The sequence below is a fragment of the Lissotriton helveticus genome, chromosome 3_1 (genome assembly GCF_964261635.1).
Source record: "Lissotriton helveticus chromosome 3_1, aLisHel1.1, whole genome shotgun sequence".
In the NCBI taxonomy this organism is placed as follows: Eukaryota; Metazoa; Chordata; class Amphibia; order Caudata; family Salamandridae; genus Lissotriton; species Lissotriton helveticus.
Window position 1 is genome coordinate 778,320,045 of NC_136061.1, and position 144,179 is coordinate 778,464,223.

Consider the following 144,179-nt stretch of genomic DNA (forward strand, 5'->3'; position numbering starts at 1 on the left):
GAGTGAAGGAAACAGAAAGAGAAAGTTAGGAAGGGTGAGGGAGAGAAAGAGAGAGAGAGAGTGAGAGAGAAAGAGAGGGAGAGCAAGTGACTGAGAGAGAGTAAGGCGGTTAGACTGAGTGAGATAGAGGGAGAGAGGGAGAGAGAAATGGAGTGAAGGGGAGTGTGGGGCTAAAGGAATGGGAGTTAGCAAAAGTGAATGAGGAAAGAGGAGTAAGGGAAAGGGACTAACGGATGATATGAAGGAAAAAGAGTAAGGGGAGAGTGAGAAGAGACTGAGCGATACAGCAAGACAAGGGTAATGATGGAGGAAGATAGGAAAGAGAAGTGAGGGACAGAGAGGGAAAAGACAAAGTTGGACAAGGTGAGTGAGGATGAAGGAAGAGTACTGATAGTGAGAGAAGGAGTGTAAAGGTGAATGAAGAGGAGTAAGGAGAATGTGGAAAGGGGAGTAAGATGAGGAAAAGGAAGGTGAGTAAAAGAGAGAGTGAAGAAAAGGAATGAGAGATAGAGAAATAATAGAGTGATGAAAAGGTATTTTTTGTTTGTCATACTTACTTTATAAATAATGACAAGTTATTAGTACTTTTTATTATAAATATAGTATCTGTGGAAGACAAGAAAAGTTAAGTTATAATATATAATTTACAATACAAAAGAAAGTAGAAGTGAAAGAAACAGTAAGGGAAAGAAAGGAAGGGTGAGGGAGAGAGAGAGAGGGAAAGAGTGAGACAGAAAGAGAGGGAGAGCAAGTGGTTAGACTGAGTGAGACAGAGGGAGAGAGAAAAGGAGTGAAGGGGAGTGAGAGACTAAAGGAATGAGAGTTAGCAAAAGGGAATGAGGAAAGGGGAATAAGGGAAGGGTATTGTCGGATGGAGTAAGTGAAAGAGAGTGAGGGTGAGTGAGGGAATGGAAGCAAGAGAAAGGGAATGGGACTGATGCCAAGTGAGGAGAACATGAAGTGGGGGAAGAGGACTCAGATTGAATGAAGGGCAGTGACAGTGAGGGAAGGGATATAGGATTGAGGGAAAGAGAGTGATTCAAAAAGAAGCATATTTATAGAAAGAGAGAGAAAATAAAAGGAAGAGTAGTGAAGAGAGAGGGAGACAGTGAAAGAGACAAACAGAAGGAGAGTGTGAAGGAGTAAATCAGTTATAGTGACTGAGACAGAGGAAGAGAGTTAGAGACAGATGGAGGAAGGGGTAGTGAGAGACAGAATAAAGGAAGGGAACTGAGCGAAAGGGAGTGAGGGAGTGAGAGAAGTGGAGTTAGTGAAGGTGAGTGAGGGTTGATGTTATGGAAAGAGAGTAAGGGGGGAGTGTGAAGAGGCTAAGCGATACAGCAACACAAGGGTAGTGATGGAGGAAGATAGGAAAGAGAAGTGAGAGACTGTCGTACAGGCCTCAGCCAGACCCGCTAGTGCAAGGGGTTCGCCCTTCTGTGCACAAAGTCCTCAGACTCCAAAGGTAAAAGTTGGCACGGAAACTGGAAATGCAAACATAATGTTTATTACACCTCATGAGGTGGTGCTATAGTTCAACCAGTACCCTTCGGTACTGCGAGAAGTAGCACACAGGGCTACTGGACACATGGTTTATTTATACCCACACAGGGGGTCAAAAGAAGGCGGTACAAAGCACAAGAGCACATTTTATGTCCGTATAAGGCAATATCGAGAGGCACAATCGATCAGTGGGAGGAGCTAACAGTCTTGGGGTCTCGGCTAACACATTCCAATCTAAGGCTAACAATTAACAGATGTGGACCCTAACGGTCAGTGGCAAAACACAGAGATGCTATTAATAGCCTGAAAATAGTGAAAATCACTGCAATTGCAATACATAGAACAGTCAGTAATTTCCAGCCCCAGGCAGAAACTAGAGCCCAAAACCATCCAGCAAAAGTCCGGGTACCATTTTTGACATGAATATCAGAAGCGATTTTATGCAGTTTAAGAATTGCTTCATATACAGAAGGTGTACATAACACTGGTGCTGAGCAAAGAGCTTGTCGTAACTGTCGAAAAGCACTTTCACATTCCTCTGTCCATGGAAGAGGTACTGGAGTATCTTTCGTCAAAAGTGCTAACAAAGGCTTAACAATGTATGAAAATCCCAAAATCCACTGTCTACAAAAGGAAGTAAGACCCAGGAATGCACATACTCCTTTCTGTGTGGTGGAAACTGGCGTATCTAAAATTGCTTGTATGCGGTCTGATGTCAATGCACGTCCCTCCTTAGACAAAAGGTGACCTAAGTAGGTTACCTTAGGTCTACAATATTGCAACTTTTTCCAAGATACTTTATGATGATGTGAAGCAAGGAAAGAAAGCAAAGATAGAGTACATTTTTCACACTGTTCTGGGGTGTCAGCTGCCAACAAGATGTCATCGGCATATTGTATGAGAGCCACACCTTCGGACAATACAAAAGAATCAAGTTCCCACTTCAATGCTTGACTGTAAATACTCGGACTCTCAGTATAGCCTTGAGGAACTCTGCAAAATTGATACGATCGATTATTCAAAGTGAAACCGAACAAATATCGGCTGTCAGGATGAATAGGGATCGAGAAGAAAGCGTTCTTCAAGTCTAAACAGAAAACGTAGTGGCAGTCGGAGGAACCAAAGTAAGGAGTATCGTGATGTCGGAAACCACGGGATACTGTGGTACGACAATCTTGTTCACCTCCCTCAAAGCAATAATGAACCTGTAAACTCGTGTGTCAGTATCTCTTTTCAGAATCGGGATTGTATTGTATTGTATTGTAAGGGGTGCTTATAGAGCGCACTGACACCATGGGTTTCCTGGCGCTGGGCGGACATGGAGAGTGCAGAGGGACTAGACAGATTGAGGGAAGAGCCAGGTTTTTAGAAACTTACGAAAAAGAATCAAAGAGTTAGAAACTTTAAGAGAAGGGGGAAAAGAATTCCAAAGCTTGGGGGCCAGGTATGCAAATCTCCGGCCTCCAGATCTACAGAGTTTATAAGAGGGAACAGTGAGAAGGTGAAGATAGGAGGATCTCAGATTCCGGGGCGGACAATAGGGTGTAATCAGAGATTTCACAAACGCGGGACAAGGCCCGGTTTGCGATTTGAAAACAAGACAGCCGATCTTGAAGCAGACCTGGCAGTGACGGGGAGCCAATGGAGTTTGACAAGAAGGGGCCTGGCAGATTGCCACTTCGGGATCCCTAGGGCCAGTCTCGCCGCTTGATTTTGCACCACTTGCAGTCTGGCCACCGATGTTTTAGGCAGACCGTGGTAGATCGCGTTAGAGAAATCTAAGCGGGAGAGGACGAGGGCCATGATGACCTGTAGGAGGGCATCGGGTGTGAAAAGAGATGCCACTTTCCTGATCCTGCGTAGCTGGTAGATGCAGGACGAGACCACCGTCCCCACCTGTGGCCCAAGGGATAGACCGGAGTCAATTGTGACCCCTAAGCTCTTCACCATGGCCACGGGGGTGGGAGAGGGACCAAGTTCCGCCGGCCAAAATTGTGGCCCCCAGGAGGTGGCGCTCCTACCGGGAAGGAGGAGCTCCGTCTTCCCGGGGTTCAATTTCAGCTGGTTGTGGCCCATCCACTGGAGAATGTGGGACATGACTGCCTGGAAATTAGGAATAGCAGAAGGGGATTTGAGAGAAAAGATGAGTTGCAGGTCGTCCGCGTAATTAAACACGGTAACGTCCCACTGCCTCAAAGAAAAAAGAAGGGGGCGAAGATAGAGATTGAAAAGAAGAGGGGTTAGAGAGGAACCCTGGGGGACCCCACAGGGCAAGCACTCCCTGGGGGCCCTGAAAGTGCCTAGACTAAGGGTCTGAGACCTGCCGGTCAAAAAAGATTTGACCCAGGCCAGCGCCAGGCCCTGGATGCCAGCCTGCTCGACACGGCGGAGAAGGATGTTATGGTCCACCGTGTCGAAGGCGGCAGACAGATCTAGTAGTACCAGGGCCTGGGGGGTACCCTTGTCCACCCCGTCTCTCAAGGCATCCAGCACCGCCAAGATCACAGTCTCCGTAGAGTGGCCGGGTCTGAAGCCAGCCTGATTGGCCTCGAGAAAGTTGGAACTCTCGATAAACTGTGAGAGACAGGTGGTAACGTGGGCCTCCAGGATTTTAGAAAAGAAGGGTAAGAGGGAAATGGGACGGTAGTTTGCTGGAACGGCGGGATCCGCCCCTGGCTTCTTCAAGAGAGGCACCAGAACGGCTTCCTTGAAGGGGCCAGGTACCGTACCAGAGGAGAGAGAGGAATTCAACAGAGGAAGGATGCAGTTGGGTAGAGAATGGCAGATGGCCCGGAGTATGGACGGGGGGCAACAGTCGTCAGGGGATCCGGACTTAACGCGAGTGGCAAGAGTAGCCAAAGAAGTGGGGTCTAAAAGAGGGAATTGTGTGAATGAGACAAGGTTGTGAGGGGGGGAAGCAGAACCAGCGCCAGGAAGGGTGGCTGGGATGGTGTCCTTGATCAATACAATTTTTTCTACAAAATAGGTGCTGAGAGCATTACATGCTTCCTGTGTGGCAACCTGGGTGGGAAGCGTCCTGGAGTCTGAGGTAAATTCATTGAGAATTTTAAAAATTTCTTTAGATTGACACGGGGCCGATAGAATTTTTCCTGATGCATAGGTTTTTTTTGCTGTAAAAATGGCGAATTTATACCTATTCCGGGCAGCCACATAGGCATCTCTGCTTAAGGGGTGATAATCTCTCCTCCACTTACGCTCGAGTTGACGAAGTTCCAGGTGGAGAGATTTGAGGTGAGGGGTAAACCATTTGTGGGAGTTGCTGTGCCTGGATTGGGGGAACTTGGTTAGGGGGGCAAAGATGTCGCTGGCTGTCGTGAGCCAGTCAGCTACCGACCCGCAAAGCTTATCGACACTATTGTCGTCAGGCAGCAAAGGGTAGGTTTGAGATAAATGGGCTACAAGTTTAGGAGGGTCCACAGCCTTCCACTTACGAGCCATGCCACCCTCCCGCGGGGGGACCCTAATCTGGCCAGCCACCGATATGGTGGTGTCGATCATAGAGTGATCCGACCACACGCAGGGTGTTATTAACGGGGGAGAGGACTTGACCCCATGGATCCAGATATGATCAAGGATGTGGCCGCCCTTATGGGTGGCAGACCTGACCAGTTGGATAAAGTCCAGGCTCGAGAGACCCTCGAACAGTTCGAAAGCATGCGGGCCGGCGTCCTCATGCTGGAACCAATAATTAAAGTCTCCGATGATGACAGTACGGGGCGAGGAGGTAGTAATGTTGGTAAGTTGATCAATGAAGGCTGAGGGAAAAGACGGCATAGGGTGGGGAGGGCGGTAGAGTACCACGAGGGTGACTGCCCCTGCCTCCGTCCCAAGACTGAGGACCAGAGTGTCCACTTCCGGCAGGGTCATAATCGCAGAAGTGATGATCTTCAGATCCTTGCGTATGACCGCCGCCACCCCTCCCCCTGCGCGACCTCCTGAGCGGTTGGTGTGTAACAGGAAGTAGTCTGGGGGGAGTGCAGCTAAGATGTCAGGAAGTGAGTCATCAGTGAGCCAGGTCTCTGATAACAATAGGGCATCAGGGCTCTCGGTAAGAAGTAAGTGCAAGATATCGGCTTGGTGCTTAACCATGGATCGGGTATTCAGGTAGAGGACCCGTACCAGTGACTCAATGGGAGCTGGAGCCACAGGTACTGGCGTAGACCCGAGGCGGGGGGATAAGGTACCAGCAAGACCAAGGGATGTAATGTGGGTCCAGGTATCGGGGGGGAGAGAGCTGGCGGAAGCATGCAGGCGCCTCAGTGCAGCGGGGGAGTAGGAAATAAAGGTAGCAGCATCCCTGGCCCCTGGGCACGGCCGGCCGCGGACGGGTGCAGACGGGCAGGACTCTGGCACGACTCCGGCGCGCCTCCGTCACGCCCGCTGCGCTCGTCCGCTGCGCTGCCTCATAGTGTCCGTATAAATAGGGGCGGAGCTGCGGGGGAGTGGCAGGGCGATGCTGGAAAATACTGCCCAAGCCAAAATGGCGCCCGTTACCGCTGGGAGCCCCCGAGAATGCGAGCAGCCCCAGTCGGCAACTCACCCCTGCAAACAAAATAAGGTGAGAACCTGCATAAGTTTAAAAGCGATTAGTTACAGTGCAGATTAAAATACAGATTCCAATTTTCGCTAGAAAAACGCCTGTGCTCGTAATCAGCGGGGCGGGAAGCAGTGAACTCTCCAAAGTGTGACCAGACGACCCACTGCCACCGGGCCACTGGACAAACACGGGAGAGAGCAGAAAGCGCGCTCCTAAATAGGGGCGGAGCTGCGGGAGAATCGGACTATTGCATACATTGTATGGGACTTCCTCAACAACCCCAACTCTGATCAAGTCATGCACGATGTGTATGAGTGCTTCTTCTCCCTCCTGTGAAATCCTGTATTGTGGCAAACGAGGTAGCACAGCTCCCTCCTTGACGCTAATCTGAACCGGAGGAATGACCGTCTGACCCACATCAGTGTCTGAGGTAGCCCACAGAGATTCAGGAAGTGAAGCTAAGGCAACATCTTCCTTAACTAGACAAATTCTATCAAATTCGGAATAATTATAATTTAAAATGACTCGTACCCCTTCAGGAGAACATCGTATTGTGGCTCTAAAGTACTTCAACATATCAAGGCCCACAATATTGTCTGGTGTGTTAGGGGAAAGCAAAAATGGACATGGAGCACTGAATTTATCAACATAAAATGGAAGTGGTTGTGATAATGGGCTAAGGGAAGGTGTTCCATCGAAACCTATCGAAGTAATAGTTGTGCCAGACAGGGGAGCCCTTGGAACCAATTGCTTAGACAGAGCCCTACGTGTAGCTCCTGTATCAACCAGAAACCGATCAGTAGAACCCCAAACATGTGCTGTAACATAGGGACCCGTCTGATCTACTGGAACTTCAACTGATTCCTTACCCCATCCTAGGCAATCCTATGCATGAGCAGAATCGTACAGATCAGGCTGAACATAATCGGACATTTGATATTGATTTCGTCTATCAAAAGTGTTCTGTCTATACTGTGAGCGTAGATTTGTGTCAGCTCGGGCACGATCAGTTACATTTCCTCGAGGCTCCGAGGATCCTGAACCATTTCTCCCTTGGCCCCGCCCACGGGCATCCTGTTGCGGATGCAATAATGGGCAATTACGTATCCAATGGCCAAGCTGCTTACAATATGCACATTGATTGATAGATGAGTTCGTACGAGTGTAAGGAGTATTGAGAGATGCTCGTCCACCTCTATCATAGTTTCTAACAGGGCCCCTATCGTAACCTCTAGAAGGTGGACCATAAACCTGAGCCAGCATAACTTTCGTTTTTAACTCTTTAGATTTCTTGTCCTCATTCCCCTTCGCCTCCGCTTCTTGGCGCTCATAATATTGAGCCATTGTTAAAACAGAAGCCGGAGAGGAAGTAGTCCAAGAACTTTCGCTAGCTTTTAAACAGCTGGCTATACCTGGTAACATATTTGTAACATATTTATCGACAAACAAATGCCTGCCGGTATCATCTGTTAAAGACTGCCCGCTAAAATCATGAAAAGCTTCCTCAAAACGTGTAAAGAAATCAGAAACCGATTCGTCTGTCTTTTGTTTGCACGATGCTAGAACAGTCCAATCAATCTTTTTAGGGGGGATAATCGTTTTAAGTTTAGTCAAAATGGCAGCAGGAAGATCTAATATTAACCAATGCGTTTTTTTAGCGGGCTCTCTATCCGCATCTAATTGTTCTAAATCCTTCCATTCAGCACCAAAAATAGCGCGATCATCAATTTTACGAACAGTCCTCCACATGTCTGGAGGTAAAATGAGACCGAAAAACAAATCTATATCACATAAGGTCATAGTACAGGAATTTAAAGCACCTTCAACTTCCTCATAAAAGGCTGCTGGATTTTTACACGGATCGGGCAATGCTGTTTTAAGTGCCATTACATCTGCTCTATTCCAAGGAGTGTACACCCAATTATAAATAAAATACCCTTTAGAATCAACAGATGTTTTATCATCACTATCACCTGTTCTTTTAGGAGGAACATACAAGGGCGCGGCTTCCCGCATAGGTCTCATATCGGTAGATTTTATCTTATCTGTCTCGAAGACAGGAGACTGCGGTTCTCCATGCGGATTGGACTGTGGAACGCTGTCTGCAATATTTTTCTGCTCCTGCAGGTGGCACGCCTCGTTTCGGAATTTAATCAGTCGTCTAACCGCGTCATCTACCTGGGAAAAAACAAAAGAACCATCACCTAACTGTTTACGATCATTTGCTATATCATTAGGTTCTAAAACTGGAGAGTATTTTCGAAACTTTTCTACAACTTCATCAGCAAATATTGTGAGAAAATATAACTGTTCCTTCTCTGACCAATTCTTTATACCTGCTAAAAGGGCAGGAGCAAAGTCAATATTACGTAATGCTTTACGAGCGGCTTGTCTGAGTTCGGACGAGCGCTCAACAGATACCATAGATCGAGGGTCCTGCGCTTTTCGTTGGTCCGGATCAGAGTCCTCGCCGCCTCCAGACGGAGCAGACGGAACGGCATACGGAGGCGGAGGTCGATCTAATAACAAAAAATCATCTTGTGGTTTATTAAGGACAGGATAGAGAGGCTGTCGGACAGGATATTGGCCAGATATCTGCAACCTGCGTTCTTTTTCCTCTCGCTCCTGTAAGTCTTTCGCTTCTTTCTTTCTTAACTCAAGCGCTTTCTCATACACTTTGCTGCTCTTTCTCAAACAACGCTTGCTCACGCTTATGTTGCTGTCGTACTTCTTTCTCCCACATTCGCAAACTGTCAAACATATCACATCTAGACTGTCGCTCAAACAAACATCGTTCCACATACTCAACCTTTCCCGCATCAAATGACCCATGCAGTGGCCAACGTAACTCAGGATCCTTTTTAGTGTATTTGTGCCACAATGTGCTGTACATTATGGCAAAAAGACCAAACTTCACATACATGTCTCTATTAGGCGTCCCCTCGGGGTGAGCCGGCTGCGATTCCTCAAGTCGTAAACTGTTACCCTTACAAAAGCAGCACAACCTTCAAAGTGCGCTAAAAACAGGCATGTCAAAAAGAAATAGTGCAAGATATACACTATTTATAGGGAAAGAGCGCTTAAGGTACCCTTAGTACATTGCGCTATACAAATCAAAGTTGAAGAAAAGTCCTCGCATTTCCTGCCTATATGAGTTGCAACACATATATTTCCCACATACACATACACGTCCAAGTAGACTAGTCTATTCCCAAATACAAATATGCCACGGTAAGTGTTCCTAAAACTACCTTACCACACAAGGGCATCCAAATTCCAAAACCTACAACAGGCGCCGCAAAACGGCTCTTACCAATCGTAGGCTGTCCAGGTTCCAACTGCCAAGTTCTAAATTCGACCAAATGGTCACTGCACGGCAACCCAACAGAAGAGATCTCAGTCGAGGACCGGCGCCGCCTGGATGGTCGGATCGGAAAGTAGGGATGAACCGCCTCGGGAGCCAAGACTCGGGTCTCTTCTGGCAGCGATCACGTCCTCAGCGAAGTTCCGAACCTTCATCACGACCAATCCTTCGGGCTTCCGAGTCGTCGATGAGCCCCACGTGCCGGGCACCAATTTGTCGTACAGGCCTCAGCCAGACCCGCTAGTGCAAGGGGTTCGCCCTTCTGTGCACAAAGTCCTCAGACTCCAAAGGAAAAAGTTGGCACGGAAACTGGAAATGCAAACATAATGTTTATTACACCTCATGAGGTGGTGCTATAGTTCAACCAGTACCCTTCGGTACTGCGAGAAGTAGCACACAGGGCTACTGGACACATGGTTTATTTATACCCACACAGGGGCTCAAAAGAAGGCGGTACAAAGCACAAGAGCACATTTTATGTCGGTATAAGGCAATATCGAGAGGCACAATCGATCAGTGGGAGGAGCTAACAGTCTTGGGGTCTCGGCTAACACATTCCAATCTAAGGCTAACAATTAACAGAAGCGGACCCTAACGGTCAGTGGCAAAACACAGAGATGCTATTAATAGCCTGTTGCCAGGCAGATTCAAAGGCCATGAGCAGAAAGATAGGACAAAGCACATGGTCAACACGAGGTAACGTGTGGCAGACAAAATGGCTGCCATGAATCCAAAATGGATGGTGCTAAATGTCAAGATAACGGCCAAAACCAAGATGTCTTTTGCTAACGCTCAATCTAATCGCTGTTAAATTACAACAAGACAGACAGGGGAAAGAGGGAGTTGGACAAGGTGAGTGAGGGTGAAGAGAGAGTACTGATAGTGACAGAAAGACTGTAAAAGTGAATGAAGGGCAGTAATGAGAATGAGAAAAGGAGAGTAAGATGAGTAGAGGAAGGGGAGTAAGAGAGGGATTAAAGAATAGGAAAGAGAGAAAGAGAAGTAAGAGAGTGAAGAAAAAGTATTTTCTGTTTGTCATCCTTACCTTATAAATAATGACAACTTAATAGAATATTTTTGTATGAATATAGTATCTGTGGAAGACAAGAAAAAATTGAGTTATAATATATATTTCATTATACAAAAGAAAGTAGAACTGAACAAAACAGAAAGGGAAAGAAAGGAAGGGTGAGGGAGAAACACAGAGGGAGAGAGTGAGAGAGAAAGAGAGGGAGAGAGAGTGACTGACGGGAAATGAAGTGGTTAGACTGAGTGAGACAGAGGAAGAGAGGAAGAGAGAAATGTAGTTAAAGGAGTGGGAGACTTAAGGAATGAGAGTTACCAAAACGGATTGAGGTACGGGGAATAAGGGAAGGGGATTGACGGATGGAGTGAGCAAAAGAGCGTGAGGAAGAGTGAGGGATTGGGTGCAGGAGAAATGGAATGAGAGTGATGCAGAGAGAAGAGTACTTGAAGTGGAGGAAGAGGACTCAGATTCAATGAAGGGCAGTGACAGTGAGGGAAGGGATATAAGGGTGAGGGACGGGGAGTGATAGAAAAAGAAGCATATTAAGAGAAAGGAAAAAGAAGTAAGTGAGAGAGAAGGATTTATGGAAAGAGAGAGAAAAGAAAAGGAAGACTGGTGGAGAGAGAGGGAGACAGTAAAAGAGAGAAACAGAGGGAGAGTGACGGACTGTGAAGGAGTAAATCAGTTATAGTGACTGACACAGAAGAAGAGACTTAGAGACGGATGGAGGAAAGGGGAGTGAGCGAAAGGGAGTGAGGAAGTGAAAGAAGTGGAGTGAGTGAAGGTCACTGAGGGATGATGTGAAGGAAAGAGAGTACGGGGGCAGTGAGAAGAGACTGATCGATACAGCAAGACAAGGGTAGTGATGGAGGAGGATAGGAAAGACAAGTGAGGAACAGACAGGGGAAAGAGGGAGTTGGACAAGATGAGTGAGGGTGAAGGAAGAGAACTGATGGTGAGAGAAGGAGTGTAAAGGTGAATGAAGGGGAGTAAGTAGAATGAAGGAGAGGAGTAAGATGAGGAAAGGTAAAGGAGTAAGAGAGAGAGTGAAGAAAGGATAGAGAGAAAGAGAAGTAAGAAAGTGATGAAAAAGTATTTTTTGTTTGTCGTACTTACCTTATAAATATAATATCTGTGGAAGAGAATAAACAATTGAGTTATTATATATTTTTTACAATACAAAATACAAAATAATTTGTACAATATGTTATATATTTTATTTTGCTGTTCTCAGAATATATTGAATTTCACTAAAAACAGTGAGTTCAATACTACTCATCATATGACAGCGGGCAAAAAAAACCACAATCAAAAAGATTGTGTTTAAAAAATCCATACAACGTTTCAATAAATGATGTAAAAATTAGAAAAAACATATCTTAAATGTTTTCTTCCAAACACCAATTTCTTATGTAAATATCAACAATCACAAAGTAATAAAACAGTATTACTTCTTTTTTAATACTCTCTAAGTAAAGTTATGCACAAACATATATTAACAACATTTACCCAAAATACTCATTTTTAATTGACATACTTTTCCACTTGGCCAACTAGTATAAGTTTGGAAGTTACTTAATAAAACTGTTAAACGTCCTTTTCCTGACCTTCTGAATCAAAAGCTCCAACATCTTTTCTATCATCTAACAATAGTTGTATCTCCACACGATGCTATTTGTCATGTACATAGAACCTTAAACAACCAGTAAGCTATCAGAATCTCAACATCATGTGGTATGCTGATGAGACTCTGCTCATCCTTTATCTTAGCAAGGAGCTGTATACTATTAAAATAAACCTGTACAAAGGAATAAAAAATTTCACCAACATCTCCAACAACTACAACAAATCTAAACGCCTCACTCATGATCAACATTTCCTGTAATACTCATATCACTCACTATGTGATACACTTACACTACCTCTATGACAATTACAAGTTTTTTTTTTATCTTGATCACCCTCACTCACAAAGTAATTCTCAACAGCAGACTAACCTTTTTTAACAGCACTAATCTTCCTAGGCCAATTATGTTCCCTAAAATTTGGGCTGTAAAAACACTAGGTAAGAATTTGGTAAGTCAAAAGGCAAACGTAGTTTAAAAGTCAATTGAGTATCATTACAAAGAGTCCAGCCTTTTGGACATTTTAAATAGGCTGTGTAATGTCCTGATGTTGTAGAAGGACCATCATGGAAAATAATTGCTACAGTTACAAAAGTTCTTCCTGAAATTGATAATTGAGAAGCAACAACATTTTTAATTAAAATTGTTGATTTTGTTCCATCAGGTCTACATCGTTGGAGCATTAAAATTACATACTGTCCATATCTTTGTATAAATAATGTTGATAACATTTGTGAGTTACATTGGGTACAGACCATGTTTTGATTTGCTTCTCTAACTAGATTATTAAAAGACACTGATTTGCAGTCTGGTAACGTCAAATATATAAATCTTTCAGTGTCAATTTCAGTAGTACTTGAAAACGAACAATTGTCACAGTCATGTTGCCATTTATAAGAAAGGCCAAAAAGATTTTCAATATCTATACCTTCATCTTGCAATACCACAAGCATATACATTAGAAATTCCTGACAACCTTGCTGAATATTCTGTGAAAATTGATTTGGACCAGCAGATATGTCTAAAACATTTCGAATATCAGAAACACTTTCTATTTTTGTTTTATCAGTGCTACATTTCTCAAAGACAGAATTCAACAAACAAACAGAAAACTTTTTTCGGCGGACATATAAATCTTTTACAAGCAAAAATCGAGTCGAACAATGACTCAATTGTTGTACTTTTTCAATTTCATCAAATTTGATTTTCAAAAATTCAATGTCATCTCTATTTGGGTAATTCACAAAATCAACAACAAGACCCATTGCTCCATTTACTAAACCTCTTTCCACATGTAAATTACGTCGTAAAATTATCCGACAATTTAAACATGCATATAGATTCTTTTCTAAACCAGCCGTTTTAGATATTGATTTGTCTAAAGAATCCAATTTATACTTCAACTTTTCTGACAAAATAATAGTAGCACCTTCATGCTCTATTCTATCAATAGCTTCCAGTTTTATAATTTCTTGATTTTCTAACTTTAAAGTTTTTTCATTGAAGATTGAACATTCTTGCAGAGTTGGCATCAAGCATATCACTGATTTATTTTCTGCAATTTTTCTATATATATTCTCTGCACCAACATTTTCATTTTGAAACAAATTTGAAAGTAATCGTGGCTGTAAAGTTTCTTTGCCATGTTCACTCACTTTTCCAATTCTTATATCTTGAAGAATACTTTTATAATCAGCATCCTTTGCCTGCCACATATTTTGAATGAGTTCTGAATATTTGAAATATAACCACATATTAACATTTCCAATGCTTCCCAGGCACCTTCGGGTATCTTCATGTGTAACGGTTTTAAACACTGGTTGTCCTTTCACAGGAGTTAGCTGTAGTAGATCTCCAAAAACGATGACGTGTTTCCCTTCAAATAACACATCATACTCTGTTTTAAAAATTTGTTGCATTCTTAAATGCACAAAGGCAAGCATTACATTTGATACCATGCTTACCTCATCAATAATGAGAAGTTTCATTTTTTTCAAGACTCTGGAAACTTCATAACATGCTTCTCCAGATAGCTTGTGGTATTCTAATTTATTTTCGTGCTCTACTGGCAGCATCAATAAAAGATAAAAAGTAATCCCTTTATTGTTATGTGCTGCCAACCCAGTTGGAGCGGTAACAACACAAGAGAGTGACGACTCAGTTCTTTTCTGTAGATAAGTTGCAATTGCTTTAATTAGAAAACTTTTTCCAGTTCCTGCTTCTACACTCACGTACAGTCGGACAGGTTTAAATGATGTACATGAGCACTCTTTTTTCTCATGACATAAACCATGCTCAATCTGCTCTGTCTTTTCATCATATATTTGTTTTTACTCAACATTTAGTTGTTTTTCCAATTCTTCTAAGTTTATTATATCCTCCTGAGCTTGTTCCTTAGCTCTTTCCACCACATCCATGTCAGTGGCTGCTTTATTTTGGATAATTGGTCCTCCTAGTGGATCCTGACTCAACAAAGCAGAACTTTGACTTTCTTGAGAACTGTCTCTGCTGCAATTGTAGCTTCTTGCTGTATTTCCTCGTTCAACATTTGTAGATAATTAGTAAAAACAGGACATTCTACAGTATTTTTGGTTGCGTTAAATGAATCTTCATAACTGAGAAAATCTCCAAGTAGTTCCTCTTCCGTTCGCCATGGCTTAAAGAGTTGCAAAAGAGCTAAATAGTAAAATTCCCTTCAGATCCAATCACAGCATATACACCTTTATTGATATCTCTGTAATATTCCTCTTAAAAGTATAGCTTTGCAGTACTTCATAGAGACAAACGTTCTCAAGATGATTACTTCTATTTGGATAGTATGTATCCAACATATTTGTCTTCAAAATATCTGTACTGTTTGGTCCTTTCTCTGCTAAATACTCAATTTCTTGTACAGATTGCAAAACTCGATTTCGTGTTCTTGCAAGACCTAAACTCACCCAAATGATTGTTCTAGATTTGGCATATAGACTTGCAGATGATAAGCGATCTGAACATTCATATGCTCCGATTTCTCGATGAGACAACATCTTCAAACTGTAGCTGTACAATTTCTTACTTAGGTTCTTTTCATGAGAAATTTCCTCCCACATTTCCTTTTGTTCTGTCTTTTCAGATTTCGTAATGTAAGATGTTACATATCGAGCCACAGCAATGGAGTTGTCTGCAACATATTGAATATCCATGTTAGCATTCAACATGGACAAAATGACTGGGTTATAGTCATTTATGTATTTTGACTCTTCATTTCTTCTTAAGTTGTAGGTATTTTTTGGTGATTTTCTTGTGACAGTATGTCGCAAAGATGACATAAAATTGTTCACTCTTCCTTTTGATATTACTGGTCGTGGAAATCCAAAACGACGATATTTTAAATTCTTTTGTTCTGTATTTTTAGGAACAGCACATGTAGAATATTGTTAAATAAAACTCATCACTGTGTCATCCGAATCTGTTCCAAATTTGGGGGCATCTTTGATCCATAGCAGCATATGTATGGGAGGAGCACCTCTTGCTTGATACTCCTTTCTCCAAAAGAAATCCAGAACCTCTCCAAGAGGAGGATTTTTTTTGTTTGTGATAAAAGACATCATAGCTTCAAATCTATGATTGAAATACCTGCATACATTAACTGGAACCCAAGATCACAGTTCTCCAGGTGTCTTGTATTCTATATTTTCTATGCTTGCATTTGCCTCTCGAAGAAATTGAAGTAAATCTTCCCAAGCATAGTCAGCACACCTTAGAGTAAGGAACCATGTAGGAGTTCCTAAGTTTCTTAGCATACATTTCAAATCCCCATAACGACGGTACCAATACTCGTTAGTACCACGCTGACATGCCATGAGATTAATTCGCTGAGATTCCAAAACAGTGTCTTTCTGTTGGACTTTATCCATAAAGTCCCTTGCCGAAACATTTTGCAGATGTACTCCACTTTTTAGTATATGGTTCACTGCATAAGAAAGTCCAGACAAGTCACTCTCAAACAGAAGATGAAACAAATATGGAATACATTGGCGCAACCTTGGATCTTCTGCATATACTCTTGATGTCCAGTATTCAGATGCAGGAATCTGCACAGGTCGGTCATCATATCGTCCACCTTGACCTGTTGGAAATAACTGAGGAAAACAACAAGCTTCCAAGCTTTCTTCCCATACACAAATGGGACTTCCTTTGGCTTCTTTCATTTGGAATAACTCAATAGCATTCCCAATTACTTCTTTGTAATTCAGTGGATGAACACTATAATGTTCATGAATTTGTTCACTTCTGGACACATCCACTTTTTCAATTTGTCCAGCTGACAAATCACTGTCCTCTTCTACAGTTGTTTCCTCTTCTCCTACATAAACATTTTTGTAGTATTGATTGTTTTTTACCAAATACAACGTTGCCTTTTTCACTTTCCTAACATCCACTAATTCTTGCCAGATTTTCTTACTCTTCGTAGGTACGCCATTAACTAAAATAACTAGAGGTTCCTCTTCCACATTTTCAACACCAATTGTTTCAATATTTTTCTTTAAATCAAGAGGCAAATATACAACTCTTCCCTTTAATCCTCTCTGTAAATCTGAAGGATTCAATTTCCCTCTCTTAGGCTCCATACGAACAATAGCCTGAAATGGATGCACACATTGAATCAAAATAGACGCACAGGTATTTAAATCCATCAGTTCAGAAGGAATATTTACCAACTCAAGATTATTATGTACAGCTCTAGCAGGCATTTTGTTTTCATTTAATTTATTATAACAATATTTACAAATATGTTGATCAGAACCCAAATCAAAACAATTCTCTACCAACAAATAAGTTGCAAAATCCTTCCACTCATTATTATTTTCCTTTTCACTTTTTACATATAAATCAACTAACCTAGTCTGATTCTTATAATGAGTTCGTCGACAACACACACAAGAAAAGTTTGGCCTTTCACCTGAAATGACCTTAAACCTTGGAATTTCTTGGTCAAAATGTTCTGTACTAAAATTCTGTACATTTTCTTCCACATTTCCTTCTATTACTGTATCAGTTTCTGCACTGTCCTCTTTTTCACAAAAGTAACTAACCTCAATTTCTTCACAAATGTTCTTTACATCTAATACAGATCCATGTAAAAGAGCACTGTTTATTAACTGTTTTAGCTTAAGTGCTGGACTTTTTGCATAATACAAGCTTCTCACTAATTTCCTCACTTCAGTATGATGCACTGCTAACATCCTAAAATGGTGAAAAACACTCTGGCATACTTTTCTAGAAAGACAAGCCAGAGAATGCCCCTGTAAACCTGTTTTTTCTCTCAGTCTGCAAGGGTCTAATTCTTGCAACATTTGAATCTTTTGTTTAAGACTTTTCTTAGTATAGTTACGTAAGAAATTGCGAAAAAAATCAATTGAATCCTGCCGTACACTACAAATACTACTACAATTCCAAGTGTACACTGGAGCCTTAGGACGTCTCCCAAAAACTTCATCAGCTAACACCTCTTCAGCACTTCCAGGGACAATTTTCTCCTTCCCAATCGGACAACCGTCCTTCACCTCATATGCTCGACGACTGGTGTCAACTGCATGCAACAAATCATTAGTCTGAAACTAAGTCTCTTCATTACAAAATGGCTCACAACTTGAACTATGCTTCCATTCTCCAGAAAAAACATTACAAAAATGAGTTCTATTAATTAGTCTTTTCCACTTACTTTTCGGTTTCAAAAGATTGATTGCATTGTCTAGTGTACGAATTCTATTGATTACTAAAATAAACAAATTCTTTTTTAATTCAAAAGCCTGATCAACAATACTTTCTTTTCTTTTCTTTTTCTTATAAAAAGCTGTTTTCCTTTTAGAATTCTTAGCATTTTTTAATAAATTTAATACAACTCTGTTATAAAACATTCTCTTGTGAATTTGAACAAACTGATTTTTATGTCTATTTCTACAAACAATTTGATCGCCACATACTTTTCCAACATTTTTCTTTTTTATCTGCTTTTTCTTTGTAGTTACAGATAATTTTTTTATCTTTTCCACATTATCCACACTTTTTTTACTTTGGGTTAATTTCCTTATGAAATCCTTAGCAGAGAGAGGGTGAGATGGTTCAAGCAGAGACACAGATAGTGCAAGCAGACACAGACATGGTACACACAGAGGATAAAATGATACAACAGAGAAGAAATGCTGGAAACAGTGAGAGAAATGCTACATGCAGAGGCTCCTGAAAAAGCCTGGTCTTGATGCCGATGTTTTGGCCAATTACAGGCCAATTTCGCTTCTTCCGGCTTTGGCGAAGATCACTGAAAAACATGTCCATGGCGTCTTGTCGAGCTTTCTTGAAACTAACAACCTGCTCCATCCTTCCCAATCCGGATTCCGTCCTAATTTTAGCACGGAAACGGCGTTGCTGGAGGTCTCAGAGATCATCAGGGAGACCTTGGATGTTGGTGGCAAGGCCATGTTAGTCATGTTGGACCTGTCGGCGGCCTTTGACACCGTCCCCCATGAGGCGCTTCTCGCCAGGCTCCATGACATCGGCATCAGGGGGACGGTGTTCAAATGGTTTACATCCTTTTTGGAAGGCCGCCGCCAGACGGTCTGGGTCTCCCAGAGCTCCGCCGAGATGCCGCCTTTGGGAGTCGGGGTACCACAGGGTTCTGTGTTGAGCCCACCGTTGTTTAACATCTACATGTCCCCTCTGGCGGCGGCGGTGGAGGCTTATGGGGCCCAGATCGTGTCCTACGCCGACGACACGCAACTCCTCTTCACATGCGGTAAAAATCTAGCATTTGATGGAGAGAATATCCGGGGTTGTCTGGGCATGGTATTCGATTGGCTCCAGCGGAACAGCCTGAAGGCCAACTCCAGTAAGTCGGAGGTTTTATTCTTCGGCTGTGTCACCGACCCTGAGTGGCGGCTATGGTGGCCGTCTGAAATGTGCCCTCCCGCACAGTCATCATTGGTCGCCAAAAATCTAGGGGTTAAACTGGACAATAAGCTTTCGCTGAGAGCGCATGTCCTGGGTCTGGCCAGCGCCTGTTTCGGCGTGCTGAAAATGCTCCGCAAGTTTCTTCCACTACTTTCTGCGGAGCATAGGCGGATTACTGTCCAGGTGCTTGTCGGATCCAGGCTAGATTATGCCAACGCCCTTTTTCTTGGCCTCCCTGACTATCTAGTCCAGCGCCTGCAGGTGGCTCAAAATTCTGCTGCCCGTGCCATCTTTGGTTTGCATAGGCGAGCACGAGCTTCTGGGCTGCTGCAAATGCTCCACTGGCTGCCCATCCGGAAGCGGATTATGTTCAAATCCCTGACGCTGATGCACAAAGCACTTTTTGGCTCAGGGGCCGGGTACCTAAGGCGTAGGCTGGCCTTCTATCGCCCAACCCGCTCGCTGCGGTCTGAATCTCTTTTTACAGCTGTGGTTCCGCGTGTGAGGAAGGCCCGCACTGGGGGCCGGTCTTTCAGCTGTAAGGCTCCCCAGCTGTGGAATACTCTTCCACTGGCGCTACGCAGTACCCCCAATCTGCTTCAGTTTAGGAAGAGCCTGAAAACTTGGCTTTTTAATCTCTAGTTTCTTTTGGGTGGGTTTTGTTCTGTCTGTTTTCTGTATTTGCTTTTCTTGTTATGTTATTCTGTATTGAGCTGCCTGTGGAAAGCGCCGGGACACTCTTTCAGAGTAGCCGTGCGCTATATAAACTTTGTTTAACATAACATAACATAACATAACATAACATAACATAATTGGAGCACACAGAGGGGGTGATAGTGAAGACAGAGATAAAATGGAACACGCAGAGGGTGCGAGACTACAGGCAGAGAAGGAAAAGATTTAACATGGTAGCGCTGTCTAATACACGCCAACAGCCATATCATAATAGGCCTCTGCAGATGCACATGAGAGGGTGCAGGCAGAAGGTGCAGGCAGAGGGAGAGGGATGGTGCAGACAGAAAATGAGATAATGCAGGCAGAGACTAAACTGGTACAGGCAGAGGATAGATGGTGCCGGACTGCAGGCAGAGGGACAGATGGTGCAGTCAGAGAAAAGGTGGTGCAGAAAAAGGGTGAGATAGTTCAAGCAGAAACACAGATAGTGCAAGCAGACACAGACATGGTTCACACAGAAGATAAAATGGTACAAAAGAGAAGAAATGCTGGAAACAGTGAGAGAAATGTTACATGCAGAGGCTAATTGGAGCACACAGAGGGCGAGATAGTGAAGACAGAGATAAAATGGTAGACACAGAGGGTGCGAGACTACAGGCAGAGAAGGAAAAGATTTAACATGGTAGCGCTGTCTAATACACACCAGCAGCCATATCATAATAGGCCTCTGCAGATGCACATGAGAGGGTGCAGGCAGAAGGTGCAGGCATAAGGAGAGGGATGCAGCAGACAGAAAATGAGATAATGCAGGCAGAGACTAAACTGGTACAGGCAGAGGATAGATGGTGCAGGACTGCAGGCAGAGGGACAGATGGTGCAGTCAGAGAAAAGGGGGTGCAGAGAAAGGGTGAGATAGTACAAGCAGAAACACAGATAGTGCAAGCATACACAGACATGGTACACACAGAGGATAAAATGGTACAACAGAGAAGACATGCTGGAAACAGTGAGAGAAATGTTACATGCAGAGGCTAATTGGAGCACACAGAGGGGGAGATAGTGAAGACAGAGATAAAATGGCACACGCAGAGGGTGCAAGACTACCGGCTGAGAAGGAAAAGATTTAACATGGTAGCACTGTCTAATACACACCAGCGGCCATATCATAATAGGCCTCTGCAGATGCACATGAGAGGGTGCAGGCAGAGGGAGAGGGTTGGTGCAGACAGAAAATGAGATAATGCAGGCAGAGACTAAACTGGTACAATCAGAGGATAGATGGTGCAGGGCTGCAGGCAGAGGGACAAATGGTGCAGTCGGAGAAAACATGGTGCAGAGAGAGGGTGAGATGGTTCAAGCACAGACACAGATAGTGCAAGCAGACACAGCCATGGTACACACAGAGGATAAAATGGTACAACAGAGAAGAAATGCTGGAAACAGTGAGAGAAATGTTACATGCAGAGGCTAATTGGAGCACACAGAGGGGGAGTTAGTGAAGACAGAGATAAAAAGGTACACGCAGAGGGTGCGAGACTACAGGCAGAGAAGGAACAGATTTAACATGGTAGCGCTGTCTAATACACACCTGCAGCCATATCATAATATGCCTCTGCAGATGCACATGAGAGGGTGCAGGCAGAGTGTGCAGGCAGAGGGAGTTGGTTGGTGCACACAGAAAATGAGATAATGCCGGCAGAGACTAAACTGGTACAGGCAGAGGATAGATGGTGCAGGGCTGCATGCAGAGAGACACATGGTGCAGTCAGAGAAAAGATGGTGCAGAGAGAGGGTGAGATGGTTCAAGCAGAGACACAGATAGTGCAGGCAGACACAGACATAGTACACACATAGGATAAAATGGTACAACAGAGAAGAAATGCTGGAAACAGTGAAAGAAATGTTACACGCAGAGGCTAATTGGAGCACACAGAGGGGGAGATAGTGAAGACAGAGATAAAATGGTACACGCAGAGGGTGCGAGACTACAGGCAGAGAAGGAAAAGATTTAACATGGTAGCGCTGTCTAATACACACCAGCACCCATATCATAATAGGCCTCTGCAGATGCACATGAGAGGGTGCAGGCAGAGGGAGAGTGTTGATGAAGACAGAAAATGAGATAATGCAGGCAGAGACTAAACTGGTACAGACAGAGGATAGATGGTGCAGGGCTGCAGGCAAAGGGCCAAATGGTGCAGTCAGAGAAAAGATGGCGCAGAGAGAGGGTGAGATGGTTCAAGCAGAGACACAGATAGTGCAAGCAGACACAGACATGGTACACACAGATTATAAAAAGACAGAGATAAAATGGTACACGAGAGGGTGCGAGACTACAGGCAGAGAAGGAAAAGATTTAACATAGTAGCGCTGTCTAATACACACCAGCACCCATATCATAATAGGCCTCTGCAGATGCACATGAGAGGGTGCAGGCAGAGGGAGAGGGTTGGTGCACACAGAAAATGAGATAATGCAGGCAGAGACTATACTAGTACAGGCAGAGGATAGATGGTGCAAGGCTGCATGCAGAGAGACATATGGTGCAGTCAGAGAAAAGATGGTGCAGAGAGAGGGTGAGATGGTTCAAGCAGAGACACAGAGAGTGCAAGCAGACACAGACATAGTACACACAGCGGATAAAATGGTAAAACAGAGAAGAAATGCTGGAAACAGTGAGATAAATGTTACATGCAGAGGCTAATTGGCGCACACAGAGGGTAGATACTGAAGACAGAGATAAAATGGTAAAAGCAGAAAGTGCGAGACTACAGGCAGAGAAGGAAAAGATTTAACATGGTAGCGCTGTCTAATACACACCAGCACCCATATCATAATAGGCCTTTGCAGATACATATGAGAGGGTGCAGGCAGAGGGAGAGGGTTGGTGCATACAGAAAATGAGATAATGCAGCCAGGGACTAAACTGGTACAGGCAGAGAATAGATGGTGCAACTTTGCAGGCAGAGGGACAGATGGTGCAGTCAGAGAAAAGGTGGTGCAGAGAAAGGGTGAGATGGTTCAAGCAGAGACACAGATAGTGCAAACAGACACAGACATGGTACACACAGAGGATAAAATGGTACAACAGAGAAGAAATGCTGGAAACAGTGAGAGAAATGTTACAGGCAGAGGCTAATTGGAGCACACAGAGGGGGAGATAGTGAAGACAAAGATAAAATGGTAAAAGCAGAAGGTGCGAGACTACAGGCAGAGAAGGAAAAGATTTAACATGGTAGCACTGTCTAATACACACCAGCAGCCATATCATAATAGGCCTCTGCAGATGCACATGAGAGGGTGCAGGCAGAGGGTGCAGGCAGAGGGAGAGGGTTGGTGTAGACAGAACATTGACAATTCAGAAAACAAAGGACAGTATAAGCAGAGAGAGGTAGACTGTGAGGACAGACAGGGGAGATTGTACAACAAGATCAAAATGTAATTATTTCATGTAGACAGACACTCAGTGTGATCCTGGACCAAATATGTAAAACCATACATTACAACCAAAAACAATACATGATGCACGGCTGCAGGCAGAGGAGAGTTGCTGCAGACAGAGGGCAGATAAAACAGAGACAGGGTAATATGGTTCACACAGAGAGACAAATGGTTCACACAGACACAGAGATAATGCACACAAAGGGATAACATGGTACAGCAAGAAAGAAATGCTGCAAACAGAGAAAGAAATGTTACATGCAGAGGGGAGATGAAACACACAGAGAGGGAGATAATACATCCAGAGAGAAAATGGTACAGAAAGAGGGTGAAAAGTTACAGGCAGAAAGAGAAAAGTAAATTATTCTGTCAAAATCTTCTGAAATGAATACTGACTCACACTTTGATCTTAGACACATAACAGAAATCCTTGCAATTCAGTCAAATGATTACTACAGTGAAGGGGGGTCTTGCTAGTAGTGTTATATAAAGAGAGCAAGGGTGAGGGAGAGAGAAAGAGGGAGACAATGAGAGGGAAGGAATAAACAAAAGGAAGTAAATCAGATGGAGAGAGGGAGTTAGAAAAGAGGAGTAAAGGAAAGAGATGATGACAGTCAGGAAAGAGATATGAGGGTGAGGAAAGGAGAGTTAGAGAAAAAAAGCATATTATTAAAAAGGATAAAGGAGTAAGTGAAACAGAAGGATTTATAGAAAAAGAGAGGAAGGAAAAAGAACAGTGGTGGAGAGAAAGGAAGACAGTGAGACAGAGTGAAAGAGAGGGATAGTGAGTAGCTTCCACATTAGAACACATTTTTATTATTAACTTAAAGTGCACACCATATATCCCCTTACAAATTAATAACTCACCTTTAAAAATACTTTTGAAGATTTAAAACAGTGTCAATCACACACCAGAATTTCTTAAGCAGAATCTCTGAAATGTACCTCAGACACTGCAACCACAAAATGCCCTGATTCCCTCTCATTTTTCACACATATCCAGGTACATAACCAATGAAATTTCTTCCCACACGAATTCCAAACCAAACTAACATTTTAATTGGTTGTACATTTCAACACTTTCAAGCTCACCTAATGTTCAGCCATCCCCCACTGCTCTCTCTGCTTGTTAGAATGGTAACTCTCCATAGAACACCTAACTGAACTCAAAAGGTGAAAAGTTCATCACTCAATGTTGCAAACCAAACAAGCAAGTGTGTTTGACTTCTCAATATTCCAGCTTATCCTGTGCAATGTTCTTTTCAATGACTTTTTCTAAACCAATAGTTTTATTCCTTTTAAAAACCAGTAGTATGCACCCTAGTTTTCAATGTTAAATTATCAGAAACCACCAATCATTTCTTTTTTTTCAAGTGCATTGAATCTCATCCACATTTTTTTCTAAACTCCTACTTTTCAAACTGCCATTTAATTTCCAGAGCCCATCTCAGTACAACCAGATCTGCCTTTAAGATGCTTAGAGTGTGGATTGTAGGACATAGTTTTATTTTCTGGAGTTAAAGGTATGCAGCAAATAGATACTTTCTCAACCTTGATTTACCAAATGTGGATATTATGTGGATTGGCCAGAGAGGATTGAGATGTCACCAATTGATGCCATTGGTAAAATCCTTTTTGCATCTCCCACACCCTGACCTCATAATTGTGCACTGTGGTGGAAATTACCTGTGCACTTTGACTGGGGTAGGTCTGGAAATGCTTTTAAAGGACACCTTTGGGCAATTGATGTCACTTTTTCCACAAACTGCCTTTGTATATTCTAATATATGCCAAAGGCAAAAATGGAACTGGTCCAACCAATATTGTCAACAGATTGAGAAAGCAAGGAAACATTTGAATAAGTCTGTTTCTGCTTTCCTCAGAGACTATGGTATGGGTACTATATACCACAACAACTTGCATTACAACATGAAAGGCATCTAAAGGAGAGATGGTGTACATTTCACAGATGAGGGGAACAGAGTCTTCCTTTTAAACTTTAGACTCTGCACCGGTACTTACTTGTAGGTACAAAAAACACTCAATGAACAAACTTGTTATTTAACTGTCTTTTTTGTTGTTTTTTTCCTTCAGGGACCCCCTGAGAAGGCCTAGGGGGTCAGGGAGACTCTACCCTGCCCCCTTTTCACGTCTCCACTTTCGTTTTTAAGTCTCTTCTGAAACGACACAAAATGGCGGCTGAAGGGTGCGCGCAACGTGCGCGCACCTCCCAATAATTTTTTTTTCATTTTTTTTTGCCATTTGGGGTCCTTCAGGGACCCCTTGAGAAGGCCTAGGGGGTCAGGGAGACTCTACCCTGCCCCCTTTTCACGTTCACCACTTTTGTTTTTCACTCTTTTCTGAAACTACACAAAATGGCAGCTGAAGGGTGCGCGCACCTCGCACATTTCTTTTTAAAGAGGGGGGTCAGATAGTCTCTACCATAACCCCTTTTCAGGTTCTCCACTTTTTTTTTTCACTCTCTTGAGCCTCGAGGGTGCGTGCACCGTGTGCGCACCCCGTGGTTTAAAAAAAAAAATAATAATAATTCTTTTGGCCTTCGGGGCCTTTAGGGACCCCCTGAGAAAGCCTAGGGGGTCAGGGACTCTCTACCCTGCCCCTTTTTCATGTTCTTCACTTTTATTTTGCCCTCTTTTCAGCCTCACACTGACAAAATTGCGGCCAACACTTCCTGGTTACCACCGAATCGAATGTTCACAGACGTCTAACAGACTCATAATTCCAAAGTTATTCCCAATAGAATGTTGCGGATTTCCTATGGAAACTAGGGGGCCTATTATGATTGCGGTTTTCCCGCATCCTCTGGGCCGGCGGAAGCCACCGCCGGCCCGGAGGATGCGGGAAAACCGCCGCGTAGCCTCGAAAGACCCACCGCCAAATTAGGATGGCTGGTTGGTCGGGCATTCCGACCGCGGCGGAAAAGCTTTAACATGGCTAGCGGTGTCTATCAGACACCGCCAGCCATATTAGGATGGTGTAAAAGGCATGCTTTTCCGAGGCGGCTTGTCCGCCGTGGAAAAGCATACGGACTTTCAGTCCGTTGCGGGCCCCCTGGGTGAAGGTGGGGTGGGGGGTGCACATGGGGGGTACCTATAGTACCCCCCTACATTTGCGTGCACAAAGCAGGAGGCATTTTTAACCTTGCGGCGGGTGCAGCTTGAAGCTGCACCTGCCGCAGTGTTAAAGATAGAGGATGTGACCGCCACCCTGGCGGTCACATCCTAATCTGCTCGGAGGGAACGCCGCAGCCCTTGCGGACGTTCCCTCCTGCTCAGGGGTCGTGGACGGACTCAAGTCCGTCCGCGATCATAATTGGCCCCTTAGTCCTAACTATAACTACCTACTGGTGACCGCCAGAAGGTAATATATATATATATATATATATATCTATATATATATAGATATATATATGTATATAGATCTATATATATCTATATATCTATATATATATATATATATATATATATAGATATATAGATATATATAGATATATATACATATATATATCTATATATATATATATCACTGTTAACAGCGCTCCTTCCAGAAATCCCTCGCCTTCAGTAGGGGTGGTTCGCAGCCGGCGGAGCAGCCGGAAATCAATATCAGGTTACGAACGGCGTTCCAGCGAACACTCAGGCACAAAAATCACACCGTAGGCAGCAATCCAAATAAGCAGGGTTTATTCACGCCATAAGCCCTACGTGACGCGTTTCACGACGCATGTGATCAAGTGCTTTGTGAAGCGCGAAACGCGTCACGTAAGGCTTATGGCGTGAATAAACCCTGCTTATTTGGATTGCTGCCTACGGTGTGATTTTTGTGCCTGAGTGTTCGCTGGAACGCCGTTCTTAACCTGATATATATATATATATATATATATATATATATATATATATATATATATATATATATATATATATATATATTCACTGCAAAAAAACGTAGGTTTCAGGCCATATATAGTTAGGAAATAGCATTTAAAAAACCTTTGAAATTCACTCAAAAAACTATAAGTTTTAGGGGTGTTTTAGTTAGCTGGACATTTCAGTCATACAAATCCATTGAAATTGCTCCTATATAGTTAGTTGTACTAACTATATTTCTCGCACCCGCAATCCACTGCTGATGATGTCACATATTACATCATTCATGACATGGTCAGTGACATCACTGATGACATCTCAAATGACATTTTCAAAGGTTTTTTAAATGCTAATTCCTAACTATATAAGGCCTGAAACCTATAGTTTTTAAGTGAATTTGCAAGGTTTTTTAAATGCTAATTCCTAACTATATAAGGCCTGAAACCTATGGTTTTTTCAGTGAATTTCAAAGATTTTTTAAATGCTAATTCCTAACTATATAAGGCCTGAAACCTATGGTTTTTTCAGTGAATTTCAATGGTTTTTTAAATGCTAATTCCTAACTATATCAGGCCTGAAACCTATGGTTTTTTCATTGAATTTCGAAGGTTTTTTAAATGACAATTTTTAAATGTATTAATTGTTATTTTTTTTATACTGATTTACTACATTATTTTAAATTATGTATTTTTAGATATTTTATTTTTTAAATTATATTACATATTTTTAATATAAATTGAAAAAAAAATGTTTTCACACCTTTCTGCAACGCAGCCCCCTGGCGCTTTTGCAGAGGGGGAACTAATTCCCCTTGCATACTGGGGGTCCCTGAGGCCCAACTAGCCCACCTGGAACCTGCAGTATGCGCCAGGGGGCTGCATTGCAGAGAGATGTGATGAGGCTATGCCCCTTTTTACACCTCTCTGCAACGCAGCCCCCTTGCGCGTTTGCAGAGGGGGAACTAATTCCCCTTGCATACTGGGGGTATCTGGGGACCAACTAGCCCACCAGGAGCCTCCAGTATGCGCCATTACATTGTGCTAACAACTAGAAAGGCCGAGGTCCGCATTCAAGAACAACTCAGCACGCTGAGAGCAGGACGACTCACAACAAAGCTGGTACAGCATTACAAGCTAGCGAAACATCAACCAAAAGAGATACGCTAGGTAATCCTAGAAAAAATCCAGGGGGATCCAAGAACGATAGAAACCAGGCTGATGTCCAAAGAAGCTCGCTGGATCTACCAGGAGAGGGCAGACAAAAGTGGTCGTAATGACCTTATTGAATGGAATAAAATTTCTGTAAGATGATTGAGCACTGTGAGGAGGGTCCTCTGAGTTACCTCGTCCCTAAGAGGTTTGATAGACCAAGGGAATTCAACACATCTTATGTAAGCGGACTGAGCAGAAAATGTACTACATAACACAACCCCAGAAACATCTACCGATTTAGATTGCCAAAGAGAATAAGGCATATGTATCAATTGTGCATATAGATAAAGGGAGTGCAATGGAGCAGTACCATGTTGAATGCTACATACAGTCTCCTCTGTTTAAGAAGATAATAAACGGGGCAGCACTTTACCATCCACCTCGATATGTAATTGTAGTGAAGGGATCATAATCTAGGCAACACAACACACTATATGGGAGGAGGGAGTGCCGCATCTTAGAGAAACAGAGAGAATTTTCCCATTCTAGGATGGCCGCCGCGTTGCATCGGGCCATGTGACACGTGACGTCACACGCCAACTTTTAGTAAACCGGTGAGAATACCGATTGCAGCAGCGGGAACGGGAGCCCTGAGTGAAAATAACGTCTCTAGCTATAGACGGTAAGGAGTGGGACCCGGGCTATGACTACACTTTAAGTGCCCATATCCCGTAGGTCAGCAGACGGGTGTTGTAGATACTCGCGCCAGTAAGATGATTCCACGTTAAGAATTAAGATCCCGATAGTTAACAGACGGGAGAGATAGAGATGCGCGCCAATATCATCACTCACGCAGTATGAAAGGGCATGTTTTCGTGCGTTCGATACTGAAGGGGCAAGAACGGCAGCAACTACTGGGGTCTAAAAAAGAGCAGGGCACAAACCATGCCATAGATCCAAAAATAAGCGGGGAGAATGGGCACAGTTAGGAAGTGGCAGCCAAGTACTAACTATGCACATAATTGTAGGTCGACGAGAGGCGACCACCAAATGTTACTAAAAGGTGGACCAGAACTGCGTAAGAGGGTACGAAGAACCCCAGGTATGCCAGTAGGCACCAATATGAAGGTAATACTACTAAATATGTCCCTGAAACAGCTGGATTCTTAGTACATTCAGAGGAGGTGGGCATGATACTAATGTGTGTCACTCTATGTTTTTATGTCTTTGTTTGTATGTCTGTACCTCTGTGTCTAAAGATTTAAACGCTGGCAATGCCCAGCTGTGTGTGGCGAAGGAAATACCCCCAGCCCTGAAGAAGTTGCCGACCAACTCAGATAGGCAACAAAACATGTTGGCTTCATACAATACAAAACGAAGCACAACGGCAAGGTTTTGGTTTTAATGGGAGTAGACACCCAGCATAGAATAAAGTTGTCCGAATAGCTAGGGATATCTAACTCCATTTTTAATATACAGGATCACACTGAGTAGCGGTGGCGATACTGTGGGGGTAGATGCACATGAGTGCTATAGGGATACACACCTTTGAGTTGATTAGGATTTACTTTGATAAAGAATTTTCCTACTTTTCATTTTGTTTATTTTCGGTGGGAAGGAGCCAATGATGAGAAGTGGAACACACTGACGAGAACCTGTCAGTAGTTCCCTGGTGGTTGCTCCCGTGACGTTCCTGCCCACCATCCACACATTTTTTCTGATTTTTTCTGATTTATTCTGACTTACCTCTCTCTGTTTCCTTACACAGGGTTGTATGAGCTTTGACTGAGAGCAGGGACTGTAGACACAGATGGAGTGACACACATAGAATGTGCGAGGATATTTTAAAAGATAGGCACACCTTGTTGTAACTCCTGCAGTGGGTGGAAGGTTAAGTGTAACCACACTAACGAGCCAACAAAGGATGTTGTAGAATACATTGCCTATGATGATTAGGACCAGGTTTTTGTGTATATGTTGAAGTGTTGACAGCCAATGAGCATGCAGCTTTCTCGGGAAGGCATGCTGATTGGCTGCCACTGTCTGTGAACACTCCAAAACAGAAATTGTTGGCAGCCATCTTGTGCCTCGGTAGACTGAGACACAGGAAAGCAGAAAAATAAAAGTGTAGAACTCAAAAAGGGGGCAGGGTAGAAGCACCCTGAGCCTCTAGGCCTGCTCAGGGGGTCCCACAAGGACCCCCAAGGCTCCCCCCAAAAAATTTTTTTCGAAAAATCGTGGGGTGCTCGCACGGTGCACACACGGTGCTCGCACGGTGCGCGCTTATAGATATATAATGTTTTCAAATTCGATTTTCTAAACAACTACTGGAAGGATTTACACCATTTCATCAAAAGCGTGATCTGCAAATCAGACTCTACCATTTTGCCAAATTTGGTGTAATTCCGTTCTGCCGTTCGGGCTGTAGCCGTGTCTAATCGTCCAATGGAAATTAACATGGGGAAAACACGTTTTGGGACCCCCCCTTTGGGGCCATCTTCTTTGAGAAATTCGCGAAGATTCAACAACCGGCCCTAAAGTTATTCCCAATAGAATATCGCGGATTTCCTATGGAAACTAGGTCCTAACTATATATACCTACTGGCGACCGCCAGTAGGTAATATATATATACATGTAATACGTGTCCTCTCTGTGAAGCACTCTGTCTCAAATTACAATTGGTTCCTACATGCCCGACCCCTCTCCTACTAAAGGATGTTTAAATATGCTGAAACAAAGACGAAGGGACTGAACCTACTTAAGGAACAATCAACCTCACCTTCATGTGGACTACAGATACCATCGTGCCCTGAGCACCAACTGAGAGCCATGCCCACTGAGGGAGGATTCATTCACGAAACGGCGAATAAATTTGAATTTGAAGGTGTTGTATCTCTCTCTCCCTTTGTGCAGCAGCCCATGATTAAGAGGCGCTCCTCACCCTCGAAACGCGTCGGGCGGAACTGATTTTTAAATGGAGTTGGAAATGCAGGAAGAACGAGGTGACTAAACCGGATGGCAGGGACAGAGTCGAGTGACCACTCAAAGCTCAAGGGCGTTTGGTTGCAATAGAAATACACGGCTGCCCTGGCCGTGGAGAGGTGCACCATTTACTGACATTGTGTGTGAAAGGAAAGGCCTCGGAGGGGAACGTGTCCTCTCTGTGAAGCACTCTGTCTCAAATTACAATTGGTTCCTGCATGCCCGACCCCTCTCCTACTAAAGGATGTTTAAATATTCTGAAACTAAGCCAAAGGGACTGAACCTACTTAAGGAACAATCGACCTCACCTTCATGTGGACTACAGATACCATCGTGGTCTGAGCACCAACTGAGAGCCACGCCCACTGAGGGAGGATTCATTCACGAAACGGCGAATAAATTTGAATTTGAAGGTGTTGTTTCTCTCTATCCCTTCGTGCAGCAGCCCATGATTAAGAGGCGCTCCTCAGCTTCGAAACGCGTCGGGCGGAACTGATTATTAAATGGAGTTGGAAATGCAGGAAGAATGAGGTGACTAAGCCGGATGGCAGGGACAGAGTCGAGTGACCTCTCAAAGCTCAAGTGCGTTTGGTTGCGATAAAAATACACGGCTGCCCTGGCCGTGGAGAGGTGCACCATTTCCTGACATTGTGTGTGAAAGGAAAGGCATCGGAGGGGAACGTGTCCTCTCTGTGAAGCACTCTGTCTCAAATTACAATTGGTTCCTGCATGCCCGACCCCTCTCCTACTAAAGGATGTTTAAATATGCTGAAACTAAGACGAAGGGACTGAACCTACTTAAAGAACAATCGACCTCACCTTCATGTGGACTACAGATACCATCGTGCCCTGAGCACCAACTGAGAGCCACGCCCACTGAGGGAGGATTCATTCACGAAACGGTGAATAAATTTGAATTTGAAGGTGTTGTGTCTCTCTCTCCCTTCGTGCAGCAGCCCATGATTAAGAGGCGCTCCTCAGCCTCGAAACGCGTCGGGCGGAACTGATTTTTAAATGGAGTTGGAAATGCAGGAAGAATGAGGTGACTAAGCCGGATGGCAGGGACAGAGTCGAGTGACCTCTCAAAGCTCAAGGGCGTTTGGTTGCGATAGAAATACACGGCTGCCCTGGCCGTGGAGAGGTGCACCATTTACTGACATTGTGTGTGAAAGGAAAGGCCTCGGAGGGGAACGTGTCCTCTCTGTGAAGCACTCTGTCTCAAATTACAATTGGTTCCTGCATGCCCAACCCCTCTCCTACTAAAGGATGTTTAAATATGCTGAAACTAAGACGAAGGGACTGAACCTACTTAAAGAACAATCAACCTCACCTTCATGTGGACTACAGATACCATCGTGCCCTGAGCACCAACTGAGAGCCACGCCCACTGAGGGAGGATTCATTCACGAAACGGCGAATAAATTTGAATTTGAAGGTGTTGTGTCTCTCTCTCCCTTCGTGCAGCAGCCCATGATTAAGAGGCGCTCCTCAGCCTCGAAACGCGTCGGGCGGAACTGATTTTTAATTGGAGTTGGAAATGCAGGAAGAATGAGGTGACTAAGCCGGATGGCAGGGACAGAGTCGAGTGACCTCTCATAGCTCAAGGGCGTTTGGTTGCGATAGAAATACACGGCTGCCCTGGCCATGGAGAGGTGCACCATTTCCTGACATTGTGTGTGAAAGGAAAGGCCTCGGAGGGGAACGTGTCCTCTCTGTGAAGCACTCTGTCTCAAATTACAATTGGTTCCTGCATGCCCGACCCCTCGCCTACTAAAGGATGTTTAAATATGCTGAAACTAAGATGAAGGGACTGAACCTACTTAAGGAACAATCGACCTCACCTTCATGTGGACTACAGATACCATCGTGCCCTGAGCACCAACTGAGAGCCACGCCCACTGAGGGAGGATTCATTCACGAAACGGCGAATAAATTTGAATTTGAAGGTGTTGTGTCTCTCTCTCCCTTTGTGCAGCAGCCCATGATTAAGAGGCGCTCCTCACCCTCGAAACGCGTCGGGCGGAACTGATTTTTAAATGGAGTTGGAAATGCAGGAAGAACGAGGTGACTAAGCCGGATGGCAGGGACAGAGACGAGTGACCTCTCAAAGCTCAAGGGCGTTTGGTTGCGATATATGTATATATATATATATATATGATGTCTTCACAAACCCACCCCGCCTCATTTAACAGAGGTTCTTGTTTGGGTGTGAAGCCCCAATGTAAATTCCAAAACAAGAGCGTCGATCTTTGGTTTCCGAAAGGGATTTCCTCTCAGCAACAAAGTACCCAACAGATTTCGGAGAACATTCTCCTTAATCACAGGTCCTCAGTTGGACTACAATGAGTGCCACCTACTCTTAAATCTTAGGAACTGTGAGTTCCATGTTTCTACAAACAGCATACTACATGATGTAGCTGTAACCTTATCTACGACGACCTAAACAATATGGCTGATCTGCAGCCTTGATGGTACAGTCACTGCCTAGGAAATGTGTGACGTTGCTTTAATATTGAAATTAGCTGCAGTGGCACTGTCAAATATTACAGAGTGAACACAAACCAAACTGATGACATTTTCCGAAAACTATCCCCACTCACCAAGGATGCTAGAGAAGTCATTTATCCCAAAACATGGAAATGTAGATCCATTTGTAGTGACATGGTCACAAATGATGTTGATGATGCTTGGTGAACACTTGAGGGACACCCTTCATGCTGAAGGATAATATCATGACATGATTTTGCATCGTGACTGTAATAGACCCTTTAGTAATCAGGCATGATAATTCTCCTTGAGGATACAAAACCTTTTAAGATGTTTACTGAATATGTCAATACTTAGAAACTGAAGGTTTAATCAGTGCACTTTTCTGCTCTACATCTGTGCACCAGCCCATCAAATGCTGACCACGTCTTGGTGATATAGGTGATAACTGGAATTCAGAGGACCTGGACAACGTGAGACATTCAGGAAAGTACAAACTTTCCCAAGACACAACTGACCTATACATGTAGCATATTGTTAGCCCATAAGGAGATATGGGAACTCAAGTAAGCCTCATTTAGGGGCACATTACGATGGAGGATTTTCTGCATCCTCCGTGCCGGCGGAAGCCACCGCCGGCCCGGAGGATGCAGAAAATCCTCTGCAGACTCACCAAAGACCCACCGCCACATTAGGATGGCTGGTGGGTCCTGGTTTCTGTCCGCTGCTTTTCTGCCGCGGTTGGCTTACAACCGCGGCGGAAAAGGCCTAATATGGTGGCGGTGTCTCTCAGACACCGCCAGACATATTAGGATGGCTGTGCAAACATGCTTTTCCGCGGCGGATTCTCCGCCGAGAAAAAGCATGTGGATCTTCACCTCGGGGGCCCGTAGTGGGCCCCCTGGGTGAATGGGGGGTGGGAGGAGCACATGGGGGGTACCTATGGTACCCCCCTGCCTTTGCGTGCACGAAGCAGCAGGCACCGCGCGGTGCCTGCCGCTTTGTGCATGCACATGCAATGCTTTCATTTTTTACATTGCGGCGGGTGCTGCTTCAAGCAGCACCCGCCGCAATGTTAAAAAATACAGGATGTGACCGCCAGGGTGGCGGTCACATCCTAATTGCCGTGGAGGGACCGCCGCTGCCCATGCGGACGGTCCCTCTTACGCAGGTCCGTCCGCCATCATAATAGGGCGCTAGATGTGCCCTCAACACTCTTTTTGACTCGATCTCTTAGGGGAGCTTCCTCTCCATACATGAAAATTGCCCACCTCATTCTCACTGATACTCATAATAGGAATTATTTCAGGTGTGGAACCCTAGAGGTCCCCAGAGAATCTATGTGATGGAAACAGATGTTGAACCAGATGTGCTCCAGTAACTGGGTAAGGCATGGCTCCTTTATGTATTTCCTCTTCAGCTCAGATTCTTCAAGATCCTTCACCTGCAATGAGCATCTGAATGATCAGAAAAGGATGAGGAAGAAGAATGAGATCTGTGATATTGCCATGCTTGCTTGAAGGTTTAATGGTCTTAACAGCTTAGTCAGATATATTACCTAACATAAATAGTGTCTGCTAAATATTGTTAAAAAAGTATCAATCAATAGCCGTATACCTACTATTATCAACTACGATTGGACAATATTTTTGTAACCGATATTTAAGACACAATGGTTATGCCAGACAATATTATGGGAAATTCTGGGGCCAAACCTTTGTGCCTATACTTTTTCGATGTGCACTACGTATATTAATCCTCACTCGGGTGATCACTCAACCATCTTTTGAAACTTCTTGAAATTCTCCCTTGCACTTTAGCCTTTTATGCGACTACTGCGAGACCTCTTCACCGCCATTGTGGGAACATTACACGTTTCTAAAGGTGGAGCGCATGAGGATACTTTCTGCAAATATGCACTCAAGAGGTCTGGAAACATACCAGAATATGAGGGCGGGGGGGGGGGGGACCTAACATTACACCTCCAGGGCAGGGAAGGTGCTCCTCTATTCATCCTGAGCAGAAAGAAATAGCATGTGCTTCTTTCCATCACAAGAAAGGAATAAGATGATTAAGAAGGAAGAGGGGTCGCTGGATTCAGGCACTTTTTTGAAGGAATAATTTAGGAGGAAATATCATATGAAAGATTGATATTTTTTTAGGGGGTGCAGATTTTGGCACTATGCCATCAACGTCCGCAATATTATAAACATTTGTGATGAAAATATTTTTCACTTCTCAATGACAGTAAATGGAAATAGCGTGGTTATTCCTTGGCTTTTTTATAATGTTGTTCCTTAAACATGTTAGTATCGGACTTACACACATTTAACTAGTTTGGTCGGGCCTGTGCCACTGAATATTTTGTTCTTTTTCTCCTCCTGCTACCCATCCGTATAGCGGGTGTATCTCTCCCATCTGACACCACGAAAATGACTGTGATATTTCAGACAGAGAGTAATGACTCTGTTGCCCAGAGGCGGAAATACAGCTGCTCGGTTTGAGACAGGGGAAAGGGCTCCTCTGTAAATACAGATAACTGTTTAAAAAAAATAAGTAAATAACAGATTAACATTGTGAAAAATCCATTAACCATGGGAGCCCTTCTAGATTTATGCCTTTTTATTTTAATTCGCTTGCATAATTTTGACCAATCTGATACCTCAAGAATTGACCACGAAGATAAAGGAGATGTCATTTACGTTTTTTAATGTCTTACCATGTTGTACTTTTATCCTCATTAGAAAAACAAGTAGAATGCTATTTGCAGAAAAAAGCATGATTGACACTGTTCGCTTATACTCCTCATACATTTTTTTGGTGTGCTCATACCAAATAATATACGATTTGCCACATGCGACTCTTCATCTAATATTCGAAAAAGAGGGCTACAGCCAAAAAGGAAGACTGGTGTACAAATGTAAAAAACTTCAGATATGTTGAGCAATCCATGTTTTGCGTTCATGTAATTTAAATCAATGTTAAGAATTGACATATTTATTTTAATGAGAAGTTCATAAATAGTGAGCACCTTAGATTGGTGTTTCAAAATTGTATATCATGAGCCACAATTACAAGAGCTATTCCATTTCTTATACACATATTTCTTAAATAAGATTGGCTACAATTTGCAAACTTCCACGTCTGTTTGTTTGGGGAACAAGATAGCAAGGAGACTTTGTAATGGCTCTTGGAAACAAAATGCCTTATTTTGCTGTGATGATAACATTTTTAATCAGGATTAATCGCAAAACCCAAACATGCTAAGTACCAACGTCAAGTATGTAGTCTTTCTGCGGCAAAAGATAAACATAATCCTTCTGTTTGAGCTTTGACAAAATGAAATATCCTTTTTAGGTAGAAACATCTGTTTACAATGTTAGTAATGTCGTTTGTGTGTCCAGTGAAGAATAGTTTCTTGCAAGAGGCTAGCCTGGTAAATTTAAAATGTTTGAGACAAGTTCTCTCTTTTGTTTGCTGCCCCTATCTCCATATCTGTTTCAAAGGTTTGACAGATACCTGAAAAGAGGAAGAGGAGTGGTATGACGATTCAACTTTGAAAGCTGTGCTGCTTCCCTACGGAGTGAGACCACAATATTGTAACAAACTTCTATGAGGAGGGGAAGGGAATGAAGAAGCAGCACACTTCCTCCCCCCTAAATTAACCAGACATATACCAAATGGCTATGCTTTTCTGCAGGGGAAATCATTGTCCTGTGCTAAGTGTGATCTCACTATCTAAGTGTTAGGGACTCACTTTAAAGGATTCCTATTCTCTCACTAGTCTATAACTTTTTTGTATAGATGTTGCATTGTTCTTTATTGCATATTTTCAATGATCCAGTGTATTTATATGTCTCCCCCAGACAGTACAGAGATGTTGGTAGAGTAGGCCTTATAGCTAGAGACCTGGAAAAGGTGTTTAACACTGTTAGCTAGGCCTACCTGGAGGCTGTTATGGACCGGATGCAAAAGGGAGCCTCTTGTGTGGCGTGGGTTCGACTGCTGTACACAAGACCGATGGCACAGGTCCACATGGGCAGAATTGTGTTGAGCTCCTATAATGTGTGTCGGGGAACCAGGCAGGTGTGCCTCCTGTCCTCGCTCTTGTTCGCACTGTCTATTGAGCCACAGTTGGAGCTATGCCGGATGTGGGGACAGGGACAGAGTATCCAGGTGGCTGGCACTTAACATCTGATATCCCTGTATGCCAATGATCTGCTGATGTATGTGGCCGACATGAACGGTGGTGTCCCTTTCATGTTATAGCTCCTAAAGGGGTGTCTGGAGTACAGGTGAATCTGGTGAAAATGTGTTTTCCCAGTGTTTTCAGGAGCGGTTAGGCCGAGGACCCCGTGGCCGGAAATCAGTTGGGCCCCTTGACATTTAAACATTTAGGGATATCATTCTATTATGCCATCGAAGATCTCTGGGAGGGCAACCTGGGGGTGGTGATATGCTCCCTGAAGAGTAGTGTGGCATTCTGGCATACACTATGACTCAAAAAACGAAGATGGTTAGGTGCACAGCTGAATGTTAATGGTGAAAGTTTGTAAAAGGTGAATAACAATTCCTAGATTTGGGTGCTCGAACAGGTGGTGTAACCGTCCTAGTACACTAAAGTAGATGTGTGAAATAACTGAAGCTAAAACAAGAGTAAACAACATCACACGCAAAGAAGCCCTCTGCAGGGCCAAGAAGAAGGATGAAAACCGAATGGTAGTGGTGTCCCAATACTCTACTCACAGCACGCATTTCAAAAAAATAATAACCAAACATTGGCGAATCTTAGCCACCGAACCTGAATTTAAGGGCTTGTTTATCAATCCACCAATATTTGCGTACATTCGAGCACCCAACTTCAAAGAGCTGTTATCCAAAGAGCCTAAAGCGCCAACCAAATACAATGGAACTTGTCCTTGTTACAACTGTAACAACTGTAACAACGTCATTAAAGGCAACCAAATAAGTCACCCCTTGAAGGGTAATATAGTCAAATTGAAAGTCAATGCCACCTGCGATTCATCCAATCTGATCTACCTAATTAAATGCCCTTGTGGGAAAATCTACATCGGGAAAACTGAGAGGAAAATAAAGACAAGAATGAACGAACATAAATCCAATATCCGAACCAAGAATGAGCACTCAAGTGTTGCCATGCACTTCAATGAATCTAGACACAACATAGCCCAACTCAAGTATATGGTGCTTGAAATGGTGGAAAAAAGTGAAGGAAAAGATAACAACAAAACTTTGTTACAAAGGGAAACATCTTGGATTTACCATCTCCAGTCTTTGAAGCCTTTTGGCTTAAATGATCGCATTGAACTTAGCAGCTATTTGTAAATATTATTCAAAGGTTTTTTGACACATTGCAAAATAATGCGGCCGCATTACATGTATTTTTTCGTATTTTTTCATTTTTCATTATCTTTTATGCTAAACTTGTTATCCGATTAATTTATATTGACACACATAGGTCAACCCACACAACCAAGTCTTTTTACCCGTGAGCACACTTAGCCCGTTTTTACCCACTCCAACATGGCCACCAGGTTTCTTCACCTGGGCTAGTCCGTCTTTCACACTCACGCCCCCGGTTTGCATTCCACTTCCGGGGGCTTGTTTAAATATCACCCGCGCGTTTGCAATCCCCACACCTTGAGAACCCACCGAAGCTCGCTTCATAGGACGCCGCACTTTTTCAGACGAACACTGTTTTTCGTCATGAAGTAAGTCACGACTGAGTAATTTTTTTTGCACTGTTGATTAATGTGCATTCACTGTTCGTTCACCCCCTCAACAACCCGCCCGTTTATCTCCCTACAGCTCACCACATCACTCGTAATACCCCTTCTAAACAAGACCTGGTACGTTTTTTTGATTGATTTTTCTATTCAGAACAGGTGTTCACCAGCATCACACTGTGACTGTTATATAAATTAGCTGGATTGTCGTACATTTTATTGTGACCATTACCATGCATCCACTATGACGTGATGACCTATTATGTTTATTACCGTGTTTATTACTGTGTGGCTAAATGTATCATTTTCACCAACAGAGCTCCCTGAGAAAGGGCTATGCCCGAAATGGATTGGAGCATTGGCATTTTTGTTTGAATAATTACACTGTGGAGAAACGAAATGAACTTTGATTTATTGAACTGAAAAAAATAAAGCAAACATATGTTGAATTGAAATACTTGAACTACGTTTAATCGCATTTGGAGTCAGTCTATACAGACGAACCACCAAGGTGTGCTTATACTACAGGGGTGCACTCACGTGTGTTTGCGCGCTGTTTTCACATACACTATGACTCCCCATCATGGCATGAATTGCCTTAGCTAAAGTGATCATACTGCCACGGTTGCTTTACTATTTAAACAATCTCCCTACCTGGGTGTCTCTACAATGGTTCTGTCACTTGGACACTTTGTTGAGGGAGCTCATCTGAGATGGGGGAGTGACACAGGGTCAGGGTGTCTCTGGACACATTTCCTTGACCTATCTTAGAGGGAGGTTAGGGGGTTGCAGACTTTCAGCTATATTATATGGTGCCACAGCAGCCATCTGTCACCCTCTAGCTGGTTAGCGCAAATTTGACTGAACTGGGGTGCTTCATGTTGGTGCCTAACCAGAGAGCACTCCTGGCCTGACTTTTGCGATGAATGCCGCAAAGAGTGGTAGGCGGTTTGCTCTTGGAAATGGTGCCTCAGAGCTGATGGCTTACTGTCCGGTGGATGCAGGAGTATCCATAGTATACCCCTGTTCTTCCATTGGTGGGGCTGCCACTCCTCCCATGCTCTTTTCAATGGCTCAGTTGGTGACGGAAGAGGGGCTTGTGACCATCGGCGATTGTAATGAGGCCAAATACATTAATATCGTTAGTGGTGATGGTGGAGATGCATAGTTTGCCCCAGGAAAATTCCTTATCTATGAGGCATTGTCCCAAACATTCACCGCCCTCTGGGATACAGGAGTGGACGAGCCCCAGCCACATGCAGTTCGGCATTTATTGCTCTCCCTGGGAATGAGTAGACATCTTCTTTAGTGGCTATATCGTGCTGTTAAAGCGATGGTGCAGAAGCCCCTGTCCGCTCTTTGTCAAAAGTCGAATGGTATATTGGACAGAGAAGTGTAAGACCAGGATTGGGTGAGGATACAGCATAGGCACAAAAAGTCGACCAGAATGCCTGGTTTAAGGTGATCTAGTTTAACTACCTTCCCCAGACTTATCTCACCTGAAGAAGCTGACTGCGATATATGGGGAGGAGGCCAAACACTGTCCCCTCTGTGTGGTGGTGGAGGCAGATTTCTGACATATGGCTTGGTCCTGTGCTTCTTTGAGGATGTTTTGGACATGGTAGTACATCGACTGTATGTGACACTAGATTGGGATATTTCATGGTCCTTGGAAGCAGGCCTACTGGGATCCTTTCCTTCGCCTGCTTTCCAAGAAAGTGGGGAACTGCTTCGTAGACCTACCCTTTATATTAGGCAAGCAGCAGATTTCCGTGACATGGAAGTCGACAGATGGCTCAGTGCTGGCCTGATGGGGTGCTGCTGTCAGGGAATGGGTTTGGTGGAGGATCAGGACTTACAACAGGAAGATGCATGGGAGTTGGGGAGGAGACCAATTGTGCCCCTATGGACGGAAGTGTTGGACACCTTTGAGAACCTACTGGACCGCAGTCAACCCCCACAGGAGGCTTGGACTCTGGGAGTGACACTGGGATAACTGCTTAAGTATGAACCTTGGGGTATGGCTAGGATCACCAACGATGGACACAACTGGGGTCCGACTTGAGTGACTGTGGTGACCTGCACTCTGTGTAGACTTCTGGAGAAAGCAATGATTGTGTGGGACCCTTATTCTGTATGGAGGTATTTTGCCTATGCTGGCCTTTCCCCCAATCAGGTGCTGTTCCCCAACTGCTTTCCTAGTTTGATGCACTGGTTCATGGTCCACCAAAAAACCCACTGTTCAATTGTTAGTCGCCTTACTGTTATTCCAGTGTTTTCACCTTATTATGTCTGTACTGGATCCGGCTACTGTACATTATCGCTGGGTGTCTCACTAGTTTGTGGGAATGCTGCAAGTAGTCCTATGTTTAAGATTAATAATAAACATGCGGACATCTTGCTCGCTTTCAGTTGATAAGTCACAACCCCATCCCTGGTGAGCATGATGGAAATGTCATATTGATGAGCTGTTATATTATGTAGCTGTGCAGTACTAGGAAAAATAACAATAAGAAACTTTAACAAAAATCCACTGTATGTATATGTTAATGCCTGATTATTGTATTCCTATAACGTTGCCTTGCATTGTAAAGCATTTTAACACTCTTTGCCACCTCCACATGAGAGGAACCTGCAAATAAAAAAAAATAGAAACAAATCAAAACATTCCCAAAGAATTAGAAATCCCTCTTGATATATATGGAGGGGCACCTTATTGGGGACGACCTCTCCAGTGCCATGCATGCATGGTTTTGGAACGTCCCCCTCTTTGTGGGTCTTTCTTTAGAAAAAAATATATGTGTCAATTGGCATGACATGTCAAAGCTTCTGTTACAACTTATTTTCGGCAGTGGATTTCCCTAAGAAGGTAGGAACCATTTTTTTGTAAAATACTCCTTCTTTTGTAGACAACTCTATGCATGGGTGGCCTACTAAAGCTGGGGTGGTGGAGGCATGCGCCCACTCCAGATAGAGGTCTGTGGGAAGGGAAGCAACAGAAATGCTTGGCATATTACGAAATGTGTGTTACCTCAATTACAACCAAATCAACACATCTCGACATATCTATATGAACAAGCAGGCAAGTCAGCAGTGCTTCCACTCCCACTTGGTTGACAAATGTACTATATTGCAGCTCACTGCTCCCTGTCTGTACCCGTATTTCAAAGGTATGTGAGTCCACCGGAGGGTAGTATGTAGTACTTCACAAATTGACCATATAAAGTAAATTTTAAATAAGAAGTAGCACAAAAGGAGAAAAACATAGAATGAGCTCAACAGCAGAGCTATCACATATAATCTAACAGTACTGGGTTCCCTTGAGGCATCTTTTATCATGCTAGTTCACACTAGACCCGAATAACTCAATGCATAATGTGAGAGCCTGTCAACCTTTGATTCCGCAAAAATAAATGGGGCATAAGTGAAATAAAAAGTATTACAGTCATGCACCAAAGAAAACCAATATGGATACGTCATCTGCTTCAAGGCTAGAATTAGTTTCCAACTTACAGAGTAACTGAGCTGGAGTTTCTTTTTGTTTTTTGTATGCTGATATTCAGCCTGATTCCACGACGATTTTGGATTACCGGCGAAATTGCAAGAAAGGAAATTTTTAGTAGTCCAACAACAGAAATCATTGTCAAAAGATACCAGAACAAAACATAACAGAAGACGCAATTGATACTTTAGCAAGTAGTCTACATTTCCCCGCTTGCTACTATGCCACTAAAGGTAATGAGAAAGAACAATCCCAGAACAAGCCACAACACAATGTCTTGTTTGAGGTAACATACAGAAGGCGCTGGCAGCAGTTCTACAGCATTGCAATTAAGTGTTCAACAGCACAGATTCAACAATGAGTAGATTTGGTTCAGATTTACTTATGGCAAAAAAGAAGTCACAAAACTGTGACTGTCACAGGGCTCACTGATAAACACAGAATGCCAGCATGCAAAACATGAAAAGCAGACAGGTTTCAGCAAAGAGGCCCTACACATATCTAGTTCTAATTCCTACAACCCTCAAAGGAAGCGTCCATAAATACAGTCAGCAATGCGCAAAGCTGTTTTTATATGTAAATCTACCTTATGCATGCAAATACCCATTTACTAAAGTAAAAACAACTTTTGACATTCACTGAAGATGATTTTACAATTCTAAAAAGAAGTACACATAAATTAGCGCATAAGTGAATCTACTTCCAGAGCCGATGGCATGCAGTGGTGGGAATGCTCTGCACCTCTAAGTGTACACTCAAATCTGTGTGTTTGTGTCTACTTAGAGGAAACCATTTGGCTCCAGAGGGACTCCGTAGAACTGTAACGCAAGTGTTAGAGCGGAATGCAGTGAAGTCTGGTTTAGAATATTGAGTATGCAGTTACACGCAGATGAATAAAGAAGTGTAAAACTAAGATCTGTGTATGGCATAGTCATTGGCGGGTACCCTGGTTGGGGAGGACACTAAAACTGGTGAAGAGTTAGTGGATAAGTAACCAGAAGATCAACTGTACTCTCCCAGAGACTTTGCCATGATCCAAGCAAACTGCAGTCGAAGTATGGCACCAATGCTTAATGCATGTGGAGACAAACCGCAACTACAGCCGCTGTAAAGAAGTTTGAAACTACAAAGGCATTGCATAGAACTCAACGTATCAGTGACTAAGAAGCTGTTGGTCAGACCATACCTAATGGTACCATGCTGCCACGCAATATACAGTCATACATAATCCAGAGTGTTAATGCTAAAAGGAGATACAACAACGTTTTCAAAGAGCAGCTATTAATAATCACAAGTTGCAAGAAAATGTTACAAGTTGAAAGCTGTGAAGACAAAGTGCACGCAAAGAGACATCAAAGAATACAACAATTATTTACTCACCAGAACCTGAGTAAAGTGAGCTGGTGCGATCTCAGCACCAGGTTCCACAACCCAGGCAAGCACAAGGGTTGTGCTTACAATGCTGATGGGTCCTGTCAACCCGACTGAAGGGTCATGAATGCAGTCAAAACAGGAACATAGCAGTGTGCAACAATCAGAACTGTCACGATATCTTTGTAATACTGAAACATTGCTTATCCAATGGAGGCAAAGACAGAGGCCGTCATTTCACAATTCATCAAGGATGATCCAGAGACCAGCATATCTCAAGATCTTAGAGATGGCTCACATGAACCGTCTCAAGATGAATCACTGTGGGAGCCAGAGAGAGCTCAACCCTCAATATCAATCACTCCCAGAAATGGGCACAATGCTGCCATTTTCCTGAAACCACCACCACCGTTTGATACCGCCAAAAGGCAAAATATTGGTGATAGAGAGACTGCTTGGGTAGAGATATTTGATGATTTCAATGATGCACTTGAAGAGACTGATAACAAAAAGATTTTCAAGTATCTAAAAAATGGGGCTGGTGTAAAAGAAGTCATAAAGAATATACCACAAACTGATGAAGACACCCCACATCATCAGGGTGTTGAATCTCAAGGTTAATTCAATGCTAAATGTTGATTACAAACAATACATCTTCAACCAAGAATGCCAGAAAGTTGGTGAAACCATTGATGAATTTGTGGAGTGACTCAACACACTTATCAGACATTGTAGTTCAATGAATTTAATGATGAAGAAGCTAGGCGTCTGAGAATTATTGATGAGTGCTTGTCAGATTAAGTCAGGTGACAATTGCTGAGAGAAAATCTTTATCTGGAATGAGTATTAATGACTACCAAAGCTGAAGAGTGTGCTGATAGACAAGCTGCTGCAAAAACAACAGTTAATGGACAGAATGCAGAACAATGTCATACATTCAACCCAGTACGGAGATCTGGGCCTAAATCTATCGTTTTTTTGCACTCCACACCACCCCAGTTCAGACATGGATATATGCAAATCAACCTTGACCCTGTGCCTCATGGGAACAGTCCAGCCCGAACTGCCAAGCCATGTCTTTCCTGGACCGGAATCAAGCATCCTAGGACCGGTTCCTGGCTATCAGCCGTCTTCAGCCAGGATAGCTTGATTCCAGTGGTGTGGAGAGCATGGGACTCACGTCTGAGCATACCCATCCCACTCGGGGTGACAAATGCAAAAACAACAGTTGATGGACAGAATGCAGAACAATGTCATACATTCAACCCAGTACAGAGATCTGGGCCTAAATCCATCGTTTTTTTGCACTCCACACCACCCCAGGTCAGACATGGCCATATGCAAATCAGCCTTGACCCTGTGCCTCATGGGAACAGTCCAGCCCGAACTGCCAAGCCATGTCTTTCCTGGACTGGAATCAAGCATCCTAGGACCGGTTTCTGGCTATCAGCCGTCTTCAGCCAGGATAGCTTGACTCCAGTGGTGTGGAGAGCATGGGACTCACGTTTGCTGACATGGAGGCCAAAGTTGTCCAGCATGAATCCAACATGAGTGAGAAAAGTAAGCCAAACAAAAGGCTGAAGGACATAAAGGGATACCCACACATCAAAGGAAGTTGTGTTTTTGATGTGGATTCTTGTTTCTACACAAGGGCAAAAGGCCTGCTCTTGGACAGACATGCAAAGGCTGTGGGAAGGAGAACCATTGTGTGATGGTTTGAAAAGTGAAGGAAAAAGTAAGTGCATCACAGCATGAAGACAAATTGTCTGCCAGAATGTTCTAAAAGCAACGTTTGCCGCACACCCACAAGGCAAAGCAACAACATCAGTTGAGACAAATCGACACTGAACAAAGTTGATCATCACCTAAATCTTTGTCAAACAGTTCTTCTGTATCAATATCAAGTGAAAGTAATGAAAATGTTTGTGCCATGTCGATGCTTTCCTCAGAACAGCGTGTGCATGTTGATTTGGCTGCTTGTGAAGAACAATGTCAGTCAAAGAAAGATCGACATGCCAAAGCACCAAAGGAATTCAAACACTGTCCAAAGAATACCCTGAAAGTTAATGGTTGTTCGACAGTGGTGCATTGATAAACATTATGCCTGAGGAGAATTACAAAGAACTATCTCCTTTACTGCAACTTATGGCATTGAAAACCAAAGTATACACTTTGGCTGTATCAACACCCTTAAAAAGGAAAACGAATGTACAAGCACCCATCAATATGCTTCCAGGCAGGGCTTCAAGTGCCTGACTACTCAGTTTCAGCACAGACTCTGATATGGGACTGGTTTCTGTGAATTACAATATGAATGCTCACCACAAAATCGTTATTTCATGGTTTAGGAAAACGTAAGACTATGAAAGTACAGTTGCATATTAATGAGGATGGGCTTCCTGTTTCTCAGAGACATAGACACATTGCTTTTCATTTGTAAGAAACTGTTGTATATGAACTTGAAGCATTACTTAGGCATGCCATTATTGAGCGTTCCACTGGTCCAACGCCATATGTTTCTCCTATGCCTAAAAAGGACTGTGAAGGAGCTGTACGCATATGCTGTGACATTCGTCAGGCAAACAAGGCAATTCAATTAAAACAACATTCAGGTCCTGTTAGATCTGGGGGGTCTCTAGTTGGCAATGGTTATCACCTTTGTCCAAATAGGGACCCTTACTTCTAAGTCAGCATAAGGGAATTACACTCCTTAATATCCCCTGCTCACCCCCTTGGTAGCTTGGCACGAGCAGACAGGCTTATCTCAGAGGCAGTGTGTTAAGCATTTGTGAATATACATAGTAATACAGTGATAACACTACAGATGGACACAACACTGGTTTTATAACAAATAAGTATTCTTTATATAGACTTAAACACAAGACCAATAACGACAATAATCCACAGCACTACACTGAAGATTACTTAAAAGATGATTGAAGTCTCTTAATTCAAGTTGTTGGTAAATATGACAAAGTTCTCAACAAAGTACCTGGATGCATAACGCAAAGTGAACAAAAGGCTCGCAAAATGGGAGATGCGTCTGTTCCGTGACCCGGGGGAACGGTTGCGTCCTTCCTCAGTGCTTGCGAAGAGTAGGGGACACATCGTGAGCCTTACCGGTGCAGAGGTGATGCGTAGGTTCTCGGCCTGCGGGCCTGTTGCGGTGCGCAAGATAGCGCTTTGATGCGATGCGATGATCCGGTTGCGATGCTAAAAGATGGCGCCCTTAATGCGGCGATGCGATGACGCATTAAGGGCGCCAATGATGCCAGGTCTAACAGGTCCACATACTGCTAACGGTGCTGAGACAGAATAATGAGTTGGAAATGTCGATTTATACAAAAATCAAGTTGGAAATATCATGATTCAGAAATATCAAAAGCAAGAATATTGAGGTCAAGAAGATCGAATTTAAGGTAAGTTTAAAAAATATAGAAGCCATTAATATTGTTTGCAACAATATAGATGTTTAAAATATCGATTTTTAATTAGTGTTATGTATTTTAGTTTATATTTTAAATCTATGTGATGTATGTTTTTTGTATAACTATTGTTTATGTTTTTTAATATATATGTTACATTTTTAGTAGCTATGAAATTTATTTTATTTAAATGTAGCATTTTTTAGTTCCATTGCTGGTTGTGGGTTTAAAGGGGAATAGGGGAGGACGTGGCCAAAATGGCAGCAGAGTAGGACGTGCATTACAGTCCCTCCGGCGCCGCCTGTTTAATAGCATTGTTTTTAGCCCTACCTGGTGCCCGGCCAAGCTGCTAAAAGGGTGCTCGGGAGTCTCCTGGGTGTGCTGCTACTGACAGAGCCTCTCTCCTGATTCGGGCTGCAGGCGATCGCCGATCCGCTGCAGTGCGGCCTCGGAGATCCCAGAGCTGCCCGGGCGCATGTAAGGAGGCTCGCAAGGGGACAGTGCTGAGGCCTGAGCACCGTTTGCCCGGTGTCGGAGGTACGTGCGGTGGCGGCAAGGCGTTGGGCTGCCGCCGGCCTGGGGCCTGACGCTCCTGAGACGACATCGTGATTGCAGGGGACGTTACTTGACCAGACTCCATTAGCCGAGGTCCGGTGGAGGGGGAGGCCTAGCGGCGGGCCGCCGCACTGCTTTTTCGGCCCGTGGCTCAACAGGCAAGGCGGGACCTCTCCCGGCCCTACAGCGGAGGTTAGTGACTGTGGGGACCCCCGCAACTGCGCCGACAGCCCACGGAATTCAGCATCGACCCGCGGCTCGGCGGAAAGTGCGGGTAGCTCTCGGAGAGGCTCTGCCCCTCCCCCCGTGGAGCGTGATCGCGGCGTAACTTGGGCCTAGGACCAGACGGCAGTGTGGGCCTGAGCAGCTGCCGTCGGGGACAGGGCCCGGTGGCGGTGTGAAGCGTGCTCCCCCCCCAGCTTTGGCGGCAGTGCGAGGAGTCCCACACACAGACCCCAGGGAGCGCCTGATTCGACCCAAAACTCAATGGTCAGGGAAAGCCCGGGGGAACGAAGGTGCATGTAAGGCCCACCCTTGTGGAACAGTGGTGATCGGGGAGGTTTTCGACCCGCGCCTCGGTGGACAGCGGAACGGGGGAATACTGAGGTGAGGAGAGCGGAGGCGGTCGACAGCAGAGCATGGTGGGTCGGTCCGTAGCTCGGCGGATGGCGTAGGAGTGGCTGTGTAGTCAGAGCGGCGGACGGCAGGCCTAAGATGGTCCAGAGTAGCTGAAGCTTGGCCCCGTCATTCACAATAGAGGGGTGCTGCCAGGGCCCCCCCTGAGCTTCTTGGCCCGTGCCTTGTGCTCGTGGCTGCGAATAGGCCCTGGAGTAGCAATTGGGGGAGCGCTGGCGACGGAGAGCCGCCATCCCCCCTAATCTCCTCTTCTGCGCGCCTGTCCCCGACCCTGCCCACGAGGAGCATTGCGGCCCTTACGCTCACCAGCCCTATTCATCAGCACCTGTAGAGACTTATCATCGTGAGGCTGTAGGGAGCATCAGTGCAGGCTAGCGTGCTCTGCCTGGCCTTGGTGTTCGCATAGGCCAACAGCAGCACCATTGCCTTCGGCCGAGGCAGGATGGCGACGAACAGGAACAGGAAAGATAAACCTCCGAAAGACGCACCAGCGTCGCTGGCAGGGCAGGCCACCCTGAACACGGCGGAGAAGTTGCCAAAGTCTGAGGACGGCGATGCACCAGCTACCAAGGCCTTCATGGTGGAGTTATTTACGGCCATTAAGGAAGACATTTCAGAGTTGCGCTCCCAGTTGGCCTTTGACTTGCGGGAGGTACGGAGAGATGTGGATGCAATCGGAGAGAGGGTAGCTACGCTGGAAGAGCATGTCTTGGAAACGGCGGGAGACATACATTGCCTTCAGCAGGATGTGCTCACGTTGACTGAACAGAATCTAGACCTTCAGGCACATGCTGAGGATCTGGAGAATAGATCACGCAGGAATAACATCCGGATTCGTGCGGTGCCTTGGAAAGGTGAGGGGCCTGACTTGCAGGAGTATGTGGGAGCTCTCTTCAGACAAGTGCTGGATGAGGAAGACCTACCGGACATTCAACTGGACAGGGTGCATCGAGTGGGCCTGCCGAGGGGACCTAAAGCCCCCCACCCGGATATTCTAGTGTGTGTCCACAATTTCCAGCTAACAGAGCGGATTCTACGGAAGGCTCGGGACATTAACCCCCTCCAGTTTCAAGAACACTGTCCGCTGCTTTTCCAGGACCTGGCAGCATCTACCCTGACCAAGCGCAGAGAGTTCAAACCTGTCACCGCTTATTTGATAGAGCAGGGCATCCCTTACTCTTGGGTGCACCTGTTCAGGCTAATCTTCAAGCTCAACGGTAAGCAAATCCAGACTCGCTCCCTAACATCGGCCCTTGAACTCCTGGGGCTAGAGAAGGCTACTCTCTTGCCAAATGGCTCGGGGTCTCCCACCAGACGGCATAGGCGTTCATCCGAATGGCAAAAGGTCGGCAAGCTAACCCCTACAGCAAAACCAGATCTTTCCACAAGCCGCCTTGAGAGGGGAGAGGCAGTTGCTTTGGTGGCGCTGGTGACAGAGGCGCTTGGGGGCTCCTGAGCGGGGTAGTTTCTAGATGGCACTTCTAGGAATAGTTGATGGCACTGGAGGGAACTGTCCATGAGACTTTGCTGTAGCTCTTCTTATGTCCTCGACGAGACCTGAATTCTACAGTAAGAACCGGTTCCTTGGATGGTTGGTGCCATGTTCCCCAGATCTTGGGGCCTGTTTGACGAACTGTTGTTTATTTTTCTCTTTTCTCTTGTTTGTTACAGTTAGACTGGATGAGTGCTGTGTGAATGGGGGGGAGGAGGGACGGTGACTGGGGGGTTAGGGGGTTCTCTGAGTCAGCCGGGGGGAGGGGTGCTGGGGCAGGGAGGCCTATAGAGCATTCAGCGGAAGAAGGTGCTCAGCGTTTTTTCTCTGTCTACCTGCATGCAAAGTAGGGAATTGAAAATAGTGAGCCTAAATGTCTGTGGCCTAAATAGCCCGATAAAGCGTGCCGCAATTTCGTCCCTACTAGAGAGCTCAGAAGGAGCTATCTGTCTGTTGCAAGAGACCCACCTCCTTTCCAAAGATACAAGACGTATGGCAGATATGCGCTTCCCGCTACAGCTTTGGTCCTCAGGGTCCACCAAGAAAAATGGGGTGGCTATCCTCTTTAGTGCGCGGGTGCAGTGGAAAATCATAGCCATGTGGCAGATATCAAAGGGCGACTCCTAGCTGTGCGGGTAAAATGGGGGGACACGCAGTTTATTTAATTGCTTGTATCGCGCAGGAATCGACCAGAAGGTATCTCCGCGCTTTGCTCGCAAAAGTTCTAAAGTATGTTGTCTCTGTGGAAGCCACATGAAGAATTATGCCATCTGAAACAGGAGAGTTTTTAGGGTCTTCCTAAAACACAGGTGGTTGTCATTGTGTCTTAGGTCAGAAGGAAGTTTATTCCACATGGTAGGGCCAATAAATGATAGGGCACGTCCACCTTGTCTGACTTTTTTTACATTGGGAGTTTCCAGTAGGCGTTGGTTGCTCGAACGTAATAAACGTTCAGGTTTATATATCTGAAATTTTTGTGCCAGATATTTGGGGCCTTGCCCATAGAGACATTTGTGCACTAAGCAACAGATTTTAAATGTGACACGTTGTCGTATGGGCAACCAATGAAGATGACTTAACAAAGGTTTGGACGGGGTCCTTGCGGGAGCATTCAGAATTAATCTGGCTGCCGTATTTTGGACCACCTGCAAACGATTTAACGCCTCCTCGTTTGCTGATATGAGGAGGCCGTTGCAGTAGTCTAGGCGACTTATCACCAGTGCCTGTACAAGGGTCTTCTTATGATTGTCAGGCAGCATGGGGAAGATTCGCCTTAACTGGCCAATTGTTCTAAAACAGGCTCCTGTAACAAAGTTAGCATGTTCCTTCAAACTCAAAGTCTGATCTAGTTTTACCCCCAAGTTCTTAACAATTGGCTTTGGGCATGGGACGGGGCCAAGATCTAAAGGCCACCAGTCGGGAGACCAGAGCATGCTAGCTTTCCCAAATAGCATTACCTCCGTCTTCCCGACATTACACTGGAGGCAGTTGGTAGCCATCCAGTGGGACACCGCTCTCATGCCCTCGGCAAATTTGTTCTTCACATCGGGCGTCAGAGAGTTAAAAGGAAAAAGCAGCTGTGTGTCATCAGCATATGACACTGGTGTGAACCCAAACCTTCTCACAATCGCTGCAAGGGGGGCCACATACACATTAAATAATGTGGGGCTTAGACATGAGCCCTGTGGCACCCCCTTAGTGAGTACCCTCGAGGTGGAACGATAGGGTCCCATGCTAACAGATTGTGAGCGGCCGGAGAGAAAGCTCTCCAACCAGGACAGTGCCAATCCTCCAATACCCACTCTCTCAGTGGGAACCATTTATGCGGCGAACGCTAATCAGGAACCTTTTCTGCAGTCGGCGCTTGCGCCGGTTTTGGCCACACCGGATCCCCAGATACTGGTGGGGGGTGACCTGAAAGTAGTGATGGAGGCGGAGATGGATTGGACAGGCCAGAGGGTGTACCACTCAGGGGCTTTGTCCCAGGGAGGGAAACAATGGTTGACAGATGGGGGTCAGCTCGGCAGCTCACAAGACCTATGCGCGATTAGACCACTTTTTGGCTTCCACCTCCATCATGCCTCACTTAGCAGAGTTGGATATTTTCCCGTGCTCCTTATCGGACCACGCGCTCATCCCGGTGACCTTCACTTCTACCGACACTCAACTGCCGGCAGCGGGATGGCGCCTTAGGGATTCCCGGCTGCATTCCGAGCCGGTAATCGCGAAGGTCGGAGAGACGATAGTCCATTACTTGGCTGAGAATGAGGTGGAGGGTACTCCTCTGGTAGCGGTATGGGAGGCTCTGAAGTTGGTGGCGCGAGGCGAATGTATTGCTCTGGCGGCGACGTATTCTTGATTGCGCAGGGAAAAACGGACAAAGCTGGAAGGCGACATTAGTGGCCTTGAGGCGATCCACAAGCGGACTGGGGCGCCAAGAATCTGGCGGGAACTGGAGACAAAAAGGCGCATGTTGAAGCATCTGGACACTGACAGAGCTATGCATGCCCTTTTGCGCCTGCGACACAAGTTTTATCTTTGCGGAGATAAGGCCGGTCATATGCTAGCCCACAGGTTAAGGGCGTGCTCTCATATGCAAGCCGTTCAGGCGATTCGAGACCCAGGCACGGCGGAGCACACTACGAACTCCGCTATTGTGGATACCTTTCGGCGGTTCTACCAGAACCTATATAGCAAAGAGGGCGCGCCTTCCGCCGGGATAGCAGAATATCTCGAGTCTTGCAATGTCACACCCCTCTTCAAAAGCTCAGCGGAGGCCCTCAACATGCCTATTTGTATCAAAGAGGTCATCTCAGCCATTTCAAGGTTGAAGGTAGCAAAATTGCCGGGGCCGGGTGGCTTCTCGGCAATTTTTTATAAAACGTACTGCAAGGAGTTGGCCCCGCTCCTGACTCGCCTTTTCAACTCCTTTTTGGACACCGGGGTTGTAGCCCCATCTATGGCGGAAGCGGCCATTACGGTCATTCTTAAACCCGGGAAGGAGCCCAAGGAGTGCGGCTCCTATAGACCGATCTCTCTCCTAAACATTGATGCCAAGTTGTTCGCGGGGGTGCTGGCAGCTCGGCTCAGCCCCTTGATGGACGGCCTTATTGAGCCCGATCAGGAGGGCTTTATCCCTACGCGGCAGGGAGGAGACAATACCAAACGATTGCTCCACCTCATGGACCTCGTCCACCGATCGTGGTCGCGGGCCTTCCTGCTCTCGATTGACCCGGAGAAGGCCTTCGACCGTGTGGACTGGGATTACATGTTTGCCTTGTTGCGGCGGTTCGGACTGGGGAATAATTACATTCAGTGGATTAAGTGCCTATATATGGCCCCCAAGGCGGCGGTGCGTGTCAATGGATGTAAATCAGCTCTCTTTCCAATAGCAAGAGGAACACGGCAGGGCTACCTCCTTTCCCTGTTACTTTTCACGCTCTATATGGAACCATTTGCCCAACGGGTCCGGTCCAATGTCAACATCTCGGGGATCAAGTTCGGGGCGGACACGCATGAGATGAGTCTCTGTGCAGACGATGTCATCCTCTCACTCACCCACCCGCACTCTTCCCTGCGGGGCCATATCAGAGAACTCAGGAGTTCCAAGCTGGGGCGGGCTTCAAGGTTAATTACACTAAGTCGCATATCCTCAACCTGTCTGTTTCGGAGGAAGACGTCCTGGACTTGCAACAGTACTTTGACTTTCGCTGGGAGCACGCCGACATCCAGTATCTGGGTATTCGGCTGGCACTGTCCATCACTAAAACTGTATCCCTTAACTACAAGATACTGGTGGAACAAGTCGGTAAGGCCCTCAATGATTGGTCTCGCCTCAAGCTATCGTGGTTCGGGAGATTGGCAGCCCTGAAGATGACTGTACTACCCCGCATACTATATTTGTTTCAGATGCTGCCCTTGGCCCCACCACTCGGCGCCCTCAGGAAACTATAGGGGTCCCTTAACAAATTCCTGTGGGACAATAAAAAACCGCGGCTGGCGTTGCCCATGGCGACTGCCCCGAGGGCGGCAAGAGGACTGGGTTTTCCCCTTCTCTCTGCCTGTTATCAGGCCTCTGTCCTGAGATATATAGTGGAATGGAACAGGCCCATGCCCAGAAAACATTTGAATTTCATGGATCAAACGGTGGCGGGCTGTAACATCTGGCGAGAGCTCTGGCTGCCTCACAAGCACAGGGTGTGGGGGCTCTATTCGTCTCCTGTGACGGCACCGACCCTCAAGGCATGGGATCAACTGGTGTCCCGTTAGGGGTGGACTACGTTTCCCATACCGATGACACCCATTGTCGATAATCCAGACTACGCCCGGGCCGCGCGTCCCCGGGCTTCCACCGTTGGCGTGCGGAAGGCTGTAAGAGGGTGGGTTGCCTCTTCGACCTGGATGGACTCAAACCATTCTCCCTGCTGCGACAGGAGTTCTTCCAGCTGCCTGAGGCGGATGCCTTTGCCTACGCGCAGGTAGCTCACTGGGTTAACCAGACCGCCAACATGGCTGATATGTCGCGACACTTGACCAAGTTCGAAAGATGGCTGGTCTGCAAGAAGGACGACCGGCGGCTCATATCGGAGTTATACGCTATGATTCTCAGCCACTCTAGGAAGCAGCGTACCCCAGCACAGGTCCGATGGGAGACAGAGCTGGGGCGTCCGCTCTCAAAGAAAGAGTGGGAACATGTGTATTACCGCGCGCAACACACGGCTCCAATACCGCAGGAGCTGAATCAGTGCGCAAAGTAGCGGCCTGTTGGTATTACACCCCAGTGCCCCTACGAGCCTGGGACACCAATAAATCGGGTCTTTGCTGGAGGGGTTGTGGTCTAACAGGGACCTTGGCACACTTGTTATGGCACTGCCCAAAACTGGGGAGGTATTGGACCATGGTTTTAGATGAGATAGACAACGCGTTGCAGATCACACTTCCTAGTTTACCGGAGCATACCTTGCTGGGGCTTCCGCATCCCAAGTATTTCCCACTGCGCTCGCTGAGGGGTAAGCAGATTGTGCTGACGCTCTTGGCAGCAAGGCAGGTATTGCTGGCCAACTGGGGCTCGCAGACGGTGCCTGATCCTAGAGACTGGTTCCAATGGCTATGGCTTATTTTAGCGATGGACAGACTCTCGATGGGGATAGACGGGAAAGGCACGGAGTATGCTAAGTTGTGGGACCCGTTCTTATGATTGCCGTCTAAAGACCTGAGAGAAGTAACTTGCCCGAAATACCTACAGATTCTACAAATTATCCCCTTAGCGCCGGCCAGAGCCGTCCCAGATGTATGACTATTCCGGCCGAGCTGGGATACCATCAGTGATAACCCTGCGATAGGCTGACTCGGAGGCGGGTGGGCTGGGGTGAGGGGCGGGTCTGGGCCTGGGGTGTGTATGTGTATGTGCGTGTGTGTGAGTGGAGAACTGGGGAGGGTGGGAGGGGAGACAGGTGTTCCTTGCTGTTCTATTTGTTCCGTTTTGAAAAGCGCTAACCACTGCATAGGCGGGGCGGTGGTCTTGACTCATATCATTTCGCGGGGCCGACCTCCGGGATGTAGGCCCAGAAGCCGGGTGGAAGCTTTATGATTATGCCCTGCGGGCTAGTGGATGTAGGCAGCTGGGCTGTGTACAGTGCTTGACCCGCATAATAAAAATGATTGATTCTAAAGGGGAATAGGGTGGAAAATAATGTAATTATAATAAATTAATGATTATTTGTAATTTATTTAATTTAGATTGTATAGCGTTAATTGTGGGAAGTAATGTATTTGTAATTAATAATAAATTGGTTGTTAATTAATATTAATTATTTAATAGATAATTCGTCATGGCAATTGTGTAATTTCTTTTAGGTGTGGGTTGTGGGGTTTTGTAGGGGTAAAGTGTGGGAAGTCATTTATTTTTGATTAATTAATAATTAGGTGTTAGTTTATATTAATTAATTGATTGAACATTAATTCTGGAAATAGTTTTATTAATTTCAGGTGCGGGTTGTGGGTTTTATAGGGGTAAAGGGTGGGAAGTAATTTATATTTAATTAATTAATGTTTAGTTGTTAATTAATATTAATTAACTAATTGAAAGTTAAATATGGAATTTGTGTAATTTTTGTAGGTGTGGGTTGTGGGGTTTAAAGGGGTAAAGGGTGGGAAGTAATTTTTGTTTAATTAATTAAAAATTAGTTGATCATTAATATTAATTATTCAATTTATATTTAACTAGTGTATTTGTTTATATTTTTTTGTGTGTTGATTTTATTGTTATGTGAGTACAGTGTGGGGAGTACATTAATTTTACCTACTTTATAATTAGTTGTTAAATACAATTCGTTTTTTTAATTGAAAAGACGTTTTAGTTGTGTCATTAATTTGTTTACAGTTTAATTTTAGTTGTGGGTTTGTTGGGATTATAGGGATAAAGTGTAGGAATTTAACTAATGTTTATGAGTTTTAATTTGTTTTTTATTTATTAATATTTCTTTAATTGGTAAATAACTATGGGGCTCATTACAATGGCGGAAGAATAGCCACCGCCGGGCCGGAGGTGGCGATCGTTCTGCCATCGTCATGAGATTTACCCCCGCCACATTATGATGGTGGTAGATATTGCTGTTGATGGAAGGTCCGTTCGTCGCTTTTCTGCCGGTAATATTCGTTACGATTGCCTGGCAGAGTGGTCAGCATGCTCACAATGGCAGTGGAGCCTAGTAGGCTCCACCGGCACAATTATGATGCTGGCGGAACCAGCCTTTCTGTGGCGGTTGAACCGCCATTGAAAGGCTGGCGGAGAATGTCTTCAGGGTCCTGTTGTGGACCCCCCTGTTGTTGGGGGATGTGTGGGTGCGCTGGGGGGGTATTTCACTGCACCAAGTGGCAAGCACTGTGTTGTGCCTGCCACATAGTGCAGTGAAATGCACATCGTGCTCTTTTTCACATCGCGGCTGTGCTGCTGTCAGCAGCCACCACCACAATGTTAAAGGTGCGGAATCCGACCGCAGCAGTGGCGGTCCCATCATAATTGTATATGCGGGACCGCCGGATGCATGGCGGTCGGACCCAATCACCGCTACGGTGGCGGGCGGACCAAGTTCGCCCGCCATCGTAATGAGCTCCTATGTTAGTTGAGGAAGTACGTTTTTATTTTTATTTAAATGTGGGTTGTGAATTGTGTGGTTTTATAGGGTAGGAAATAAAAAAAGTTAATTTATGTAATAATTAATGTTTTTTTCTAAAAGATTTGTATTAAAAATATGTATTTTTTGGGGAATAATGTTTTCTTTTATTTAACAGAATATGTGTAGGTATTTGTTATATGTATTTAACATTCTAATATGTTTCCTTAAAAAATGTGATATTAAATATATTTGTATTTGAATTTTAACATATTTATGTATTTTTTTATTTTATTTAGTTTTTCTAAATATTTTTATTCTTGTTAAAATTCTGTTTGTTTTTCATTTTGAACTGACTGGAGTGAGAATATTAATTGTTACTCCGCTGCAATCCAACACTTTTCCTACTGTTGCACTCACTGGAGTGGGAATAGTAATTTTTACCCCTCCAATATCTAACACTGTCCCTGCTTTTACAATTATTGGAGTGGGAATAGAAAAGTTTATGCCGCCACTATCCATCACTTTCTCTACTGTTGGACTCACTGGAGTGGGAATAGTAATTTTTACCCCTCCGCTATCCAACACTTTCCATACTGTTGAACTCACTGGAGTGGGAATAGTAATTTCGTCCACTCCGCTATCTGACACTTTCCCTACTATTGGACTCACTGGAGTGGGAATAGTATTTTTTACCCCTCCGCTATCCTACACTTTCCCTACTGTTGCACTAACTGGAGAGGGACATTTAAGTTTGAAGATTTTTAATTTATAATAGAATGTATTTTAAATTAGATTTTATGTTATTGGTTTACACACACACACACACACACATATATATATATATATATATATATATATATATATATATATATATATATATATATATGCCACGAACACCGCCAAGTCCCGAAGAATCACCCTCAGAACAACAACGAAACCGGACTCACACGAATAGTTTTGCAAAATTAAATTTTATTCCATCCTTTGTGCAGAGAACACGCCGCCATGACGCGTTTCGGCACCTCCGCCCCTTGATCACATGACATGGTCCGAATGTACACCCATCATTTTTAAAGTGCTAATACACAGTCAGCTGACACCAAGGCCTGTGGAGATAAAAAACAGACTTCATCCTGGTTCAGTAGCACTTATTCAACCAGGTTTTTCCATTTCTAAACATCATTGTGAGATCCAAATGTATTACACATTCAACTATGGATAAAAATAGAAAACTTAACACTTTAAAAAAAGGATAGTAGTTCCTTCTTTGCGTTTGTTAAATTCATTGTTCCCACTCGTACATTGAGGTCATTTCCCTATAAATAAATTGATTAAAATACATCAACAGTTAAGGGACTAAACAATTCATATATAGCGAGTTAAAATCGTATAAAAGAATATACATATATACAATTTCTACATATTGTGCAAAATTGCTATAATATGTGCAAACCTCGCAAATGGAAAGACCTCATTAGTCTAGTAGGGAACACATAGTATGGACCATTTTATCAGATTATATATACATATATATATATATATATATATATATATTCACTGAAAAAACCATAGGTTATAGACCATATATAGTTAGGAATTAGCATTTACAAAACCTTGAAAATTCACTGAAAAAACCATAGGTTATAGTCCATATATAGTTAGGAATTAGCATCTACAAAACCTTGAAAATTCACTGCAAAAACCATAGGTTAGAGACCATATATAGTTAGCTGGACATTTTATTGACATAAAACCAATGAAATTCCATATATAGTTAGTTGCACTAACTATATATCGCGCACCCGCAATCCACTGCTGATGATGTCACATATTACATCATTCATGACATGGTCAGTGACATCACTGATGACATCACTGATGACATCTCAAATGACATCACTGATAACAACATCCAGTGATTTTTTGTTTCTATAAAGTTTAAATATGTCTTACATATTGAAGAATGAGTGGATGTGTAAGTGTCTGGACGAAGGATTTAGTAGGTGCATGACTGACTGTATGAGTGAGTGATTAAATGTGTCTCACTGAGTGCATGGGTTAGTGACTAAACTGTCTTAATTTGTGCATCATTATGTCTGTTGTTCTGTAAACTGCTGCATGTGTTGATCAGTAGCTATATGAGTAACTATATGGGTTATTGATTGATTGCCCAAGTATTTGTATGGGAGACTGAGTGTGTGTGTGGCTAGCTGGGAGGTGTGTGACTCTGTGCAGATCAATCTGTACTTGTATCAATGATTGTATAAGAAGGTAAGTATGTGTTAGTATATGTTTGAAAATGTAAGGTGCTCTATGTTTAACTGTATAGACAAGAAAATGGAAGTCTCATTGATTCTTTACAGGACTGACTAGGTGTGTGAGTAACTCCATGGATGAGTGGCAGACTGTGAGTGTCTGTATAGGTGTATGAGTGCATATGATAGTGTTGTAAAGATGAGTGATTGTATGTATGAATGATTGTATGGGTGAATGAGTGAAGGTGTGTGTAGACGTAGCAATCAGTGAGTGCGTATGTAGTAACTAGTATTGGTGTGTCAATGGTTTCAAAAATTATACTCTTTTTAACACTGGGTGAAACAGAGGTTATATTAAAATGTGAGGAGATGCATTGTATTGTCACATGAATGATATCATCAGTGATGTGGTCATTGATGTCAAATGAGATGTCATCAGTGATGTCATCAGTGATGTCATTTGAGATGTCATCAGTGATGTCATCAGTGATGTCACTGACCATGTCATGAATGATGTAATATGTGACATCATCAGCAGTGGATTGCGGGTGCGCGATATATAGTTAGTGCAACTAACTATATATGGAATTTCATTGGTTTTATGTCAATAAAATGTCCAGCTAACTATATATCGTCTCTAACCTATGGTTTTTGCAGTGAATTTTCAAGGTTTTGTAAATGCTAATTCCTAACTATATATGGTCTATAACCTATGGTTTTTTCAGTGAATTTTCAAGGTTTTGTAAATGCTAATTCCTAACTATATATGGTCTATAACCTATGGTTTTTTCAGTGAATTTCAATGGTTTTTTAATAGCAAATATCATAAGCTGTCGAATGTCAAGTACGTGGTAAGTAAAAACATTTTCGTGTTTGTGCACACTGATCTGCTTTGAATGCTGCCCCCCACCCCTCATTTCTATTAGGAGTACTCTCTCTTTGCAGATAGTGAAGGGTAGTTAACGCAGCCCTTTGCCCCCTTTGTAATCCGTCGTGCCTGCTTCTCTCTCCATTTGATTGATTGTTCTCTTTGGTTCATTCTCTATTTACAAACAAGCACAGAGTCGCAATACTCTGTTTAGTCTTTGCAGATAGCGAAAAATCGTGTAAAAAAACAAAAGGAATCGAACAAAATCAGTAGGCCACTAATGGGATCTCTTTTTGACCTCGCTAAAATAGAAACATTAGGAACAACCTGTTGAAAATAGCAATGCGTATGTACATAAGCGGCGTTCATTTGTGTTCACAGTACCCCTTGTTGATTGTTTCAATCGAGCATTGAATTGTTCGAAGTTGGTTCTCTTAAGGATCTTCTCTGCCTGCAAACGAGGAAGAATAGGAATATTCTCTCTCCCTTTGCAGATAGTGAAGGGTAGGTAACGCAAGCCTTTAACACGTCGTACCTATTTCATTCCTCATTGATTGATTGATTGTCCGAACATTGACTGTTTGGGAATTAGTTCTTTTTGGAGGTATTCCCTGTTTGCAAATAAACGTAGGAAAATCTTTGCAAGTAGTGAAAGGGTACGTAATGCGGACCTTTCTCCCCCGTTGTAATCTGTCATGCCTATCTACTCCCCACTGATTGATGCACCTGTTTCACCCGGACCATTTACTAGAGATACGTTATCTGGCCCGACCAGAGAGCACCCCTAGTGAAAAGGACATATGCAATAATAACGAAGTGATCACTGTATCCTGTTAACAGAAACTTTAGCATGAAACAACCTGGAAAGAAAAGAATAGGAAAACGAAAATCAGTAGGCCACTGATGAACATGAACTTTTATTAAACAACGAACAAAGAAACGATAACATAACGTAATGATAAAACCTATTAATGTCCTAGAAACAAGAAAACGTTAAAATATGCCAGTGGTGAGAGACCAGAAAAACAGTAAGAGAAACCAAATCACCCCTCGCTGTCCCACCGCCTGCCACGCCAAAAAAATCGATAGACTAGGGAAAATGCAAGTCAGTAGAACATCCGCCCCCACTCTGGAAACTTCCAAGGTGGGGCAGGGTTGCGGCTACGCCCAGCCGGGAGCAGCCCATATAAGGCAGGTCCTGCTGCCACGCCTCGGCCAGGAGATCCTAACGTAGGGTGTAGCCGGAGGAGAGGCCGAGGCCAGCGGGACCCGGCCAGGCGATTGCCTTTACAACGCTGAACAGTTGCAGGGGGGGGAATGTCTCCTCGACCCTCCCCTCTCTCTCCCAGTCCGGCCGCGGTGGCCCTTGACAGTTGCAGGTACTCCCGCCACATGCTCTTCCGGTCCGGCCACCAACGGTCGGGGGGCCGAGGACGACGGGATCCGGCTGCAGCCGATAAACCAAGAAACCCGTTCATGGGGCCAGAGCCAGGGGCGTCCGGCCGACATCTACCGGAAGCCCGGCCCGAAGACGGACGGGACACTTCTTCTTTCTTGAATAATGGCTGCGACAACACTGGGGGGGGATTTCTTGCACATGCCTCCGACCCCCCCCCCCCTCGTCCTCATCGCCTGGTCCGGCCATAACAAATCTCAAGCGAGACGCCGTGGGGTGCACTGGGAGGGAGAGACGGTGCGAACAGGCCTCTCCCGCCTCCCCAGGTGGAGGCTTCCCAGCTACACCCTCAGCGCTCCAGGCGCCCGGAAAAGGGTTCTTCCACTGTGGGCATGCTGCAACGTCTCGCCCGGCAGGGTGGAGCCCGTCCGCTCATTTGACCCCGCGATCGCCAGTAGCTACCGAACTCTCAAAATGGCGGTCGACCTGGCAAGAGCGGGCCCAGCATAAAGAAATGGCCCGGTCACTGCTTGACTCCACCACCGTAGTCCTCCACGACCTTGAAGATTCTAGAGGAGCCGCGGGAGTCTCCGACCCCCGATGGGGAATGACTGCCATGATCGCCCGTGGAGTGACGAAACTGTATCCGCGGGACGTCGGCGCTCCCATGCTAGCGCCAGCCTCACTTTGAATTACTAGAATCCTGCAGACCTCAGTTCCGGTGAAAGCACAGTGTGACCCGGTAGGAAAAATTGTTGCACCCCCTCCCCTTTTTCACTGATAGTTCAAACCACCGATCCTTTCCTTTGCCCTTTTAACGGAACTTTGGACTGCCTCCCCCTCTTTTACATTTTCTAGAGAAAACAAAACATTAACCACTACATTAGCATAGCAGTTGACACCAGAACTGTTTTCAAATTTAAAACCAACAACATCTTCAACAAAATCCTTTTTGTTTCTGCTGTGACCCTGCTACAGCACAGGCATTGTCCCCAGCAGTAATTCTGCGATGCCGGTAAGAATAGCTGTGGTGCCTACTGGACTCACTCACCCCCGCGGCGCCCCACGCCGTTATTTGCTGGGCGGCAACTTACTAGACATCACTTTCGTGCCATCTAGATTTCAGCGCGTTCTGCTGCCTTGGAACTATTCGCACAACAGACCGCTACTGACAAGAATATTTCATTATTGGTGCTGTCAATTTCAATAAATCTATTGGATAATTCAAAAGAAATTGCCACGGTCTCTTCGTTGTTTAAATGTTTTTACTGTTTTTGTTTTGTTGTATATATTTATATGTTATTAAAGTTTTATATTCCTACTACTTTGTTGGAGTGCTACATATTTTTAATGTGACACATAATTGTAAAAACTTTGATGTACCAAGAGTCATTCCTGGAATCTTCCGCTTCAGGCTCGGTCCCCTCCCCAATCACAATACAGGATGGTTTTCAGATAGTAGGAACGCGTGTGGTGTGACGGATCTCATCGGGTGTGGGCCTTCATCTACTATAACTCCTTTGAAGAGGGGTGATTCTTTACAGCTGGGGCCATAAACTACATCTGCAGGGCTAGCTGATAGCCTGGACAATCGGACACAGAGGAAGAGGAGTGTCAGAGGGTGCGGTAGTGAATAGGGCAAAAGGGAGGTGTCGGGCGGGCACAGAGTGTGATTCTCAGGGAAGAGCAGCGCAGATGGGGGGAGGTTTATTGCCCATGCATAAGACAGAGAGCGGGGGTGACCAGTGCCTGGGGAAGATGCTTGCGAGGGTGAGGAGCCATGCTACGAATCGACAGCGTGCAGAGAGTGGGTCTGGTCAAGACATCTAAAATGGCTGCCGTGCACCACAAAAGTGTGGCATTTCAAAAAAGGCAAGATGGCGCAAACAATGTTTTTCAACACTTCCTCATTTCCTTCGAATCGAACGTTAACAGACGTTGGGGCATATTACCAAAGTTAAGCGATATTTATCGCTAACGATGCTTACCAACGAATTTTTTACCGCTAAGCATCGTCAGAAATTATCGAAGATAAACCTTGCTATTATCAAGGTTTATCGCAAATGCGATAATAAACGGCCGCAATGCATCAATATCGCTAAAAACTCAGCGATATTCATGCATTACCGAGCTAATGCTCTTAGCCATGTTATCCACCTCCCATTGGATAACATGGCTAAGAACTGCTCAGGGCAGGTGTTACTTTTTGGAGATATTCGCGCTTAGCGCGAATATCTCCAAAAGGAGATAGATATCTTGCATGTTGTAATGCAAGTTATTGTGGTATATGGAACTCATACCATAATCTCTCAGGAAAGCAGAAACTGATCCTTTAGGGACCGCCTAAAAAGGCCTAGGGGGTGAGGAGTACTCTACTTTGCCCCCTTTTCACGTTCCGAACTATTTTATTTTACTCTCTTCTGTAATTACACAAAATAGCAGCGATAAGATGCATCGGAGACACAGTGAGAGAAAGGAGGCCGGAGATGAAGAAGAGATGTCAAATACACATTGGAGATAATATAGTGGCAGAAGGGAAGTAAATATGAGTAAACTTACCATGTAACATAAAAATGTTGCACTCTATACTATAAGTCTCATTTTATACTACAATCACTTCGCTACAACCTCATAAATTAAAAATAAAAATGAATAATGTCTCAAACAATTTTTGATTTCTAAATATAAATTTATTCTTCAGAATTTTCTAAATTTGAAAGAACTAGTAACATGTCCTCATCAGCAATGTCCTCATGAAAAGTCTGCAATGATGATTCTTGTAACTCTATGGTCTCCAAACATTCGATAAATTCGCCATCAAGAGATTGATCAAAAAAATCATTCAAGTCATCTCCTCCTTGTGACAATATTTCATTATTGGTGCTGTCAATTTCAATCAATGTAGTGGAATCATTCAAGTCATCTCCTCGTGACAATATTTCATTATTGGTGCTCTCAATTTCAATCAATGTAGTGGAATCATTCAAGTCATCTCCTCCTTGTGACAATATTTCATTATTGGTGCTGTCCATTTCAATCAATCTAATGGAATCATACAAGACATCTCCTCCTTGTGACAATATTTCATTATTGGTGCTCTCAATTTGAATCAATGTAGTGGAATCATTCAAGTCATCTCCTTGTGCCAATATTTCATTATTGGTGCTGTCCATTTCAATCAATCTAATGGAATCATACAAGTCATCTCCTCCTTGTGACAATATTTCATTATTGGTGCTCTCAATTTCAATCAATGTAGTGGACAATTCAAAAGAAATTGCCACGGTCTCTTCATTGTGAGCCATTTTATTTTGAAATTGCTTGCTGTAAATTGCAGAAAAAAATAATCACTTTCATTTATCGTTTTTAGTAATACATAATATAAAACTAACTTTATCAAGTATTTAGTATAACAGAAGGACTGCAAATAAATAACAGAAAACATTTTTAAAATTTTCTTCAAGTGTACAACATAGTTCCCCTTACAAATTAACAACTCACCTTTTTAAAAGTAGGAGAAGTGTTAGTACTGTGTAAATCAAACACCAGAAATTCACCACCAAAAATTCCTCACAAATGTACCTCAGACAGTAGTATCACAAAATGGCTGTGGTTTCCTCTCATTTGAAATATATACATAACCAATTAACTTTCATCACACACAAATACAAAACCAAACTAACATTTTAATTGGTTCTAAATTTCAACACTTTCAAATGTGTTTTCCCCATGCAATTTTCCATAGGACATTTACATACGTCTACAGCCTGAATGGCTGAACGGAATTACACCAAACTTGGCAAAATGGTACATCAAACCTAAGAGGTCAGGAAGGATCTACTATGCCCCCTTATGGTCATTTCCCCCTTCGCTTTGGCCTCCTCTTGTCTCTCAATCCTACCGAGAGACAAGATGGCGGCCGCTACGGACTGTTTGGAATGTTGACAGACGCCGGAGAACCAATCAGCTTCGCAAAGCTCCGTAACGCGAAAAGTACGCGAAGCGGAGCGCTGTTACAGATATATATCTTTTTTTGAATGTTAATTTCTCAAAATCCACTGGAGCACATATATTGAGACCTAGCAAAGGCACATCGGGCTACCAGTCCCTAATATTTTGCCAAGTTTCGTGCAAATCCATTCAGCCGTTCGATTATTATTATTATTTTTTTTTTTGCCCCGCGGGGCCCTTTTAAAACCTCCACATCAAACGTAGGGGGTCAGCGAGGATCTACTATTCCCCCTTATGGTCATTTGCCCCTTCGCTTTGGCCTCCTCTTGTCTCTCGATCCTACCGAGAGACAAGATGGCGGCCGCTACGGACTGTTTGGAATGTTGACAGACGCCGGAGAACCAATCAGCTTCGCTTCACAAAGCTCCGTTGCGCGAAAAGTACGCGTCCTGGAGCGCTGCCCGGTCCACTGTTACAGATATATATCTTTTTTTAAACGTTAATTTCTCAAAATCCACTGTAGCACATATATTGAGACCTACAAAAGGCACATCGGGCTACCAGTCCCTACAATTTTGCCAAGTTTCGTGCAAATCCATTCAGCCGTTCGGGCTAAAAGTGAGGCCAACCGCCCTATGGAAAACTCAATGTTAAAAACACGTTTTGGGACCCCCCTTTTTTCTCAGCCCCCCCTTGACGACCCCCCCCCCAAATTTTCAAGGGCTGCTCAGAAACAAAATGTGCCATTTTCCTGAAAATTTCAGCCAATTCCGTCCACAAACGCCAAAGTTATTAGACATAGAATTTTCAAAAAACCCATAGAGAAAAAATCCTAACTATATATACCTACTGGCGACCGCCAGTAGGTAATATTCACTGAAAAAACCATAGGTTATACACCATATATAGTTAGGAATTAGCATTTAAAAAACCTTATTTTACTCACACAAAACCAATGAAATTCCATATATAGTTAGTTGTACTAACTATATATCGCGCACCCGCAATCCACTGCTGATCATGTCACATATTACATCATTCATGACATGGTCAGTGACATCACTGATGACATCACTGACGACATCTCAAATGACATCACTGATGACATCACTGATGACATCTCAAATGACATCACTGATGACATCACTGATGACATCACTGATGACATATCAAATGACATCACTGATGACATCTCAAATGACATCACTGATGACATCACTGATGACATCTCATTTGACATTACTGATCACATCACTGATGACATCATTCATGTGATAATACGATGAACCTCTTCAGACTCTAATATAACCTTAGATACACTCAGTGAAAACAGACACTCACAGACTGTCACTCATCCATGGAGTTACTCACACACCTAGTCAGTCATGCAAAGAATCAATCACACCTCCATTTCCTCAACTATACAGTTATACACACCTTACTTATTCAAACATATACTAACACATATTTACTCACTTATACAATCCTGGATACAAGTTCACAATGATTCATACAGCCACTCACACATTCACTGGCTCTTATGCACAGTTATTTATATATGTCAACTCTCACATGTACTGTGTTTTACATATGTACTTACTTTGACATGTAGCACTGAGATATCCATTCACTCACCAATGCACTCATGCACACAGTCAACCGCCCATACAGATGTTTCCACATGCACTTTTGAACCCATACACCTAGTGAATCAACTGCTCACACATCTATGCAGAGAGTCATACACCTCCCAGCCACCCATACACACTCTCAGTCTCCCATACAAATACTTGGGCAACCAATCAATAACCCATATAGTTAATCATATAGCTACTGATCAACACATGCAGCAGTTTACAGAACAACAGACATAATGATGCACAAATTAAGACAGTTTAGTCACTAACCCATGCACTCAGTGAGACACATTTAATCACTCACTCATACAGTCAGTCATGCACCTACTAAATCCTTTGTTCAGACACTTATACATCCACTCATTCTTCAATATGTAAGACATATTTTAACTTTACAGAAACATACAGTCACTGGATGTTGTCATCAGTGATGTCATCAGTGATGTCATTTGAGATGTCATCAGTGATGTCATCAGTGATGTCATTTGAGATGTCATCAGTGATGTCATCAGTGATGTCACTGACCATGTCATGAATGATGTAATATGTGACATGATCAGCAGTGGATTGCGGGTGCGCGATATATAGTTAGTACAACTAACTATATATGGAATTTCATTGGTTTTGTGTGAGTAAAATAAGGTTTTTTAAATGCTAATTCCTAACTATATATGGTGTATAACCTATGGTTTTTTCAGTGAATTTTCAAGGTTTTGTAAATGCTAATTCCTAACTATATATGGTCTATAACCTATGGTTTTTTCAGTGAATTTCATTGTTTTTTTAAAAGCTAATATCTATAGCTGTAAAATGTATTCTTCTTTAAATCCAAAAATATATTTTATATGTTTATTAATAATTTTTTTTAAATATTTTTTTTTGTTTCGCTCCCGGTCCGCGAACCGGAAAGCTTTCCGTTAGCTCAAATTGATGCCGCGACCCGGTCCGCGAACCGGTAAGAAATCAACATAGTGATGGTATCGCGTTGCCGCGTAATGCGTCTTGTGACGTACCGCGTTAGCACACCCGGAAGTGCCCCGGGGCGCGGACCGAGGCGCGAAACGCAGCTCCCCGGAAGCGATCCGCGTCACGTCGCGAAAGCGCGACGTATCGCGTTGCCGCGTAATGCGTCTTGTGACGTACCGCGTTAGCGCACCCGGAAGTGCCCCGGGGCACGGACCGAGGCGCGAAGCGCAGCGACCCGGAAGCTAACCGGGGCGCGTTCCGCAGCGCGTAACATGAGCGTGAGAGGTCATGTGACTTGTTAATAAAACTTTTCATTGGTTCATTTCACTTTTGGTTTCATAATGATGTAAGGCTAGGTCAGGTGACCTAAAAATAACACTTTTCATTGGTTTAGAACTATTTTTTTTCCCAAATGATGAAAGCCCCCACCTTTTTTCTCACTCTGACTTTCAACTTTGAGAAAGGAAGACCTGATCATTTGCTCTGATTAAAAAATGGCTTCAATAGTAGCTTCAGCTTCTGCACCCCCACCACCACCACCACCATCTCCTCATAGGAAGAGAGGACCACCTGCACAGTTTATTGGAGACACAGAGGAGGAAGAGGAAGAACAATACGGAGAGGAAGAAGAGGGACCACGATTTGTCAAAGAGTTACCCCGGGTATCTCATCGCAAAGTTAGCTTTATCTGGCAATTTTTTTCCATTCCACCAGGAGAGAAAAAAGTCAATGCACGCTATGCTACGTGCCTTATCTGCCAAGAAAAGTTATCCCGGGGCACTAATAAAAAATACAGTTATGGAAATCACACGATGCACCGACATATGCAGAGGTGGCATCCAAACAACTATAGTCGTGCAGAGATGCGTGAACTACAACAGAACCCCCCAACTTCGGTGACAAGAACATCTACTGATATCTCTCTCACATTTGGAGAGGCCAACGAAACAGTGCCAAATATTCAAAAAAATGTTGTCCATATGAAGCTGACATGCTTATATTGTGGCACTTTAATTTCATGCGCAAACATGAGTCTGAAATTAATTAATTTGGCTTTCGAGAAACACCGATGCTCCAAACGCAGCAAGTTTTAATTTTTTTTTTTGCTCCTGTTGAGCCTTTTTCAATGCCTCTTTCTGTTCTTTTTCTTTGAAAAAAAACAAAAAAAACAAATAAGTGTTCAAAAAATACAAAAAAAACAAATAATGTTCAAAAAAGAAAAAAAAAATATTAAACAACAAAAATATTTAAAAAAAAGTTCTTTTCAGAACTACCTCCCCGTTATTAAAAAATTGCTAGAATGTTTAGCACTCTGGCAAGCTCTATTTCTTTTGGTTCGCTTCCCGGTTAGCTTCCCGGTACGCGGACCGGGAGCTAACCAAAAATTAAAAAAAAAAATAAATAGAGTAAGTATAAGGAAAGTAAACAGAGAGTGATGTTAAAAGAAAGACAGCTATAGGGACTAAAGAAGAGATACTGTTTAATAGATCTATTTACCGAAGAAAAGACGGAAGAGGGTATAATTGTGAAAAACAAAATAGATAACGAAGTGAAAGAAAAAAAAAGAGAGTATAACATTAACAAAGAAGAGTTTCTTGGAGAATGTGAGTGAATGTTCAAAATAAGATTAAAACATGAAGAATAACAGAGAGAAAAAATAGAAAACAGAAAACAAAAAATAACAGAAAAAGATTAATTGAAACAGCAAAGAAATGTAAGTAACATAGAGCCATATCATCAACATATGCAATAAAAGTTTTGCAGCTTTTATTGGCAGAAATGTGTCGCTAAAGCTGCTTTTGCGGCAGAAAACTGCCACTAAAACCACTTTTGCACCAGTTTTCTGCCAATAAAAAGAGCAATAATTTTATTGGCTGTGTTCATAATATGCCCCTTAGTGTGCTTCAACTACACAGAGAAAGCATTATGAACAAGTAGTGAAAAAGTGATCAGTCAAAGACACTAAGAGTAATAGAGACGGAGTGAGTGAACAAGAGTGAGGAACTATGAGAAGAGAGGGACTGAGAAAAAGAGTGGAAGGAGTTGAGTAAGTAGGTAATAGAGAAAGGAATGAGGAAAGTAGCAAAGGCAGGAAACTGAGGGTTAAAGAAATGAAGCAGTGGAACTAATAGTAGGTGAATGTGATAGAAATGTAACAAAAAGAGTACAAAACATTTACCTTATAATTGTCGTTAACTTACTCACTTTTTGTTTTTATACTTTCAATCTGTGAAAGAGAGAACAAACATTTGAAAAATATTAAGGACATTTTACACCCTCATAGATTACAAGCTATGTTCAATGAAAATGACGACATTTCAGACAGTGAAATGTTAGAAATGTTATTAAATTTTGAAACACAATCACAATAATAAATAATTGCTTAAAAAATAAAAAAAAATAAAAAATAATCAACAAAACCAACAATCAATTAACATACAGTATTTGAAAAGTCTATCATTCATTTTTCATTGCAGTACGCTGCCCAGAACGCTTCCCGGTTCGCGGACCGGGCGCTACCCACGCAAAAAAACAAAAATTTGTTTTTATTTTTTTTGCCCCGCAGGGCCCTTTTAAAACCTCCACATTAAACCTAGGGGGTCAGGGAGGATCTAGTATGCCCCCTTATGGTTATTCCCCCCTTTGTTTTGGCCTCCTCTTGTCTCTCAATCCTACCGAGAGACAAGATGGCGGCCGCTCCGGACTGTTTAGAATGTTGACAGACACCGGAGAGCCAATCAGCTTCGCTACGCGAAGTTCCGGTACGCGTAAGGTCCGCGAACCGGGGCGCTGCCCGGTCCGCTGTTACAGATATATATCTGTTTTTTAAACGTTAATTTCTCAAAATCCACTGGAGCACATATATTGAGACCTACAAAAGGCACATCGGGCTACCAGTCCCTACAATTTTGCCAAGTTTCGTGCAAATCCATTCAACCGTTCGGGCTAAAAGTGAGGCCAACCGCCCTATGGAAAACTCAATGTTAAAAACACGTTTTGGGACCCCCCTTTTTTCTCGGCCCCCCCTGGACGAAACCCCCACAAATTTTCAGGGGCTGCTCAGAAACAAAATGTTCCATTTTCCAGAAAATTTCAGCCAATTCCGTCCACAAACGCCAAAGTTATTAGACATAGAATTTTCAAAAATCCCATAGGGAAAAAATCCTAACTATATATACCTACTGGCGACCGCCAGTAGGTAATATATATATATATATATATATATATATATATATATATATATATATATATATATATCATACCAGAGTTTGCCTCCAAACAAAGACGCCACACACGAACGGTTCCGGCACTCAACACCGCAGGTAGCAATGCTCGCAGAGAGATGCAGCTTTCCCAATAGCCATACGCGTTTCGAACATAGCGCTCTTGATCACTGGCTGGCTTGAAAACGGGAGGCGAATAGTAAGAACATGTGATTTTATTGAGTAGCAAGCTCCGCCCCAGTGGGCGTCAACTGTGGCATTCTGGTAAATGTAGTCAACAATATGCCACACCAACTTGCAAAAGTTCATTCACCAAGTGGATTCGCCGCCTCCCTTCAAAGAAATGTCATCCCCAGTCGAGTGAGAATTTCTGCCACCTCTGATGCAGGCTTCCAAGTACATCCCTGTAGTGTAGGCCCACTTCGTTTGTACGAGTGCTCACGTCTCCAAGCACTCAGGACCCGCTTCAAGAAGCAGTGGGGCATCTTTAGCGGCCGGGCAAGCCGCAATACAACATACCAGAGTTTGCCTCCAAACAAAGACGCCACACACGAAGGTTTCCGGCACTCAACACCGCAGGTAGCAATGCTTGCAGAGAGATGCAGCTTTCCCAATAGCCATACGTATTTCGAGCATAGCGCTCTTGATCACTGGCTGGCTTTAAAACAGGAGGCGAATAGTAAGAACATGTGATTTTATTGAGTAGCAAGCACCGCCCCAGTGGGCGTCAACTGTGGCATTCTGGTAAATGTAGTCAACAATATGCCACACCCACTTGCAAAAGTTCATTCACCAAGTGGATTCGCCGCCTCCCTTCAAAGAAATGTCATCCCCAGGCGAGTGATAATTTCTGCCACCTCTGATGCAGGCTTCCAAGTACATCCCTGTAGTGTAGGCCCCCTTCGTTTGTACGAGTGCTCACGTCTCCAAGCCCTCAGGACCCGCTTCAAGACGCAGTGGGGCATCTTTAGCGGCCGGGCAAGCCACAATACAACATACCAGAGTTTGCCTCCAAACAAAGACGCCACACACAAAGGGTTCTGGCACTCAACACCACAGGTAGCAATGCTCGCAGAGAGATGCAGCTTTCCCAATAGCCATACGCGTTTCGAGCATAGCGCTCTTGATCACTGGCTGGCTTGAAAACAGGAGGCGAATAGTAAGAACATGTGATTTTATTGAGTAGTAAGCTCTGCCCCAGTGGGCGTCAACTGTGGCATTCTGGTAAATGTAGTCAACAATATGCCACACCAACTTGCAAAAGTTCATTCACCAAGTGGATTCGCCGCCTACCTTCAAAGAAATGTCATCCCCAGTCGGGTGAGAAGTTCTGCCACCTCTGATGTAGTGTGGCGTCTTTGTTTGAAGGCAAACTCTGGTATGATATATATATATATATATATATATATATATATTCACTGAAAAAACCATAGGTTTGACACCAGTTATAGTTAGCTGGAAATTTTACTGACATAAAACCATTGAAATTCCCACGTTATAGTTATTTGGACTCACTATAACTTGCGCCCCTACAATGCACTGCTGATGACGTCACATATTACATCACTCGTGACATGGTCAGTGACATCACTCATGACATCACTGATGACACCATCCAGTGAATGTGTGTCTTTCTGAAAAATAAATATGTTTTATATATGTATATGTAAAGGTCGATGGAAGAATAAATGTTTAAATAAGTGTCTTAATGGATGTTTTTTTTTTTTTATTGATTGGTTAACTGGCTTATTAAGTGTATCTTAGTTAATACATATATTAGCGAGTATTGTTTAAATATTTAAATGTTTGTATCAGTGTTTCACTTTGTGTATAAGTGGCTGCATGGGTTGGTGAGTAGCTACATGTGTGTGTATATGGGTTATTAGATTTTTTTTTTGTATCAGTATGAGTGTCTGTATGGTTTGGTGGGGGTGTTACTTAGCACATAGATGCATCAATGACTGACTCACTGTTTGTATGTGTTTTGAAGACAGCATATGTGCAGGACTGTATGGGTGGATGAGTGTGTATATGTGTGTGTTAGTGAGTGAATGGCTGTCTCACTAGTGTCTTTATCAGTAACTACATATGTTTTAATCTAGTATATGTGAGTATTGATGTATATAATTGAGTATATGTGAGAGTGAGAGATTGAAAGAGTTCTTGTTTAAATAAGTATGTGTTTCTATAAGTGATTGTTTACGAGAGTAAGTATGTGTAAGTTTCCTTAGAAGTAAGGTGGTGGTGTGTGTATAGCTGTATATGCAAATAAATGGATGTTCAATAGTTTATTTGCATGTGTGATTATGTGTGTGAGTAACTTTTGGATGACTGTCGGGGTGTAACAGGATGTATAGGTGTTTCACTACATATGATGAGTGAATATATGTATGAGTAACTATATAGAACTGTTGGTGAATGAGTGGATGTGTATATAGATGGTGGTATTACTGAAATGGTTGTTGTAACTGTTATGGGTATCTCTATTTTTTTGAAAATTTTAGTTTCTATTTTTGAATATGTGTTTCAAGGGTTACATTACACTGAAAGGAGGTCTGTCACTCTGTCACAAGGATGGTGTCATCAGTGACGTCATAAGTGATGTCACTGACCATGTCATGAGTGATGTAATATGTGACGTCATCAGCAGTGCATTGCAGGCGCGTAAGTTATAGTGAGTCCAACTAACTATAACGTGGGAATTTCAATGGTTTTATGTCAGTAAAATTTCCAGCTAACTATAACTGGTGTGAAACCTATGGTTTTTTCAGTGAATTTAATAGGTTTTTTAAATGCTAATTCCTAACTATAACTGGTGTGAAACCTATGATTTTTTCAGTGAATTTCATAGGTTTTTTAAATGCTAATTCCTAACTATATAAGGCCTGAAACCTATGTTTTTTTCAGTGAATTTCAAAGTTTTTTTAATGCTAATTCCTTACTATATAAGACCTGAAAGCCCACCAGGAATCTCCAGTATGCGCCAGGGGACTGCATTGCAGAGAGGTGTAATGAAGCCACGCCCCTTTTTACACCTCTCTGCAACGCAACCCCCATGCATGTTTGAAGAGGGGGAACTAATTCCCCTTGCATACTGGGGGCCCCTGGGGGCCAACTAGCCCACCTGGAACCTCCAGTATGCGCCAAGGGGCTGCATTGCAGAGGTGTCATGAGGCTTTGCCCCTTGTTACACCTCTCTGCAACGCAGCCCCCTGCCGCGTTTGCAGAGGGGGAACTAATTCCCCTTGCGTACTGGGGGTCCCTGGGGCCAACTAGCCCACCAGGAGCCTCCAGTATGTGCCAGGGGGCTGCATTGCAAAGAGGTGTAATGAGGCCACACCCTTTTTTACACCTCTCTGCAATTCAGCCCCGTGCATGTTTGAAGAGGGGGAACTAATTCCCCTTGCATACTAGGGGTCCCTGGGGGCCAACTAGCCCACCTGGAACCTCCAGTATGCGCCATGGGGCTGCATTGCACAGAGGTGTAATGAGGCTATGCCCCTTTTTACACCTCTCTGCAACGCAGGCCACTGGCGCGTTTGCAGAGGGGGGACTAATTCCCCTTGCATACTGGGGGTCCCTGGGTCATATCTGCCCAAACACCGATATTCCGAACGATTGAAAATGACTTTTCTTGAGAAACATTTGGATTTGGATTATCATGTCCTATACTTTGGAATTTTTGAAAGACTGACTTTGAGGATGCTATAAATTACTCAAGTCTGCCCGAATTGTGTGGGTAAAATTGATACCTAGTCACTTTGAATAAGAATGTACTTACGTCTCGTCTAACATTTGGAAGAAATATCTAGTTATATGACAACAGGATACCGACATAACTTGAAGGAAATAAGAACGCCCTGAAGAAGTTCTGTTGTACAGAACGAAACGTTTCGGCTGGCTGTGGTACATAAACTTAAGGAAAATAAAAGCATTTGAATATACACCAAGATTCAGCGCTTCAATAAGGACTCTAAGTGATATGATTTGATTGGACTTATTGTGCAAGTGGTGCTGTGCCAAACTTTGGAATATTCTCCACTACTCTCTACTACTTATTCTCTCCTACTCCACTACTCTCAAATACTCACTCTATACTACTCATTCTCTACTACTCTACTACTCTCTACTACTCTCTATCTACTACTCACTCCCTACTACTCACTATCTACTACTCTCTACTACTCACTCTCTACTGCTCTCTCTCTAATACTCACTCTTTACTACTCACTCTCTACTACTCTCTACTACTCACTCTCTACTACTCTCTACTATTCACTCTCTACTACTCTCTCTCTCTACTCACTCTCTACTACTCACTCTACTACTCACTCTCTACTACTCTCTACTACTCACTCTCTACTACTCTCTCACTACTAGTCTCTACTACTCACTCTACTACTCACTCTCTACTACTCTCTACTATTCTCTCTCTCACTCTCTACTACTCTCTACTACTCACTCTCTACTACTCTCTACTTCTCACTCTTTACTACTCTCTACTACTCACTCTCTACTGCTCTCTACTACTCACTCTACTACTTACTCTCTACTACTCTCTACTACTCACTCTCGACTACTCACTCTCTACTACTCTCTACTACTCACTCTACTATTCACTCTACTACTCTCTACTACTCACTCTCTGCTACTCTCTCTACTGCTCTCTACTACTCTCTATTACTCACTCTCTACTCTCTATTACTCACTCTCTACTATCTACCTCTCTACCTCTCTCTACTTCTCTCTCTACTAGTCTCTACCTCTCTACCGCTACCTCTCTACCTCTACCTCTCTACCTCTACACCTCTACCTCTCTACCTCTCTCTACACGCACACATATACACATATATATGCATATATATGCATATGCATTTATATATATGTATGTGTATGTATATACATACATATATAAACATATATAATCTGTATATCTATATAAATACAAATATAAATGCATGCATACATATACATATATGCATACAGATGCATGTTATTTACATGAAAGTTTAAAAAACACTAATAAAAGCAAAGCTAAAAAGCCACCTCATTACAAACAGAATGGCTTTAACTTAAACGAGAGCGAGATCTATTGCATTTTCAATGCTTGTTTACTTTGGTTCCATCAAGAAGGCATTCAGATGTGTCACACATTTGCCATAAATTCTGAATGTTAGCACTCTAGTTGCTCATTAGATCACTGTAGTAAAGCTACTGCTCACCAGGGAAGTCTGCTGCTGGTATTCAAAGTGCATGTTTCAGTCTGCATGTCAGAATTTCTTTACTTGAAATTGAAGAGGATTTGAGAAGTCACTCAAAATGTGCCCTAATTGTTCTTTCTGCAGCACTAATCATACTTTCTATGGCAAAATATACCCCCTCATTTTGTTCCTTTTTAAATTAAATGTTTTAAGAGTTACCACTTTATTCCAATCAAGATGGCTTCAGGTGGGCCATACCTTTGTAATAAGTAGGACTGTTAGCGCTCTAGTTGTTCTTTAGAACACTCTGGGACATTCTGTCATTGGGCTATACTTGGGCTACATCTGGGTGATATTTGAGCTACGTTTGGGCTCTTTTGTCTCTGGTGGCCATCTTGGGAGACTGCATGTCAGAATTTTTTAATGAAATAGAAGAGGATTTGAGAAGTCACTCAAAATGTGCCCTAATTTTTCTTTTTGCAGCACTAATAATACTTTCTATGGCATATTATACCCCCTCATTTTGTTCCTTTTTAAATTAAATGTTTTAAGAGTTACCACTTTATTCCCATCACGATGGCTTCAGGTGTGCTATACCTTTGTAATAAGTAGGACTGTTAGTGCCCTAGTTGTTCTTTAGAACACTCTAGGAGGCTGCAGTAGAATACAAAGGAATCAACTGACAGTCTCTGTCCTTGTTGGATGTACATGTTTTACTGAGAATGTCAGACTTCATGCTCACATGACTGAGAAAGATAATGTGAATTTACAGAAAATATGCTTTCAGTTTAGCTTATAGATCCCCTTCCAAACCACTTTGGGAAAATCATGAGATATTAGTTTTCTTTCAAACATGATTCATGATATCACATCAGAAGGCTTTTTCACATGGTAAAATCACCTTAGAACACACCACAATTCCTAAAATGAGTATGGTACCATCAACAAATGATTTATAATGTAACTAAAGTCCTAAAACCCTCTATTAACTACAATGCTTTTTAATGAGATGCTATCATGTATATTGGTCCCAAGATGGCTGCCAACACTTCTTGGATGAAGTGCTGACAGCCAATCAGATCAGATGTGTAATTAGGCTCCGCCCAGATATATATATTTTTTTGAACCTGAATTACTCAAAATGCACTGGAGCACATATCTTGAGACATAGCAAAGGCACATCGGGCTACCAGTCCCTACAATTTTGCCAAGTTTTGTGGAAATCCATTCAGCCGTTCGGGCTAAAAGTGAGTCCAACCGCCCTAAGGAAATTAACATGGGGAAAACACGTTTTGGGACCCCCCTTTTATCTCGGCCCCCGCCTGACGAATCCCCCCCAAACTTTCAGGGAAGGAGCAGAGCGGAGCGGGCCATCTTCTTTGAGAAATTTGCGAAGATTCCTCTAACGGCGCAAAAGTTATTCCTAATAGAATGTTGCGGATTTCCTATGGAAATCAATCCTAACTATAACTACCTACTGGCGACCGCCAGTAGGTAATATATATATATATATATATATATATATATATATATATATATAAATATGGATTCACAATCCTGTAATGTCAGCAACCCAGCAAGGCACCAACACGAACAACAGGTACAGACCACAACGAGGACTTCAGTAGAAAATAAGGTGCTTTATTCCATTGAAGGGAACGGCAGCATGACGCGTTTCGTCCAGGAAACCCGGACTTGATCACACATATATATATATATATATATATATATATATATATATATGTGTGTTTGTGTGTGTGTGTGTGTGCCTGGAGCGGTAAATACCAAACAAATGATGAACGTAATGCTGAATAAATCATACATTCATGCCCAGTCAAGAGATCTGGGTTAAATCCAATGTTCTTTTGCTCACTATGCCACCCCAGTTTAGACCCAGCCATATGCAAATCAGTCTTGACCCTGAGCTTCATGGGAACGGTCAGACCGAACAGCCAAGCCAGGTTCTCCCTGGACCAGAAACAAGCATCCTGGGACCGGTTTCTGGGTATTACCCTTCATCAGCCAGGCTAGCTTGAATCCAAAGGCACAGTGAGCAAGGGACCCACGTCTGGGCATACCCATCCCACTTAGGGTGAAAAGTGCTATGCAAGCAAATGATGGACGCAATGCTGAATAAAACATACAATCACCCCCAGTCAAGAGTGGTAAATGGCTTTTGTCAGTTTACAGCCCGGCATGGACAGCCCTTTGTTTGCTGTAGAAATGGCAAAAGACTTTGTACCTTTCTATCTCGGCATGGATGACACAGTGCTAATCCTATGCTTAAAGACTTTGGGGCCAATTAGGATGGCGGGCAGCCTGGGACTGGCCTCCAGTGGTGCGGCGGTCCCGCCCCGATGATTAGGATGCCACTGCCACCATGGCAGTGGCATCCTCCATTCCCAGCATTGTGGCGGGCGGTGCTCACAGCACCGCCTGCCACAATGCTGGGAATTTACTGCACACATTGTCATGCACAAGTTGACAGGCACCGTGAGGTGCCTGCCACCATGTCCATGACAATGCAGGGGGGTACCATAGGTACCTCCCATGTGCACCCCCAATACCCTGGCGGCCCGCAACGGGCCCCCGAAAGCAGAATGCGCATGCCTTCCCTTGGCGGCAATGCCATCACTGAAATGCATGTTTCCGCCCTTTCACTAATATGTCTGGCGGTGTCTAGCAGGCACCGCCATCATATTAAACCCTTTTCCGCCCGGTCGACTTATCGACCGGGTGGAAAAGCGGCGGACATTCTTCCCACCCGCCGCCGTACCCCCGCCATACTAATATGGCAGGGGTAAATGGGTGGTGGGCAAGGAAGGATGTAGGGCAGATCGCCACCGCCATGCGGGCGGTGGCTATCCGCCCTACATCCTAATGACCCCCCTTTGTTAGAAGAGCAAACAATTGAGTTGAGCAGATCTAGAGTGTCGCTGGTGTTGTGAGTGCTCTATACAGGAGCTGTTTTCTTCCTAAACTTGAGGACTACCCAGCGTTCTCTGCTTCTTTTATTGTATAATTTATGTGTCACTCTATGCATGAAAGGGTATTGTTTTGACTTACACAGGGTGCTCCCTTGTGTCGGGACGAAGCTATACCTCTCTGAAGAGCTCTAATTAGAGCAAACCCCGGTGTGAGGGGTTGCGTTTACTCATTTCAGGTTGACTTGATTGGTATTTTACCAATTCAAAGCTTTAATACTGTGCCTGGATTGGTAAATGGCTTTTGTCATTTTACACCTCGACATGGACAGCACTGTGCTTGTCCTATGCTTGAAGACTTTGCTGTAGGAATGGCAAAAGCGTTTGTACCTTTCTATCTCTGCGTGGATGGCACTGCTCTTATCCTAAGCTTAAAGACGTTGATAGAAAAGCAGATATTTGAGGTGTCGCTTCTGTTGAGAGTGCTCTCTACAGGATCCGCTTTCCAGATAAACTTGAGAACTATCCAGAGTTCTCTGCTTTTTTTTCTGTATAATTTATGTGTCACTCTATGCCTGAAAAGGTTTTGTTTTGAGGTATATATATATATGTATATGTATGGCTGTCATGTGATCAAGGGTCGAGGAAGACCCGAAACGCGTCATGGCTATGGTGCGGGGGCGCTTTTGCACTAAATAAAACTTTGCACCTTAAATTCCTGGGTCCGCTGTCGTCCTTCTGCATGCTACAAGGTTGCGACTTCCTGAGTTATGTATGTTTATATATATATATATGGTCCAAGTACGAGTAAATAAACCTTCGTTATAACCTATTCTATCTGTGTGCCGCTTCTTTTGAGTGAAAAATTGTGGCATGGGCCAGGATCCGGCCCCTAAGCAGAGCACCCACAGAAGAGCGCAACGCGGTGGAGGGTCATTGTTGTGAGGAAATAAAAAAAAAATATATATATATATATATATATATATATATATATATATATATATATATATTTGTTTGTTTTGAGGTATATATATATATATATATGTATGCACCTCAAACTAAAATGGACTACCCGGCAACACGCATTGATATGTATAAAACGGTGAGAAAATTAAAACTGCGGAAATATAATTTACTGAAAATAAGAACAACTGTGATACACAAAGCAGCAATCATAATCAAAGTATCGCGGAAGTTGAAAGCACTTCCTCCACTGACATTCTTGAGCTCTGGGGAACTGGAGGAGCAGGGTACGCCGCAACCCAGGCAAGGAGAGGAAGTGAAGCAGCAAGAGGTATTTTAACAATGAATTCTATGGCACCACTCACACCGTTTAAATTGCCCTCAACGTTCAGCCCCATCATGACACGAGACGTGCTTGATGTATTTCAGGAGAACGTGATGGCTCAACTCAGAGAATTACAAAAAAGGATATATTCCAGCAAACACAGATTTGAAGGTCAGGCCTTTCAATATGAACAACTAGTGGCAAAACTAAGCAAAGACAATAGCATTGTTGTTCGACCCAGCGATAAAGGAGGCAACGTTGTACTGCTGACCGATGCTGATTATGACAAAGAAGCCTATAAACAACTGAATGATAGGGAGCATTATGAACGAGTTAATATGATCCAACTGAAAAACATGCAACAAGACTACCATCGGTAGCTCGCCCAAATGAGAAATAAAAAAATGTTGTCGGAAGCTGAATACAGGTACCTGAAAGTGGATTACCCCACGACGCCCCTTATCTATTTTTTACCTAAAGTTCATAAGGATATTCTAAACCCCCCAGGAAGACCTATGATATCTGCTAGAGGTGGGTTGCTTGAAAATACATCTGTCTGCATTGACTATTTTCTGCAGGGGTATGTTAGGGCACTTGATTCTTACATTCAAGACACTGGTGATTTTTTTGTATAAACTGTAGAAAATTGAGTGGAAAGAAAATTACTGGATGATTGCATTAGATGTGACAGCGCTTTATACCAGTATTAGACACTCTGATGGAATTACTCCTGTCAATACTTTTTTAAATCGGAGGAGTGCCCTTTTTAGGGACCACAACATTATGCTGCAAGAAATGTTAAAGTTTTGCCTTGAAAATAATGTATTTATATACAATAATTTGCTGTACAGACAATTGCAGGGAGTGGCAATGGGGGCCAGTTTCTCCCCAAGTTAGGCTTGGGGAGTATCGTTCGGGACTTAATCTGCCTGGTAGCGGGGGCCAGATTCTAACACGTGATCTTATGACACAGTGTCTTATGTGCTATATGGCTGCAGGTATGCAGTAGCTGGCAGCCATTAGGTCTTGTGAACTTACCAAAGTAAAGACTGAAAACAGAACCCCAATCTCGCCCTGATGAAGTTGCTGAAATGTATGGCAATGAAACATGTTGGCACAGAGTAAATATATATGGTAGACTACGAACCATTTTTAACTGGGAAATCTTGCAGCATCAGAATAAAGTAGTTTTGCTAGCATGTGTCTCCCCTTTTTAACAGTGGTGGCCGATCGCCGTTGGCTATCACAGGGGTTTAGGTGCACACACATTTTAGTTTCACTTTCACTTCATATGAGGGAACTTAGGGCCAGATGTAGGTCGGTCGGTAACGGCCGAAAATACCGATTTTCGTCCGTTACCGAGCGGAATCGAACCATCGGGATGTAGGAGTCCGAAATCCGTCATAATCGGTAAATTACCGAATCGGTAATTATACCGAGTTGGTAAAATACCGAATCGGAAAAAACACAGATTCGGTAATTTTACCGATTCGCTAACATACAGATTCGGTAAATATACCGAATGGGTAATTATACCGAATCGGTAAAATACCGAATCGGGAAAAAACACAGATTCGGTAATTTTACAGATTCGCTAACATACAGATTCGGTAAATATACCAAATCGGTAATTCTACCGAATCGGTAAAGTTACCGATTCGATAAAATGCCGATTCTGTAAATAAGAAGTGTGAAAAATGAAGAGTGAGATGTAGGTAAGCTCAGAAATACCGAAATTGCCTAAAAATCTGTATTTAAGAGTCTGTATTTACCATGGATTGGAATCAGGTGGTAACCAGGTGCAACCTATAAAAACAGACCCAAAATGCAATTCTTCTTGCACTATGGCGGCATTTTATGTCATTGCAAGACGGCTACGGCTACAGGAGGAAGGAGAGAGGGAATGGCAGAGAGAGGAGCAGGTCTACAGGCAGAGGGTGACCCTGTGCATGCTCACAGAAGCAGAGATCCTACAGAGATACAGGTTGGCCCCAGACACCATCTTGGAGCTCATCAGGGACCTCCAACCACTGTTGGACCACCCCACCCCAAGGGCACACGCAATCCCAACACAAGTGCAGGTGCTATGCAGCCTACACCTGCTTGCGTCTGGCAGCTATCAAAGTGTAGTTGCTGTGGCAGGAGGGGTGACCCAGAGCAGCCTGTCAAGGTTTTTCCACAAATTCCTTGACGCCATGATAGAGAGGATGGACCAATACATTTCCTTCCCTGCAACCCATGCGGAACTGGTACAAACTAAAGCAGACTTTTACCAGATGGCAAGATTCCCCCACATCATTGGCTGCATTGATGGCACGCACATTCCGATTTGCCTCCCTGCTGACACAGAATACATATACCGTAATCGGAAGTCAACGCACACCATAAATGTGCAGGTGATTTGTAATGCTAAGTGCGTCATCACAGACCTGGTTGCAAAATTCCCAGGGAGTACCCACGACTCCTACATCTTCCAAAGCAGCGGCATCCATGCACGGCTGACGGCAGGGGAATTTGGTGAAGGATACCTCCTAGGTGAGACACATTGTCAGACCCCCATAACAATAATAGCAGTGTGAAGTACATGTATGCATGTGAGTAATGTTACCCCTTTTTCTTCTAGGCGACAGTGCATATGCCCTCCGCTCATTCATACTCAACCCCTACCTCAACCCCTCAACACCCAGCCAAAGGAGGTATAACCGGGCCCACAAAAGCACAAGGAATGCGGTAGAATGGACCTTTGGCATCTGGAAAAGCAGGTTCAGATGCTTGCACAAGAGTGGAGGTGCAAGGCAGTATACCCCCATCACCTGCTGCAAGATAATTGCTATCTGTGCAATGTTGCACAACCTTGCGGTCAAGAAGGGCACTGAGGTAGAGTTGTCAGACTACGAGGACCATGACGACGACATTGCTGTGCCACAAACCCAACCTGCTGGAGTGTCAACACCAAGTGATGGCAGATACAGACGGGAGGAAATAACAGACAACTATTTCTGAGTGAGTACAGATGAACACACAGGTTATGGATGTGAATTTTTTTTTTTTAATGTTGGAAGAACGTTCAAGCACTGATGTGCAACAACTGAAAATATGAAATTGTATGTGGGGACTGGAAATGCCCCGGGTTGCCTCACCCACACTGGCAGAGTCATTTTCTGAAGCGCTTCGCAGTGCCACTGGGATGCTGATCACCCCCTTCAGCATGGCCTGCTGCCTCTGCGGAGCGCCTGCTGCTCCTGCGCGGCTCTGACACAGCGCTAGCCGGGCTGCTGCGGCTGCTGCTGTCCCCAGCCTCGGCCACGTCCAGGGCAGGATTGACCACTGTATGAGATATGATGAGGGCCTCCATGGCACTGGTGATCCTGGCCATGCCCCTGGTCACCTCAGCAGTGTTTTGTGTCAGGCTCTCTTCTAAATTTACCCCTCGGCGACATAGCTGGGACGTTGCGGCGGCAAGCCGGTTAATTCCCCTGTTTTGGACACGGGCATCCCTGCGCCTTGTGTGCTCAGTATGTTCCATCTTGGCACAAAGCTGTGTGATGGCGGTTGTCATGCGTCCCATTCCTGTGGCAATGTCTCTGTTTGTTTGTGCCACCTCCTTGTTGCTTGCCACCAACTCACCAAAACCCTTTGCCATTTCTACCATTTGCAGGTTGTGTGCACGCAATTGGCGGTGGCATGCCAGGATGGATTTTGCCTGCAGGCGCTGGATTCGCACCATGCTCCCCTCAAGGCCTTGGAACACTGTGCCCTCTCCTGATGGACATGCACTGCTGGGAGTGCGTGGGCGGCGATTGGTGCTGGCCTGCTGGGTGGGCTGCTGTGCTACAGGTGTCGCTGGTGTGGGTGTTGGTGCCTGACCCGCAGCTCCCGCCATGATTGTCATTGGGGCCACAATACTCCTCCTGGCTGGTGATGTGGCAGGTGCTGGCTGGGACCGTGAGGGGGAGTTCTCAGGTGAGAACACCAATGGGGGGGATTGTTATAGTTGGGGGAGTGGGTAAATACGAGGGCATGTACAGGGTCGTCCTCATTGACCATGGCACTGCTGTCCTCCTCCTCCTGCGAGGCATCCATGGTGCTTGGCCCTGCCACCACACTCTGCGCCGTCGCTGGAGCTGTCGCTTGTGCAGCTGATGCTCCACTGCCTGCACTGCCTGATGTTGCCCCTAGGTATAAAGAAGCATTTGTGAACTGAGTGCAAATGTCTTACAGTCACTACAATAAAGCATTGCACATGTCACTTTCATTACTCTGATTCTTTTTTCAAGTGCCTTGCAAATTAATGTGCACTGACAAATGTTCCTACATTAGCTGACTACATTTCCCATTATGCATTGCTCATGTATGGTGCTAGCAGTACTGGACTGGGGCTTGACTGTACATTGAGGCTATAGGGGAGGTGTCTGGTTGGGTGTGTCATGCTGCGCATGCTTCTTACCTTTTGCTGTAGCTCTGGCTGAGCTGTCCATGTCCCCTACTCCCACCACACTTTCCGTCTCGATGGTCGTGGCCACCAGTTCCTCCAGGTCAGTCAGGGGGGGCGCGGGGTTCCTGCCTCCACCGGTCAGACCTGCCTGCTTGTGGAGCTCTGACAATTTCTTCTTGGTGAGGCTCCGGATTTCATAAAACCTCTTCTTGAGGTCCTCTAGGCTCCTGGGGGTCACACCAACAGCATTGACCCTCTCACTTATGGCACTCCACAGTTTCCTCTTGGTAGACTCAGGGACTGTGAGGGACAGCTTCCCATAGAGCTGCCTGTGGACCCTCGCCACCTCCCCCACCAGTACTTGCAGCTCCATGCTGCTAAACTTCACTTTGCGCTTCCTCTCAGCCTTCTGGCTCTCTGAGCTGCTTGCCATTTCCACTGGCTGCAAAATCAGCTACCACTCTCTCTGCTGCTCCCTCTCACTGCTCAGCTCTGGCTGCCTCTCCAGAAAGTTCTGATGAGTTGCACCTGCCTGGGTAGCCACTCCCTGGTAGGGTGGGGGAGGGTGGTTCCACCTCATTGGCTGTTTTAATTGGTTTCACTTTTACTTGCTTGCCGATTCCGTATTTACCGATTCGGTATTTGCCGAATCGGTATTTGCCGAATCGGTAAATACCGAATCGGTTTTTCCAATGCATTCCTATGGCCCTTATGGCCCATAGGCTTGTATTGTCATTACCGATTCGGTATCTACCGATTCGGTAATTACAGATTCGGTAAGTATCGAAACACGCTACCGATTTTTACCGAATCGGTATTTTACAGATTTTTTTCTCTACATCTCATTTTGCGATTTCAGAATACCGATTCGGTAAAAATCGGTATTTTAAAATCGGTAAATGACTTTTACCTACATCGGGCCCCTAGAGGTTTTTCATTTGGGCACCACATTCTCTTAGTCAGGGAATCACTATTTGTAATTTCTTATTCATTCTTTACTCACATAAAGAGAGAGTGGCCGATGATGAGAAGTGGGTAAACTGGCAATTGTCTGTCAGGAACCCCATCGGGTGGCGTTACCGTGAGGCACTCTCTCTTTGTTCACTTTGGGCCAGATGTAGCAAAATCAGAAATACCAACTCTTAATTACTGAATTTTACCCATTCGGTAATTAAGAGTAGGTATTTCTAATGTAGGTACCAATTCGGTAAATTTTACTGAATCGCTAAAAATCGGTATTTACTGATTTGGTAAATACCGAATCGGTATTTGATATTGAATCCTATGGGGCTTGAAGCCCATAGGATTCAATATCAAATACCGATTCGGTATTTACCGAATCGGTAAATACCGAATTTTGCAAGGGTGCATGGGGTGTCACTTTGACACCCTCTGGCACCCCTGTTTTAGGCTTGTGTGCCATGTGGCACACATACATGCCCTAAGGGCATATATGTGTGCCACATGTCACAGGTGTACATGCACAGATGTGCATGTACACCTGAATCGGTATTTTACCATGCAATTGTATTGCATGGTAAAATACCGATTTTCAAAGCCCTGTGTCAATGTTAAACTTGGCACCTACATACCAAAAATGCATTTTCGGTAATTTTACCGACCGGTATATTTACCGATTCGGTAAAATATACAGATTTGGTAATTTTACCGATTCTGTAATTTTACTGAATCGGTAAAATTACCGATTCGGTAAAATTACCGAAAATGCATGTTTTTTATCCCCCTACATCTCCATGGCCATTTACCGGTCGGTAACGGCCAAATTCGGCCGTTACCGGCCGGTAAATGGCCAAAATCTCCCACCTACATCTGGCCCATTTCTTATTTCTAATTTCTAGAGTGGACTAGACCTTGGTGTATATTTTTTATGAAAACATTAAACACACCGTGACCCTATAGATTAGTGTCAAGGCACACATCTTGAGCAGTAGTGTAAATTGGACAAGTAACTCTGCTATCGGTCACAAGAAATTTGGTGTGAGCTGGGTTAGGCCCCTTGTTGTTGAATATCTCCCCAAGTTACGCCTGTCTGCACATGGGCGCTTGGGAGGAACTGGTCCTCAGAGCTAATTATGGTGACACTTTTTAAGACACAGGTAGTTGCGTGGTATTGATTTATCGATTATTTGTTTGTGGCGTGGAGGCGGAAACAAGAGGAAGCGGTAGATTTTGTGCCTAAGTTAAATGAAAATCAGAGTAATTTGAAATTCACTGCAACCCTGAGTCAAACTAAAGTGTCCTTTTTGGACACAGAAGTCTATGTCTGCACCAACAAACTAGAGACTAGATTCTTCAGAAAAACTACCGCTGGAAATACCACCCTCCATGCGGGTAGTGCACATCCATCTCACCTAATCATGAGCATACCCTATGGTGAGATGTTACGTCTGAGAAGAGTATGTAGCAATGACTATGACTTGCATCTAGCCCAGGAAGCCAGTAAGATTAAAATAAAATAATAATAAAAATGTTGTAAAGCGCCTGGTTACACTGAGGTCAGTGTGTCCCCGTGCTGTGGGGTATTTAGCAGCAATTAAGCGGGCAAGTATTCAGTCCTCAGATGCGAAACCTCCTCATTCTCTAGCCAGAGGGAAGTGGTAGGTTTTCAATTGGTTCCGGAATATGCGTTCCGAGGTCTCTGATCGCATTTCGGGTGGGAGTCTGTTCCAGTGTTGAACAGCCTGAACTTGGAAGGAGCACCCACCCATCCGAGCTCTTTTAAACCTAGGGACCTTAGTCAGCCCTGTCCCGGAAGATCTCAAATGGCGCACAGGAGTATTTGGGGTCTGTAGGTCCAGTAGATAGGAAGGTCCTTTCCCCGGCATGATACGGTGACTAATCAGGAGAGTTTTATAGAGCACCCGTTCTCTAATAGGCAGCCAGTGAAGGGATTCAAGGGCTTTCTTAGCTGACGCTCTTTTGGGAAGCATCAGGATCATACGGGCAGCCGCATTTTGTATACGCTGTAACCGAGTGATACACTTGACATTAGCTCTCAGGTACAGGACGTTCCCATAGTCCAGCCTAGAAGTGACAAGAGCATGGACAAGGGTTTTACTGGCAGAAGTAGGGAGCAGATCAAGTGTCTTACGCATACTCTTCAGAATACCAAAGCACTGTCCTGCCACGCGTCTGGTATGGTGTTCGTAAGAGATTTTTCTGTCTAGCCAGATACCTACATTTCTAACTTGTTCGCTGGGAGAAGGTTGAGGCCCCAGCACCTGCGGCTACCATGCCGATGTCCACACAGACGGTGCGTGCGTTCCCCACCACCAGCACTTCGGTCTTACTTCCGTTTAATTTCAGGCAGTTATTGGCCATCCAGGCGCTATTTCTTGTAGGCACATCGAGAAGTTACTGGCTGCTGCCTCATCTGGTTGAGCATGAGACACCACAAGTTGGGTGTCATCAGCGTAGGTTACCACTTGTACCCCAAACCTTTCAGTGATCTCTGCTATTGAAGTTACGTAGAGGTTAAAAAGGGTGGGGCTCAAGCTGGACCCTTGAGGCACCCCTGATTAGATTCCTGGAAAGGGTCTACTCTAGTCAGATCATCGAAAAGGCAAGAACAAAATCTATGTTAGTAAGCCGTAATGACCTACTCATGAAATATGATACCATTATGATGTCTATCACACCTACCATCCCTGACTGCATTGAGACCAATACTCAGTCTGTGAATCAGGTCAATCTCTTCAGAGTCATTGTGGGTTACAACAAACAACACAGAGAACTACGTCGGATCATTAACAGTAACTGGCCAATTATTTTAAATGACCCAGTTATTGGGGGAATGCTCCCTAGGAAAGCATCCATCACATTTAGCCGGGCTCCCTCTATGAGGGATGGGTTGGTTAACACCAGCACGGAAGTAATTGAAAAAACCACTTGGTTGCAAACCAATAGTTGTTTTTTTCAATGTAGGACCTGCAAATCATGTACGCACGGGATCAATAAAAAGACATACATTGATGGCTTTAGCTCTAAACGCGCCAGGACACTCCAGAGTATTAGTGCGCAGTATAAATCTTTCTATAACATAAAGAACATCGGATTGATAAAGTACTCACATGCAAGCGTCATTGAGGTGGTGGCACCTGCACGAAGGGTTAAAATTGGAGATAAGGAGAAAAGTGCACCATGGTTCAATGAGGCACTAAGGCTATTAAAACACTCCCTGCGTCGGACAGAGAGAGACTGGCGCAAGGGGTATGATTCTGACAGTCAAACCTTATATGCCAAAGAGTTAACTATATATAAACAAGCTATTAGGGCCAGGAAAGCTGAGTTTTATGAAGATAGAATTGCAACCTCTCCTAATCCCCAGAAAGAAATCTTTAAGGTTCTATCTGAATTGAGGAAAAAGAAGGAACAGCCCCCCTCCTTCTCACAAGAAGACTGCCACAAATTTCAGTCTTTTTTTACCACTAAGATTGTTGATCTTTTGGCCGAAATTAAGATGACCCCCAGACTGGACTGTCCCGACACTCCGACCCAAACTACCCCAACAGTCACCCAGCCCCTTACCTCAATACCCTTACTCAATAAGGAATCTGTTAGAACAGTGATGGGCCGAGTTAAATCAGGTTCACGGGCGGACCTGTGTCCCCCAAGGGTTTTTAAACAAGCATGGTTAGGGCTAGAGGACGACATACTATCACTCCTGAATAGCTCACTCAAAACTGGACAGGTTCCATCCAACTTCAAGGAGGCTCGCCTGATTCCCCTCCTGAAAAAGGCAGGGGCTGACACCAAGATCCTGAAAAACTACAGGCCCATCTCACAGCTACCATTCCTAGCAAAAATCTTGGAACAACACGTATTGCCCACTCTCTCTCAACATCTAAAAAATAACTCTCTACTAGAGCCCAACCAGGCTGGTTTCAGGGCCCACCATAGCACGGAATTGGTCATGCTTTCCGTGCTGGACGACCTGAGACTTAAAGCGGATAGGAAGAACCCATGTGCCCTGGTGCTGTTAGACCTCTCCGCGGCATTCGATACGGTCAAGCATGACCTATTGTTGTCGCGGATTTGGGAGCTCGGTATTCAGGGCACCGCTCATGCCTGGCTGACGTCCTTTCTGGAGTCACGGGTCCAGAGAGTGCAATTGGCTAACCTGGTATCGGAGGCAGTAGGTATCACATGCGGAGTCCCTCAGGGCTCGGCACTATCACCTTTATTGTTCAATGCCTACCTGAAACCTCTCATCTCAACATTAAATCTGATGGACTGCAGTATTTACAACTACGCCGACGATACGCAGATTATTATTCAAATCGACAACTGTCCAATGGCATACCAGAGAATGCAGAATATCCTAAAGTTCACCGTGAACTGGATGACGACCAACTCACTAAAAATAAATCCCGATAAGACCGAGGTGTTGGCGATCACAACGGCATCCACCCCCTGGAACGATCTTCTCTGGCCTACCGAATTAGGGCCATCCCCAATACCAGCTGAAGCAGTGAAAAGCTTGGGCCTGATCATTGATGCAAACCTTACCATGTCTGCCCAAGTCTCAGCCGTAGTGGGTACTTGTGTGGGGCTAATGAGGCAATTGCGCAAACTATCCCCTATCCTGACGGTAGACACGCTTAGAAGAGCAGTATCAGCACTGATTCTGGCACGCCTGGATTACGGCAACGTTCTGTATGACAATATCCCTCAAAAATTGTCGAGCAGACTTCAGATAGTCATGAACGATGCCGCCAGACTGATCTTCAACAAACCTAGAAGGACTCAGGCTACTCCCCTTCTCCATAAACTCCATTGGCTGCCGGTGAAACAACGGGCCAAATTCAAGGGCCTATGCATTACGCATAAAGCACTGTACGGACAAGCCCCAAAATATATCAAGAAATGTTTAGTTCCATACGCCCCAAGCAGGAATTTATGATCAGCAGACGCTGCTCTACTGATTTGTCCACGTTTTAAGCTATCCTCCTTTGGAGGGCGCACTTTCTCCCATACATTCCCCAGTGCATGGAACAAACTGCCAGAGAGCCTGCGCAAAGAAACAAATCTTTTATCTTTCAGAAAAAAGCTAAAAACGGTGCTGTTTCAGGAGGCTTGGGGTAATGCCTAACTCTTTCCCTCTAGCATGGTGCTCACTCTCTGCAAAGCGCTTAGAGACCCCTGGGTGATAAGGCGCTATATAAATCTAATATACAAATACAAATACAAATACAAGACGGAATGCGCAATCTATATTTTAGAGTGTTCATGTTCGCTCCGATATGTAGGTACAACTAAGCACGCAGTTCACAAGCGTATCCTACAGCATCTGAGAGCCATTGTCAACCAAGACAATACATACCTGGTGGCAAGGCACTTCAGAGAACACCATCAAAGTGACAGCAAAGGTCTAACATTTTATGTGATAGATGTGGTCAGCGCAAGCAGATGGGGAGGGAACAGAGAATCCAAACTTCGCAAGTTGGAAACAAAATATATACTGCAGCTCGATACTAAACAGCCAGGGGGGCTAAACCTTAGAGAAGATCTACATACTAGTCTGTATTAAAATTTGGTATGGACTTAGTAGATATTCTGACAATAAGTCTCTATCACAGTAGGCAATGTTTCAAAGAGGTTTTTAACTATTTGATAATTATTTATTGTTTTATCTGCAACTTTGGTTTAATATATATTTCCCCTACTGTTTACAGCCACTAGGCTAATTGCTGCCAGACCAACTTCGTTACATTGAATACATGATTGCGCAAGGAACAACTGCGAGTTGATGGATTATGATTGAAAACTGAGAAGATTATTGGTCCAGGGAATTCGGTTGTTACCTACGTTGACTGATTTTAGATGTATCCACGAAAATGAATTTACTGTGACAGATAGTGATTCATTCAACCACAGTATATTGAACTATAAAGAACATTTCCTTTTGAATCCTCATTTACTATGATCAGTTCCTTTGAGTTCCTTTGAGTCTATGTTAGTATTAGCCTAGATAAGTTGGATTAGTATGCCTGGGCTCAGTCTACCAAGTACCTCGTCTCTATTAACAGTTTTTAATACTTTGCACATTTGCACTTTATACTTGCACTTTATAGGTTTTTGATGCACTTATGAGTATTGGCATGGTGCATGTTAACTGAAGAACTACCAAAGTAATTATTTATGGGATACAACTTAAGATTGTTTAAATGTAGCGAATGCAATTATTTCATATGCAGGTTTTTAGGAATTTCTATATTGGCTGTTCCATTACTAGAACTCTAGCAGCATGTTACCAACATTGTGGGGTCCTGTTTTCGAACTATAGGACTACTGCGCAGAGTTTTCCCACTGCTTCCAGACACCATTAGAAGGACCCTGGTCCAGGCGCTGGTTATCAGTCGTCTCGACTATTGTAATGGTCTCTTGTTGTCAGCTAATGAGGAGGATCTGGACAGGTTGCAGGTTGTGCAGAACACCGCAGCTAGGCTGGTGGTAAATGCTCCTCCCAGAACACCATCAAAACCACTTCTTGCCAGGCTTCATTGGCTCTCCATTCGTCAGAGAGTCACCTTTAAGATCTGTTGTACGATACATAAAGGACTTCATGGTTTGGGTCCCTCTTATCTGGCAGACAAGTTTGTGCCGTATGTCCCTTCCCGTGCTCTACGGTCCAGTGATCAACTGCTTCTTATGATTCCTAGGATCAAGCGGGCAAGGGGGTAAGGCTCTGTCGGTAAGGGGACCGAAGTTTTGGAATGGCCTCCCTCTCCAGCTTAGGCAGCTTGAAAATCATCTGGCCTTCAGGAAAAAGCTGAAGACGTTCCTGTTCCAGGGCTAACTATACAGTCTCAGAATTGGATTGCAGTTATGTAACTTGTTCTCCTGTAGGTTCGGCAGTCATAAAGCGCGGAGATACTCCCCTGGGAGTCTATTCTAGCGCTCTACAAACACGCAAAATAAATAAATAAATAAATAGTAGGTACCAGCAAGTTGAATATACATGACACTGTATGTGATTAACTATCATGTAATATGTTGTATATGTTTATATAGAAGGGATATTAAAGCATCCATCTTTTTACAGTCAACACCAAGGAATTGTACTACAGTGACAGCCACCATGACAATTTGGACAACTATACTGCACTATTGCATCTTTGCACATATTTATTGCCTATTTTGCACTTTGAATTTCAGAAAATAATGATATTATCTATTTTGATAATTGTTTTAGCCAAATGTACTAATTTTTAACATGTTATTTAATTGTTGAAAAGCATGTACTATGTCTTCAGTTTCTATGCCATGCGATCTACATTAACGTATGCACAAGCACTTTAAAAGTGGGAGGTTCAGGAATTCACGTTGTCATGTGATCAAGGCTCCTTGGAGCCGACACGTTATGGCGACAGGAAAAGCACGAATAAAATATTTTGCATTGATATTTTATGGTCCGTGTCCATACCTTTGTGCTGAAGACGATGAACGAGGTGCATTAACGAAGGAGTTATCCATATATATATATATATATATATATATATATATATATATATATATATATATATATATATATATATATATATATATATATATATATATATGTGTATTCCAACAAAACAGGTAAGCCCCAAGACGAAGGAAGCCACATGAAGTTTTTTGGGCACTCGTAATTTTGCATCCATTTCACAGCTTGCTTCAGCAGATAAACACACAATTGCAGTCTTCAAAGTAAATGTCAGCCTGACGCGTTTCAGGATTTCCCTATCCTTTCTTCAGAGGCAAAGTTCAGAGGGGATTAAAGAAGACCACAAATACCAGCAGGCAGCGTGAGAAAGCTGCCTACGCCCACATGGGAAATTGATGATGAAAATCAGAGGTTCGCATGCTCGGCAGTGAATTTGCCCTACAGCCTTTGAAAAAGTGCTATTGAAGCATGAAACGCGTCAGGCTCTAGAACTTGGATGATCTGTTCTTTACTTCGCTGTTTACCTACAAGCAATAAAACAGTATATTATACCTACCAGTGTGCAGGCTTCCTTTGGAGTGGACACCCCTGTTGTTTGGAATATATACATATATATGTATATATTCCAAACAACAGGGGTGTCCACATGTATATGTATATGCATATATATACATATTACCTACTGGCGGTCGCCAGTAGGTAGTTATAGTTAGGACCTAGCTACCATAGGAAATCCGCAACATTCTAAAGGGAATAACTCTGGCGCCGGTTGAGGAATTTGCGTGTAAATTTTCCAAAATTTCGGCCAGCTCCGCTCCTCTCCTTCCCTGAAAGTTTCGGGGGGATTCGTGATGTGGGGGCTGAGAAAAAAGGGGGTCCCAAAACGTGTTTTCCCCATGTTAATTTCCATAGGACTTTCTGACACGGCTACAGCCCGTACCGCTGAACGGAAGTACGACAAACGTTACAAAATTGTAGGGACTGGTACGCAGATGTGCCTTTGCTATATTTGGTGAAAATTGCTCCAGTGTTTTTTTCTAAAATTAACTTAAAAAACACATATATATCTATAGGCGTGCTCCGAGCGCTCACCGGTATGCGTACCGGGGAGCGCACCAGGCGCGCTACGGGAGTGCGTGAGCGGAAAGCTGATTGGCTGTCGGATGTTTGTCAACATTCTAAACAGTCCGGAGAGTCCGCCATCTTGTGTCTCGGTAGAATCGAGACACAAGAGGTGAAAATAAAAAGGGGGAAATGATTAAAAGGGGGCAGGGTAGACACCCCCTGACCCCCTATGTTTTCTGATGGGGGCCTAGAAGGACCCTGAAGGGCAAAAAAACTTTTTTTGTTTTTTGCAATTTTTGCGGGGTAAGCGCTGTGTGCGTTCCCAGGTACGCTCACCGGTATGCGCACCGAGAGGTACCACAGGGAAAAATATTGAAAGAAAATAGTTTAAAATAAGAATTTGGATTGCTTAGAGGTAGGGTAGCTCTAAAAAGAGCTGTTGAGTTATGTGGGTGATTTAAGTACCTACAAGTAGGTACCGATGCAGAGTCTAAAATTCACTTTAATACAATCACTTCGCTACTAACTCATAAATTAGAAATAAAAATGAATAATATGTCAAGTAATTTTTATTTTGTAAATATTAATGTATTGTTCAGAATTGAACTTGTAGCATGTCCTCATCTGGAATTTCCTCTTCAATCATATGATCAGGAATCTCCTCATTATAAGTGTGCCATGATGATTGTTGGAATTCTATTGTATCCAAACATTCGATAAATTCTTTGTCAAGAGATTCATCAAAAAAATGATGTATGTCATCTCCTCCTTGTGATAAAATGGTGCTGTCGATATCCGTGACATTTTGAATTTCAAGAAATGTAGTTGAAATTTCAAAAGAAATTTCCTTGGTCTCCTCATTCTGATCCATTTTAATTTCAAATTTCTTGCTGTAAATTGCAGAAAAAAGTAATCACTTTCATTTATCGTTTTTAGTAATACATAATATAAGAGTAGCTTAATGAAGTATTTAGTTCTTTAAAATTAATTGGTAGTGTATAGTATCAGGCAGGAACTAGAAATATAAAGCACTGCATGTGATGAAGCCTATCTTAATCCATAATTCTAACAGAATGACTGTAAATAGCTAACAGAAAACATTTTCCAAATTATCTTACAGTGTACAACATAGTTTCCCTTACAAATTAACAACTCACCTTTTTGAAAGTAGGAGAAGAGTTAGTACTGTGTAATTCAAACTCAAGAAATTGAGCACCCAAAATTCCTCTCACAATTACCTCAGACAGGAGTATCACAAAATGGCCGTATTTTCCTCTCATTTAAGATATATACGTAACCAATCATACTTCATCACACACAAATTCAAAACGAAAGTAACATTTTGATTGGTTGTAAATTTCAATACTTTCAAATGTGTTTTCTCCATGCAATTTAGACACGGCTACAGCCCAAACGGCTGAATTGAATTACACCAAACTTTGCAAAATGATGGATGGGGCGTGGCTAGCAGAGCAGCGAGATGGCCGCTCTTTGAGTGAGCTCCGCCGGCTACTTCAATTAATCCTCTAAGCTATCCTGTTCCTGGCGCCTGCAGACCCCCGTTCCTCCCGGGTTCCGCTCAGTAAACCCGGGTGATCCTTCGGCCCGAGTTTGGAGCGCGGAGGCGTTTTCTCCTTGAAGCGGAGACGGACTGAATCTTCAGCGGCCGGTGTGCTGGTCTTGCACCCCACCGGAAGTGACCCTCGCTGGGAGCCGCGTTACACTGTGGGCCGCGGCTGCGGAGGCCCCTGCAGCCTGATTGGACTTAGCGGAGGTCTGGCGCCTGCCGTGTTACTGCCGAGGGCACTTCACTGTTATACCCCCGCTGCGGCCGACGGCGATCTCCACTGAGGGACTGGCTGAGACTGGCGAGGCTTGGCGGGGGCGGCCGCGCTGCGGAGGAGTGATCCTGAGTCCGACTGAGACGGAGCTTGCATGTGAGGGGCCCGGTGAAGGGCAAAGAAGTCGCGTCTGCACCACCTGCGCTGCGGCGGAAGCCGGAGAGGAGGTGAGAAGGTGCTGCGGAGGGACGGGTTTCCCTTGGCGTTCCTCCCACTTCACAGCTGCACCCGGACCCCCAGCGGCTCTCGAACTCGGCGGAGCGGGCCGCCGTGTGCATGGTGAGACGCCTTGCGGCCCTGATCCCCTTGGAACCCCTGCGCTGAGTTTATTTCTGCCTGGCGGGTGGATTCCCCATTGCGCTACGTGAGCCCGCCATTTTGGGGCCTGAGGGGACCTGCTAGACACGCGGCAGTTTGATGACCTCGCCGGACGCCTGCGACTATATTTAACGCGGCTGGCCCAAAATACCGCGTTCGCTCCATCACGCCTAGCGCGCCCTGGCATTACCTGGACAGTCACGAGCAGGCTAGGCACTTGCTGGCTGTGGCGCAAGATAGGTGCTACCCCACTGTGTGGCAGGTGGACCTCTTCGGACTGTGGTGATGGGAAAAAACGACACCAAGCAAGCGAAACTAAGCTTTGACAATAGGAAGCCACCGAAAAACAAGACGATGGAGTCGGATAATGGCGCATCGTCATCGCAATGTACTACCCCGGACATTGATTTTGGGGCCCTCATCATGGAGGTGAGAACCAGCTTGAAGAGCATAGATGCCAAGCTTGATAACATGGCTGCGCAACTCGAATCAGTGAAAACAAAGGTGGACACTCACGAGACGAGACTGGACTGTCTCGAAAATAGGCAGACTGAATGTTGCGAATTCCAGCAACAGGCCAAGCAGCACATCACTACACTGGAGCGGGAACTCGAAAATTTGCGCGCAAAGTCGGACGATTTGGAAGCACGCTCCAGAAGATCCAACATCCGCATTACAGGCATTCCGGAGACAACCAACACAGGAAAGATGGAATCGTTTGTATCGAGCCTCCTACATGACCTGTTCGATCCAGATCTGTCCCCGGTCTTCGCGGTGGAGAGAGCGCACAGATCCCTTGGGAAAAAACCCCCGATGGGCGCCCCTCCGCGTCCAATTCTGGCTAAACTGCTCAACTACCAGGATAGGGACGTCGTTCTGCGCTTGGCGAGAGAGAAGGGTAAGATCACGCACCAGGGCAATCACATCTCCTTCTACCCGGATTTCACCCCCCTGGTGCAGGCGGCCCGCAAGGAATTCCTGCCAGCTAAGAAAATTCTACTGCAAGCTGGCGTGCCCTACTCTCTCCTATACCCGGCAAAATTAAAGGTTCAACACGACAACGCCTCTCACTTCTTCACTGACGCCAAATCAGCCCTCAAGTTCGCCAAACACATTTGTGCTGGAGCCAGGAGAAAATCGCCAAGACTTGAGGAAGCTTCGGATCCACTCAGTGACAATGACTGAGGACACTACAACGCCCACCCTGCACGGCTGCAACTTTCCTCTTTGCCTCGAGGTTGGGAGCCTGGGAACGCCTTGCACACAGGTCTGTTACACCCGAATTGACTCATTGGGGGTAAGTCATAGAGACACTTTTGTGCACAGAATTTTGCTGCCGTCACCGTGCCTCCTTTGAGACATTGGTTGCTTGCGGACTTTGTGGACCAGGAAATGGGGGCACTGCTAGAGCCCAGGAACGCTAAAGTTTGACTGTAGCCACCCCGCATATACGGGGGTGTTTGCCGAGCGCACCACGCCTCATGGGGTGCCTCCCTTTGTTGTTGATGTTGGGGTATTTCCACGCTATGCGTGCGAGTTTCTGGGATATGTCACGACCTAATTGGGGGGTTGCTGAGGGAGGGGGGTGGGGGGGGGGATTTCACAAGTTGCGAGTTTTTGTTCGTATCTGGTGCAATGTACTACTACACATGCCTATATATTTGCGCGCTGGGTCTGCAGCTGTGGTGGCTGGGCACTCGTCTGACCTCCGGGGGCGGGGATGTGTGGGGAGATTTCAATGCTGTACTGCACTCTAATGGGGGGTATCAAACTCTGGACTTGGAACATTAGAGGCCTTGGGGACTTCAAGAAGGCCCGTTTACTGCATGGCATGTTGTCCAGACACAACGTTGATATTTGCTTCCTACAAGAAACTCATTTAAACGTGATCCCCTCGGCCCGATTGAAAAATTCCAGATGGGCGCACGTCTATTCCTCCATCTACTCCAGTTATGCGAGGGGCGTTGCCATACTCATTCGCAGAGGGTTGGATTGGAGGGAGTTCTCCCAGGTGCGCGATGTGGAGGGAAGGTATGTCTTGCTCCATGGGTCTTTACAGGGGCGACCCATTGTCCTGGCTGCAATCTATGGCCCCAATGTGGACGATCCTGATTTTTTCAGAAGTGTTTGGGCGAGGATTGAGTTGCTGAACTGCCAGACGATTGTGCTGGGGGGAGATTTCAACATTGCATTGAATGATGACATGGATCGTAGGGGTGTGAGCAGACCGCAGCATACTAGAGCGCGTCAGGCGATATTTGATGTCATGAATGAGGGTCTGCTTTCGGATGTGTGGAGAGCTAGGAATCCGGGAGTCAAAGTGGGGACCTGCTACACCTGCCATAAAGCTGCCTGGTCAAGGCTAGACTTCTGGTTGGTGTCTCCTGAAGTTGCGACATGGGTGTCGAATGTTGATATTATGGCTAGATCACTGTCGGACCATGCTCCGTGTATGTTAGAATTGAGCCCCCCAGACACTATACACAGGGCGTTCCAATGGCGCCTTCCCCCTCACGTGCTCACAGACCCAGTGTTCGTAGAAGAGATCAGAGAGGACATCACTAAATATTTTGATGAGAATGCTGGTTCTGCCACATCTGAGGCTATTGTTTGGGATGCCTTTAAAGCTGTAATCAGAGGTCAGTGTATAGCACGAAAAGCAGGGGTCCTACGCTCCATCAGGGACACGCTAGCTAACCTTGAGGGGGAACTGAAAGATCTTGATGCTGCTTTTAGCTCTGATCCGTCGTTGGAGATTGCTGGCGCTCTAAAAACCAAATTGCTGGCCTTCAGTGAGGAAGCGGAGCGGGAGGTGAAATTTCTGGGGAAACAGGCTGAAGCGCGCAGGTATGGGAAAGGGGATAGACCGAGCAGGACCCTTGCCAGGCTGATTACTCCTCGCACACAATCGAACTACATACACACTATTTATGATACATCCGGACACTTAGTGATGGGCCAAGAGGCAGTGTTAGGCGCCTTCGCGGACTTCTATGCTACCCTGTACACCTCAAGGCAACCCACAGCACCGCCCTCACTGCGTGACTTTCTTGACTCCATAGCACTCGTATGGTTCAACGACAACCACAGACAGTACATGGACCTCCCAGTCACAATACAGGACATCGCCCAGGTGATTAAAAGCATGCCGGCCAATAAAGCCCCTGGCCCAGATGGCCTGACCACCTCCTTCTATAAAACCTATGTAGCTGAACTGGCGCCGAGACTACACTCTGTATTTGTCGAGGCTCTCGAATTAAATTCCCTTCCAGACTCCATGCGTGAGGCTCTAATTATCACACTACTCAAACCGGATAAAGATGAACAACAGCTAGACTCCTACAGGCCCCTATCTCTTATCAACGTGGATGCTAAAATATACGCGAAGGTCATTGCAGATCGGTTACAACCGATGTTGCCTATGATTGCGCTTCCAGATCAATCGGGATTCATCCCTGGCCGCGCGACATCACATAATCTCAGAACTATCTTCTCTGTCCTTCACTATTTACACCCATCTGTACAGGCGGCGGTGGTGTTCCTTGACGCCACCAAGGCCTTCGACTCCTTGGAATGGCCCTACCTCTTCAGTGTCCTAAGGCGGATGGGATTCAGCCAGAACTTCATGACCCTGATCAAGCTCCTTTACACAGCACCCAGAGCCCGGGTGAGCGTTAATGGTCTCATCTCCAAACCATTTAGTGTCTCACGAGGAACTAGGCAGGGATGTCCTCTATCCCCGCTCCTCTTTGCGATAGCGATGGAGCCGCTTGCGGCTCGGATACGGCAACACCACACCGCCAGGGGCATTGGGTTTAGTGCTAGAAGCTTACTGATTTCGCTATACGCGGATGATGTCACCCTATACGTCCTGAATCCTAAAGATAACCTAAGTCCGCTACTCCGTGAATTTGTAAGATTTGAGGGCCTGGCGGGGATATCCATTAACTGGTCAAAGTCGGTGGCGTTCCCACTGACGGAGAGCACTGATCGCCCTGCTCCTGATTACCCCCTCGGATGGGAGACGGGGGCTGTCAAGTATTTGGGTATCTGGATCAGCCGAGATGTACAGGAGTTGTGGTCGCTGAATTTCGGGAGGGCGGTGGACTGGTTGGAAGGGAAGGTCGAGGTCTGGAACAAACTACCGCTGTCTCTGGTCGCGAGAATTGCACTGGCTAAAATGGTGGTTCTCCCCAAATTCTTGTATTTGTTCGTCAACGTACCACTGCCTATGACAGCGCCCTTCCACGCTCGTGTACGCTCCCTGCTGCTGAAACTGGTGTGGGCCGGCGGTCAGGCCAGAGTCTCCTGGGATTTACTCACGCTTCCACTCCGTCAAGGGGGCCTGGGTGCCCCGGACTTGAAGCTCTATTCCCTCTGTGCGCAAGCTCAGTTCCTGCATTTCTGGGCCTACCCCACCCCATACCAGCCACATGCGGCGGTAGAATTAGCAGTGGTCGCCCCCTTGCCTCTACGAGTGGCACTATATGGCAAAGTCACATGCCCGTCGCGTGAGGTGGACACGGTGGAAATGGTCCGCTGGTCCTGGCGCGAACTCCAGAAGAGAGCCGGTCTCTCCCTGCTTTATGCGCCAGCCGTCCCCCTGAGAGGTAACCCGATGCTGCCTTGTTTGACAGCAAGAGGCGGCGTCCTCACTATCCGTGGCAACCGCCTTCTCACATTCGCTGACTTATATCCGGACGGTACTTTTTTCGAGATGTCCGCTGATGGGGACAGCCAGCCCTGCTCGTTTGCTGACACGTTACTATATCATTCCCTTAGGGAATCTTGCAAGAAGATGGGACCGTGCTTCCCGGAGGAACCCTGCACACTAGCCGCTCTCCAAAACTTGCTATCACGACCTTCCCCCAAAAAGCTGGTGTCCAGACTGTATAACTGCATGCAGGAACAGGCCCCGGTGACAGAGGCCGCGGCCAAACACGCTTGGGCTGCTGACCTGGAGAACCAGCTGCCGGACGACACATGGGAATATTGCTGTGCTCAACTAACAGCCCTATCCCCTAATTATCGGTTGAGGCTTATCCACTTCAAATTCCTACACCGGTATTACCGCACTCCGACACTACTACACCGTATGGGTCTCCGTGAGGACGCCTCTTGCTGGAGATGTGGGGGTGAGGATGCGACCTTTATTCATATGGCTTGGAGCTGCCCCAAGTTGAGCACATACTGGTTGGAGATCTTCACTGCCATCAATCACATCATACAAAGAAATGACTCACCGTCCCCACTACTGGGTCTGCTGGGGTATGTTAAAGACACTACACCCTGCGACAGGAAACTGCATGCGTTGCTCCTTCTATACGCCAAACGTCAGGTCGCACTGCACTGGGGCAGACCGGGTCTCCCCTCTTTCGAGAGCTGGATTAGAGATGTGACTTATGGCCACACACAACTGACACACTACTGGGAGACCATGCCCACCGCTTCCAGACCCACTGACATATGGGGCCCGTTTGTACAGTGGACTACAGCACGCGCGAGTTCAGACACCTCAGGTACTTCACGTGCTACGAGTGTTTCGGACGACATGGGCTGAAGGTGCACGCTGCGTGGGTTAATGATTGCCATCCCGTGGAGCGGCGCTGTCGCGGACAGGCCCTGCACTGACGCGCGCTCTGCATTTGCTGCCCCCACTGACCCCGATCGTGTCCCTGGCCTCCCCCTCCCACTGGCACTCCTGTGGCCTATTAATTGCCCCTCCCCCCCCCCCCCACACGCCCTTTTGCCTATACGGGCACAGAAGAGATGCCATTGCACGCCCGCCCCGACTATGGCTTGCCCTCTATCTGAGTGATCCGTGGCGGGCCCGCGCGACCCTTTTGTGGACTGAAGTGTTGTATGACTGCTGTTTCTATGTACTTGCACCTATGTTTTGACGTTTTTTGGGTTAGCTTGTTGGGGGGTCCTGTTGGGAGAAAAAAATGGTGCTGATAGACATATCCTTTCCATAGGCCGCTGCAGCGGGTGGTTGACCGCTGCTTCTTTAGGGGCGGCTTCACTGATCTTCGCTATCTTTCAATTGTCTGCGACACTGTGAGAAAAGTAAGACCGTTTCCTCGCTGAAGTCGCACTGCACACGCTACAGATTTTATTGTATTTCATGTTTATCTCTGCATGATTAACCCGGTCGGATGTCGGCCTCTGGTTTGTTTCTTTGCAATTTTTGTATGCCCTAATTAGTAGCGGCCTGCCTCCGGGTTGTTGGCGTGACGCAGTGTGAATCTTCTTTTTCATCTGTTTAAAATAAATGTCTTGCAATAAAAAAAATAAAAAAAAAATAAAAAAAAAAACTTTGCAAAATGATAGGCACTGGTACGTAGTAGGGCCTTTTCCATATTTGTTTAAAATTGCTCCAGTGGTTTTTATGAAAAGCAGCTTCAAAAACACATATATATCTATATGCGCGCTCCGAGCGCTCACCGGTACGCGTACCGGGGAGGGCACCCGGCGCGCCACGGGAGTGCGCGAGCGGAAAGCTGATTGGCTCTCGGGTGCCTGACAACATTATAAATAGTCTGGAGAGTCTGCCATCTTGTGTCTCGGTAAAATTGAGACACCTGAGGTGAAAAAACAAGGGGGAAATGATTAAAAGGGGGCAGGGTAGACACCCCTGACCCCCTAGTTTTTTTGAGGGGGGTCTAGAAGGACCCTGAAGGGCAAAAAAACTTTTTTTTTTTTTTTATTTCGCTGGGTAAGCGCTGGGTGCGTTCCCATGTACGCTCACCGGTACGCACACCCTGAGCGCACCACGGGGAAAAACAGTGTAAAAAAATAGAGTAAAAAAATAATTTAGAGTGCTTAGAGGTAAGTTAGCTCTGAAAAGAGCTGTTGTGTTATGTGGGTGTTTTTTGTACCTACAAGTAGGTACCAATGCAGAGACTCAAATTCAAGAGGGAGACTCTATTCCCCTCATCTGTAAAATGTGCACCATCTCTCCTATAGATGCCTTGCATGTTGTATGTTAATGTTAATGTTAGGGGGAGTTATATATAGCGCTCAGCTACTCCGAGGAGTGTCCCGGCGCTTTCAAAACCCTCGGCGGTACAGATGGTGGAGGCAGAGCGGGGCATCTACTGAACAAAAAGCAGAGTTTTAAGGTTCTTCCTGAAAGCTAGCAAATTGCCATTGGATCTCAAAGACAGAGGCAGGGTGTTCCACAGCTGTGGAGCCAGACGTCTAAACGAACGTCCCCACACCAGGCCCGCCGATTCGCTGGAACAGCTGCCAAGGCCAAGGTGGAAGACCTAAGCGATCTGGATGGCTGATAAAACGCCATCCGCTTTCGGATGTACGCAGCTCCTGTGCCATGAAGTGCTTTAAAGGCCACAGCAAGCGCTTTGAACACAATGCGCTTTCTAATTGGGAGCCAGTGGAGGGTTTTAAGAAGATCACTAGCACTGGCTCTCCGATTGAGGCCAAAAATGGCACACGCGGCAGAGTTTTGGACAATTTGCATGAGCGTTAGGAGAAAATCAGGAAGGCCAAGATACAACACATTGGCGTAGTCCAGGCGTGAGCCTATTAATGCCTGCACAGTGACTTTTCTGTGCTCCAGCGAGAGTAGGGACGGAAATTTCCTGGTCATTTTGTGGAGACCAAAACATTTGCCCACTAGTCCTAACACCTGAGGTTTCAGAGAGAGGCCGTTATCGACCTGTACTCTGAGATTTTTGGCGACCGCAGAGTCGCTGGTGGGGGGAAACATCGCCGCAGGCCACCAGGACTTCCACCGCGGGTCCGGAGGGCAACCAAAAAACAACACCTCCGATTTGTCGGAGTTGCACTTGAGGCTGTTCTGCTGAAACCAGTCGAATACAGCCTCTAGACAGCCTCTGATGATCTCACCATCAAAATCGGAGCCTCTATCACACGAGAATAGGAGCTGGGTGTCATCAGCGTACGACACGATCTGAGCTCCATAAGCCTCTGCCAGTGCCGCCAGGGGGGCCATATAGATATTAAAAAGAGTAGGGCTCAAAATTGAGCCCTGGGGAACTCCCACCTCTAATGGCGGCATCATAGCCGAGAACGGGGGAGCCCAGACCGTTTGTTGGCGGTCAGCTAAAAAAGACTCACACCAACTGTACACCGGCCCCCTTAGACCGATCTCCCAGAGTCTAGAAAGGAGACGGCCATGGGGGACGGTGTCAAAGGCCGCCGAGAGATCCAGCATCACCAGCAGCGCTTTGCCCCCGGAGTCCATGGTTTCTTTGATGGCCTCCGTGACTTCAAGCAAAGCTGTCTCGGTACTCATGTTGTAACGCAAGTTGTTGTGGTAAATGGAACCCATACCATAGTCTCTGAGGAAAGCAGAAAGAGATTTATTCACATGTTTCCTTGCTTTCTCAATCTGTGGACAAAATTGGTTGGACCAGTTCCATTTTTGCCTTTGGCATATATTAGAAAATACCAAGGCAGTTTTTGGAAAAAGTGACATCAATTGTCCAAAGATGTCCTTTAAAAGCATTTCCAGGCCTACCCCAGTCAAAGTGCCCAGGTCATTTCCACCACAGTGCACAATTATGAGGTCAGGGTGTGGTAGATGCATAAAGGATTTTATCAATGGTATCAATTGGTGACTTCTTAATCCTCTCTGTCCAATCCACACAATATCCACATTTGGTAAATCAAGGTTGTAAATACCTCTGTAACTTGCAAATGTTTCACTCCAGAAGACATAGCTATGACCCACAAACCAGACTTTTGGCATCTTGAAGGTAGATGTGCTTGTATTCGGATGAGTTGTGGAAATGAAATGGCAGTTTGAAAGTAGGAGTTATGAAAAAAAGGTGGTTGAGATTCAGTGCACTTGAAAAACAAGAAATGATTGGTGCTTTCTTAAAATTCACCACTGAAAATTAGGGTGCATGCTTTTTTTTTTAAAGAAGTCATTTTAATGGTTGAGAAAAAGTCATTTAAAGAAACATTGCACATGATTAGCTAGTACATTGAGAGGTCAACCACCCTTGCTGGATTCTTTTGCAACATAGTATGATGAACTTTTCAACTGTGTGCTGGGTTAGGAGGGAGTTACCATGGTAACAGGGTGAATGAGCACTGGGGGGTTGGGTGAATATTATGTGAGTTTCAAAGTATTGAAATGTACAACCAATTAAAATGTGCAGTTTGCTTTTGAATTTGTGTGGGAAGAATTTTGATTGGTTATGTACAAGAATATGGGTCTGAAATTAGAAAGAATCTGTGCCATTATTCTGAGGCTCCAGTGACAGAAGCATTATTCAGAGATTCTGCTTAAGAAAATCTGTTGTGTGTGACTGACACTGTTCTACATCTTTCAAAGCAATTTTGGAGGTGAGTAATGATTCTTTTAATAAAGATAGACTGCTGTATGCACTATGGGGAAGATTAAGAAGCATGTTGTGCTTCTTTATTCTTGCATTTTGTGTCATGTGTTTTTGTAATGCTGTTTAAAAATAGAATGGTGCATATTGGAAATGTATTTTGAAAATGAGTTAGGTTTCTGCTTTGTTTTTCTAGTGGTCATTTAAATGAGCTGTGCTTTGTGTCAAAAACGATTTACTATGGAAAATGTTTTCTGGTAAAAAGTCTGGCTTTTAAATTTTGGTCAAGGATCACACTGAGTGTCTGTTTGAAATAAGAGATTACATTTTCACATTTTTCAATAATGTCACCTGTGCCTTCTAACAGTTTGCCTCTCTTAGCTTAAAGGGTATTCTTTGTTTGTGTCTCACCTTACTCTGTGCCTGTGAGTTATCTAATATATGATTCATTTAATGAAGATACACTGCTGTATGCAGTATGGGAAGATTAAGAAGCATATTGTGGTTCTTTATTCTTGCATGGTGTGTCATGTTGTTTTGTAATGATGTTTAAAAATTGGATGGTGCATATTGGAAATGTATTTTGGAAATGAGTTAGGTTTCTGCTTTGTTTTGTAGTGGTCATTGAAATGGGCTGTGCTTTGTGTCAAAAACAATTTACTATGGAAAATATTTTCTGGTAAAAAGGCTGGCTTTTAAATTTTGGTCAAGGATCACATTGAGTGTCTGTGTGAAATAAGGAATTATATTTTCACATTTTTCAAAAATGTCAGCTGTGCCTTCTAACAGTTTGCCTCTCTTAGCTTAAAAGGTACTCTGTGCCTGTGTCTCATGTCACTTTGCAAGAGCATAATCTCTCTTTTTCTGTGTGTCATTTCTCTCCTTGTGTGTGTGTCATGACATGTGTCTCATGTGCCTAAGATCACACTGTGAGTCAAGCTTGATTTTAAATGGATCTGTGTGAATAATTTGCTTAGTTGATGAGTTTTAAAATATGGAAATACATGTATTCTTAAAGACAGTTAGGCTTTAGACATAACATTCATTTTTTTATTTCAACGGCACACCATGGATCTTGATTGCACAGCTTAGAGCCTACTTGTAAAGTAAGAGGCCTAACAGACATGCTGCCTAGGATTTCCTAGTAGTACTTATGCTAAAGTCTAACTGACTTTAAGAAAATATGTATTTCCATATTTTTAAACTCATCAACTAAGCAAATTATTCAACCAGATCCATTTAAAATCAAGCTTCACTCACAATGTAATCTTAGGCACATGTAATATCTGTAATAACCTTTTTTAATGAAGAAAGTTACTTTCAGGATAATGATTTGGTGCATGCAGTTGACACCAGTGGTCGAGCATATGAGGTGAAAAAGAAAAGATTGTACCTAGAAATACAGAAGAGGTGTTAGCTGATGAAGTTTTAGGGAGATGTCCTAAGGCTCCAGTGTATACTTTGAATTGTAGTAGTATTTGTAGTGTGCGACAGGAATCAATTGATTTTTTCCGCAATTTCTTACGGACTTATACTAAGAAAAGTCTAAAGCAAAAATTGAAAATTTTGCAAGAGTTAGATCCTTGTAGAGTGAGAGAAAAAACAGGTTTGCATGGGCATTCACTGGCTTGTCTTTCAAGAAAAGTATGTCAGAGTGTTTTTCACCATTTTAGGATGTTAGCAGTGCATCATAATTAAGTGAGGAAACTAGTGAGAAGGTTGTATTATGCAAAAAGTCCAGCACTTAAGCTAAAACAGTTAAACAGTGCTCTTTTGCATTGAACTGAATTAGATGTGAAGAAGATTTGTGAAGAAATTGAGTTTTGTTACTTTGGTGAAAAAGAGGACAGTGCAGAAAATGATACAGTAATAGGAGGTAATGTAGAAGAGATTGTAGAGATTTCAAGTACAGAAACATTTGACTATGAAATTACAAAGTTTAAGGTCAATTCAAATGAAAGGCCTAATTTTACTTGTGTGTGTTGTCGACGAACTCATTATAAGAATCAGATTAGATTAGTTGATTTATATGTAAAAAGTGAAATGGAAAATAATAATGAGTGGAAGGATTTTGCAACTCATTTGTTGGTAGAAAATTGTTTTGATTTGGGTTCTGATCAACGTATTTGTAAATATTGTTATAATGAATTAAATGAAAACAAAATGCCTGCTAGAGCTGTACATAATAATCTTGAGTTGGTAAATATTCCTTCTGAACTGATGGATTTAAATACCTGTGAGTCTATTTTGATTCAATGTGTGCATCCATTTCAGGCTATTGTTCGTATGGAGCCTAAGAGAGGGAAGAGTTGTTTATTTGCCTCTAGATTTTAAGAAAAATATTGATATAATTGGTGTAGAAAAAGTAGAAGAGGAACCTCTGGGTATTTTAATTAATGGTGTTCTGACAAAGAGTAAAAAAATCTGGCAAGAATTAGTGGATGTTAGGAAAGTCAAAAAGGCAACGTTGTATTTGGTTAAAAATAATCACTACTACAGAAATGTATATGTAGGAGAAGAAGAAACAACTGTAGAAGAGGACAGTGATTTCTCAGCTGGGCAAATTGAAAAAGTTGATGTCTCTAGAAGTGAAGAAATTTATGAACATTATAGTGTTCATCCATTGCATTCCAAAGAAGTAATGGGGAATGCTATTGACTTGTTTCAAATGAAAGAAGCAAAAGGAAGTCCCATTAGTGTATGGGAAGAAAGTTTGGAAGCTCGTTGTTTTCCACAGTTATTTCCAACAGGTCAAGGTGGACGATATGATGACCGATCAGTGCAGATACCAGCATCTGAATACAGGACATCTAGATTATATGCAGAAGATCCAAGGTTTCGTCAATGCATTCCATATTTGTTCCATCTACTGTTTGAGAGTGACTTGTCTGGACTTTCTTATGCAGTCAACCATATACTGAAAAGTGGAGTACATCTACAAAATGTTTCGGCAAGGGACTTTATGGATAAAGTGAAACTGCAAGACAGTGTTTTGGAATCTCACCTAATTAATCTCATGGCATGTCAGCGTGGTACTAATGAGTATTGGTACCGTCGTCATGGGGAATTAAAATGTATGCTAAGAAACTTAGGAACTCCTACATGGTTCCTCACTCTTAGCTGTGCTGAGTATGCTTGGGAAGACTTACTCGAATTTGTACGATAGGCAAATAAAAACATTGAAAATATTGAATACAAGACACCTGGAGAACTGTGTTCTTTGGATCCAGTTAATGTATGCAGGTATTTCAATCATAGGTTTGAAGCTATGAAGTCTTTTATTACAAACAAAAAAAATCCTCCGCTTGGAGAGGTTTTGGATTTCTTTTGGAGAAAGGAGTATCAAGCAAGAGGTGCTCCTCACATACATATGCTGCTATGGATTAAAGATGCACCAACATTTGGAACAGATTCAGATGAGAAAGTGATGAGTTTCATTCAACAGTATTCTACATGTGCTGTTCCGAAAAGTACAGAAGGAAACAATTTAAGACATCAAGTTTTACGCTTTCAAACCCATTGTTGTGGAAAATACTGTCGTCGAAAATACAAATCCAAGGACAAGTTCTACACAAAATGTCGTTTTGCATTTCCACATCCAGTAACATCGAAAGGAAGAGTGAATAATTTTATGTCTTCTCAGCGACATACTGTGACAAGAAAATCACCTAAAAATACATACAACCTAAGAAGAAATGAGGAATCCAAATATATAAATGACTACAACCCAGTCATTTTGTCCATGTGGAATGCTAACATGGATATTCAATATGTTGCTGACAACTCTATTGCTGTGGCTCGATATGTGACGTCTTACATCACAAAATCAGAAAAGACGGAACTGAAGGAAATGTGGGAAGAGATTTCACATGAAAAGGGTCTAAGCAAGAAATTATACAGTTATAGTCTGAAGATGTTGTCGCATCGAGAAATTGGTTATCATCAGCAAGTCTATATGCCAAATCTAGAACCATCATTTGGGTGAGTCTAGGTCTTGCTGCGACACGAAACCGAGTTTTGAAATCTGTACAAGAAATAGAGTATTTGGCGGAGATAGAACCAGACAGCACAGATATTTTGAAGACAAACATGTTGGATACATACTATCCAAGTAAAAGTAGTCATCTTGAGAACGTTTGTCTCTATGAAGTTTTGCAAACCTATACTTTTAAGAGGAACGTCATAGAAGATATCAATAAAGGTATATATGCTGTAATTGGATGTGAAGGCTGTCTGGTGAAACAAAGAAAAGGCCATTTGATTAATCATCGAAAATTGAGTTGTGAATCTCCAGACAAAAGGGAATTTTATTACCTAGCTCTTTTGCAACTCTTTAAGCCTTGGCCTACAGAAGAGGAACTACTTGGAGATTTTCTCTGTTACGAAGATTCGTTCAATGCAACCAAGGATACCATAGAATGTCCTGTTTTTTCAAATTATCTGCAAATGTTGAACGAGGAAATACAACAAGAAGCTACAATTGCAGCAGAAATTGCTAGAGACAGTTCTCAAGACAGTCAGAGTTCTGCTTCATTGAGTCAGGATCCACTAGGAGGACCAATTATACAAAATGAAGCTGCCACTGCCATGGATGAAGTTGAAAGAGCCATGGAACAAGCTCAGGAGGATGTAGTTAACTTAGAAGATTTGGAAAAAGAACCAAACGTTGAGCATAGACAAATATATGATGAAGTCACAGAACAGATTGAGCATGGTTTATCTCATGAGAAAAAAGAGTGCTCATGTACATCATTTATACCTGTCCGACTCTACGTGAGTGGAGAAGCAGGAACTGGAAAAAAAATTCTTATTAAAGCAATTGCAACTTATCTGCAGAAAAGAGTCATCGCTGTCTTGTGTTGTTACCGCTCCAACTGGGTTGGCAGCACATAACACATAAAGGGATTACTTTACATCGGTTATTGATGCTACCAGTAGAGCATGATAATAAATTACAATACCACAAGCTACCTGGAGAAGCTTGTTCTGAAGTTTCCCGAGTCTTGAAGAAAATGAAACTTCTCATCATTGATGAAGTAAGCATAGTATCAAATGTAATGCTTGCTTTTGTGCATTTAAGAATGCAAGAAATTCTTAAAACAGAGTATGATGTGTTATTTGGAGAAAAACACATCATTGTTTTTGGAGATCCACTGCAACTAACTCCAGTGAAAGGACAACCAGTGTTTAAAATGCTTACACATGAAGATACAAGGAAGTGTCTAGGTAGCATTGGAAATGTTAACATATGGCTAAATTTCAAATATGCAGAACTGCTACAAAATATGCGACAGCAAAGGATGAAGATTATAAAAAGATTCTACAAGATGTAAGAATTGGAAAAGTAAGTGAGCATGGGAAAGCAGCTTTACATGCACGATTAATTTCAAATTTGTTTCCAAAAGAAAACATTCTCACAGAGAATATTTTTAAGAAAATTCCAGAAAACAAATCTGTCATATGCTTGATGCCAACTGTGCAAGAATGTTCAATCTTCAACAACAAAATGTTAAAGTTGGAAAATCAAGAGATTGTTAAACTGGAAGCTATTGATAAAATAGAACATGTAGGAGCAACTGTTATTTTGTCAGAAAAGTTTAAATCAAAATTGGATTCTTTAGAGAAGACAATATCTAAAACTGCTGGTTTGGAAAAGACTCTGTATGCATCTTTCAATTGCCGTATAATTTTACGACATAATTTACATGTGGAAAGAGGTAATGGAGCAATGGGTCATGTTGTTGATTTTGTGAATTACCGAAATAGAGATGGAATTGAATTTATAAAAATTAAATTTGATGGCATTGAAGAAGTACAACAAATCAGTCATTGTTCTGACTGATTTTTGCTTGTGAAAGATTTATATGTCCGCCGAAAACATGTTTCCTGTTTCTTTGGCATATGCGGTGACTATTCATAAATCTCAAGGTTTAAGTGTAGATAGTGCTTTGGTGAATATTGGAAGTTCTGTGCTCAAGGAGGGTATGGCATATGTTGCTTTATCTCGAGTCAGAACTTTATCAGGATTGTACTTGATTGATTTTGATGAGACAAAGATTAATGCAGATCTAAATTGTGTAAAATAATATAATAGGTTAAGAAGAGAGTATGGTCTAAATTTACCTCAATATCCTCTATTTGAAAAGCATGTGGTAGGCCGAAAAAGAAGAAATGAGAAAAATTGTAGTGAAGTTGTAGCAAAAAGAAAAAAAATAGATGAACCAGTAATTGTAAGCAGAAACGAAACGGATTAAGTTAAAGAGGTTATTGGATTTCAGTTTGAAAACAGTTCTGGTGTCAACTGCTATGCTAATGTAGTGGTTAACGTTGGGTTTTTTCTCCAAACTGTACAAGAACAGATTGCTGAAAATCGTGATCAAACATTTTGTTGTTTATTGAATTCTGTGTTTGAGAAATGTAGCAGTGATAGAACAAAAATACAAAGTGTTTCTGAAATTCGAAATGTTTTAGACATATGTTCTGGTGTAAATCAATTTTCACAGAATATTCAGCAAGATTGTCAGGAATGTATAATGTATATGCTTGTTGTATTGCAAGATGAAGGTGTAGATGTAGAACATCTTTTTGGCCTTTCTTATAAATGGCAGCATGACTGCGACAATTGCACCTTTTCAAGTAGTACTACAATACACACTGAAAGATTTATATATTTGACTTTACTAGACTGCAAATCAGTGTCATTTAATAATCTAGTTAGACAAGCAAATCAAAACATGGTCTGTACTCAATGTAAATCTGCAATGCTATCAACATTATTTATACAAAGATATGGACAGTATGTAATTTTATTGTTCCAACGATGTAGACCTGATGGAACTAAATTGACAACTTTAATAAAAGAATTTGTGGCTTCTCAATTATCAATTTCAGGAAGAACCTTTGCAACTTCAGCAAGTATTTACCATGAAGGTCCTTCAACAACATCAGGACATTACACAGCTTATTTAAAATGTCAAAAAGGCTGGAAACACTGTAATGATACTCAATTGACTTTCAAACAACGTTTGCCTGCTGACTTACACAATTCTTACCTAGTGTTCTTACAACAGAAATTTTAGGGAAGGTAATTGGCCCAATGAAGATTGCAGCAGTTAATAAAACTTAGGGGCCGATTACGATAGCAGATTTCCCGCATCCACCGGGCCGGCGGAAGCCACCGCCGGCCCGGAGGATGCGGGAAATCCACCGGGGAGCCTTGCAAGACCCACCGCCATATTAGGTTGGCTGGTGGGTCTTACTATCTGTCCGCCGCTTTTCCGCCGTGGGCGGATTCCGCCCGCGGCGGAAAAGCATTAACATGGCTGGCGGTGTCTATCAGACACCGCCAGCCATATCAGGATGACTGCGGAAAGATGCCTTTACACGGCGGCATTTCCGCCGTGTAAAGGCATACGGATTTTTGTTTGGGGGCCCGTTGCAGGCCCCCAGGGGTGAAGGGGGGGTGGGGGGTGGCACATGGGGGGTACCTATGGTACCCCCCTGCATTTGCCTGCACAAAGCGCAGGCACCACGAGGTGCCTGCCGCTTTGTGCATGCAAATGCACAACTTACTTTTTTATCATTGCGGCGGGTGCTGCTTCAAGCAGCACCCGCCGCAATGATAAAAATACAGGATTTGACTGCCAGGGTGGCGGTCACATCCTAATTTGCACGGAGATACTGCCGCTGCCCCTGCGGACGGTCCCTCCTTCTCTATGGTGGCGGGCGGACTCAGGTCCGTCCGCCATCATAATCGGCCCCTTAGTTTGGTGTTCAAAATTACTTTCCAAGTGAGAGCTATCAAGATAATAAAAAACATGTAGTTCTCATAGAGGTAGTATACGTATATTATGTAGTGTGTGCTGTGAGTATTAAAGAAAATATTAATAAAAAGTAAGCTAGAGGTGGAAATAAAACTATTGTTTCATAATGTAAAAGATGTTGGATCTTTTCTTTCAGAAACTCGGGTAAATGAGACATTAAGAATACTCTTGAGTAATTTCCAAAGAAAAGGACCTTCCATATACTATTTGGCCTCGTGGAAAAGTACGTGGATCAAAAGTGAGTTAAGATATGTTTTTTCTAAATTTTACATTATTTATTGTAACGTTGTATGTTTTTTTTTAACACAATCATTTTGATTGTGGTTTTGTTTGCCCGCTGTTATACGATGAGTAGTATTGAAGTCACTGTTTTAAGTGAAATTCAATATATTCTGAGAACAGCAAAAATAAACCATATAACATATTGTATAAATTATTTTGTAATTTGTATTATCAAATATATATTATTCTCCCCTTGTCTTATCCTCACTCACCTTTTTCCACCATCTATCACTCCTCTTAACTCACTCTCACTGGCCTTCTCTCACTCTCCCTCACCTCCCTTCCCTTATTCCACTTTCCTCACTTATCCTTATTCTCTATTCCTTCACTGCCCTTTCCCTCTCTTCCATCCACCACTTTCCAGCTGTCAGTCACTCTACTTCACTCCCCTTCCCCTTCTTTCCTTTCTTTGCTCCCTCAATAATTCCCCTTCTCTCACTCAACTTACTCCACTTCACTCACTCCTTCTCTCACTCCCTCTGTCCTCTCACATCCTCACTCCCCTTCCCTCACTACCTCTCTCTTAGCCTCACTCTGTTGGTCCTCTCACTCTCTCACTCCTCTTCCATCACGCTCACTCCCTATAACTCATCCACACTCCCTTACTTACCTTTCTTTGCTCTCTCACTCAGTCCCTTTCTGCCACTCTTTCCTTCACTACCTTAATATTCTCACTCCTTCACTTCCCTTGTCAGTCAGTCAGTCAAGAGGTCTTTATTCGATTTGCATCATAAAAGACAAATACATATACATATAAAAAAATAAGCATTTTGCATATAAGATAATAAATACTTTACAATTTAAAACCATGATAAAAAAAAGTATTACATTTATAGACAATGATGAACGAAAAGGCCCCTTGCTACATAAAGACATCTTACTTTAAAAACAGTACAATGGAAACTTCATTTGCCAAGGTTACGGGTTCGGATTAACCATGCCCAGCTCACAAATTTTGCTACACCAATAGCGATGGAAGGGGAGGTATCAGTTTTGAGAATTCTAAATGCTGCAACAGCAGATCTGGTCCCTAATAACCGACAAACTGGTAAAAGCCAAACTTTCCTGGGTAGCAAATACATGGGGTAGCAGAAAAATAAATGTTCGATATTCTCTACTGCTGTTACACAGAAAGGGCACTTATCACTGCCACCAATTGACCAAGAGTGCATTAGCCCCCGGACGGGTAGCGAACCCACTCGTAGTTGGTGGTACAGTTTGCGATCGTGTGGCTTGGTGATTAAGTCCCAATAGGCTTCATATTTAGGGACATCTTTTACAACCAAAAATTCCAGTGTCATGGTCGGACCATTGTTCATAGCAGATCTCCTCTCAGTGATCCAGTGCCAGTAAATATCCTTAAGTGCCTTTTTTGTAGGAAAAGTCGCACTTGCTGGATCAACCCATAGTGCCTCCAGGTTTAAATTTTTCAGGAGTGTCCTGAGGTGGCAAAACCAGGGTACCCTGTGAGACCCTTCAAGACCCCTCACATCGTCGATGGCTTCAGCAAACAGGGATAATTCCGGTGTAGTCCACAGACGCCGCCAAAACGCCAGTGGTCTAAACCGTACCTCATCCTCAATGGATTTAACACCTAGGTCTAGCTGCAAGGGTAAACAGGGTGTCGATTGTGGGAGGCCAGTTGCCATTCGCAGGAACCTGTTCTGAGCCACCCTCAAGGAGGAAAGATCACTATACCCCCACAGCTCGGCCCCATAGATAGTTGCAGGAATTACCTTGGAAACATAAATTTTAACAAGCGGTGCCATGGGTTTGGTGAGAGATTTAGCATACTCCTTCAATAAGGCTCCCCCAAGTTGCCCATGTTTCAAGGTCATAATGTCCATTTGTGGTTTCCAGCTCAAGTTCTCACTTAGTGTGACACCCAAGTATGTGAAGACCTCCGTTTGATCCAGAATGGCGCCGCACATTGACACCTTGGCCTTCACAGCCTTGGGGCCTCGCAAAACCATAAATTTGGTCTTATTAACATTCACCTCTAACTCATGATCGCTGCAAAAACACTCAAACCGAGCCAGGGTGGACTGCAATCCCTGCCTCGTTTTGGAAATAATAAGAGTGTCGTCCGCAAACATGAGTAGGGGAATTTTCCTACCTGCAAGTGTGGGCGCGTCCGTTGGAAAATTCGAGAAATACTTAGTCACCCCATTAATAAACAAAGAAAACAGGGTCGGGGCCAACACACACCCTTGTCTGACCCCCTTAGCAACTTTGAAGCTATCAGTAACTTCCCCTGGGCCACCCCATCTTACTTTGGCGTAAGTATTTGAATGCAAATTAATCAGCAACACCACCAACTCTTTGGGCATGCCAAGATCCAGCAGAACTTCCCATAGCTTAGTCCTGGGTACAAGGTCGAAAGCTGACCTGAGGTCCACAAATGCTGCAAACAGCAGGCCTCCCCCAAGAAGGACCACCTTCCAATATAATAGCATAAATCTAAAGACTTGCTCTAGGGTCCCCATATGTTGCCGAAAACCCGACTGAAGAGGGCTTAAAACATCATGATCAGAAATCCAAATCTGGATCCTACCCAAAAGAAGGCGGGCCACAATCTTTTGTACTGCATCGATGAGGCTTATGGGTCGATAGTTGGCTGTTACTGAGCGGTCCCCCTTCTTGTGAATGGGGAGGATCTCCGCCCCAAGCCATGAATCGGGGACTTTCGCACCCCTTGCCAATGCATTAGCCAAGAAAACAATATATGGGACCCAGAGGTCCTCTTCCTGCTTAAACATGTCAGCTGGTATGCCGTCGGGACCTGGCGCTTTGCCTCCCGGAATAACCCTTAACACCGCCCTCACTTCGGTAGGCGTGAAAACCAAGGCTTCATTGGTGGTGATGTGCATCAAATTGGTGGGGCTGGAAACATTCTCTTTGAATTGGTTCCCGTAGTACTCAACCCATTCCCTTGGCTCAACACTATTTGTGGGGGATCTATCTTGTGGTCGATTGCCCCATTTGAGCTGCCGCCAGAATTTGATCATATTATTACTCTGGCAAGCCTCCAGCAATTCCTTCCAGCGGGTCTCATCCCAATTCTTCTTAGCAGTGGCCTGCACAACTTTGTAGGTGGCCCTGCAGCAGCGGATTAAGGACTGGTCTCTTGACCTTAGAGCCGCGTGTAGCGCCTTTTGTGATTCCCTACAGGCGCTATCATACCAGGTTAGGGGCTTTTGCTTATTACTACTGGGGCCCGTAGGTTTGATGAAGAAGGTTTTGAGATTTAAGAAAAAATCCCTGTGTAGTAAAGTAATATTATCCAGAAGGGCCGACTCCTGGCTAAGCCTGCTGATTTGGGTCAATGTATCCCTCAGCATGGTTCTAATCCTTAACAGGACCTCCTCATCCAGGGCTATTTTGGGCCAACTAACCCTTCTTCCATTGTTGGTTATTGAAACCTGCGGCAGGGACGCCTCTGCCGCCGTGGGCACTGCAAAGGCACCTTCTTCGATTGATAGAACCAATGGGTTATGGTCACTTTCAGCTCTATTAACAACCACCATATCCAGCAAACTAGGCCACATTTCCACGTTCGCCAGGATATAGTCAATGCGAGAGCCGGATCTGCCATTATCAAAAGTCATTGCCCCCATCCTATCGGACTTCAAACGCCCATTGACTGCACGCATTCCCTGGTTCAAACAAAGACCCTTTAAAAATATGGCTGATTGAGACCATTTCTTGATGGGATGTAACTCCAGACCCGGGATACCCCACAGGGAATCCTCATCCTCGGTAAGCAGACCATCGTCCAACCCCATGGGTTCAAAACAGGTATTGAAATCCCCCAGTACCACCCTGTTTGTGTTCACCGGTAGTGAGCTTAGGAATCCGTCCAACACCAGAGCAACAGGAGAGCATTTTCCCCCTTGGACACCCCGCATATAAATATTTACAATCACCATATTTAGTCCAGAGGACGAGGTTACCTGTATGGCCAACATGTCGGGATTAACCAGTGGGAACTCCTCCACCGTTACACCCGCATCTTGGCGCACCCAGATAGCTAGGCCACCCACTGGTCTACCCCTTGCACCCTTCATAGCAGGTCTAGAGTAATTCAAAAACCCAGCACGAAAAATTGGCCCAAGAGCCCAGGTTCCCTTGTCTCATGCTCACTTGCTTTTATCCTCTATCTTCCCTTTTTCCTCAACCTCACTGCCCTTCACTCACCCTCCCTCACCCTTGTTCCCTTACTTCGGTTCCCTCAGTTATCCTCATTCATCATCCTTAACTCCCCTTCCTCTTTCTCTCCTCACGCACTCACCTTTTCCCAGTCCCTTTGCTTCACTTCTCTTCCCTTTCTTTCCTTCCTTTGCTTCCTCAGTCATTCTCCTTCCCTTACTCACCTTACTGCCCTTTACTCACTCTTTCTCTCATTCCCTCTGTTCTCTCATATTATCCCTTGTTTTCCCTCACTCCCTCTCTGTTACCTTCACTCCCATTGTTTCCTCACTGTCTTACGACCCTACATTCACCCTCACTCACCTTCCATCCCTCATTGTCATTAATCCACCGTCATTCACTCCTGCTTCCCAGTCACTCACTCACCTTTCTTTACTCCCCTTTCTTCCTTTAGTTTTTCTAATGCACATTCCTTTAGTATCTTACTCACCTTCACTTCATTTCTCTCTCCTGCTCTTCTTCTCTGTCACTGAATGTATCCATGTCATTATCCTTTTAGTAATTTGCTCTCCCTCTATTTCTTTTTAACTCTCTCTGACCTTCACCATTCCTTTGTTTTCCTTTCTGAGTCTTTCACTTCTACTTTATCTCTTACTATCCTTTTATGACTTTTATTCTCCTACTTTGTCTCTTGTATTGTAAAATATATATTAAAAATATTCTAACTTACTTTTTTTTTCTCTTTCACAGATATTAAATTTACTGAAAATATGTAATTAAGTTTACATTACTTATTAAGTTTGACGTACAAAATTTACTTTCTCAACTCTCTTTTCCTTAACCTCACTACTCTTGTCTCATGCTCCCACACCCCTGTTCCCTTACTGCGCTTCCCTCACTATTATCATTTACTCCTGAGGCGGAAAGCCGGGAGCTGTATTTCTTGTGCATTGCTGATTTTAAAGCTTTTAATACTTTGAGTGTCACCTATATCTGTGCTCTTTTAAAAAACCATCTTACCTTGCAAAGCCTCTTACACTCGTCCAGGGACCCTGCTGAAAACGAGCAGCGCCTCCCTGAAACGCCGACAACGCCCTCTGACTGCCGCCATTGACGGCATGCACCGAGGCCACGCCCACTCTCTGGCCACGCCCACTCTCTGGCCACGCCCCCGCCCAGCTTAAAAGGCGCTGACTGCGAGCGCGATTTTAAGAATCATTTACTCCTGAGGCGGAAAGCCGGGAGCTGTATTTCTTGTGCATTGCTGATTTTAAAGCTTTTAATACTTTGAGTGTCACCTATATCTGTGCTCTTTTAAAAAACCATCTTACCTTGCAAAGCCTCTTACACTCGTCCAGGGACCCTGCTGAAAACGAGCAGCGCCTCCCTAAAACGCCGACAACGCCCTCTGACTGCCGCCATTGACGGCGTGCACCGAGGCCACGCCCACTCTCTGGCCACGCCCACTCTCTGGCCACGCCCCCCCGCCTCTTCCTCACCATAAAATGTGCCACTGGAGGAAGCGCAGCGGACGAGCGCAGCGGGAGCGCCGTTTGCACGCCTAAGGCAAGCCCGTCTGCGCCCGTCCGCGCACGAACGGGCCCAGGGCCTGAACCTATGCCGGGGCCAGCCCCCAACAGGGTAAGCTACTCTCGCCGGAACCTCTTAAGCCTCAGACCCACCAAGAACACTAGGTGCAACTACCTCCATGACCTAGATGGACCCTTCAGCAGCTGTGTACTTTGCCACCCTGCCCAACTACACCTTGCTGGTCCACCCTCTGCCCTGCCCGGCCTTAAACTAGCCACATTGAATTGTAGATCACTCCCCATGCACGCTCTGCTCATCAACCACCTAATTGATGACCTTGACCTCGACATTTTATTCCTTACGGAAACGTGGCTCACTGCTCATTCAGACTCGGATGTGGTCTTAGCCTTACCCCCAGGTTTCCTCATCCAGTCCCAACCACGCCCCTCTGGTAGAGGAGGCGGTCTTGCTATCCTCCACCGAGATCATTTGTCCTGTAGAATTAATGACGCCCACATTTTGGACTCTGAAAGCTGCCACTTCTCCATACAATTAGCCCCGACAAGCTCGCTGTCAGGCCTCCTAGTATACCGCCCCCCTGGTCACTTTGGCCCCTTTGCTAGTGCTCTCCTGGAATCAATATCTTCATTGGCCCATTCTACCCCCAACTTTACCATACTAGGAGACCTTAACATTCATTTCGACGACCCCCTAGACATAGCGGCCGTCGAGTTGATTCTTGATCTGGCGGCCTACGGTCTTCAACTGACCAACTCTGGAGCCACCCACATCAAGGGTCACCTACTTGACCCAGTCTTTACCAACGTCCACGCCCTCCAAACCAAAGTGTCCCTTCCCCTCCCTTGGACGGACCATTTTTTGGTTCCTCTCTTTCTACCTGGAGTCTTCAGGAAGCCCCACAAGCCCACCACTTACATCAGGGACAGGGCATGGTCCAGACTCTCCACGGAGGACTGGACCAGAGTCTTGAACTCCACGACCCCGACTCTTTCAGAGGACCCTGTCATTGCGGACAAAAACTTCAGGGAGTGGATCACCACCTCCCTTGATTCCATCCTCCCTATAAAATCTCGTGAGGACAAAAACGGGAAAAAAGGATCAGCCCCCTGGTTCAGCCCGGAACTTAGAACTCTCCGCAAAGAATGCAAAAAAGCGGAACGACTGTGGAGGAAAGACTGGCTCCACTCCAGTAAGGATGCCTACCGTAGTTCGGTGAGAACCTATAAGGTCACCCTTAAAATCACTAAAACATCTTACTACGATGATAGAATAAAAAAGGCCACTAACTCAGCAAGAGAGTCCTACCTCATTGCCAAAGAGCTCCTGAAAGTACCCGCTCCCCCCTCCTCCAACAGGTCCCCCCAGGCAGAAGCGGTGAACTGGCAACCTACTTCAACTCTAAAATCTCCGGTATCCTGGCCTCACTCCCCCCTCCCAGCCAGTCAAGTCACGGGAACATGGATGCGTCTGTGACCCACACAGGAAACATCCCCTATCCACAGCTGACTGCGTTCAGAGCGGTATCTCTGGACGAAGTGGGAAAGGCCCTGGCCAGGATGAAAAGCGGCTCCCCCGGCGACCCCGCCCCCATGAGATTCCTGAAAACAGGGGCCCCTGCTATTTTGGCCCCTATCACAGAACTGATTAACATCTCGCTGTCTAAAGGCTCTGTCCCCCCGAGCTGGAAGGCTGCAGTAGTCAAAGCACTCCTAAAAAAACCTCAATTGGACCCCTCCGATTTGGCAAATTACAGGCCAATCTCGCTCCTCCCCGGCATTAGCAAAATGGCCGAAAAACTGGTCAATGTTCAATTGTCCCAGTTTCTTGAATCCAACAACCTCCTGCGTCGGTCCCAGACTGGGTTTCGCCCTGGCCACGGCACGGACACCGCCCTCCTCGCAGTCATCGAGGAGGCAAGGTGCATTTTAGATTCAGGAGGGTCAGTGGCAGTGATCCTCCTGGACCTTAGTGCAGCCTTTGATACGGTGAACCACCGTGTCTTGATCCATCGGTTGTCCAGGGCAGGACTCGGGGGCACCGCACTTGCCTGGATAGAGTCTTTCCTATCAGGCCACTCGTTCCAGGTTTGGGACGGCAATTCCCGCTCAGCCTTACTCCCCCTTTCTAGCGGAGTCCCTCAGGGGTCTTCACTAAGCCCCACTCTGTTTGACGCCTATATGGCCCCGCTGGAGGATGTAGTTGCCCCTTTCGGGATCAAGATAGTGAGCTATGCGGACGACACGCAATTGGTCGTCTCACTCTCACATCTTGACCACTGCCCAGACAACCTGTTGAACTGCCTCCAGGAAATCCATCACTGGATGAGTGACTCATCGCTCAAGCTCAACGGTTCTAAAACCGAAGTCATGCTTATGGGCAAGAAGTGGGCGACTATCCCTCCCTCGGTCTGGCCTGATGTTTTTGGCGAGATACCCACTCCAAGGAAGGAAATCAAGACTCTAGGAGTCTGGCTCGAACCCGAACTAACAATGAAGACCCAGGCAGCCAAAACAGCAGGAACCTGCTTCGGTCTAATGCGCTCCATCCGGAAGATCCTTCCACTACTCCCCCCGCCGTCGAGGAAGCTTCTGGTCCAAGGCCTGATTCTCTCGCGTCTGGACTACAGTAATGCTGTCTATCTAGGAGCCCCCGAATCTACCCTGGTAAAACTTCAGCGCACTCAAAACGCGGCTGCTCGGTTACTAATGGACCTTCCCTTTAGGACCTCTGCTAGGCCAGCGCTCAAGGCTCTACACTGGCTCCCAATGAAACAGAGGATAGAATTGAAGGCCATGTGTATCGCCCACAAACTCCTTAACGGCCTAGGCCCTTCAATCCTGAGCGACATGGTCACCCCTTACAGAGCCCCTAGATCCCTGCGCTTGGACAATGAGCGTCTGGCCAACGTCCTAAAATTTAAGAAGGTTCGTACTGGCGGTCGACGCTTCACAGTGAAAGCATCCTCAGGCTGGAACTCGCTCCCACGGAGTCTGCGGCTGGAACCCTGCCACCTTCTTTTCCGCAAAAAACTAAAAACCCTCTTGTTCCCCAAATAGGTCCCACTTCCCCCCTCGGTTATCACAAGTCTTACAGCGCGGGGATGCCTCCGGGTCACCAGGCGCTCTACAAATCGCTAAAATAAATAAATAAATAAAATACAAATATTCTGAATCCCCATGTTTACTCCCCTTTTCCTCACTCCTCTCTCACACTCACCTTCTTTCAGACCTTCTCCTTTACTTTCCTTCCTCAATTTTCCCTTTCTTCACTCCTTCACTCTTTTCCCTTCCCTTACTCTCCTTACTCCACTTCACTAACTCCTTCTCCTACTCTCTTTGTCCTCTTACTTCTACACTTCCATTCCCTCATTCTCTCTCTGTTAGCCTCATTCTCTCCGTCCTCTTAGTCTCTCACTCCTCTTCTGTCACGCTCACTTCCTATAACTCAGCCATACTCCCACACTCACCTAATTTCAGACCTTCTCCTTTACTTTCCTTCCTCTCTCTTCCCTTCCTTTGTTCCTTCACTCTTTTCCCTTCCCTTACTCTCCTTACTGCACTTCACTAACTCCTTCTCTCACTCCCTCTGTCCTCTTACTTCTACACTCCCCTTCCCTCATTCTATCCCTGTTAGCCTCATTCTCTCCGTCCCCTTAGTCTCTCACTCTTCTTCTGTCACGCTTACTCCCTATAACTCAGCCATACTCCCACACTCACCTTCTTTCAGACCTTCTCCTTTACTTTCCTTCCTGTCTCATCCCTTCCTTCGCTCCTTCACTCTTTTCCCTTCCCTTACTCTCATTACTCCACTTCACTAACTGCTTCACTTACTCCCTTTGTTCTCTTACTTCTACACTTCCCTTCCCTCATTCTCTCTCTGTTAGCCTCATTCTCTCCGTCCCCTTAGTCTCTCACTCCTCTTCTGTCACGCTCACTCCCTATAACTCAGCCATACTCCCACACTCACCTTCTTTCAGACCTTCTCCTTTACTTTCCTTCCTGTCTCTTCCCTTCCTTCGCTCCTTCACTCTTTTCCCTTCCCTTACTCTCCTTACGCCACTTCACTAACTTCTTCTCTTACTCCCTTTGTCCTCTTACTTCTACACTTCCCTTCCCTCATTCTCTCTCTGTTAGCCTCATTCTATCCATCCTCTTAATCTCTCACTCCTCTTCTGTCACACTCACTTCCCATAACTGAGCCATACTCCCACACTCACCTTCTTTCAGACCTTCTCCTTTACTTTCCTTCCTCTCTCTTCCCTTCCTTCACTCTTTTCCCTTCCCTTACTTTCCCTACTCCACTTCACTAACTCTTTCTCTTACTCCCTTTGTCCTCTTACTTCTACACTTCCCTTCCCTCATTCTCTCTCTGTTAGCCTCATTCTCTCCGACCTCTTAGTCTCTCACTCCACTTCTGTCACGCTCACTCCCTATAAGTCAGCCACACTCCCACACTCACTGTCTTTCAGACCTTCTCCTTTACTTTCTTTCCTCTCTCTTCCCTTCCTTCACTCCTTCACTCTTTTCCCTTCCCTTACTCTCCTTACTCCACTTCACTAACTCCTTCTCTTACTCCCTCTGTCCTCCTATTTCTACACTCCCCTTCCCTCATTCTCTCTCTGTTAGCCTCATTCTCTCCGTCCCCTTAGTTTCTCACTCCTCTTCTGTCACGCTCACTCCCTATAACTCAGCTATACTCCCACACTCACCTTCTTTAGACCTTCTCCTTTACTTTCCTTCCTGTCTCTTCCCTTCCTTCGCTCCTTCACTCTTTTCCCTTCCCTTACTCTCCTTACTCCACTTAACTAACTCCTTCTCTTACTCCCTTTGTCCTCTGACTTCTACACTTCCTTTCCCTCATTCTCTCTCTGTTAGCCTCATTCTATCCGTCCTCTTAGTCTCTCACTCCTCTTCTGTTACGCTTACTCCCTATAACTCAGCCACACTCCCTCACTTATCTTTTTTCCTCCCTCACTCAGTCCTCTTCTCTCACTCTTTCCTTCACTTCCTCTGTCTCCTCACTCCCTCACTCCCCTTGTCTCACGCTCACTTGCCTTTATCCACTCTCTATCACCAATCTTTCCTTAACCTCACTGCTCTTCTCTTACCCTTCCTCACCCCCGTTCCCTTACTCCGTTTTCTTCACTTATCCTCATTCCTCTTGTTCACTCCCCTTCCCCTCACTCACCTCCCACACTCACCTTCTTTCAATCCCCCCACTTCACTTCCCTTCCCCTCTCGTCCCTTTTTTGCCCCCTCACTCAATTTCCTTTCCTCTCTCACTGCATTCCACTTCACTCACTCCTTTTGAAATTGTAAAGAATACAGCTCTTTTTGAATAATTGAAGGTAGTTCTAAAAAGAACTGTTTTTTTCCTTCTTTTATAGGTTTTATTTGTTTTTTTTACTTTTTCCGAACGTTTTTAAATTTTTTTGGGGGGGGGTTTCTGAACAAAAACAAAAATAGGGAATGCCAAACTGCTCAACAGGAGCAAAAATAAGGGGAAAAATTAGGGCTGGGGAGGGCAGTGATGGTCTTCTCTTTTGCGTACAATTAGCATGATACTCTGCTCTCCGTAGCAAAGCAGTTCGTCACACTGCTTACATTTAATGGTGATGTCACTAAATACTGGTTGTATGTTGGGTATCAGTTCCACTGCTCTTCCTCTCCTCTATGATGTTGCTCCTCCGGTGGAAGTTGAGGCGCCATCTCTCGGGGGATTATGTGCCAGGTCCCTGACACTCTCTCGGGCATAGTTCTGGGGGTGCCTCCTTTGAACATGCCTGATCATTGTTGAGTTGCCAAAACTATTTTTTTGGAGCGGTCACCCCGAGATAAAACAGTGTGGCAAATCTTACACTCCACCTTAGGAGCATTTACCTTCTTTTCTCCTGGTGGAATTGTAAAAAATTTCCATATGAAGTGCTCTTTCACCTTTGGCTGAGGAGGGTCCTCCTGGATAAACTCATCAGAGTCATCACTGCTGCTTGGTGGTCTTGCAGCCATTCTTTTCACTGAATTGAAGAGCAAAAGGAAATAGGTCTTGCTGTCTCCAAAGGGAAAGAGGTAGTGAAGGAAATGGGTGGGGTTTTCATTAGTTGTAAAAAAAAACTGTTAACAACCAATGAAAAGTGTTATTTTAAGATCACGTGACTTGACGCGCTTACGCTACGCGCACGGGGGCGCTTCCGGGGGCGCTTACGCGGCACGAACGTAGGCGCTTCCGGGGGCCCTTACGCGGCGCGCCTGAATGACGTTTTGCTAGCTTTTCGGAAATGCATTTAAAGTTAAAATACGGTTATTTAAAATTAAAAATGACTACTTTTATAAGTATGCCACTGAATGTCTTGCATTATTATTTACTTTAAATACATACTTTTTTTTTTCCCATGCGGGAATTGCGCTCTCGGGTGCGCTTACCGGTGCGCACACCCTGAGCGCTCCAAGACAAAATGATAAAAAAAACATGAAAAATACATTGAAAAATTAATTTTGGAAAAAAAATAAAAATAAATAATAGTTATAAAAAACAGCTACTAAAAAAATTAATAATTCACTTTAAAAATCGTAGTTTACAAACTCGATATAGCAAGGAATTCGCTTTTAAAAAACCTTTGAATTCACTGAAAAAACCATAGGTTTCACAATCGTTATAGTTAGGAATTAGCATTTAAAAAACCTTTGAAATTCACTAAAAAAACCATAGGTTTCACAATTGTTATAGTTAGGAATTAGCATTTAAAAAACCTTTGAAATTCACTGAAAAAACCATAGGTTATACACCAGTTATAGTTAGCTGAACATTTTACTCATACAAAACTATTGAAATTCCCACGTTATAGTTAGTTGGACTCACTATAACTCGCACGCCCGCAATCCACTGCTGATGATGTCACATATTACATCATTCATGACATGAATTGAGAAGCAGGACTTTCCCTTAAATGTAAACTCTGGCTAGTTCTGAGGGCAGTTACAGCAGGGTACCTCCATCCCCCCTACCCCCACCATTACTCCACCCATTGTCAGGAGACAGGTTGGCAGGAATCTGAGGCGGTTTAAAGGTACCCCTTGTGCTATAGCCGTATTTAGCATAAAAATAGTACTCTGCAAGGTTCCAGACAGTTAAATGCACGACCCATTTGCTATACCTGACCACTCCACTCTTAAGATACGTGCTAGTAAACGGAACTAATTACTACATCCTTGAGTCCTCGCCGGATGTCATGTGTAATTTACATTCACAGCTTGTCGGTAGAATCCAACTTTTATGCAACTTGTAGCACTGCTACCACATCGTAAATTTGGTTTAATAAAAAGTTAGACTAACCAATTTGGTTTAGTCATTTTTTTCCTGTAAGTTTAGGCAAAGCGCATACAGTGGAGGCCATCAATGCTAATAGCCAATGTATGATAGCAAATCAAGTGTCATAAGAGAGAGACCATGACAAAATGTAAATTCCCAGTATGATTTCCAATGTAACAGCGTTTTTGGATAATTTTGACATCGTATAATGCATTTACATGAAATATGGCACTCTTTTGGAACATCTGGCTAAATTTCGACGTGTACATTTTTATGCCAATCCATTTTGGAGGAAAAGTTACAGGGATGTGAAACTGACATTGTTTTAAGGTTTTAAGTGTAAATAGATTTCTTCTGACACATCTGATGACATTAGGTCAAAAGGGGTAATTTTAATAATCATTTAGGGGACGGTATTGGGAATGTGTTAGATGATGCTGTATCACATTATACAATATTTACTGTGTATGTTTCAATGAGAAGGCCCCTTCCTAAAGGTTAGCAATGAGTCTGCTTTTCCCAGCTTTACGGAACGGACTCTCGTCTCTTGTATAGGACTTCGAATATGTTACTCTGAGATTTGACTTCATGTCATTGTCTTTGCTCTATTTGATTGAGTCTTATTCTAATATCCTAACATGATTTATAATATATTTTGACTAGTATTTTTGCCCTCTGTATTGCACTTTAAAAATGTATCTCAGGAGCAGAGGAACACCCAGAATATTTTGAATCTAGAAGGCTAGAATTGCTGTGATGTGCCGTGAAGATTCCAGGATATGTACTATTTTATGACAACCATGTTTGGTGAACATGTGCCAGTTAGGCAAAGAAAAGGTCATTCTTTTCTGGTTCTGAACAGGTGAACCAGGAAAACCTAGTCAGTAGAGGCAGCATGTTGTTAAATAGTTGTGCATCCTTTATCTGTTCTGAAAGCTAAAAATTCCCTGACAGGTGCATAATGAAGTCTTTGTGCAGCACTTCCTGGTTACATTTGTGGCTGGGCACGGTTTCAATTGTACCCTTGAAGATGTACACTTTGTTGGTCTTCATGGACTTAAAGGTTTGCCAGTGTTTACGAATTTCACCTTTCTTCACTTGTGGGAGAAGGTTACTGTTGTAAATCATTCAGGCAGGATACCAGCAATCATGTAGTATTCAGCGTAGTAGTTTATTGAAGCAGATAATAGAAGTAATCCTCTGTATTTCTTGTGCATTGCTGATTTTAAAGCTTTTAATACTTTGAGTGTCACCTATATCTGTGCTCTTTTAAAAAACCATCTTACCTTGCAAAGCCTCTTACACTCGTCCAGGGACCCTGCTGAAAACGAGCAGCGCCTCCCTAAAACGCCGACAACGCCCTCTGACTGCCGCCATTGACGGCGTGCACCGAGGCCACGCCCACTCTCTGGCCACGCCCACTCTCTGGCCACGCCCCCCCCCCCGCCTCTTCCTCACCATAAAATGTGCCACTGGAGGAAGCGCAGCGGACGAGCGCAGCGGGAGCGCCGTTTGCACGCCTAAGGCAAGCCCGTCTGCGCCCGTCCGCGCACGAACGGGCCCAGGGCCTGAACCTATGCCGGGGCCAGCCCCCAACAGGGTAAGCTACTCTCGCCGGGACCTCTTAAGCCTCAGACCCACCAAGAACACTAGGTGCAACTACCTCCATGACCTAGATGGACCCTTCAGCAGCTGTGTACTTTGCCACCCTGCCCAACTACACCTTGCTGATCCACCCTCTGCCCTGCCCGGCCTTAAACTAGCCACATTGAATTGTAGATCACTCCCCATGCACGCTCTGCTCATCAACCACCTAATTGATGACCTTGACCTCGACATTTTATTCCTTACGGAAACGTGGCTCACTGCTCATTCAGACTCGGATGTGGTCTTAGCCTTACCCCCAGGTTTCCTCATCCAGTCCCAACCACGCCCCTCTGGTAGAGGAGGCGGTCTTGCTATCCTCCACCGAGATCATTTGTCCTGTAGAATTAATGACGCCCACATTTTGGACTCTGAAAGCTGCCACTTCTCCATACAATTAGCCCCGACAAGCTCGCTGTCAGGCCTCCTAGTATACCGCCCCCCTGGTCACTTTGGCCCCTTTGCTAGTGCTCTCCTGGAATCAATATCTTCATTGGCCCATTCTACCCCCAACTTTACCATACTAGGAGACCTTAACATTCATTTCGACGACCCCCTAGACATAGCGGCCGTCGAGTTGATTCTTGATCTGGCGGCCTACGGTCTTCAACTGACCAACTCTGGAGCCACCCACATCAAGGGTCACCTACTTGACCCAGTCTTTACCAACGTCCACGCCCTCCAAACCAAAGTGTCCCTTCCCCTCCCTTGGACGGACCATTTTTTGGTTCCTCTCTTTCTACCTGGAGTCTTCAGGAAGCCCCACAAGCCCACCACTTACATCAGGGACAGGGCATGGTCCAGACTCTCCACGGAGGACTGGACCAGAGTCTTGAACTCCACGACCCCGACTCTTTCAGAGGACCCTGTCATTGCGGACAAAAACTTCAGGGAGTGGATCACCACCTCCCTTGATTCCATCCTCCCTATAAAATCTCGTGAGGACAAAAACGGGAAAAAAGGATCAGCCCCCTGGTTCAGCCCGGAACTTAGAACTCTCCGCAAAGAATGCAAAAAAGCGGAACGACTGTGGAGGAAAGACTGGCTCCACTCCAGTAAGGATGCCTACCGTAGTTCGGTGAGAACCTATAAGGTCACCCTTAAAATCACTAAAACATCTTACTACGATGATAGAATAAAAAAGGCCACTAACTCAGCAAGAGAGTCCTACCTCATTGCCAAAGAGCTCCTGAAAGTACCCGCTCCCCCCTCCTCCAACAGGTCCCCCCCAGGCAGAAGCGATGAACTGGCAACCTACTTCAACTCTAAAATCTCCGGTATCCTGGCCTCACTCCCCCCTCCCAGCCAGTCAAGTCACGGGAACATGGATGCGTCTGTGACCCACACAGGAAACATCCCCTATCCACAGCTGACTGCGTTCAGAGCGGTATCTCTGGACGTAGTGGGAAAGGCCCTGGCCAGGATGAAAAGCGGCTCCCCCCGCGACCCCGCCCCCATGAGATTCCTGAAAACAGGGGCCCCTGCTATTTTGGCCCCTATCACAGAACTGATTAACATCTCGCTGTCTAAAGGCTCTGTCCCCCCGAGCTGGAAGGCTGCAGTAGTCAAAGCACTCCTAAAAAAAACTCAACTGGACCCCTCCGATTTGGCAAATTACAGGCCAATCTCGCTCCTCCCCGGCATTAGCAAAATGGCCGAAAAACTGGTCAATGTTCAATTGTCCCAGTTTCTTGAATCCAACAACCTCCTGCGTCGGTCCCAGACTGGGTTTCGCCCTGGCCACGGCACGGACACCGCCCTCCTCGCAGTCATCGAGGAGGCAAGGTGCATTTTAGATTCAGGAGGGTCAGTGGCAGTGATCCTCCTGGACCTTAGTGCAGCCTTTGATACGGTGAACCACCGTGTCTTGATCCATCGGTTGTCCAGGGCAGGACTCGGGGGCACCGCACTTGCCTGGATAGAGTCTTTCCTATCAGGCCACTCGTTCCAGGTTTGGGACGGCAATTCCCGCTCAGCCTTACTCCCCCTTTCTAGCGGAGTCCCTCAGGGGTCTTCACTAAGCCCCACTCTGTTTGACGCCTATATGGCCCCGCTGGAGGATGTAGTTGCCCCTTTCGGGATCAAGATAGTGAGCTATGCGGACGACACGCAATTGGTCGTCTCACTCTCACATCTTGACCACTGCCCAGACAACCTGTTGAACTGCCTCCAGGAAATCCATCACTGGATGAGTGACTCATCGCTCAAGCTCAACGGTTCTAAAACCGAAGTCATGCTTATGGGCAAGAAGTGGGCGACTATCCCTCCCTCGGTCTGGCCTGATGTTTTTGGCGAGATACCCACTCCAAGGAAGGAAATCAAGACTCTAGGAGTCTGGCTCGAACCCGAACTAACAATGAAGACCCAGGCAGCCAAAACAGCAGGAACCTGCTTCGGTCTAATGCGCTCCATCCGGAAGATCCTTCCACTACTCCCCCCGCCGTCGAGGAAGCTTCTGGTCCAAGGCCTGATTCTCTCGCGTCTGGACTACAGTAATGCTGTCTATCTAGGAGCCCCCGAATCTACCCTGGTAAAACTTCAGCGCACTCAAAACGCGGCTGCTCGGTTACTAATGGACCTTCCCTTTAGGACCTCTGCTAGGCCATCGCTCAAGGCTCTACACTGGCTCCCAATGAAACAGAGGATAGAATTTAAGGCCATGTGTATCGCCCACAAACTCCTTAACGGCCTAGGCCCTTCAATCCTGAGCGACATGGTCACCCCTTACAGAGCCCCTAGATCCCTGCGCTTGGACAATGAGCGTCTGGCCAACGTCCCAAAATTTAAGAAGGTTCGTACTGGCGGTCGACGCTTCACAGTGAAAGCATCCTCAGGCTGGAACTCGCTCCCACGGAGTCTGCGGCTGGAACCCTGCCACCTTCTTTTCCGCAAAAAACTAAAAACCCTCTTGTTCCCCAAATAGGTCCCACTTCCCCCCTCGGTTATCACAAGTCTTACAGCGCGGGGATGCCTCCGGGTCACCAGGCGCTCTACAAATCGCTAAAATAAATAAATAAATAAAATACAAATATTCTGAATCCCCATGTTTACTCCCCTTTTCCTCACTCCTCTCTCACACTCACCTTCTTTCAGACCTTCTCCTTTACTTTCCTTCCTCAATTTTCCCTTTCTTCACTCCTTCACTCTTTTCCCTTCCCTTACTCTCCTTACTCCACTTCACTAACTCCTTCTCCTACTCTCTTTGTCCTCTTACTTCTACACTTCCATTCCCTCATTCTCTCTCTGTTAGCCTCATTCTCTCCGTCCTCTTAGTCTCTCACTCCTCTTCTGTCACGCTCACTTCCTATAACTCAGCCATACTCCCACACTCACCTTCTTTCAGACCTTCTCCTTTACTTTCCTTCCTCTCTCTTCCCTTCCTTCGTTCCTTCACTCTTTTCCCTTCCCTTACTCTCCTTACTGCACTTCACTAACTCCTTCTCTCACTCCCTCTGTCCTCTTACTTCTACACTCCCCTTCCCTCATTCTATCCCTGTTAGCCTCATTCTCTCCGTCCCCTTAGTCTCTCACTCTTCTTCTGTCACGCTTACTCCCTATAACTCAGCCATACTCCCACACTCACCTTCTTTCAGACCTTCTCCTTTACTTTCCTTCCTGTCTCATCCCTTCCTTCGCTCCTTCACTCTTTTCCCTTCCCTTACTCTCATTACTCCACTTCACTAACTGCTTCACTTACTCCCTTTGTTCTCTTACTTCTACACTTCCCTTCCCTCATTCTCTCTCTGTTAGCCTCATTCTCTCCGTCCCCTTAGTCTCTCACTCCTCTTCTGTCACGCTCACTCCCTATAACTCAGCCATACTCCCACACTCACCTTCTTTCAGACCTTCTCCTTTACTTTCCTTCCTGTCTCTTCCCTTCCTTCGCTCCTTCACTCTTTTCCCTTCCCTTACTCTCCTTACGCCACTTCACTAACTTCTTCTCTTACTCCCTTTGTCCTCTTACTTCTACACTTCCCTTCCCTCATTCTCTCTCTGTTAGCCTCATTCTATCCATCCTCTTAATCTCTCACTCCTCTTCTGTCACACTCACTTCCCATAACTGAGCCATACTCCCACACTCACCTTCTTTCAGACCTTCTCCTTTACTTTCCTTCCTCTCTCTTCCCTTCCTTCACTCTTTTCCCTTCCCTTACTTTCCCTACTCCACTTCACTAACTCTTTCTCTTACTCCCTTTGTCCTCTTACTTCTACACTTCCCTTCCCTCATTCTCTCTCTGTTAGCCTCATTCTCTCCGACCTCTTAGTCTCTCACTCCACTTCTGTCACGCTCACTCCCTATAAGTCAGCCACACTCCCACACTCACTGTCTTTCAGACCTTCTCCTTTACTTTCTTTCCTCTCTCTTCCCTTCCTTCACTCCTTCACTCTTTTCCCTTCCCTTACTCTCCTTACTCCACTTCACTAACTCCTTCTCTTACTCCCTCTGTCCTCTTATTTCTACACTCCCCTTCCCTCATTCTCTCTCTGTTAGCCTCATTCTCTCCGTCCCCTTAGTTTCTCACTCCTCTTCTGTCACGCTCACTCCCTATAACTCAGCTATACTCCCACACTCACCTTCTTTAGACCTTCTCCTTTACTTTCCTTCCTGTCTCTTCCCTTCCTTCGCTCCTTCACTCTTTTCCCTTCCCTTACTCTCCTTACTCCACTTAACTAACTCCTTCTCTTACTCCCTTTGTCCTCTGACTTCTACACTTCCTTTCCCTCATTCTCTCTCTGTTAGCCTCATTCTATCCGTCCTCTTAGTCTCTCACTCCTCTTCTGTTACGCTTACTCCCTATAACTCAGCCACACTCCCTCACTTATCTTTTTTCCTCCCTCACTCAGTCCTCTTCTCTCACTCTTTCCTTCACTTCCTCTGTCTCCTCACTCCCTCACTCCCCTTGTCTCACGCTCACTTGCCTTTATCCACTCTCTATCACCAATCTTTCCTTAACCTCACTGCTCTTCTCTTACCCTTCCTCACCCCCATTCCCTTACTCCGTTTTCTTCACTTATCCTCGTTCCTCTTGTTCACTCCCCTTCCCCTCACTCACCTCCCACACTCACCTTCTTTCAATCCCCCCACTTCACTTCCCTTCCCCTCTTGTCCCTTTTTTTGCCCCCTCACTCAATTTCCTTTCCTCTCTCACTGCATTCCACTTCACTCGCTCCTTTTGAAATTGTAAAGAATACAGCTCTTTTTGAATAATTGAAGGTAGTTCTAAAAAGAACTGTTTTTTTCCTTCTTTTATAGGTTTTATTTGTTTTTTTTACTATTTCCGAACGTTTTTACATTTTTTTTGGGGGGGGGTTTCTGAACAAAAACAAAAATAGGGAATGCCAAACTGCTCAACAGGAGCAAAAATAAGGGGAAAAATTAGGGCTGGGGAGGGCAGTGATGGTCTTCTCTTTTGCGTACAATTAGCATGATACTCTGCTCTCCGTAGCAAAGCAGTTCGTCACACTGCTTACATTTAATGGTGATGTCACTAAATACTGGTTGTATGTTGGGTATCAGTTCCACTGCTCTTCCTCTCCTCTATGATGTTGCTCCTCCGGTGGAAGTTGAGGCGCCATCTCTCGGGGGATTATGTGCCAGGTCCCTGACACTCTCTCGGGCATAGTTCTGGGGGTGCCTCCTTTGAACATGCCTGATCATTGTTGAGTTGCCAAAACTATTTTTTTGGAGCGGTCACCACGAGATAAAACAGTGTGGCAAATCTTACACTCCACCTTAGGAGCATTTACCTTCTTTTCTCCTGGTGGAATTGTAAAAAATTTCCATATGAAGTGCTCTTTCACCTTTGGCTGAGGAGGGTCCTCCTGGATAAACTCATCAGAGTCATCACTGCTGCTTGGTGGTCTTGCAGCCATTCTTTTCACTGAATTGAAGAGCAGAAGGAAATAGGTCTTGCTGTCTCCAAAGGGAAAGAGGTAGTGAAGGAAATGGGTGGGGTTTTCATTAGTTGTAAAAAAAAACTGTTAACAACCAATGAAAAGTGTTATTTTAAGATCACATGACTTGACGCGCTTACGCTACGCGCACGGGAGCGCTTCCGGGGGCGCTTACGCGGCACGAACGTAGGCGCTTCCGGGGGCCCTTACGCGGCGCGCCTGAATGACGTTTTGCTAGCTTTTCGGAAATGCATTTAAAGTTAAAATACGGTTATTTAAAATTAAAAATGACTACTTTTATAAGTATGCCACTGAATGTCTTGCATTATTATTTACTTTAAATACATACTTTTTTTTTCCCCATGCGGGAATTGCGCTCTCGGGTGCGCTTACCGGTGCGCACACCCTGAGCGCTCCAAGACAAAATGATAAAAAAAACATGAAAAATACATTGAAAAATTAATTTTGGAAAAAAAATTAAAATAAATAATAGTTATAAAAAACAGCTACTAAAAAAATTAATAATTCACTTTAAAAATCGTAGTTTACAAACTCGATATAGCAAGGAATTCGCTTTTAAAAAACCTTTGAATTCACTGAAAAAACCATAGGTTTCACAATCGTTATAGTTAGGAATTAGCATTTAAAAAACCTTTGAAATTCACTAAAAAAAACATAGGTTTCACAATTGTTATAGTTAGGAATTAGCATTTAAAAAACCTTTGAAATTCACTGAAAAAACCATAGGTTATACACCAGTTATAGTTAGCTGAACATTTTACTCATACAAAACTATTGAAATTCCCACGTTATAGTTAGTTGGACTCACTATAACTCGCACGCCCGCAATCCACTGCTGATGATGTCACATATTACATCATTCATGACATGAATTGAGAAGCAGGACTTTCCCTTAAATGTAAACTCTGGCTAGTTCTGAGGGCAGTTACAGCAGGGTACCTCCATCCCCCCTACCCCCACCATTACTCCACCCATTGTCAGGAGACAGGTTGGCAGGAATCTGAGGCGGTTTAAAGGTACCCCTTGTGCTATAGCCGTATTTAGCATAAAAATAGTACTCTGCAAGGTTCCAGACAGTTAAATGCACGACCCATTTGCTATACCTGACCACTCCACTCTTAAGATACGTGCTAGTAAACGGAACTAATTACTACATCCTTGAGTCCTCGCCGGATGTCATGTGTAATTTACATTCACAGCTTGTCGGTAGAATCCAACTTTTATGCAACTTGTAGCACTGCTACCACATCGTAAATTTGGTTTAATAAAAAGTTAGACTAACCAATTTGGTTTAGTCATTTTTTTCCTGTAAGTTTAGGCAAAGCGCATACAGTGGAGGCCATCAATGCTAATAGCCAATGTATGATAGCAAATCAAGTGTCATAAGAGAGAGACCATGACAAAATGTAAATTCCCAGTATGATTTCCAATGTAACAGCGTTTTTGGATAATTTTGACATCGTATAATGCATTTACATGAAATATGGCACTCTTTTGGAACATCTGGCTAAATTTCGACGTGTACATTTTTATGCCAATCCATTTTGGAGGAAAAGTTACAGGGATGTGAAACTGACATTGTTTTAAGGTTTTAAGTGTAAATAGATTTCTTCTGACATATCTGATGACATTAGGTCAAAAGGGGTAATTTTAATAATCATTTAGGGGACGGTATTGGGAATGTGTTAGATGATGCTGTATCACATTATACAATATTTACTGTGTATGTTTCAATGAGAAGGCCCCTTCCTAAAGGTTAGCAATGAGTCTGCTTTTCCCAGCTTTACGGAACGGACTCTCGTCTCTTGTATAGGACTTCGAATATGTTACTCTGAGATTTGACTTCATGTCATTGTCTTTGCTCTATTTGATTGAGTCTTATTCTAATATCCTAACATGATTTATAATATATTTTGACTATTATTTTTGCCCTCTGTATTGCACTTTAAAAATGTATCTCAGGAGCAGAGGAACACCCAGAATATTTTGAATCTAGAAGGCTAGAATTGCTTTAATGTGCCGTGAAGATTCCAGGATATGTACTATTTTATGACAACCATGTTTGGTGAACATGTGCCAGTTAGGCAAAGAAAAGGTCATTCTTTTCTGGTTCTGAACAGGTGAACCAGGAAAACCTAGTCAGTAGAGGCAGCATGTTGTTAAATAGTTGTGCATCCTTTATCTGTTCTGAAAGCTAAAAATTCCCTGACAGGTGCATAATGAAGTCTTTGTGCAGCACTTCCTGGTTACATTTGTGGCTGGGCACGGTTTCAATTGTACCCTTGAAGATGTACACTTTGTTGGTCTTCATGGACTTAAAGGTTTGCCAGTGTTTACGAATTTCACCTTTCTTCACTTGTGGAAGAAGGTTACTGTTGTAAATCATTCAGGCAGGATACCAGCAATCATGTAGTATTCAGCGTAGTAGTTTATTGAAGCAGATAATAGAAGTAATCCTCTTCCCAGCTGAACCAACTCGTAACTGACACAAGATAGAATCATTGGGAAAGGCAAGAGCATAGAACAACCTAACACTCTGGAACACTAAATGGGAAAGGACACAAAGGAAGGGCTATTAGCAATAAGGTGAAATACAGATAAGATAAATTACAACACATCTTATCCCCTTAATTAACCCAACAAATGAATAACTCATTAAATAAATAAATAACAATAAAGATTTAAAATAGACAGTAAAGCAAATAAAATTAAAAAGAAACCAGCTCAACACAGATAATCATTCAAATAAGGAGGAGGTCGACGAGTTTTAGGAGCCCTAATAACAGAAGAAAGTCCAACAGGTGAAGAAACTTCAACAGGTGAAGAAACGACCTGTTGGCACACATTAGAAGCATCACCACCACCTTCTTCCCTTGGAACAACAGAAGAAATAGAAGGCACCTCTTCAAAAGAAGATAACATGTAACCAGAAGTTGAAGGTGATTCACAGTCACTAGAATTAGAAACAGAGTCATCCCCCAAAGGGATAGAATTAGAAGATAGACCAGACTTCTGAAATAAAGCTACATTTCGAAGGTTCCATTTCTCACCATTCTCAAGTACCACATAATCAGGAAAAGAAAGCTTAACTTTGTAAGGACCTCTAAACTTGTTTAATCCTTTACTCACTCTGCCAGGCTTAACCTTGACTAGGTCACCACAGGAATTTTCCGCACAGTATCACCGGGTTGAGTCACACCATAAAGTCCCAGAGTCTTATTCTTCAACCAGGAGGGATTCAATTTAGTACCTGGACGCCTACCCCTCATCAACTCAAAAGGAGACTTACCATTAGACTCATGTGGGGTAGAACGATACGCCCAAACCATATCACGAACTGCATCATGAGAAAATCCACCTGAAGCCAAAGACATCTGAATAATCCCTTTGATGAGTCTGTTGGCCCTCTCACAAACTCCATTAGCACGGGGATTGTATAAGGAAGTCCTGTGATGTGTAATACCACAATTAATTAAGAAGTTACGCATGTCAAGAGAAGTGAGTTGAGTACCGTTGTCCGTAATCAATGTATGAGGACACCCCTCCTCGGAAAACAAGACAGACAAAAATTTTATTGTGGAATTAGTAGTTATATCACGAACAAACTTCACAGTAAGCCACTTTGAAAAAAGATCTATACCAACAATAGCGAAACGCTGATCCAGGGGCAACTCAGAGATAGGACCAATAAAATCAAGAGATATACTATGCCAAGGTCGTTGTGGAATAACAATCTCACCACAAGTGTGACCACCTGCTAACTTAAGTCTTTTCTCACTATTCATACACCAGGAACAATTTTGAACCCAAGAAACAACCTGGGCATCCATAGCTGGCCACCAAAATTCAGTTTCAACCCTACGTTGAGTGAAGGTTTGTCCCAGGTGGCCCTCATGAGCCAAAGCAATGACTTTAGATCTTAACGAAACGGGAGGAACAAACTTATCTCCTTGCATCAAAATAACACCATCAGAAAGAGACAACTCATCCAGGATTTTTATGTAAGGACGAACAGAAACAGGAACACAACTTTCACGTCGTACGCCTAACTTCACCATATCCACAACAGTCTTTAAAACAGTATCTTGAGACATGGCGGAAGACCAATCAACCTGAGTAAAAGTACCAACACCCAAGGCCAAAACGTCCTGCACAAAAGCTATCGCAATATCATCCTGCAGAACCAACTCATTGTTATCGTGACAGTCAACAGAAAGTCTAGATAGACAATCTGCCTGAATGTGACGCCAACCCTGGATGAAAGAAATATCGTATTGATACTCCTGAAGTCTAGAAGCCAACCTAGCAAGTCTAGGAGAACCTTTACCAGAACTGCCAGGAGAGAGAATACTGATAAGGGGTTTGTGGTCTGTGAGCAACTTAAAACGAGTACCCCATAAATACGTCCTGAAATACTGTACTGCCCAAGCAGCTGCCAGTGCCTCTTTCTCGATAACCGAGTAGTTTTTTTCAGAAAGAGACAAAGTACGTGAGGCAAATGCAACAGTTCTCACACCTTCATCATACTTCTGCAAAAGGACAGCTCCCAATCCTGTCGAACTGGCATCAACCATAAGAGTGGACAGGCGCTTAACATCAAAAGGTGCCAACATTTTTGCATCACACAACTCTTGTTTGATATCATTAAAGCATTTGGCGTGAAAATCATTCCATACAAACTCTACCCCCTTCTTCAATAGCGATCTCAAGACAACTGTCTTGTCTGAAAAATTTCTTACAAATTTAGAATAAAATTCAATGAGACCAATAAAGGACCTAAGTTGGTCTTTGTCAACAGGGCAAGGTGCCAAACGTATCGCCTCTATGAGGTTCTTCTTAGGTTTAACACCCTGTGAGGAAATTTCATACCCCAAATACTCGATCTGTGGCACCAAGAAGGAACATTTCTCTTTGCGTAAAGTTAAACCTGCCTCCTCAATCCTAAAGAGAACTTCCCTAAGGGTGAAGTTATGATCCTCCACAGTCTTTCCAAAAATCAAGATGTCATCCTGAAAATACACTGCTCTGTCTATGCCTTTAAATAGTTGCGTTACCATGCGTTGAAAAACGCTGGCAGCTGATGTAAGGCCAAATGGGAGACGGGTAAATTGGAAAGTGCCCTCAGTGGTAATGAAAGCTGTGAGGCTCTTTGATTCATCATGAAGACGAATCTGGTGGTATGCACTCTTAAGATCAAGTTTAGTGAAGAATTTAGCCCCATTCAAAGTAGAAACTAACTCCCCTATATTGGGAAGTGGGAAAGTATCCGCAATAACATTCTTGTTAAGGGACCTAAGGTCCACACAAAACCTAATTTTTCCATCCGATTTGCGTGAAATCACGACCGGGGATACCCAATTTGAAGCCTCAACGGGTTCTATGATCCCCCCTTGTAACATTTCGTTTATTAGATCTTTAACTTCATCTCTAACAGTTAAAGAGACTCTGCGGAGCTTATGCTGAATGGGAATAGCATTTTTTTTTACAAAATTTTATGGACATAACCATCAAGACGTCCCAATTCATTTCTGAAAACACTTCCAAACTTATGCATGATGTCATTCAATGATTCATCATCTACAACCATAACTTGACACTCAGCACGAGGATCTACTCTAACATGAAGGTCGTACTGATGAATCCACCCAAGAATTGGAGGCCCATCTAATGCTACATATATCTTCCCATCAATAATTCTGCCTGAAAAAGAAATGTTCGCGTCAAAATACCCTAACATTTCTATGTGTTCCCCTTGAAACCCAGTGGGAGCAATGTCACATTATAACAATGAGACCTCAGGCCATTCCCTTTTAAATAAAGGTTCTGAAATTATTGTATACCTAGAGCCAGTGTCCACCATCAAAGTGACAACATGACCATTGATATTAAATTCAGCCTTGGGACGAATTTCCCTCTTTTCATTGATAAGGTTTACATCTGAAAGAGATTCTTCAACTACTAAAATTTTCTCTTTGTCCCTGTGAAAATCTATACAGTCATCTTGTACAACAGCTACTTTTTGCTTACCCTTGAAGCAAAAAATGACCCACTTTTCTACACTTCAAACACTCCTTATTGTTAGCGAAACAAAACCTTGCGTCGGAAGAGTGAGTATTACTCCCACACCTTGAGCAAAATTTTATATTAGGCTTTACATACTGCTTTTGTTTGTAAACAAACTTCCCTTTGGATTTTAGAACAGCAACAGACTCATCATCATAACCCTCACATTCTTGTGAGGTACAATCAGAAACAATAGAAACAGGAGTTGATTTATGCAACTCTTTCATGCATATTTCCGATTGTTCTACCACTTTGGCAAGGTCAATGGCTGTTTTGAGAGAAGGATTTTTGGCTGCCCATAGCCGCTCTTGGATCTTCTTATTGTTGCACTGTACTATAAGTTGGTCTCTCACCATCTCATCAGCCATGGCTCCAAAGTTACACTTAACAGATAATTCTCGAAGTTGTGCTACAAAATCGTCAATACACTCCTCTGCACGTTGTTTATGTGTATAAAACTTACATCGATTTAAAACCAAATTTTCTTCTTTGGCAAATCGGATTTCTAAATGAGACATGGCATCAGTATATTCATCAGGAGCTGACTGTGCAGAAGAATGTAACTGTTGAGGTAAGTATTTAAAAATGCGCTGTGCCTCTTTTCCCAAAGCGCTTAATAATAATGCCTTTTTGCGCTTAGCAGAAAATTGCTGGCCATCTAAAGCATCCAAATAGTTATCGAACATAACTATCCAATATTCCCATGGAATAAGCGGAGTGCCAGGTTCAGATAAAAATGGTGGAGGAAGGGCAACATTAATTTGTTGTGCCATATTGCCCCGAACAGCAGTCTAACACTTACGAATTTATAATGTAAATTATAAATAAATAGCACCAGATAGCTTACACAGTGCGCAAACAAATATAACAAAAGAAAACAGTAGCAACCTAAGAAAAATTAAGTCACCGTTAATATCGAGTAGAGTTCAGATATCTTGCTCGAAGTGCACAGGGGAAGCCTCCACGAAGACGAAGGAAGCAAACAAATGAATCCAAAATGGCCGCACGTTGCGTGGTGACGTGACGCCTTAGCGCAGGTGACGTGGGCAAGGAAACGTTGCTAGGATACCTCAAAGCGCAGTCAGTCTAGCGCGAGAGTACTTTTGATTACGCTCTCACAGCTGCGCTCGAGACGGAGTCGTTAGGAATGACGTCGACTCCAGTCAGCCAAACAACGTAAAAAAAATGTTGTCCAATATTACCCAAAATCCAGCTGATGTATGGCGTCACGAGGATAGCAGGAGTAATAAGCTACTGCACGCCGGATCCATTTTTCGGGAAGAAGGAACTCCACTGCATTAAATTTAGCTGAGACGCTGTATCCTCGAATCAGGTCAGCCACTGAAAACGTCGCCAAATGTTGTGAATCATTCAGGCAGGATACCAGCAATCATGTAGTATTCAGCGTAGTAGTTTATTGAAGCAGATAATAGAAGTAATCCTCTTCCCAGCTGACCCAACTCGTAACTGACACAAGATAGAATCATTGGGAAAGGCAAGAGCATAGAACAACCTAACACTCTGGAACACTAAATGGGAAAGGACACAAAGGAAGGGCTATTAGCAATAAGGTGAAATACAGATAAGTTAAATTACAACAGTTACCTCACAAAAATGGTATTGGCAAGAAAGATTTCCCTCAATAACTATCTGATTTCTGCAACAAAATCCTCATGCTAAAGATGTTTCCCGTTTAAAAAAAAAACAACTTTATGAAGCTTCATATATCTCTTGGAAGAACTTGTGAAATTGTCACTGTGCCGTATCTGACTTCCCAAAAAATGTAAAAGCCCTCCCCCTACACCCCTACCTGGTTAGATCCCACAAAGGAGGACCAGTATCTTTAGGGTGCCGCTTTGCACATGTTGGTCAGTTGTACTTGGTTTCTTGCCCCTCTTAGAAGTGTTAGGACAGGATGCCTAGATCTGGCCCAGGGATCCCACAAATAGCCGCAGACTCAGTTGTCTTGTTATTACAGCCTCTAGCTTGACAGTATTTAATTTTTATTGTGCTCCTTTTTCCTATATTTGAAGGTGCAGTCCTTCAGAATAAGTAGCCTTCATTATAATCACGACGATCAGGCAGAAGTGATGCCTAGGTCCTGGTCAATTGTCTGGTGGCTACAAATATGTGGTGTGCCTGCACTGTAACTAACCATCATCAATGATCATCCAATGTGTATCTTGCATTGTAAAACTCATCTTATCTCTCTGGTTTCTCATTATTTTATAGACCTTGGAGATGTATAGGACGCAGCTCATCTGTTACATCACAGTATCGATCTTAAATTTCCAGAATTTCCCAGTGCACTATGGGAGATGGTCCCTCACATTTTTCTGCCCTAAAGTGCTTATTATGCATGTAAAAATACTTGTAGTACATCAAAAGATTGTTGCTTGTTTGAAGGAGGTTATCACCCCTGGCAAAAGTGTTCAAACCAGCTTCATACCTGATCAGGGGGCAACTACAATAGGGCTATGATAGTGATTGGGTCACGGTTGCTGATCCTCCTCTGGAAGCTGCTCACAAGGCTGCAGACATTGGAAGAATCCCAACATGGTACAATGGCCTTTCTGGCCCTTCATATAGCATATTGTTCAGCACTTCATTGAGTGGCACTGTATGCTTCAAGGGAGTTTCTACAAGGGGTGCCGAGAGAGGTGACTTTTTATTTTTACATTTCCATTGATATTTATAATTTTTCCTATTGTGTCCAGTGGTGATATTTTTTAAGTTCCCATGACCGTTCATTTTGATAGATTTTCTACATTTCTGCAAACTTTTTCTTATTCAATCATAATCTTTTTTCACTCATTGTTTGGACT